Source organism: Elephas maximus, chromosome 24 (genome assembly GCF_024166365.1).
Source record: "Elephas maximus indicus isolate mEleMax1 chromosome 24, mEleMax1 primary haplotype, whole genome shotgun sequence".
NCBI classification, from domain to species: domain Eukaryota; kingdom Metazoa; phylum Chordata; class Mammalia; order Proboscidea; family Elephantidae; genus Elephas; species Elephas maximus.
The window spans coordinates 2,561,193-2,705,371 of record NC_064842.1 but is presented as its reverse complement, the minus strand read 5'-3'; positions in this window follow the sequence as shown (position 1 = coordinate 2,705,371).

The window sequence follows — 144,179 nt, the reverse complement described above, 5'->3', positions numbered from 1 at the left end:
GAGCAGAAGCAAAGCTCAGATTAATGGGGCTGCCGGTGTGTGGCTTTCCCGGTAGCAGACAAAGAAAGATGGGGACGCCCAGCTTCATCGGAACAAGGGTGCGCTTCACCCCCGGGGAGGGGTGGGTACCGGCAGACTGGTCTGCTTGGCCGGGGAGTGGATTGCTCGGTGTTGGCCACCACAGCAGTTGCTGGTCTCTTCTGTTATTGTGGAAAATCAGAAGCAGAGCCTGTCACTTGTCATCTGTTCTTTGAGTATAACCCACTTTTCTTCCAAGGGCCATTTGGTGTGACTGTGAGTGATGGCTCTGGCGAAATGACACCTCCCGATGGTGGGGGTAAACACAGTGATGCTGGAACAGGCGCCTGGGATCCAGCCTGTGCTTTCCGAGAGCTATAGACCAGGCCTGGGATGGAAGGAACTTGCAGCCTGTCTGGGGCTGAAGTCTAGCCTATGCCTCCTTCAGCCTCTGCTGACAAAGCAGGACATTAGCTGAAGGGTGGCTCTTTACACCCCTACTTGCATTAGATTCTGTATGGAAAATGCATGAAAACCCAGTATCATTCATCTCTGTTCCCTCATGTTGTAAGTCAGGAGCTGAAAGCCAGAGAGGGCAAGTGGCTTGTCTCAGGTCCTATGGCCGAGGACCTCCTGGTGGCTCACCTGTTGTAATCTATCTGCACGCAGGCCCCTATCTATTTCCTCTTTTCTCAGGTACTATTGTTTTAATAGCAGCTGCTTGCTTTCCGTGGAAAAAAACCCCTCCGCTACCATATTAAAAGTGCACACCAATTATAAAACTCAATTTTAGAAACATTAACACAGAAAAAGAAAAATGCCCTGAGAAGCAATATAGAGCAGTGGATAGGGAAACAGGTTCCAGATTCCAGAAAGATCGGCCTCCAACTCCAGCCCCGTCACTGAACTCCGACCTGGAGCAAGCTTCTCTCCACATCTGCTTCATCTTAGGTTGATGTGATGGGTAATTGCTGGGCATACAGCAGGCGCCCAGTGCATTTGGCCTCTCATGACTGTTTGTGGGTGCATTTGTGTACGTGTATCTACCCAAGGAAGGTAGCGGGGAGGACGTCAGAGGGGTAGCCACGCAGATGATGCTTCTGGGATGGCTGCCCCCTTCTCTGTTTCACCTTGTCTGTGAAGACCTCTCTTTGAGCAGGGCACGCGGCAATGCTCCCTGGTTTCCAGAAGCACCTAGGCAACTGACATAGGAAACCTCTGTCCATTTGTTAAGAAGACCTGCTGTTTTCATATATTTTTTGCCCTTTGTGGCTTCACCCGAGTTAAAGGAAATAATTCATGAATTCATGCAAAGTGCAACAAAATGCTTTGCACATATTTGGGAAATAGTAACTTCTCCATAAGGAGCCCTAGGGGCACAAAGGTTAAGTACTTGGCTGCTAACCGAAAGGTTGGTGGTTCGAACCCACCCATCACCTCGAAGGGAGAAAGACCTGACAATTTGCTTCCATAGAGATTACAGCATAGAAAACCCTATGGGATAGTTCTGCTCTGTCACCTGGGGCCTCTATGAGTCAAAATTGACTCGATGGCACCCAACAGTGACAGCAACAAACAACTGCGCAGTCAACACCGGTGGCTAATACGATTGTACAGAGCATGCTGCGGAGTTGTGAAAGAGGGACAGAATGAAGGAGGATCCGTTTCACAGAGAACCTTTGTTTTGCCTCTTAGGATGGCGTATTGATTTCCCAGGCATCCTCACAACCCAGCTGGTAGGAATAGGAGGTATTCTTTCCATTGTACAGATGGAGTCACCGAGAGACCAAAATGTGACATCATCAACAGGAGGTGACCTAAGGAGTCAGGGCCAGAACCAGGTCTGGAATACAGGCTTCCTGGCTCCTGACCCAGGTTCCCTTCTGCCATGCGGCCTTCACTGAGGGGCTGGGGGACCAGGGAAGTATCTGTTTCAGGGCTCTCAGTTGCCCTTGGAAGTTTATCATCCATTGACTGAATGTTGACCAAAAACACACTAATTCCTGAGGAGACCTTACAGGATGTCCTGCTGAGTCTTTTCCTCCCTTTTTTTTTTTTTTTTTGCCAGTGCTTTGCTGGCAGATTAAAATTCAGTGGGCCTCATTTGCAGGAAGTCTGATAAAATATTCTCATCTCAATTACAAACAATTTCTCCATCTGCCACTTGGCTGAGAGGTTGGGACTTGAACACCCTCACAACAGGGAAGAGTTACACCAAGTAGAGGAAGATACAGGAAACATTACGGCTTCATGGCCAACACTCTACCTGGTCTATTGTCTGACGGAGCTGATTAGTCAGCTCTGTTAAACAGCTGGTTTTTCTTCACCAAATGGACTCAGTGCACCTGAAATGACTGCTGCCCGTTGTTTGGTGTCTTGTAGACACAGCTCCACACATGCAGCGCACAAATCTGTAAGAGAGACAACACATTTGCGGGGTGGGGGGAAGGACTGTGGCTCACAGATGGACCATGGGAGGAAAAGATAAGAGAATATATGAAATGAGATCAGAAAAGCTGAACTGGGAAAGGTGATATAGCTTGCAAAAGACATTGAAGGACGTCAATGCAATTCACCTAAATAGACATTTATAATGCCTGCTATCTGCAAAGACCACTACTGTCTGTCAGTTACGTGCTGTGATGCTGGGACCTATGCCACTGGCATTTCAAATACCAGCAGGGTCACTCATGGTGGACAGGTTTCAGTGGAGCTTCTAGACTAAGACAGACTAGGAAGAAATGCCTGGTGATCTAATTCTAAAAATCAGCCAGTGAAAACCCTGTGCATCACAACAGAATACTGCCCAACATGGTCCTGGAAGATGAGCCCCCTAGGTTGGAAGGCACTGAACGATGGCTGCCCACAATCGACTTTAGCATACCAACGATCATGAAGATGGTGCAGGACTGGGCAACATTTTGTCATGTTGTACAATGAGTCACCATGAGTTGAAAATGATTGGACAAAACTAGCAATAACATTGGCAAAGAAATGTGTTGGGGTGAATAGAAAAATGAAAAAGATGTGATCCTAGATTCGAATTGGTGGCAAAAACATTCATTCATTTAACAAACCCTCAGTAAGTACCTCCTGTGTGACAGGCACTTTGCTGGATCCTGAAGATAGACTGGTGCACAGGAAAGATATCCCGCCCACCTTCTTGGAACTCACATCCTAATGGGAGAGAGAAACAAGAAAAAAGTAACTACAGTTTGGGATAAACCCTAAGAAGGGAATAAAGAGGGCATTGCAATGGAAAGTACCAGGTTAAATGAGGTGATGTGGGTGCTACTATTTTAGACAGAGAAGTCCTGTCTTCAGAGGGTGACTTTACACCACATATATGAAGAGATGGGGAAGAATGTTATAGGCAAAGGGAAATTCAAATACAAAGATCTGAGGAGGCAAATCTTGGCACATCCAGAAACTACCTGAAGAACTACATAGGTGAAGTGTGTGGCGGGGGGAGAAGGATGATAAAGGCAAAACAGGAATCTAGATGAGAGGTGACAGTGACTGGGCTCAGGTATGGCTGCAAGATGGAGGCAGATGGATATATTCAAGATGTTAGAGGGGGCGGAGGTAAAGAAAAAAGGGGCCTGGCTGGGGGATTGGATATGAGAGTCAGGTAGCACCCAGGGGTCTGGATAAAGAGCTTGGTATATGGTATAAGCGAAGACCAAGGAGATCCTTGTATGGGTGGAAAAAAGAATTCCATCTGGAGGTTGCATAGTTTGAGGGGAATGTCCAAATGGAGATACTAAGTATATGTGTGTCATGGATTGAACCGTGTTCCCCCCAAATATGTGTATCAACTTGGCTAGACCATGATTCCCAGTATTGCGTGATTGTCCACCATTTTGCCAACTGATGTGATTTTTCCTACGTGTTTTAAATCCCACCTCTATGATGTTAATGTGGCAGGAGTCAATCCACAAGACTGGATTGTGTCTTGAGCAAATCTCTTTTTACTTATAAAAGAGAGAGGCGAGCAGAGAGACGGCAGGACCTCACACCATCAAGAAAGCAGCACCAGGAGCATAACCTGTCCTTTGGACCTGGAATTCCTGTGTATAGAAGCTCCTAGACCAGGGAAAGACTGGGAATCTTTCATCGAGAGCCAACAGAAAGAGAAAGCCTTCCTCTGGAGCTGATGCCCTGAATTTGGACTTCTAGCCTACTGGATTGTGAGAAATAAATTTCTTTTTGTTAAAGCCATCCACTTGTGGTATTTCTGTTATAGCAGCACCAGATAACTAAGGCAGTGTGCTTGGATATGTTGGTCTGGCACTCCAGAAGAGGTCTGGGCTGAAGACATGTCAACTATTATTATAAAAAAAAAATAGAGAAGAAATAATAAAGGGACAAGTAAAGCGCTATGTGTTTTTAGAGAATGAAGCAATTAATTTTGACCAGGAGGTACAGATTGATGCCTTTAGAGGCATGTCCAGTTCAGCAAAGACCGTAAGCAAAGGAGCAGAGAGAGAGTGGACAGAGGAAGAACTAGAGAATGCCTCTGTATGATGAAAAGGGAAGGTTAATGATAAGCTATCTAAAAAACACTGTACTTCTAAATCCTTTCCCAGAGAGAATTAACTGGGAGAAGGGAACAGGGTCAGTTCTGCTCCATCGTTAACAAAATAAATAAGTCACAGACCGGGAAAAATACTCGCAATACCTGTATATGTGAAAATATATCCATAATATATGAAGAACACAAACAAATAGACAATAAAAAGGCAAACAACTTAATGGGCAAAGATCTTTAACAGACACGTCATGAAAGAAGGTATACAAACAGCAATAATCAGATGGAAAGGTACTCGATGTTAGTAGTCAACGGGGAAATGCAAATTAAAACCACAGTGTGATATCATTTTACACACGAGAATGGCTAAAATAAAACAGGACTGTCAATACTAAACGTGAGCATGTGGAACAACCAGAATTCACATTACGGTAGGAGTGTAAATGGGACAACTACTTTGGAGAATTATTTGGTAGTTTCCTAAAGAGTTTAACATATATCTAGTCTTTGATCTTGTTGTTGTTGTTAGGTGCTGTCGAGTCAGTTCTGACTCGTAGTGACTCTATGTACAACAAAACAAAACACTGCCCGGTCCTGCACCACCCTTACAATCTTTCTTGTGCCTGAGCTCATTGTCACAGCCACTGTGTCGATCCGCCTCCTTGAGGGTCTTCCTCTTTTCCGCTGACCCTGTACTCTGCCAAGCATGATGTCCTTCTCCAGGGACTGATCCCTCCTGACAACATGTCCAAAGTATGTAAGACGCAGTCTCGCCATCCTTGCTTCTAAGGAGCATTCTGGCTCTGCTTCTTCCAAGACAGATTTGTTCATTCTTTTGGCAGTCCATGGTATAATTCAATATTCTTTGCCAATGCCGCAATTCAAAGGCATCAATTCTTCTTCAGTTTTCCTTATTCATTGTCCAACTTTCACAGGCATATGATGCAATTGAAAATACCATGGCTTGGGTCAGGCACACCTTAGTCTTCAAGATGATATCTTTGCTTTCAACACTTTAAAGAGGTCCTTTGCAGCAGATTTGCCCAACGCAATGCGTCTTTTGATTTCTTGACTGCTGCTTCCATGGCTGTTGATTGTGGATCCAAGTAAAATGAAATCCTTGACAACTTCAATCTTTTCTCTATTTATCATGATGTCGCTTATTGGTCCAGTTGTGAGGATTTTTGTTTTCTTTATGTTGAGGTGCAGTCCATACTGAAGGCTGTGGTCTTTGATCTTCGTTAGTAAGTGCTTCAAGTCCTCTTCACTTTCAGCAAGCAAGATTGAGTCATCTGCATAACACAGGTTGTTAATGAGCCTTCCTCCAATCCCGATGCCCTGTTCTTCTTCATATAGTCCAGCTTCTTGTATTATTTGTTCAGCATACAGATTAAATAGGTATGGTGAAAGAATACAACCCTGACACACACCTTTCCTGACTTTAAACCAGTCAGTACCCCCTTGTTCTGTCTGAACAACTGCCTTTTGATCTATGTAAAGGTTCCTCATGAGCACAATTAAGTGTTCTGGAATTCCCATTCTTCACAATGTTATCTATAGTTTGTCATGATCCACAGAGTTGAATGCCTTTGCATAGTCAATAAAATACAGGTAAACATCTTTCTGGTATTCTCTGCTCTCAGCCAGGATCCATCTGACATCAGCAATGATATCCCTGGTTCCACGTCCTCTTCTGAAACTGGCCTGAATTTCTGGCAGTTCCCTGTTGATATACTGCTACAGCCATTTTTGAATGATCTTCAGCAAAATTTTGCTTGCTTGTGATATTAATGATATTGTTCTATAATTTCCACATTCGGTTGGATCACCTTTCTTTGGAATAGGCATAAATATGGATCTCTTCCAGTCAGTTGGCCAGGAAGCTGTCTTCCATATTTCTTGGCATAGACGAGTGAGCACCTCCAGCGCTGCATCTGTTTGTTGAAACATCTCAATTGATACTCCATCAATTCCTGGAGCCTTGTTTTTTGCCAATGCCTTCAGAGCAGCTTGGACTTCTTCCTTCAGTACCATCAGTTCCTGATCATATGCCCCCTCTTGAAATGGTTGAATATCGACTAACTCTTTTTGGTATAATGACTCTGGGTATTCCTTCCATCTTCTTTTGATGCTTCCTGCGTCGTTTAATATTTTCCCCGTGGAACCTTTCACTATTGCAACTCGAGGCTTCAATTTTTTCTTCAGTTCTTTCAGCTTGAGAAACACTGAGTGTGCTCTTCCCTTTTGGTTTTCCATCTCCAGCTCTTTGCACATGTCATTATAATACTTTACTTTTTCTTCTCGAGATGGCCTTTGAAATCTTCTGTTCAGTTCTTTTACTTCATCAATTCTTCCTTTTGCGTTAGCTGCTCGATGTCCAAGAGCAAGTTTCAGAGTCTCCTCTGACATCTATGTTGGTCTTTTCTTCGACCTAGCAATATCAAATTCCACATATTTACCCCCGAAATGAAAAAGTATATGCACAAAAAGACTTGTACAAAAATGATAGTAGCAGTAGTCATTGTTTGAATAGTGTCCCCCCCAAAATATTTGTCAACTTGGCTAGGCCATGATTCCCTGTATTGTGTGGTTGCCCTCCATTTTGTGCTTTGATATAATTTTCCTTTGTGTTGTAATTCTAATCTCTGTGATGTTAATGAACCAGGGTTAGAGGCAGTTCTGTTAAGGAGGCAAGATCAGGTTATGTTAAAGAGGATTAGGGTGGGATGCAACACCCTTACTCAGGTCACAGCACTGATCCAGTGTAAGGGGAGTTTCCTGGGGTGTGGTCTGCATTATCTTCTATCTTACAAGAGATAAATGGTGAGAGAAACGAGTAGAGAAGGACCTCATTACCACCAAGCAAGAAGAGCCAGGAGTGGAGTGCATCCTTTGGACCTGGGGTCCTTGCACGGAGAAGTTCCTAGATCGGAGGAAGATTGATGACAAGGACATTCCCCCAGAACTGAGAGAGAGGAGGGAGAGAAAGCTTTCTGTTGGAGCTGGTGCCCTGAATTCAGACTTCTAGCCTCCTAAACTGTGAAAAAATAAACTTGGTTAAAGCCATCCGCTTGTGGTATTTCTGCTATGGCAGCCTTAGATGACTAAGACTGAAGTCTAAGTCATAATAGTTAAAGACTGGAAACAGCTCAGGTAAATGGAGTACTATTCAACAGTACGAAGGAACCAATTACTGAGAGAAGCAACAACGTCTTGAAAACACCATTTGAGTGAATGAAGCTACATCGTTCCATTTACGTGAAGTTCAGGAACAGACACAATTAATCTGCGGTCATAGAAATCAGAGTGATTGCCTGACAAGTGACAAGGAACCTTTCTGAAGTTAGGGAGATATTTTATATTTTGTTTATGTGGTGGTTACATGGGTATACATAATAGTTAAAACTCATTGAACGTTTAAGACCTTAAGGGCTATTCATTTCTTGTATGTAATTTATGCCTCAATTAAAAAAACAACAGACAAACAAACAAACAAAAACAAAACCTGGTCAGTCTAGCTGCACAGCTTGTGTTCTTAAAGCACTTCTCATTTTTGGGGGGGCGGGGGGAGGAAGTACAGGAACTGGCTATGTAGTCAATGTTTATTTAAACAAAATAGATGGATTTCAGTTAGCAGGGTCTGATGGCTTGCTTCCTGAGTAACGCACATTGTTTCGGCCACAGCTTCTCAGGTTGACCTGTGCTCATGTGGACATGTTGATGAATTAGACACCTAACATTGTTTTGGAGGGTGCAGCTCAATTCAGCCTGTATCTGTGTACAAAAATACAAAATACTATTGCCGTCGAGTCGATTCAGACTCAGAGGCCCTATAGGACAGAGTAGAACTGCCCTATAAGGTTTCCAAGACTGTAATCCTTTACAGAAGCAGATTACCACATTTTTCTTCTGTGGAGCAGCTGGTGGGTTTGAACCGCTGACACTTGAGTTAGCAGCCAATCATTTAATCACTGCGCCACCAGGGCCCCAACCTGCTTTATGTCAGGTCCTGGGTGTGCTGTGTTTCCCAAAGCAGCCAGTGGCTCCCCAAGGGCCAGGCCCTTTGGCTTGTATTTCTCTATTTTCTGTCACCGTATGGCCTTAGTCGTCCCCTGACTCCTCATATGTTGATGCCTGGCACAGAGTGGGAGCTGAAAAAAATTTTTTTGAATGAATGAATGAGTAAATGAATTAATGAGTATCAAGAGTGTGACTTTAATCTGTGTGAGTATAAGAACTCTAATTTCACATATTTGACATAAAAAAGCAAACTAAAAACAAACAACAAGAACAAAAAGCCCTCACCAGTTTCTCTTCACTCCCTGTAAATAAATGAGCAGAACAAGTGGAGGGGACACAGAACACAACATTCATGGCCTTGTTTTATGTCTCTGTTACTTCTAATATTAAAGACCAAAACTGACAACGGCTGGCTTAGTTACTGGACTTCAATCACTAAAAAATATTTTTTAAGAAAATAAGCTTGGCTGCTTCCCTATAATAATAATAAGAAATAGATGTTGGAAATCCTAAAGTTGAAGTAACTGTATGTTTTAAAATGAAAGTTTTAAAAGTCGGAAGCAGCAATGAGCTAATCCACTTGTAAGAATGACAGCAGCAGTTGATATTTCTGGGAGAAAACACTAACCAAAACAAGAACCAAAAACCCTTTCCAATTTCCAGAGGTAACGGGTTATTAAGGAGATTACGTGGATGCCAAGTGACAGAGCCTTTGGAAGATGCGTTCAGTGGGGATCTTTTGTCAAAAGTTACTCACCACCAATGTTTTTTACATGACAGGCAAATTGGCAAAATAAAGCACTTAGTGATTTTGTATCTGGAATACATTTATAGAAATAAAATAGTTAACCTGGGTCAAATGCTTCATGCTACGGCTGCTTCTGAGGTAAGTTAGTGAGAAAAGAATATAACCTAAGTAAATCACTGTGTTGAAAACAGAATGGAATTGATAGCTTATGAGTCAACACTTTAACTTAAAAAGAAAAGCTATTGTATTTCTACATATTTGATTTTGTAGCATGTGAAAGCTTGTTATATATTACGGAATTTATAGGAAGTTAAATTTTGGTATATTTTTTAAGATACTATTTTTTTGTGTTTTCGGTGAGAATTTACATAGCAAATTAGATTCCAGTTGAACAATTTCTGTACAAGTTATTCAGTGACATTGATTACGTTTTTCACAATGTGTCAACATTCTTCTGAATTCCTTTCTGGTTGTCATGTGAGTTCTTTTTTTTCTTCCAAATTTTGTTTATTTTGTCGTTGTTGCTGAGAATACACACATCAAAACATACACCAATTCAGCAGTGTCTACATGTGCAATTTAGTGACCTTGGTTACATTGTAGAGCTGTACAACCATTGTCACCCTCCTTTTCTGAGTTGTTCCCCTGAAACTATTCCCCTGCCATGATCTTTAAATCTTAAATCAAAAACATCCCCAAAGTCATCTTAAAACCAAACAGTAGTTTAGCTTAATTAGTAAAAAAGGTCTGTCTTGAGCATTATGCTCTTTTTAAAGCTGTTTATACAGGATCAAATTGACAACAGCAACTCAAAAGATTAGGTAGGAACCTTACAGGGCAGTGAATCTATGCTAATGAGGGAGGAAATTTTGGTATGTTTTGATTGTAAAATTTACAATGACAGGTTATATATATCTGCGTAGATAGATACTTTTAAAAAAAATTTTTTATTGCGCTTTAAGCGAAAGTTTACAAATCAAGTCAGTCTCTCATATGAAAATTTATGCACACCTTGCTATATAATCCTAGTTGCTTTCCCCCTAATGAGACAGCACATTCTTTCTCTCCACTCTCTATTTTTGTGTCCATCTGACCTGCTTCTGTCCCCCTCTGCCTTCTCATCTCCAATCCAGACAGGAGCTATCTACACAGTCTCATGTGTCTACTTGAGCCAAGAAACTCACTCCTCACCAGTATCATTTTCTGTCCAGTCCAATTATTGTCTGAAGAGTTTGCTTTGGGAATGGTTTCCTGTCCTGGGCTAACAGAAGGTCTGGGGACCATGACCTCCAGAGTCCTTCTAGTCCTTCTAGCCTCAGTCAGACAATTAAGTCTGATCTTTTTATGAGAATTTGAGGTCTGCATCCCACTGCTCTCCTGCTCCCTCAGGGGTTCTCTGTAGTGTTCCCCGTCAGGGCAGTCATCTGTTATAGCCAGGCACCATCTAGCTCTTCTGGTCTCAGGCTGATGTAGTCTCTGGTTTATGTGGTCCCTTCTGTCTCTTGGGCTCATGATTACCTTGTGTCTTTGGTGTTCTTCATTCTTCTTTGCTCCAGGTGAGTTGAGACCAATTGATGCATCTTAGATGGCCGCTTGCTAGCATTTAAGACCCCAGATGCCACTCTCCAAAGTGGGTTTCAGAATTTTTTCTTAATAGATTTTATTATGCCAATTGACCTAGATGTCCCCTGAAACCATGGTCCCTAAACCCCTGCCCCTGCTACGCTGGCCTTCGAAGCGTTCAGTTTATTCAGGCAACTTCTTTGCTTTTGGTTTAGTCCAGTTGTGCTTACCTCCCCTGGTTGTGTGTTGTCTTTCCCTTCACCTAAAATAGTTCTTGTCTGCTATCTGATTAGTGAATACCCCTCTCCCGCCCTCCCTCCCTCCCCCTTCTCGTAACCATCAAAGAATGTTTTCTTCTCTCTTTAAACTATTTCTTGAGTTCTTATAATAGTGGTCTCACAAAGTATTTGTCCTTTTGCAGCTAATTTCACTCAGCATAATGCCTTCCAGATTCCTCCATGTTATGAAATGTTTCACAGATTCATTGTTCTTTATCGATACATAGTATCCCATTGTGTGAATATACCATAATTTATCCATTCATTCATTGATGGGCACCTTGGTTGTTTCCAACTTTTTGCTATTGTAAACAGTCTGCAATGGACATTCTCTAGGATATATTCCAAGGAGTGGGATTGCTGGATCACATGGTACTTCTATTTCTAGCTTTTTAAGGAAGCACCAAGTCGATTTCCAAAGTGGTTGTACCATTTACATTCCCACCAGCAGTGTAGAAGTTTTCCAATCTCTCCACAACCTCTCCAACATTTATCACTTTGTGTTTTGGGGATTAAATGCCAGCCTTGTTGGACTGAGATGGAATCTCATTGTAGTTTTGATCTGTGTTTCTCTAATGGCAAGTGATCATGACCATATCCTCACGTATCTGTTAGCTACCTGAATGTCTTCTTTAGTGAAGTGCCTGTTCATATTCTTTGCCCGTTTTTTAACTAGGTTATTTGTCTTTTGTAGTTGTGTTTTTGCAGTATTACGTAGATTTAGAGATCAGATGCTGATTGGAAATGTCATAGTTGAAAACTTTTTCCCAGTCTGTAGGTAATCTTTTTATTCTTTGGGTGAAGTCTTTGGATGAGCATAGGTGTTTGATTTTTAGGAGCATTGTTAGTAATGTTTTGAATACTGTTTATGCCATGTATTAGGGCTTTTAGCATTGTCCCTATTTTTTCTTCCAATATCTTTATTGTTTTAGATTTCATATTTAGGTAAAAACGCAAACGCATTTCCGTCAAGTCAATTCCGACTCATAGCGACCCTATAGGAGAGAGTAGAACTGCCCCATATGGTTTCCAAGGAGCGCATATTTAGGTAGGTAATATATATTTATTAAATATTTTAATAAAAATTTAAAATTAATCTGCCATAGTTTTAGTCAAGAAGATAGATGATGCATTTCATTTATTTGTCTTTCCATGTAACTTATGATTTCTTGCAAGGATACATGTGTATCTTAAACTAGTAAATGGATATCGTAATCTGGGGAATCTAACAAGACAAAGGGCTTGTATGTTTGTTATAGGAGTGAGGGTGTTTATAACAGAAGTTTCAAAGGAGACAGAACTTGCAGATACACTAGGCTTTCGTGTTTTACGCTGTTTAGCTAACACTGAACCGCTAATTTGGTTTTGAGTTTCCTGATGGCCAAATCAAAAAGGGAAACATAATTTATTGACATGATTTATAACAAAATTTACATTAACTGTATTGATTTTAGGCAAAGAATATCCCAAAAAACAAAACAAAACAAAACCAACTTTTATGGCTAAAAGATGTATGTGTGTGTGTGTGTGTGTGTGTGTTGACTTCAGGGGACTGAATAACAAAATGGACAATGTTCTCATCAATATCCCTTTAATAAATGCATTAGAGAATTTTCCTCTGACGTTTCTTCTCCAACGTCAACTTGGAGGAGGTAATACTATGTAGAAGGAGGCCAGGACACAATGATCCCCAGCATATAGCTACGATGTTTTTACTCAAGGATAAAACCTAGACTTCTAGAGGAAGTATAGATTACTTGGACTTCAAACCACTTGCCAAGTCTTCCCAAACATGCTTTTGACATAAGCTGAGCTGTAAAGAATTGAGGGTTATATCCACTGACAACAGTCTTCTGTGATGCTATTGTTTGGTATGGTGATGGATAGAGGTGTGCCCTTTAGCTTTAAACATCAACTTAGAGAACATCAAACTTTAGTGAAGGTTGTGGTAAATGGGGAAGGGTGGGAAATAGCCGACAATTGCAGTGATGATGGGTACTTGTGATCTAGTACCTGAGATTCAATGTGTGTAGGTGATGTGGTATCCTTGGGCTTGGGCGTCCAAAGACTTGGCTTCACCTTTTCAGGAACGGAGCATCCTGAGGGAAATCAGTGAACTTCTCTCTGTGTCGGTCCCCTCACCCCTACTATGGTATGGGATGCGGTGGCTTGTTCTCCACTCCTTATGTTTCCTCTCATGTAGAAGGTATGGATGGATTCTGGACTCTGTCCATATTTTTATTTACTTGCTCCAAGGGAGTTAAAGTAACTTATCTGATTGATGTATTCAGGAAAAATAATCTGGACATGTTGGACCCACTTCTCCCCTTTCCTTCTGGGGAACCAGTCTCCTGCAAGGAGCAGAGATCTCTTCCCCTCCACACTTGCTTTTTCCTGAGCCGGCCTCCCTACCCCTGTTCAATATGGTCTGTGCCTGGGAGAATGATTCTTCCTAATTCTGGGGCTTTCACACTGAGCCATGTCCTTACAGTTGGCCTTCATTGGTAATAAAGATTTTATTCTGGTTTCTGTCTGCAGCTCTCTTGCTTTATTTATCAATTTGTCCATGTCTCAGTTGAAGAGGGTTGTCATTTATTCACCCTCTCCAGAGACCCCAACACACACACATACCATGCACCTGTTGCCGTCAAGTCGATTCCAACTCCCAGCAATCCTATAAGACAGAGTAGGACTGCCCAACGGGGCTTCCAAGGCTGTAATCTTTACGGAAGCAGACTGCCACATCTTTCTCCTATGGAGCATCTGGTGAGTTCGAACTGGTGACCTTTTGGTTAGCAGTTGAATGTTTAACTACTGTACCACCAGGGGTCCTTAGAGACCCCAACAGGACTGACTGTAGCCGTACCCATCTCAGACCGTGTGTGCAGCTTAAAAAAGATGGCAGCATAGAGGTGGTCTGGACAGTGTGTGGAGCAGCTCCAGTGTTAGTTAGTACAAATGTCCCCAAATCCTTTTCGTTCTGAGCTATTGTTGAAGAATTACATCACAATAACCATAATAAGACAAGAATCTCTGACCACACAAGAGAACCAGTGGAGTCTCAGACATTTTCCCACCGAATCCTTACCTTCTGGTTCAAGGGGCCTGTAGGTACCTGTTTGCTCTTCTGGAAGAGCCGTCTCTTAGGGTTACTATGATGTGTCGCTCCTCTGGAGTTACCCTCTTCGTTCTGGCTGCAGATGTGGTTTCTGTCCTCACAGCTGTTCTCAGGACGGTATCCAACACCACCATCCTGCCAAAGAAGAAAGGACCATGTACCTTCACTCTTTGCTGGGCCACCACTGAGCTTCCTTGAGCTCTTCATTCACGCTGGCCTCAAGGTGACAAATACAGGGTCTCTAGAAGCAGGCGCCAAACTGAAAAACCAAGTGTTAAAGATGCTGGTGGGTGGGCGTGCAGGCTACAGAGGACAGCCTGGTGGCCTCCCCTGGGCGGGTCTTGTTGTTGAAGAACAGGGCAGACACAAATGCTGTTTCTGGAAACGTAGTTTCCCAGAACAGCTTCGTGTACCTCCTCCATCTGCTCCTGAAGCTTTATTCCAGGCACCTTGACAAGAGAAATCAAATGAAAAGGGGGAACAAAAAAGTACATTTTTTGTCATCTCTAAATACCTACAGCTCAGGGATATGAATGAAAAACACTCATCTTGTGACCTTTCAATCCTACTGCAGGAAGAGAGAAAAAAAGAAAACTCAACTATTAAAACAACAAAAAAGACACCTTCTTGTTTCTTTTCTGTCCTTGTTTGCTCTTTATATAAAAGGGAAGAAAAGAAAAATCTGGTATTTAAACCAACCTGTTGACAGACAGTTCGCTTTTATTTGATTTGCACTTCATTTACATGAATAAAAAGCTGAGTGGGAATGTTGTGACTTAACAGTAATATAAAAGCTTTAGTGGGCTGCCATCATGAGCTGCTTTGTCACAGGGTGATTGCATCTGGCTTTCAATCACCAAATGCCTTTAAAACAGTCCCCAAAACTGTGGGGACTGATAGAAGACACAGATTCCTTCACTTCAGGAGATGCTGAGCCTACCATAGACTGTATAATTGGCCAGATCACATGTCATAAAGCAAAGGCATTTCTGGGTAAGCAAACGAGTGTCTGCCCAGCCCAAGACGAAGGGAAAGGACTCCATTATCCACTAGAGTCCGAGACCTGGGATCATGGACTACGTTCCTTCTCCCAAGGAGACATTCAGCTCTCTGTCCCCTGCCTCTCCCCCATAGATGGGGCATCTCTGGTATTGCAGGTGAATGCTTCCCTGGAGGATAGTGGCTCTGCCCTGGAAGACGCCATTCTCCCCAATGTGATCACAAGGCGGTTAGGCCAGCCCCAAATGTAATTAGAATATTTAGGTCCCTGGGTGGGGCAAATGGTTTGTGCTCGACTACTAACCTAAAGGGGTGGTGCAGTGGTTAAGAGCTCAGCTGCTAACCAAAAGGCTGGCAGTTCGAATCTACCAGCTGCTCCTTGGAAGCCCTATGGGGCAGTTCTACTCTGTCCTATAAGGTCTCCACGAGTTGGAATCAACTTGATGGCAATGGGTTTGGTTTACTAACCTAAAGGCTGGAGGGTCAAACCCACCCAGCAGCAGTGTGAAAGAAAAGCCTGAAAATCTGCTTCTATAAAGATTATAGCACCCCCCCCCCACCAAAAAAACAAAAACAAAATCGAAAAACCCTGTGGAGCAGTTCTACTCTGTAACACATAGGGTCGCCATGAGCTGAAGTTGGCTTGATGGCAATGGGCTTGGTTTTTGTTTTCTATTAAGACTTAGGTGGTGGTGGTGTTAGTTGTTGTTAGCTTGGCTCTGACTCATGATGAACCTAGGTGCAATAGAATGAAATGTTGCCTAGTCCTGTACCATATTCATAATTGTTGGTATGCTTGAGTCCATTGTGTGGTCACTATGTATTTTGAGTGACTTCCAACACAGGGGGTTCATCTTCCAGCACTATATCAGACAATACCCTGCTGTGATCCATAGGACTTCCACTGGGTAATTTTGGGAAGTACATTGCCAGGTCTTTCTTCCCAGCCTGTCTTTGTCTGGAATCTCTGCTGAAACCTATCCACCATGGATGACCCTGCTGGCATTCGAAATACTGGTGGCATGGCCTCCAGCATCACAGCACCACTCAAGCCACCACAGGAGGAAAAACTGACAGGTGAGAGTGGAAGACTTAGGTAGGTATTCACATATGGAGGGGCTCACTGTGGCAGGACTTGGTCCGGATCTATCCTGGGCCAGGCTTTAGCAAGCTTATGAGTTTTAAATGGTGTCACGTTTTCATTCTAAATCCTCTTTTTCCTTATTAAAAAACACTCTCAAGACTGCCTTTCACAGGTACAAAAACGAATAATAACAAAGTGCTACCCCTCTTAAAAAAAGAGGGGACTGATATTTCAACAGGGATTAAAGCCTTGGTTTTTCTCTGAAGTTAAGATTTCACGAATCAGACAGTAGGTGAAAACGGTTTGGGGAAGGAGAGACAGGTCCAACTGAGAAACTGCTGAAGTCCTACCGCATGAAGTCATTGCCCAGGTTTCCAGGGGCAGGAATGTTTGCTGATGATGGAAAAGCAGCTGGATTTCAAGTTTTAGTAGTAATAGTGGTTAGATGAGTTTGGTTGCATGTATCAGAAATCCAAAATAACAGTGGCTTAAACAAGGTAGAAATTTCTTTCTCATGTAACAGCCTGGAGGGAGGTGGCCGCCCCAGTGATCATACAGAGGCTTTGCTCTATGAGCTCCCAGGGGCACGGGCACATTGTAAATTTTTGCTCTGCTCACATTGCCTGGTTCCTAGCTGGCTTACCACCATGTCCACACTGCAAGCAGCATGAAGAAGGGAAGTAAGGACACGATTCAAGGTTGCCCACATGACTTCTACTCGCATCTTATTGCCCAGACCTAACTCGTATGGCTGGAGTCCCTGGGTGGTACAAACCTGGCTACTAACTGAAAGTTTGGGGGTTCAAGTCCACCCAGAGGTGCCTCAGAAGAATGGCCTCATCATCTACTTCTGAAAAATCGGCCATTGAAAACCCCATGGAGCATAGGTCTACTCTGACACACATGGGGTCATCGTAAGTCAGAGTCAACTCCATGGAAATTTTTGTTTGTTTCTTTGTTTTTTTGTTTTGTTTTGTTTTTTTGTTTTATGCCTGTGTCACACCTAGCTGCAAAGGAGGTTGGAAAAGAACATCTTTATTTTGCGTATGGCCATGTGCCAGGGTTTTACTGCTATAAGAGAGAGGTGGAGACAATTATTGGGGGCCAACTAACAGTTTCTGCTCCAGTTGAGATAAGCAGGCCTGGGGAGAAACTGTTGGAAAGCAGAAGTTGCTTGCTTGGGAATGCGGATGGGGTGGTGGGGAGGTGAACCAGGTGAGAAGTCAAGATGCTGACTTTTCTGTAACTCCACTTTTAACAATTTGGTTTCTTATATTTTTATTGACTGCTTCCAATCCAATGCATTCAGCCCCAGTATCCCTTGTACTTCTCCTATCTGTTTTCAATTTTGGGTTAAGAAACTATAGTTACAGCCTTTAGTCAATGATTTACTTAACATCAAGTGAGCAAATACTACAGACTATACAACAGGTTCGATGGCACTAGTTTTTTTTTTTTTTTATACAACAGTTTAGGTATTTATACAGCGCTGAATAAGTTATATTGTCTACCTTTAAGTATCTTACAGTCTACAGCAAACGTTCTTAACCATGGAATTATCGATATTTTGCACTGGATAATTCTTTTTGGGGGGGTGGGATGGGGTGGGGTGCTGTCCTGTGCACTGTAAGATATTTAGCAGCATCTCTGCCTTTACCCACTAGATGCCAGCATTAATCCTCACTTTTCCTCACCTGGTTCACCTCCCCCATCAACTAACTGTGATAACAAAAAATGCTTCAAGGAGACGTTGCCAGATGTCCCTTGGAGGGCAAAATTACCCTAGTTTGAAAACCGCTGGTCAAGAGGATGAGTTAAATCAATGGGTCTCAGCATATGGCTCTTAGACTAGCAGCATCATTGCAGTGGTGTCTGGAACCACCTGGAAACTTGTTAGAAATGCAAATTCTCAGGCCTCATCCCAAACTACTGAATCAGAAACTCTACGAATGGGGCTTGGAAATCTGCTGTAACAAGCCTTCCTGGTGATTCTGATACTTAAGTTTGAGAGCCAATAAGCTAGATCATTAATCAACTTATTTCAACTCAATGTATTAAGTGCTATGAGGGAAGTGTTTACTGAATGCCATGGGAACCCAGAGAAGTGCAGCTAACCCAACTTGTGGAGATCAGGGAAAGCTTCCCACAGAAGGTGGAAGTGATATCTGAGCCTGGAAGGCTGTGTAGACATCAAACAGATGAAGGAGTGGAATAGGAAGGATAAATATCACTAAATAATTCTACTTGGAAGATTAAAGGAGCACGATGTGTTAGGCAAATAAGTGTGACTCAATACTGCTAGATGGGAAGCCCTAAGTCAGGAAGTCCTAGGCTTTGGGACTGACAAGACAGGCAGGAACCTGGTCATGGAGGGCCCAGCATGCTGTGCTGGACAGTTGTTCTAAAACTGCTTGTCATCTGAATCCCCTCCCAGTGTGTGGACAATTGGCTTGTGCATGAGTCTTGGTGGGAGGAGGAATTCTCTTTACTCTGTAAAGTTAAGATTATAGATACTAGCTCTCCTCCCCATGTCAACTAGAGCATGAGTATGTACCCTAGGCTTGCCAGTCAGATGTCTCCTCCCAGGCTTTGATTTTGTAATTTAGTTGAGAAGGCAGTGGAGTATTCAAGCTAGCTGTTTGGAGGCAGTGATAGCAGTACCGTGTGTGCCAGCTGTGGAGCTCTGTCCAGTGCTGGTAGCAGCTTTCTCACCTGATGGTTCCTCAGTCATGACCGTGTTGTGGTCCTGGTTTCCCAGACTCCCTTGGTTCCTGCCCATTTTCCTACCTGATTCTTCAGTGCTTTGGGCAATTCTGAGAATTACCTTTCAATAAATTGTTTCTCTGTTCATATATTTACAGATCATCATTAACCAGAGAAAGTTTCTGTTGCTTGCAACTAGGCGGCCTGGATGATATATGTGGGAAGTGAAGAGTCTCTGCAGAAGGAGTGTTTACCACTTGCCATGTGCAAAGGGAAACGAAATAATAACATTAATTATCCATTGTCAGCACTCACTATTTGTCATACTGTGGTGGCTAGTGTGTCGCTGTGATGCCAGAAGCTATGCCAACAGGGTGTTTCAATACCAGCTGGTATTTCAAATATCAACAGGGTCACTTATAGTGGACAGGTTTCAGCAGAGCTTCCAGACTAAGACAGGCCAGGAAGAAAGACCTGGTGATCTACTTCTGAAAAAATTGTCCCATGAAAACCTTATGTATAGCGGTGGAACATTGTCTGATATAGTGCCAGAAGATGAGTCCTTCAGGTTGGAAGGCACTCAAAATATGTCTGGGAGGAGCTGCTTCCTTGAGGTAGAGTCAACCTTGATTTACTTGGATGCAGTAAAGTTTTTGGTACCTTCATTCGCTGATGTGGCAAGACTTAAAATGTGAAGAAATAGCTGCAAACATCCATTAGTAATGAGAACATGGAATGTATGAAGTAAGAATCTAGGAAAATATCATTTCTGATGTCAAATGGATCTTGGCTGAAATCAGAGAATACCAGAAAGATGTTTACCTGTGTTTTATTGACTATGCAAAGGCACTTGACTGTGTGGATCATAACAAAGTTTGGAAAACATGGCAAAGAATGGGAATTTCAGAAGACTTACTTGTGCTCATAAGGAACCTGTATATAGACCTAGAGAGAGTCTTTGGAAAAGAACAAGGCCATACTGCCTGGTTTAAAAGTCAGGAAAGGTGTGCATCAGGGTTGTATCCTTTCACCATACTTATCCACTGACCAAATAATTCAGGAAACTGGGCTGTATGAAGAAGAGTTCAGCATCAGAGTTTGAGGAAGACTTCTTAACAATCTCTGATATGCAGATGACACAACCCTGCTTGTTGAAAGTAAAGAAGGCTTGAAGCACTTACTGATCAAGATCAACTACTGCCTTCAGTATAGATTACACTTCAACATAAAGAAAACAAAAATCCTCACAACTGGACCAGTAAGTAATATGATAAGCAGAAAAGACTGAAGTTGTCAGGGATTTCATTTTATTTGGATCCACAATCAATGCCCATTTAAGCAGCGGTCAAGAAATCAAACAACATATTGCACTGGGGAAATCTGCTTCAAAAGATCTCTTTAAAGTGTTAGAAAGCAAAGATGTCACCTTGAAGACTAAGGTGCCCCTGATACAAGCCATGGTGTTTTCATTCGCCTTATATGGATTCGAAAGCTGGACAATGAATAAGGAAGACCGAAGAAGAATTGATGCTTTGGAATCATGGTGCTGGTGAAGAATACTGAATACACCATGGACTGCCAGAAGAACAAACAAATCTGTCTTGGAAGAAGTACAGCCAAAATTCTCCTTAGAAGCAAGGATGGCAAGACATCGTCTCACGTACTTTGGACATGTTATCAAGAGGGACTAGGCCCTGGAGAAGGACATCATGTTTCATAAAGTAGAGAGTTAGCAAAAGAGAGGGAGACCCTCAACGAGATGGATTGTCACAGTGGCTCAAGCATAGCAATGGTTATGAGAATGGTGCAGGAACGGGCAGTGTTTCATTTCTCTTGTAAACAGGGTCACAATGAGCTGCAACCAACTTGAAAGCACGTGATAACAACAAACAAATTATCTGTTGAGCATGTTATATGTCAGGCACTTTACCTAGACTATCTCTTATTCCTCAGAACAACCCTGGAGTAGGTAGCGTTATTATCATTCTCATGTTATACATGGGGATGCTGTGTTTGAACCCAGGGAATCTGTCTCCTGAGGCACAATAAAAGCCCAATTAAAATCCTAAATTTCTTTCTTGACTTGTATCAGCCATAAAACCCTTCCCACAAAACCCTACCACATCTTTGATGATGCTTGGCTTCAACAGCTGGTGGTCTTACCTACGTGTGTGTTTGCTCTATGGCCCGCACTCCCTGGGCCTGGTTTTCATGTCACCCTAGAATTGTGTCATATCCCACTGACATCTTCCTCTTCTAACTGTTTTGTAACCTTGTTGAGGGTTCTAATTCTGGCTGTGCCGTTCACTCAGAGGTGATCACAGGCCAAACACTTTGAGAATGTAAATATGACCTTACAGTGTTGTTGTGGAGCAGGATGGTCTTCAAAATGCTGTATTTAACAACTGGTTCAGAAGGGCACTGGCCAGTCAGAATAGTCAGTGGCTGTAAATATCTGGAATGCCTAACCCATGCAAACAATTGAATATTAGTTCTGGTTGTAGAAAATTAATAGATGCGAACATTCTTTCTAAGGTGTACGCCATGATGAAAGTTCCAGACATCATTATTTTGTCTTCTATGTCTTCTTCAGCTGCCACAAAGCCTGGTATATTATTATGTACTCACTAGGTACTTAGTAAATCTCTGAAATGATGAATGAATGAATGGTTATTCAACATAGTCCAATCCTCCAACCTCCCACTGTTAAATGCTAAAACCAGTTATTCCCTGTTCTGGTTGAATAGTACTCTGGGGTCTTCTTTCTCATTACTTATGTGGAGAGGGCCATGGAGTTCTCAAACGATTCTCCCAACTTACTGAACTCTGATTCACATCCTTGAACACAGACAAATCTGTCGTAGTGCACCCTCAGAGAGGTGCAGCCTCACAAGTAAACTAAGGAGGCTGTAGAGGCAATTCTGGTCTCAGCTTTCCTGGGCCACCTGGGTCAAGTGGAGTGACATGTGTTGTCTTAGTTATCTAGTGCTGCTACAACAGAAATACCACAAATAGATGGCTTTAACAAAGAGAAATTTTTCCTCTCACAGAGTAGGAGGCTAGAAGTCCAAATTTATGGTACCAACTCTAGGGGAAGCCTTTCTGTCTCTGTTGGATCTGTGGGAAGGTCCTTTTCATCACTCTTTCCTGGTCCAGGAGCTTCTTAGCACAGGGACCCTGGGTCCAGAGAAAATGTTGTTCTCTTGGCTCTTGTTTCTTGGTGGTACGCGGTCCCTATGTCTCTCTGCTTATTTCTCTCTTTTATATCTCAAAAGAGATTGATTAAGACACAACCTAACCCTGTAGATGGAAACCCTGCTGGCGTAGTGGTTAAGAATATGGGTGCTAACCAAAAGGCCAGCAGTTCAAATCCACCAGACGCTTCTTGGAAACACTATGGGGCAGTCCTACTCTGCCCTATAGAGTTGCTATGAGCAGTTCTGCTCTGTCTTATAGGGTTGCTATGAGTTGGAATCGACCTAACGGCAACTGTTAATGGGTTTGGTTTTTTGGGCAGGAATCCTGTGGTTTAAGTCCTGACTCATTAACATAACTGCCTCTAATCCTGCCTCATTAACATCATAGAAGTAGGATTTACAACACATAGGAAAATCACATGAGATGATAAAATGGTGGACAATCACACAATACTGGGAATCATGGGCTAGCCAAGTTGACACACATTTTTGGGGGGCACAGTTCAATCCATAACAGGTGTCCTGCTACATGCAGCCCCTAGAATGGTTGGGTCACCCAAGTGTTCTGGTGGCAGTTCTTCTCCAAGGGAAGCAGCAGTCCTCAGAGTACTGGAAGGGTGGGCCTTGAATTGCCCCAGAGCCCACCTACCTTTCTGGCATTCAGCCTGTTGCTGAACGTTCTTTCCGCCCTTCTGTTCCATCTTCAGTGCTGTGGGGCCGACAGCTGCAGGAACACATGGAGGTTGCTTGGCAGCTGCTAGACACAGATGCTGGGCTCTCCAGTGCACTTTTTCCCTCCTCTGCTGCTGCTTCTGAGGGTTTCTCTGGCTGCCTGGATGTCTTCCTTACTGCCTGTGGAGGGGTGAGCTCTGAGGTGCTAGTGGGGTGTGAAACCTTGGAGGACTGGTGCTGCTGAGCAGGCAGGATGGCTAAGGCCTTAACATCATCTCTGCCTTTTCCATACTCAAGAGTCAGTTTTTAACAGTTCTGCATACCTCAGAAGGCTTTCAAGCTGATCTCAAGGAAAATAATGCCGGAGTGGCCTTTTCTCTCCATTGTGAAGCCCCTGCCTTCGTCCAGGTCCTCATGATTTCCCTTAGTTGTCTCCTAGTTTACCTGGCCTCTTTGCCTCTAATGTGCCCGTTTTCTCCCACCTTCCATGGTGCAACCAGAGTGATTCCCCTAAAACCAGGCAGAATGCTGTCTCTTCTTCACATCTGAGTGGCTTGCAAGATGAAATCTGAACTTCTTAATGTGAATACAATAGCAGCTCCGCTCACCATCCAGGCTCATCTCTGCTTCGGCCGCATCTGCTTTGACCGGAACAAACCCAGCGGTCTCACATTCCGGCTCGGCACCTGCTTTCAGTAAAGCCTAGGAGTCCTTTCTTCCTCTTCCTGTGTATTCACCAGGTTCACGCCTCCTTAGCCGGAGATTTCTACGGTATTCTCTGTTTGGTGTAGTCTATCCCTTGGCCTGGTCATCGATAGACCAAGCTGGAAAAGACCCCATGGGACCACCACTATATGGAGACAACTATTTGGGGAAGTTGCTCGTTAACCAGCCTACTCTGGGCCAGGTCCTGAGATGCAAACGTGAACAAGATACAGCCCCGGGCCTCAAGGAACTCATAGATTGTTGGACAGACAGATGTGAAAGCACACAAGTACAATAGGGAAGGAAATGAGCTCTGTGACCGAAGACAGCAGAGGGTGTTATAGAAGTTAAATGCCTTCCCTTTGCACTCTTGTAGCATCCCGCACTTATTTCTATTAGCTCATTAAGATTTTCCTTAGGTGTTCTCAGTTTTCCTACTTCTCCAATGGTCTCTGAGTTTCTGGAAGGCTGGGACTCTATATTGTTCAGGAGTCCCTGGGTACTGCAGTTGGTTAAGTGTCTGGCTGCTAACCAGAAGGTTGGTGGTTTTTGTCCACCCAGAGGTGCCTTGGAAGAAAGACCTGGTGATTTGCTTCTCAAAAATCAGCCATTGAAAACCCTAAGGAATACAGGGTTTTCAGCGACACACATGGAGTCACCATGAGTTGGAATCGACTTGGTGGCAACTGGCCTATCTTTTTCAAGTTTGTATCCCTCGTGTCCACCCAAAGCCAAGCATAGAGTAGTAAATCAAGAAACACATGTTGGAAAATGGTACCTGACTGAAGGTCTCCCTGTGGAGGTGGCGCAACAAGGTGGGCCACCATATATGTGCCTGTGCAGGTGAGCGGCCACCCCAAGGAAATGTCTTGGAATCCTCTTGGACTGAAGGGCACAGGAAAGAACACAGGAAACTAAGTGGCCTATGGGTTCTAGAAATTTTCTACCTTGTTTTAGAAAATGGAAATCTATTTCTGAGTAGGATATTCAGTCCTGGGGACTGGGAACCACAGTCCCTCTACTTGTTCTTCATCGTTTTCCTCTTCCTTTAGAAACCCTCTTCTCTGTTTTATTCTTTTTCTGCTCTTGGCCTGAGAAACTGGAAAACTTCAACAAGCAAGAAGGGAAAACAAAACTTGAGTAATACTACTACCCAGAGATGCCCAGATGGCTGCTGTTGGTATATTTCCTTCTAGACTCTTCTCTATACCATTGTATAGAAAAGTGTTTGGGTGAAGACTCTGGATTCTGAAGTGTGAATCCGGCTTCACCGCTGACTGGCTTGGTGGCCTGGGCCATGTTGCTTAGCCTCCCTGTACCTCAGCTTTCTCATCAGTCGAGTGGAGTTTAGGGTAAGATCCGAGGAGAGTGCTGTTGTGAGAAGGAAATATTATTTAAGGCGTGCCTGATGCACAGTGTGCAAGAATCCATTTAATTAACAAGTATTTATTGAGGGTTTTTTTTTTTTTATTTTATGGCAGCCACTTTTCTAGAGAGCATTAATGACCAAAAGATCCACTGATATCATGCAGCTCATATTCTGGCTTACTAACCAAAATACATGAACTGTTTTTGTTATTACAAAGAGTATACTGGGTACTGGCTGTTATATTACATATTGTCTGAAACTTGCTTTTTGTACTTGTAACATCCTGCTATGTATTATGAATATTTTTCCACCTCATGAAACCTGCATTGTTACCGAAAACCATGATATGGTATGTCATACAATGGATACCATATTTTAATAATACTTTGCTAGGCATTTAGGTAATTTCTAATTTTTTACTCTTTTAAAGAATGTTGTTGTTGTTGTTAGGTGCTGTCAAGTTGGTTCTGGCTCAAAAACCCTGTGCACAACAGAACGAAACACTACCCTGTCCTGCACCATCCTCACAACCGTTGCTACGTTTGAGCCCATTGTTGCAGCCACTGTGTCAATTCATCTTGCTGAAGGTCTTCCTCTTTTTTGCTGACCCTCTACTTTACCAAGCATGACATCCTTCTCCAAGGACTGGTCCCTCCTGATAACATGTCCAAAGTATGAAAATCCTTGTATATACATCTTTATGCACTTAACTGGATATTCCGTCAAGATATAGTCTTATAAGTGGAATTATAGACCAGAGGGTATGCACATGTTTAGAGCTTTTGGTAGATGTCACCTCATGTATCAAATTGCGATCTCCTTAGTGTTGTGAGTGATTCAAAGGTTAAGCGCTCAGCTGCTAACCAAAAGGTTGGCAGTTCAAACCCACCCAGCAGCTCTGTGGGATAAAGACCTGGAGATCTGCTTTCATAAAGATTATAGCTGAGAAAACCCTATGGAGTAGTTCTACTCTGTCACATGGGGTCACTATGAGTCGGAATCAACTGGGCAGCACCTAACAACAACAACGTAGTGCTCTGGGAGAGTGTCATTTCTCCACATCACCATCTGAAACAATATTGAACATTGTAATTCTTTTTAATTTTTTACAAATTATGGCAAAAATGGTATGGGTGGTTTTTATTTGCATATCTTTGACTTCCAGTGCAGCTCATTTTTTTTTAATTTCACTGGCTTGTACTTCTGATTTTTAGCGCTATCTGTGCCCCCTAAAGCCTCCATCCTGACTTGGATCAGATGGTCCTGGGTTTTGCTTTAGATTTAATAGCCTTCCTCCGTCAGAGGCCCAGACCTTGTTAAAGTTTGTGAGCTAGTTGTTTCAGGGGACATGTGCCCAAGCTTGTCAGCTACGTATTTGCATTTTCTACTAAAAATGTCTAACTCGTTATAAATTTGACTCCTGCAGCGACAGGGTTTTAATACTAATGAACACTTTTTGTGCCATATCTCCTCAGGGAGAGCAGCGGCTACTTTTGCAGAGACTGGGAAATGCTGAATGGTATCGGGCTGTGTGTGATGGATGTGACTCGGTGCGCGCCTGCATTTTCCTCTGTGATGGGTGTTGGCATTCACCGAGCGTACCCGTGTGTCTGCATGTGTACACATTTGGGTCTTGAGCTGAGGCCAGGGAATGAGAACTGCATTTCTGAGTCTCTGTGAGGTTATGCAAATACCTTGGTGTTCCTGTGTCCTCAATTTATCTCTCAAGGGGCAGTTAGTTCAGAATTTGCTTCTTTTAGGAAGACAAATCTGATCACCTACCCATCATCAGTTTACTTCCCTAACTGCATTTTCTGAGCACACGTATTTCACATCTGTTCATTGTAACTCACATGTCATTTTCCTCTCATGTGAACCCTCTTTGTTTGCCTATGACCATCTTGAAGCAGGATTCTGGCCTTCATCACGTCCCTCAAAGCTGACCCAATCCGCAAAGCATTAGGAAGTCATGTAGAATTAACTACAATTTATGTGTAGATGAAGCAGAAAGTTACATGGTATGCAACATGGGAATAAGTAGAAAGACCAAGATTTTTGCTTTCTTATCTCAAAGTTCCTCCTTGGCTTCTGCGGTCAGTGTCCCTCTCCTCTCTGAATCCACCCCTAAAGAGCCATGGAGATGCCCTCCTTTCCCTTACAGAGACATTCAGCTCTTCCTGGATTTCTCAAGAGCACCAACTGATCCTAATGCCCAGGAGAACAAGTTTTTTTTTTTTTTTTTTCCCAACAGAAGCAAATCTCTTTTTATGAGGGGCTATACTCCTAACAAAAACAAGTTCTTTTTTTTTTTCCGAGTTGTTCCACCAAGCTGCTCCATGAGAATTTTTGTCGTTGTTGTTATTGTTCCTTCAACCAATTTGATGACAAAGACCTTGTATTCCACTTGTTCTGTATCCTGTCTCAGCTTCCTTTTCTCCTCATGATTCCTCCAGGGCTTTGCACAAAGTAAATAAATGTAAATAGATTCTCCATAAATGCTTCTATGTATTCCAGTAAGGATTCCATATATCTGAATTATTTGACACAGCACTTGGCTCTGAGAAGACACAAGAATAGTTAGACAAGGAAAAGCTGGAGCCACAGTATATGGACTGCAGAAATGCTGCTATGCATTGAATAGTGTCTCCCTGAAGATATGTTGAAGTCTTAATCCTAGTACCTGTGAATGGAATGTATTTGGGCCTTTTCAGATGTAATTAGTTAACATGAGGTCATACTAGAGTAAGGCACGTCCTAGTTCAATATGACTGGTGTTCTTGTAAAAAGAGGAGAAGAAAGATGGACAGACCCAGAGAGAAGATGGCCATGTGAAGACAGAGACAGAAACTGGAGTTACGCTGTGTCACAGATTGCACTGCATCCCCCAAAAATACGTGTATCATTTTGGCTGGGCCATGATTCCCTGTATTGTGTGATTTTCCACCATTTTGTCATCTGATGTGATTTTCCTATGTGTTGTAAATGCTATCTCTATGATGTTGATGAGATGGGATTAGTGGCAGTTAAGTTAATGAGGCAGGACTATTACAAGATTGGGCTGTATTTTGAGCCAATCTATTTTGAGATATAAAAGAGAGCAAGGAAATGTGGCGACCTCATACCACCAAAAAAGAAGCACCAAGAGCATAGCACATCCTTTGGATCCGGGGTCCCTGTGCTGAGAGGCTCCTTGACCAGGGGGAAGTTTGATGGCAAGGACTTTCACCTGGAGCCAAGAGAAAGAGAAAGCCTTCCCCCTGGAGCTGGTGCCCTGAATTCAGTCTGCTAACCTCCTAGACTGTGAGAGAATACATTTCTTTTTGTTAAAGCCATCCACTTGTGGCATTTCTATTGTAGCAGCACTAGATAACTAAGACACACTGCCATAAGCCAAGGGACATCTGGAGCTACAAGAAGCTGGAAGAGACGAGGAAGAGCCTTCCCCTAGAGCCTTTGAAAAGAGCATGGCCCTGCCGACACTCTGAATTCAGACGTCTAGCCTCCAGAGTTATGACAGAATAAATTTCTGTAGTTTTACACCACATGGTTTGTGGTAGGTCGTTAGGACAATCCTAGGGTACGAATACAAGTGCAGTGAGCAGATGATGGGTCAGCAGCCCATTGCTCTCCAGGGGTTGGCACCGGCTTTGTAGGGCTCAGCCCTTTCACTTCCTTCTACTTCTAGCACATTTCTTTACTCCAGTTGCCTGGCAGGGACTTCTTCTCTAATTCTGTTTGTGTCTTCTTTCATGAAGGGTTGGACCAATCCAGAAAGGAATTTCCGACATCTGTTCCTCAGGATATGGCCTGCCATGGAACTCCACCTCCCACCTCAGTGGTTCCTCAGAGTCTCTGCTACATGGGACCTGAGTTGTCTGGGACCTGCTTCTGAGGCCACGGTCCTCTCTGTTGCTTCACTGGCCTCACTTGTCCACACAAAGACCAGGAGGAGGAAGACAAGAGGAGACAAAAGTAGAGATTTAATGAGAACATAAAAGGCAGACTAAGAGACCTTGGTGGCATCTAGAAGCCTTGGAGAATATTTTCCTACCTAACACCTTAGGAAGATAAGGGGTCCAGCCTAGAAGGTGTGGCTCTTCATGCAGATAAAGAGACTAAAATCTGTGCACATAAGAACTACTCACCTCCCTCTGCCTAATTTTTGATCCGGAGATACGGTGATTTTCTTTTTTTGCCTCCTCACCAATGGCCCATCTCACAGGATCAGGTGGGACGTGAATGAATGCTGAATGGAAGTTAAGGTTTTCTTTCACTACATGTATTAATGACCACAGATGTTTTTGTTTTCTTCCCCGAAGGTCTCTGATTGTGGGCACCTCCAGCAAGCCTGGCACCTCTGCCCTTTATCTGAGTCATCCTGCACCTCTTTGGCTCAAACCCCTGTGTAAGCCCCTGCCCACTGTCTTGCGTGAGAGTATATAAGAGTTCAGAGTTCCTTGTCGTGGGGTGGCAGCCCACCTCTGCTGTGGTCATGTTCCAGCCCCTTCCTGATAACTCGCTGACATCCTGGACCCTGGGGTCTTGCTAGCTAAATGGTGCTGGACTCATCTTTCCCTCTGACTCCCCCAGACCCTTCTTCCGGCCTGCCTGGCTCTGTGGGCCCCGCCTGCTCCTTGAAGCTTGCCTGCCTCTTCCCTGCCCAGCTCTCTTGCCTCTCCAGACACTGGACCCTCACCCCTGTGGCCCAGACCTGGCCTGCTGAGGCCCCTGACTGGCAGGACATGGTGCCTCTGATGACTAAAAATAGGAGTTGTATAAAAGAACTGTGGGACCCAAATAAAGTGTGAAGCAGGAAATATAATGATCCTCCAAAAATATGATTCTGGCGCTTTCACACGCGCCCTGTACCTGCTTCAAAGCATGTGAACTATCTTTATTTTGCATTCAGTCTATCTTTGGGGGCCAGGTTTCCTTCATAACACAGCTTATTGCAAAACGGATCTGAAACCCTAGGGAGTTTATCTGTAGCTAGTTTTTTTTCTTTCCAGTAACTGTGGGTCGGAGGTATTCCAGCCATTATTAACTAAAGGACTACTCTGTTTTATGACTTCTAATCAGTTGGATGTCCCACTGGGAGAACAGATTGTGTTCTTTTTCTCCTCTGCACCGAGGAGATAAAGAGATAAAACTCCTACGTTGTTTTATTTTATTAAAAAAAAAAAAAATCAACAGCATAGTGGTGGCCAGGTACCCCTGTGGGCACTTCACGTGAGCCTGTTATGCACAGGAGCCTGGGTTTAATGGGGAGACTGAGGGCTTGTGGGTAGGATGTTTGAATTCTGAATGGCTGGGCTTGGCCTGGCCCAGAAAAGTTCTTATTTGAGAGCATCTTGAATCATGGCGGTTCAGATAAAAATGGTAGAACCTGCGTGTATATAGATCTTGATTGCTCCAGATGTTGTCACTTGCCAGAGAGGCTAGGTCAACCCTCTGTGTGGGGTTGGAATGCTGGGAGAGTGTCCCAGTGCTACAAAGACTAGGCAAATAACCTATCAGAGCTCCCATTTCCTGATTCGTAAAGTGGACCAGGTAATACCTGCTGTCTTAGCTATCCAGTGCTGCTATGACAAAATACCACAACTGGGTGGCTTTAACAGAAATTTATTTTCTCATAGTTTAGGAGGCTGGAAGTCCAAATTCAGGGTGCCGGCTCTAGGGGAAGGCTTTCTTTCTCTGTCGGCTCTGGAGGGAGTTCCTTGTCTCTTCTGAGCTTCTGCTCCTTGGTTCCTTAGAGATCTTCACATGGTTTGGCATCTGTCTTCCCCTCTCTCTGCTTGTTTGCTTCACCTGCTCTTCTATATCTCAGAAGAGATTGATTTAAAACACCTGATGCTAATACTGTCTTATTAACTTAAAAAAGGAATAGGATTATAACCACAGGTACAGGGGTTAGGATTTGCAACACATGTTTAGGGGACACAATTTAAACCGTAACACCTATCTTGGCAGTTTTCCTGGGCTGTGATGATGTCCCAGGCAAGGATGAATGTGAAACATCCAGCTCTATTCAAAAGCAAGGTATTGTTGGTGCCTTGGCTAGCACACAGCTTGAGCACCCCAGAACATCCCCTCTGTGTGTTCCATTCGTGCTCACACCCCCACCATTAAGAAAGCCTTTTGTTTTGGGGGGATAAACGTTTGCCATTTCAACAAAACATGTGCCATTTCAACCTTCTTCGCCTGTACAATTAATTCAGTGACATTAGTTGTGATCACAATATTGTGTAGCCATCACCATTATCCCTTTGTAAATTTTGCCATCAACCTTAACAGAAGCTCAGCGTTCCCTAAGCAGTAAGTCCTTCTTTTCTCCTCCCTCCCGCCTGCCTCTGGTAACGACTAATAAACTTAGGTCTGTACTATTGTTGTTGGAGTTGGGTGCCACGGAGTTGGGTGTCATCGAGTCGGCACCTGACGTAGCAATCCTATGTTCAACAGAACAAAACACTACCTGGTCCTACGGCATCCTCACAAGTGTTGCTGTCTGAGCTCATAGTTGGAGCCACTGTGTCAATCCCTGTCCTTGAGGGTCTTCCACTTTTTTGCTGACCCTCTCCATTATCAAACATAATGTCCTTCTCCAGGGAATGGTCCTTCTTGATAACATGTCCAAAGTACATGAGATGAAGTCTCGCCATCCCACCCCCACCCCCTAAGAAACATTCTGCTTGTACTTCTTCCGAGACAGATTCGTTCGTTCTTCTGGCAGTCCACAGCACAGTCAATATTCTTGGCCAACACCATAGTTCAAAGGCATCAATTTTTCCTCAGTCTTCATTATTCGTTATCCAGCTTTCCCATGCATATGAAGCAACTGAAAATACCATGGCGTGGGTCAGGCGCACCTTAGCCCTCAAAGTGACATCTTTGCTTTTTAACATTTTAAAAAGGTCTTTTGCAGCAGATTTGTCCATTGCAATATATCATTTGATTTCTCGACTGCTGCTTCTGTGGGTGTTGATTGTGGATCCAAGTAAAAGGAAATCCTTGACAACTTCAATATTTTCTCCGCGTATTGTGATGTTGCTTATTGGTCCAGTTGTGAGGACTTTTGTTTTCTTTATGTTGAGGTATAATCCATACTGAAGGCTGTAGTCTTTGATATTCATCAGTAAGTGCTTCAAATTCTCTTCACTTTCAGCAAACAAGGTTGAGTCATCTGCATATCAGTAGGTTGATAATGAGTCTTTCTCCAATCCTGGTGCTGTGTTCTTCTTCATATAATCCAGCTCCTCAGATTATTTGCTCAGCATACAGATTGAATAAGTGTGGCGAAGGATACAACCCTGACACACACCTTTCCTGATTTTAGACCACACAGTATCCCCTTGTTCTGTTTGAATGATTGCCTCTTTGTCTATGTACAGGTTCTGCATGAGCACAATTAAGTGTTCTGGAATTCCCATTCTTTGCAATGTTATTCATAATTTGTTATGATCTACACAGTTGAATATCTTTACATAGTCAATAAAACACAGGTAAACATCTTTCTGGTGTTCTCTACTTTCAGCCAAGATCCATCTGACATCAGCGATGATATCCCTCATTCCAAGTCTTCTTCTGAATCTGTCTTAAACTTCTGTCAGTTCCCTGTTGATATACTGCTGCAACCATTTTTGAATTATCTTCAGCAAAATGTTACTTGTGTGTCATACTAACAATATCGTTCAATAATTTCCATATTCTGTTGGATCTCCTTTTTTTGGAATGGACACAAATATGAATCTTTTCCAGTCAGTTGGCCAGGTAGCTGTCTTCCAAATTTCTTGGTGTAGACAAGTGAGTCCCTCCAGTGCTGCATCCATTTGTTGAAACATTTCAATTGGTATTCCATCAAATCCGGGAGTTTGGTTTTTTTATGCCAATACCTTTAGTGCAGCTTGGATTTCTTCCTTTAGTACTATTCGTTCTTGATCATACGCTACCTACCAAAATGGCTGAACATCGACCAATTCTATGTTTTCCATCCATCTTCTTTTGATGCTTCCTGCATCCTTCAATAGTTTTCCCATAAAAACAAAACAAAACCCATTGCCATTGAGTTAATTTCGACTTATAGCGACCCTATGGGACAGAGTAGAACTTCTCCATAGTGTTTCCAAGGAGCAGCTGGTGGATTTGAACTGCTGACCTTTTGGTTAGCAGGAAAGCTTTTAACCACTGCACCACCAGGGCTCCATTTTGCCCTTAGAATCTTTGAATATTGCAACTCAAGGCTTGAATTTTTTCTTCAGTTCCTTCATCTTAAGAAATGTTGAGCATGTTCTTCCCTTTTGGTTTTCTGACTCCAGGTCTTGCCACATTTCATTATAATACTTTACTTTGTCTTCTCGAGCTGCCCTTTGAAATCTTCTGTTCAGGTCCTTTATTTCATCATTTCTTCCATTCGCTTTAGCTACTCTATGTTCAAAAGCAAGTGTCAGAGTCTCTTCTGACATCCATTTGGTCTTTTCTTTCTTTCCTGTCTTTTCAATGACCTCTTGCCTTTCTTCATGTAAGATGTCCTTGATGTCATCCCACAACTTGTCTGGTCTTAGGGTTAAATGTGTCAAACCTATTCTTGAGATGGTCTCTAAATTCAGATGGGATATACTCAAGGTTGTACTTTGGCTTTTGTGAACTCGTTTTAATTTTCATCAGCTTCAACTTGAACTAACTTGCATAGGAGCAATTAACGGTCTGTTCTGAAGTTAGCCCCTGGTCTTGTTCTGACTGATGATACTGAGCTTCTTCGTTGTTTGTTTCCACAGAGTTAGTTGATTTGATTCTTGTGTATTCTATTAGGTGAGGTCCATGTGTATGGTGGCCATTTATGTTGTTGAAAAAGATATGTGCAGTGAAGAAGTTGTTGGTCTTGCAAAATTCTATCATGTAATCTATGGCTCATTTTTATCACCAAGGCCATATTTTCCAACTGCTTGTCCTTCTTTGTTTCCCACTTTTACATTTCAACCACGAGTAATTATCAGTGCATCTTGATTGCATGTTTGATCAATTTGAGACTGCAGAAGTTGATAAAAATCCTTAATTTCTTCATCTTTGGCCTTAGTGGTTGGTGTGTAGATTTGAACAGTAGTTGTTGTCTTAGTCATCTAGTGTGGCTATAACAGAAATACCACAAGTGGATGACTTTAACAAAGAGAGATTTATTCTCTCACGGGCTAGGAGGCTAAAGGCCCAAATTCAGAGTGCCAGCTCCAGGAGAAGGCATTCTCTTTCTGTTGGCTGTGGGGTAAGGTCCTTGTTATCAGTCTTCCCTGGTCGAGGAGTTTCTCTGTGCAGGAACCCCAGGGCCAAAGAATGTGCTGTGCTTTCTTGGTGGTATGATGTTCCCATGTCCATCTGCTTGCTTCTCTCTTTTATATCTCAAAAGAGATTGGCTTAACACAATCTAACATTGTTGATTGAGTTCTATCTTGTTAACATAACTGCCATTAATCTCATTTCATCAACATCCTAGAGATAGGATTTACAACACATAGAAAAATCACATCAGATGACAAAAAGTTGAACAATTATACAATACTGGGAATCATGGTCTAGCCCAACTGACACACACTATTTTTTAGGATACAATTCAATCCATGACAATTGTATTAATTGGTATTCCTTGTAAAAAAAAAATATGTATATTATGCTATCACTGACAACGTTGTACTTCAGGGTGGATCTTGAAATGCTCTATTTGACCATGAATGTGATGCTATTCCTCTTCAATTTATCATTCCTAGCATAGTAAAGCACGTGATTGTCCAATTCAAAATGGCCAGTACCAGTCCATTTCAGCTCCCTAGTGCCTACAATATCAATCTTTGTGTGTTCCATTTCATTTTTGATGACTTCCTATTTTCCTAGATTCATACTTTCTGCATTCCCTGTTCTGATTGTTAATAGATGTTTGCAGCTGTTTCTTCACATTTCGAGTCATGCCACATCAGCAAATGAAGGTCCCAAAAGATTGACTCCATCCACATCATTAAGGTCAACTCTGCTTTGAGGAGGCAGCTCTTTCCCAGTCATTTTTTGAGTGCCTTCCAACCTGAGAGGCTTATGTTCTGGCCCTATATCAGACAGTGTTCCACTGTTCTTCATAAGGTTTACTCTGGCCAATTTTTTTTAGAAGTAGATCTCCAGGTCCTTCTTCCTAGCCCGTTCTAGTCTGGAAGATCTCCTGAAACCTGTGCACCAAGAGTGACCCTGCTGGTATTTAAAATACCAGTGATATAGCTTCCAGCATCACAGCAACACTCAAGCCACCACAGTGTGACAAACTGACAAACTAGTGGTGGCCAGAAATTTTTAATGAGTATTTTTTATGGGTGGATGTTGGGGTGGCTCTGTGCTTCACTGAGAGTAGTAGTATCAAGAAGGAGAAGGGTTTGAAAGGTAAGGAAATAATAAAAAATAGACCCAAGATTTGTATTCAGCCAGAATGTACCAGTGTGGCTGTGCTGGTCTTCCCCAGCCAACATCTGTTCTGATTCTTCAGTACCCATAGCATGTGGGTTGTTAAATATGTTGACTCTTAACTGTGGATAAAGCTTTCCTGCTCTTTGGCTTGTGGAAATCTTCCCGATTCTATGCTCCTTTGGGTGCAAATTCTTTTTCCACCTGCCTCCTGGGGACATCAGGATAGCAAAGCATGTAAGATGCAGTCTTAGGGCCTCCCCCTTGCAGCATGCTCGGAGGGGCTTACACACAGCAGCTGGAGTCCCATCCCCTGACTTCCAGGAGGACCAGAGTGGATGCTTCCACTCCACCAGCTAAAGAACGTGGGAAGAGGAGTCAGGTCCTCTTCAACCCTTCATCAACAACAACACTTTGCTGATGCTTAGGGAGTGCTTGGCAAGCATTTGACGAATGAATGAACCCATCAGAAAGCATCAGTTGGGTATCAGGTGAGGTGAGGTGCTGGGTTATTAATGGGAGAGAATGAATTAAAAGGACTAAGTCATAGCTCTCAGCGAATTTCCAGTTTATGGTGAAGGATCCCTATGTGACAAACATAAAGGACTCACAGAAAACCAGTAACCAGCTGCCGTGGAATAGACTCCGACTCACAGTGACCCCACGTGTATCAGAGTAGAACTGTGCTCTGTAGGGTTTTCAATGGCTGATATTTTGGAAGTAGGTCACAAGGTCTTTCTTCCAAGGTTCATCTGGGTGGACTCAAACCTCCAACCTTCTGGTTAGCAGCTGAGCACATTAACTGTTTATACCACCCAGGTTCCAACACACAGATATCAGCCTTTCATATGTGCAAACAATTAGATTGAATTTTAAAAAGTTTAAAGTCATCACTAAGTAAAATGAAAGAACCAAGAGAAATTGAAGATGGATAAAGATTTTTCTTGGGTTTAAAGACCCTGAGAGAAGCTAATTCCTGTGGCAACAGCCCAGTGTGTGGCATTTCTCCTCCCTTTCTTTTTCAAAGGGCGGTTTTGTTGGGTTTTAAGCTTGGAGCCTCAGGATGGAAGGAGAAGCTATCTTTTCAGCACAGAGTTCCGCCCCCCCTTTTCCAAAGGGAAGGCAGATTTGGGAAACTGGCACTGCCCCTGCCCAGATGGCAGCCAGCAGCTGGCTCTGGCAAGGGGAAGTTCTCACTCTCAGCTGCTGGCTGCCCGACCCCTCCTGCTTCCCCAGCAATGCTGCGGCCGGAGCCATTGGAAAGGAAAGAATGTGAGAGGCCTGCAATGCCAGCCACTCCTCGCTACCCTGACCTGCTTCTCTGGCTCTGGTGCCCAGGCCTGAGCTGGGGAGCAGACCCACAGCCAGCAGCCAGCAGCTCAGCTTCCTGCTTCCTGCCTCATCTGCTCCCTTGGCCCTGTGCTGAACCACACAATGGCTTCTGACATCTACAGGGCTACAACATGAGGGACAAAGGGTGGCAAGTGATTATAGAGACTGCGGCCTGGCCACACAGCCACAGGATGCTTTCAGAACAGGACCTTCAGAGGGCTGCTCATACCTTTCTGCCTACCCTAGCTATCCTCAGTGTCTCTACCCCAGGCACAGTTTCCTTCCTGCCTGCCTGCCTGCCTGCCTGCCTGCCTGCCTGCCTGCCTGCCTGCCTGCCTGCCTGCCTGCCTGCCTGCCTGCCTGCCTGCCTGCCTGCCTGCCTGCCTGCCTTCCTTCCTTCCTTCCTTCCTTCCTTCCTTCCTTCCTTCCTTCCTTCCTTCCTTCCTTCCTTCCTTCCTTCCTTCCTTCCTTCCTTCCTTCCTTCCTTCCTTCCTTCCTTCCTTCCTTCCTTCATTCCTCCCTCCCTTTCTTCCCCCTTCCCTCCCTCCCTCCCTCTGTCCTTCCTTCCATCTTCCCTCCCTCTCCCACCTTTCCTACTTTTCTTTTCTTCTTCCCTCTCCATTTTTCTTCTTTTCGTTTGCCTTCTTTCCTCCTTCTCTCCCTTCCATTCTTCCTTCCTTCTCATTCTCTCCTCACACCATGTCTCTCTCCTCTTACTTGCTGCCTCCTTCACCTCTCTTTCATTCCGCGAGCATTTATTGACTACCCATGATGTACAGTCCCTACCACGCTCTGAGGCTACAGAAGTAACCCTACTTGGCCCTGCCCTTGAGGAGCCTGGGAGGGTACCTCTCTGTGCATTCGGGTGAGTCTATGACAATTAGTGACAGTGGAGTGTGTTAAGAACTATTAAAGCACACAAATTACTAGGAAAGCAGAGGAAAGAGCCATTAATTTCTACCTGACCCATTGTGGTGAAAAGTTAGCCAAGGAGCTGCCATTTTTTTTTTTTTTTTTTTTTTCTGATTTAGTTGATCCCTGTACTTCTTAAGCTCCTGAGACAAAGGTTTTATGTTGCCGGGTCTGGTTTGAAAAATTAAAGCTTTTTTTTTTTTTTTTTTTTAGTTCCTACTTAAGACTCAAGGAGCCCTGGTGGCACAGTGGTTAAGAGCTCAACTGCTAACCAAAAGGTCAGCAGTTCAAATCCACCAGCTTATCCTTGGAAACCCTATGGGGCAGTTCTACTCTGTCCTGTAGGGTTCCTATGGGTCAGAATAGACTTGACTTGATTTTTGGTTTTTTAAGACTCGAGCCTTGGGTTTTGAGTAATTAATTGTGATATCTGGGGCTAGTGCTTTCTCTGAGTTTCTGGGTGGTTTTAAACCCAGATACTTCAATGGTTATTAGTAAAAAAAGAAAGAAAGAAAGAAAGAAAGAAAGAAAAGCCTCCATGTACAACATTTCACATGATGGTCTCTGGCTGGGGTGTTATTTAAACAAGCATTTGGGCTTTCAGTGAAATGTGCATGCTTTTCTCAATAATAGTTAATATTTGTTCCCAAATATGCTCTGTGTGTGTCTTTCCCTTTCCTCCACTGGAAAATATCAAGAAAAAAATATTTCAGCTTATAACCCCCCTAGAATTTTGGGGTGTATAATTTGAAGGGTCCTCTTTGAAACTGAAAGCCGCTGCAGCTGCCAATGGCAGTCTCTCCCCAAAGCTGCTGGTTGGTACCCAGAGGCCACAGAGCTGTAGGCCTGGCCTGGGGACTGCATCTTGCAAACACTTGTCCTGTCCCGGAACTTGGAGGAAGCGGTGCAGACCCGTTGCTGCCATCAGTATCACCCGTGGTAATATAATTAGTGCATACAGTTAAAGGTGAAGGGTAATCTTTAAAAACATCAAGTAATCCTTTTCACAGTTGGAGGCAGAGTCGTCTAGAAAAGACTGCCTGACAGCTCCCTGTGTTTGAGTTAATGAGGCCAAGGTCACGGGTCCGGGGTCAGCCGAGGCAGCCGGAGACACGCGGAGCAGGGCTGCAGAGTGCGCCCCAACTCCAGCCAGTTTTCTTGCAAAGGAAACGAAGTTTGTTAATATGAAATATAAATACAATGTAACTGCTGTGACTGTTCAAGAGGGGCCTCTTGCTTTTGTTATTCTTGTTTTTTATTCAAGTTTTTGGATTTTGTTGGTTTAAATGAAAAAAAATTTAATATACTAAAATTTACACTTTGAGGTCTGTAATTCTTAAGGTTTTTACAAATACATAGAGTACTTACCCTCCACTGCAATCATGATAGAAAACAGTTCCATCACCCCTGCCCCCCAAGTTTCCTGGGTCACCCTTTATGTTCAACCCCGTCCCTTACTCTCAGGGCCTGCAAAGCACTGACCTGTTCTTTGCCTGGCTGTTCTTAGTTTCTCCATTTTTTTTGTTGTTATATGACACAACATTTGCCATTTTAACCATTATTAATGTACGATCCAGTGGTATGACTTACATTCACAATCCCGTCAAGCCATCACCACTATCTATTTCCAAAATTAAACCCTGACCCTTTAGCAGTTACACCCATCCCTCCCTTCACCCTCCCTCTCTCAACACCTGGTAGCCCCTAATCTGCTTTCTATCTCTATGTATATTTATGTAAAGGCTTTTTTTTAAAACATAAGTCATCATTTCTTTTGCGTAAATACCTAGGAGTGGTTTAGTGGGTCAGATGGTATATGTGTTTAACTTTATAAGAAACTGCTAAAATGTACCATTCCTCATTCCCACCAACAGTTCCAGTTGCTACACATCCTTATATTTGGCAAAAATTAAAAAAGAAAAAAAAAATCTAACCTTTTAATGATAAAGATCATAGAAGAAAAAATAGGGACAATGTTAGGAGCCCTAATACAAGGCATAAACAGAATACAAAACATTACTAAAAATGACGAAGAGAAACCAGATAACTGGGAGCTCCTAAAAATCAAACTCCTATGCTCATCTAAAGACGTCACCAAAAGAGTAGAAAGACCACCTACAGACTGGGGAAAAATTTTCAGCTATGACATCTCTGACCAGTGCTTGATGTCTAAAATCTACATGATTCTGCTAAAACTCAACCACAAAAAACAAACAACCCAATTAAAAAATGGGCAAAGGATATGAACAGGCACTTCACTAAAGAAGACATTCAGGTAGCTAACAGATGCATGAGGAAATGCTCTCAATCATTAGCCATTACAGAAATGCAAGTTAAAACTACAATGAGATTCCATCTCACACCAACAAGGCTGGCATTAATCTAAAAAACACAAAATAATAAATGTTGGAGAGGCTGTGAAAGATTGGAACACTTCTACACTGCTTATGGGAATGTAAAATGCTACAGCCACTTTGAAGATCGATTTGGTGCTTCCTTAAAAAGCTAGAAATAGAACTACCATACCACCCAGCAATCCCACTCCTTGGAATACATCCTAGAGAAATAAGACCCTTTACACGAACAGATATATGTGCACCCATGTTTATTGCAACACTGTTTACAATAGCAAAAAGATGGAAGCACCCAAGGTGTCCATCAACGGTTGAATGGATGAATAAATTTTGGTATACTCACACAATGGAATACTACACATCGATAAAGAACAGTGATGAATCTGTGAAACATTTCACAACATGGAGGAACCTGGGAGGCGTTATGCTGAGTGAAATTTGTTACAAAAGGACAAATATTGTATAAAACCACTATTATAAGATCTTGAGAAATAGTTTAAACTGAGAAGAACACATTCTTTTGTGGTTAGGACGGGGGGAGGGAGGGAAGATGGGAGAGGGGTATTTACTAATTAGATAGCAGATAAGAACTACTTTAGGTGAAGGGAAGGACAACACTCAATACAGGGGAGGTCAGGACAACTGGACTAAGCCAAAAGCAAAGGAGTTTCTGGAATAAACTGAATGCTTTGAAGGTCAACAAAGCAGGGGCAAGGGTTTGGGGACCATGGTTTCAGGGGACATCTAAGTCAATTGGCATAATAAAATCTATTAAGAAAACATTCTGCATCCCGCTTTGAAGAGTGGCGTCTGGGGTCTTAAATCCTAGGAAGCGGCCATCTAAGATGCATCAATGAATCTCAACCCACCTGGATCAAAGGAAAATGAAGAACACCAAGGACACAAGGTAATTATGAGCCCAAGAGACAGAAAGGGCCACATGAACCAGAGACTGCATCATCCTGAGACCAGAAGAACTAGATGGTGCCTGGCCACAACTGATGACTGCCCTGACAGGAAACACAACAGAGAACCCTTGAGGGAGCAGGGGAACAGTGGGACACAGACCCCAAATTCTCCTAAAAAGACCAGACTTAATGTTCTGACTGAGACTAGAAGGACCCTGGCAGTCATGGTCCCCAAACCTTCTGTTGGCCCAGGACAGGAACCATCCCTGAAGCCAACTCATCAGACATGGATTGGACTGGACAATGCGTTGGAGGGAGATGCTGATGAGGAGTGAGCTACTTGCATCAGGTGGACACTTGAGACTATGTTGGCGCCTCCTGTCTGGAGGGGAGATGAGAGGGTAGAGGGGGTTAGAAGCTGGCAAAATGGTCATGAAAAGAGAGACTGAAAGGAGGGAGTAGGCTGTCTCATTGAGGGGAGAGTAATTGGGAGAATGAAAAAAATTTTTTTTTTTTTTTCAGGAAGGTGTATGTAAGTTTTTATGTGAGAGACTGGCTTGATTTGTAAACTTTCACTTAAAGCACAATAAAAATTATTTTAAAAAATTCTAACCTTTTCAATACATATATAGTATCTCTATGCATATGAATTATGGTGTTGGTGAAGAATATTGAATATACCATGGGCTGCCAGAAGAAAGAACAAATAAGTCTATCTTAGAAGTTCAGCCAGAATGTTCCTTGGAAGCAAGGATGGCAAGACTTTGTCTCAAGTGCTTTGGGCATGTTATTAGGAGAGACCAGCCACTGGAGGAGGATATCATGCTTGATAAAGTAGAGGATAATAAAAAACAGGAAGACCCTCCATGAGGTGGATTGACACAGCAGCTGCAACAATGGGGTCAAGCCTAGTAACAATTGTGACGATGGCATAGGACCAGGCAGTGTTTTGTTCTGTTGTATGCGGAGTCACTATGTGTCTGTGCCAACAACAACACAGTATCTCCAGGAGCCCTAGTAGTGCAGTGATTAAGCACTCAGCTGCTAATCAAAAGGTTGGTGGTTCAAACACACCAGCCATTCTGAGGGAGAAAGATGAGGCGGTCTGCTTTTATAAAGATTCACAGCCTAGGAAACCCTGTGGGGCAGTTCTACTATGTTCTATAGAGTTGCTATGAGTCGGAAGAGACTCAACAGCACTGGGTTTGATTTTTTTGTTTTTGTGTAGTATCTATAGGAATTTACGTGTTCTAGATATTTTATGTAAGTGAACTCATACAATATTATCCTTTTGTGTCTAAATGATTTCTTTAATATAATGTTTTCAAGGTTCATTCACACTGTAGCACGTATTAGAACTTCGTTCCTTTTTATGGCTGAATAAGGTTCCATTTTGTGTATCCACCACATTTTGTGTATCCACCCACTGCTGATGGACACTTAGGTTGTTTCCACCTTTTGGCTGTTGTGAATAGTGCAGCATTGAACGTTGGTGTACAAGTATTGGTTTGATTCCCTTCTTTCAATTCTTGTGGGTATATACCTTTGAGTGTAATTGCTGGGTCATGTGGTAATTGTATGTTTGACTTTTTGAGGAATAATCTCCATCCACGTGGTCTGTGCCTTTTCCAGAATGCTGTGTAGACGGAATCGTACAGTAGGGGACTCTTTGGTCAGGCTCCCTTCACTTAGAAAAATGCGTTTGAGATTCATCCATGTCGTTGCATGTATCAGTAGCTTGTTCTTTTTTGCTGCTGAGTAGCAAGTATGTCATTGTCTGAAGGGACTACAGCTGGTTTATCCATTCACTTGTTCTCCGTGCATTATGAGAGAGCAAAAAGTGGAGGGAATTGTAGAGACTGAAGGACAATTGATTGTCTTCAGTTTGGGGCTATTACGATAAAAGCTGCTATAAACATTTGTGTACAGGTTTTTTTGTAAACATGACTTTTCATTTGTCTTGGGTAAATGCCTAGGAGTCAAAGGGTATATGTGTGATTAACTTTATAAGAAACTGCTAAAATGTACCGTTTTTCATTCCCACCAACTGTTCCAGTTGGTCCACATCCTTGTGTTTGGTACAATTTTTAAGATATTCTAGCCATTTGAATCTGTATATCACAGTATTTCATTGTGTTTTAACTTGTATTGTACTAATGACTAAGGCCGTTGAGCATCCTTTTATGTGCTTGTCCTTCTTGAGTGAAGCAGCTGTTCAAATCTCTTGCCCGTCTTTTTTGTTTTAACTGGGTGCTTTGTTTTTTTTGCTGTTGCTCTTTCAGAGTTCTTCGCATATTAGAGATACAAGTGTTTTATCAGAAATGGGATTTGCAAATAATTTTTCCCAGCCTTCGGTTTGACTTTTCATTTTCTTGACAGTGTCTTCTGCAGACCCAAAGTTTAAAAAAATTTTTTTTTCAATTTTGAGAAAGTCCAATTTTCTTTTTTTCCCTTTTTCTTTTATGGATAGTGCCTCAGAACTCTTTGCGTGGCCTTTGTCCAGTGCTGCAGGTTTTCTCTTAGGTTTTCTTCTAGAAGTTTTATAGTTTACATTTAGGTCTATGATCCATTTTGAGTTAATTCTTGTATATATGTGTCCAATTTATTTATTTATTTGCCTATGGACTTCCGGTTGTTACAACACTAACTGGTGAAGAGACGATTCTTTCTCTGTTGGATTGCCTTTGTACCTTTGTCAGAAATATATTGGGTATGTTTGTGTGTGTCTATTACTGAGCTCATTGAGAGGTTTATTTCTTTGTCAAACATCTCTCTGCCTGTCTGTCTGCCATACACACACACACACACACACGCACACGCACCCCCTCATAAAATAAATGATTTCCAACTGTATAAATAGCACCCTATGTGTGAACGGCACTGGGTTGTTTTTGTTGTTATGTATGGACTGGAGTCCCTGCATGGCATAAATGGTTAAAATGCTCAGATGCTAACCAAAACGTTGGCGATTTGAATCTACCCAGAGGCACCTGAGAAGAAACTCCTGGGGACTTACTTCCTAAAAATCAGCCAATGAAAACCCTACGGAGCATAGTCCTACTCTGACATACATGGGGTCGCCATGGGTCAGAATCCGCTCGACGGCAACTGGTTTTACGTATGAACTGGAGTATCTGGCTATTGACTAGGTGATAGAAAAGAAGCTTTGGCAAACCTAGATTAGAGTTAACTTTGCCACTGATAGTGGTGCGTCTTTTGTCCCTCCAAGGACTCTATTCCCTATTGATGGCCAAGAATGCTTCATTCATACCAAACACTCCCGAAGTTTTGATAATAGTTTGTCTTTGACCATCTTTGCTTTCTTTTCCTTTATAATGCACTCAAACACCTCCAGTCCGAATACTAACACTGGGGAACAGTGTTGTGATTAAGCTCTCTCCACTCCAAGAAGTAGCCAGCATCAGTGATTCTTCCTCTCAAATAGCTTAACCAGCTTTTAATACACCAAAAAGACTTTCGTCCATAGCCTTCTGGTCATCTGTTTTCCTTAATAGCTTTTTATGAAGGACCTTATCAAATGCTTGCAAGGAAACCCCAGTAAATTATGTTCCTTGGTTCACCTTTACCTACTATTTCATTAACTTTTTCAAAAACAATATGACATAGTTTTCAACATAATTAAAAGGGTTGGGAAAAAAGGAACTTTAACTACAGCCTGACAGTTTCCGTGGTTGCTCAAGAGAGCCGGGTCACTGCTCGGATTCTGCCTCCGCTTAAGGACACTAATTCATTTCCCAGGCTGTCTGGGGAGGTCAGCCTCTGGTTCAAGGTGGAAATGACAAGTTTTCAGGCTTACAAGTGCGCAGTGCTCAGCTCTCCAGAGAGCGCAAAGGAAGGAAACCACAAGTTTATCCAAGTCTGGCCTAGAGAAGAGGAAACGCTAGGAAGAGCCCAGACGAAGGCAGAGGGTGGTGTCTCGTTGGAAGGGAGAGCTACCCCGAGAGAGTCTCGGATGCTCCCAAACAACTCTTTATTTCTTGTATGAGAAAAGAAAAGGCAGATGATGGAATTTGGGAAAACTGTCAGTGCGCCATGGGAGGGGTGCAAGGCCAGAATGTAAGTTTGGGCAGAGGCTGGTAGAATGAGAAGGAAAGGCCTAGAAACTTATTAAGCTCACACAACTAGTAGGATCAGTATTAAAAATGATCATAATAATGAGAATAATTTCAGCTGCACTTTTTAGTGCCTCTGATGTGTAAGCGTGAGCTTGACGTGTGAACATGTTTGTCTTATTTAAGCTGAGTGACCTGGGAAGGTAGGTAGTGTCTAGTCAGCCAGTGCGGCTGTAACACAAATACCACAAGTGGGTGGCTTTTAAAGAACAGGAATTTACTATCTCATGGTTTTGGAGACTATAAATGCAAATAAGCGCATGGCTTCGGCGGCGGGGGGGGGAGGGGGGTCATTCCTTGTCTGTAGCCCTTGGAGTTTCTCGGCATTTCCTGGTATTTCTTGGAGTTCCCTTGGTGTTTGTCAGTGTCTTCTCCCTCCTGGGTGGTGTCTCTGTGCTGTTCTTCCCTTTTTATAAGATACCACTCAGAAAGGATTAGGTTTAGGACCCATCCTACTCCAGTATAAACTTATTAACATAAAAAAGGGAACACCTATTTCCAAACAAGGTCATGTTTACAGGTACAAGGGTTAGAACTTCAACAAATATTTTCAGGGACACAATTTGATCCATGACAGATATTAATATCCTCATTTATAAATGAGAAAAAAAAAAAAAGGCAGTGTTTAAAGGACCTGCTGAAGGTCACACAATAAATTATCACATCTGGGAGGCAACTCCCTCACCCAAAATTTGAAATACACTGGTTTTCCAGATGGTAGCTATTCAATTCCCAGTTCATCCAAAAACAAAATTCTCCCGTAAGTAAATATCCTGGTTAACTGAGGGTTCCAAACGTTCTAAATACTAATGACCAGTTTTCATAAAATAAATGGAGTCCTTGGGTGGTGCAAACAGTTAATATGCCCAGCTGCTAATCTGAAGGATAGAGGTTCGAGTCCACCCAGAAGCATCTTAGAGGAAAGGCCTGGTAATCTACAGTATTTTTACGCAAACAACACGTACCTCCTACGTTTATTTACCAATCTCACACCCTCCCCGCGAGGTATTTTTTGTAATCGCACAATGCTATTTTTTAAAATTAATTACTTAACTTTTTTTTAGGTTTACAGAACAAACTAACTTCTCATTAAACAGCACGCATATCGTTTTATGATATAGGTTAACAGCCCCATGACATGTCAACACTCTCCCTTCTCAAACTTGGGTTCCCTGTTACCAGCTTTCCTGTACCCTCCTGCCTTCTAGTCCTTGCCCCTGAGCAGTTGTGCCCTTTTAGTCTTATTTTGTTTTATGGGCCTGTCCAATTTTGGGGTGAACCTCATAAGTGACTTCATTATTGAGCTAAAAGTGTATCCATGGGCCATACTCCTGGGGTTTTCCAGTCTCTGTCATGCCAGTAAGTCTGATCTTTTTGGTGAGTTACAGTTTTGTTCTACATTTATTTATTTTACAGCAACATGTAAAAAAAAAAAAAAAAAATTGGCATACACGCACTTACAAAAATACCTCAGGGGGACAAACAAACATACAAGGCGTGAGTCATTTGCATTAAAATATGGTACTTCTGAAAAAAAAATCAGCCATTGAAAACCCTATGTGACACCCATAGTGTTGGCATGTATCAAAAACTTGGCAGCAACTGAGTATAAGTATCACTACCCAATGATTAAAAAAAAAAAGATACCATTTAATTTGCATTAATGATTCACCAAGGCATTTCAGGGTTTCAGACCTCAAAGACATCTTTATGAATCTCTGTTTTCACTGATCTGAGAATTTGGAAGTGCTTTTTTAAAAGGACTCTGGCTGACAAAATGCTAGTAAAATTGGCTTTTAATGTAGAAGGGAGCTGGTAAAGAAAAGCCAAAAAGCTTCCATTTCTTTCTGGCTTACTTCTTGGTTTCCACCACTCAATCCTACTTTTTGTTATGTACTAAGAAATGGGCCATTGTTAGTCTTTTCCACAACTTTAGAAAGTCCGCCCTAATTGTTCCTACCACATGCTTTATGCTCCACAGCATGAGACGCCTGGACATTAGAAAGCATTTTTTTTTTTTTTTTTTTGTCTTCTGAAGATTGTCATCCCCTCCCAGGGCCCCTGCAAGCTGCCATATTCCAAGCAATTATGACAACTTATACTCTGGCTCCTGCCATGGCTACCTGAAGGTTTTTGTGAAATACCCAGCACCAAAGAGAACAGGTGGGTACCTGAAGTCATATCTTGCAGGCCAAGCAGCCCAACTACTAGGCTCCCAGCTCCTGATTTGTTAAGACAATGGTCCTTTGGACCAGGAGCCTGAGAAGCTGGGAAACCAGAAAGCAACTTGGGCTTTTCTTCAAAGAGTGAATGTGCTAACTGAAGAGCATGCAAATGTGACAGCCAGGGAGGAAAAATAAGTCCTTCGACATGGCATCAAAACTAGGATGCTGGGTGAGAAAGAACAAGTCTTCTGTCTTAGGAGGTAAGGTAGCCTGGCTGGTCGTCACAGCGGTCAAATAAAGTCAGAGGTTGGAAGCTCTGAGGAAACGTTTCAGTGTCCTGGCTGGGCGATGGATACTGACGGTTCTGTGTGGTCATGGGTCTGGGATGACCTTATGCAGGTCTCTATGCCATATGCTGGGTGAAGGGGTAGAGAGCCTAAGCAGGGCGGGGAAGCAGAAAGGTCCTACGGAGGTCATGCTGCTTTGAGTTTCAGTTCTAGCTTCGGCACATTCTGGCTTGGCGAGCTTGGGCTGGTCAACTTGCTAGTTAACGTTTCAGTTTCCTCATCTGCTGCTGTCGTTAGTGGTTGCTGAGTTGACACCGACTGAGGAAATAATACCTGATTTATCTTGTGGTTTGAGGAATACGTAAGCCATGTCTGCAGAGTGCCCGATAGGCAGTAAAGGATTTCTTTCCCACACAATTCCTGGTCTGTTGTCTTTCTAAATGTCAAATACAGGTTCATAGAACAACTATGTGTGAAACTTTACGCTTTCTGTATGCTCTTCCCTGATGGTAAAGAGATGACATTTCTTAGATGGAAATGGAGTGACTACTTTTTTTACATCCAAATTGGACCTATGATGTGAAAAAAAAATTGTGTAATTTAATAATAGATGAAAAGCCTTACTTGTTGCCATCAAGTTGATTCCGACTCAAGGCGATCCTATAGAACAGGGTAGAGCTGCCTCGTAGAGTTTCCAAGGAGCAGCTGGTGGATTCAAACTGCTAGCATTTTGGTTAGCAGCTGAGCCCTTAACCACTGTGCCACCAGGGCTCCTGAAAACGGCTTCACTGCTCTGAAGGAAAGTGTGCTCTCCAAAACCCACTTGAGCTATGGCCAAGAAGATTAACAAAGAAGGGTGGTCTTCCCAGAGCTGAATCCACACATGTCCACCATGCTCAGAGTGTGTGGGCTTCCCAAAGCTGGTCCAGAGGGATTTCACCATTGCTGTGGTCTATGCTGCTGTGTGTCATCTGTTATTCCCTTTTCAAATGGGATTGTTAATTGCAGTGATCTTGCCCTTTTCCCTGCATTATACATAGGCTATGGTGGTGGGCAAGTGGGGTATAGATATCTTGTCTTTTTAATATGCAGACCACTGAGCCTGAAGGTGTCACATCTGGACTGATGAGGACTGTACATCACCAGGTATTCTGGACATAGTTCTGAAGGTGGTTTTTGTATGAGACTTTGGGAAGGGGGCTTGTGCTCCATGAGTGAGAGGAGGGGTACAATGGATATTTGCTTGTCCAGAAGGGCAGACTATGGCTAGGAGCTTTTACTGTTGGCCAATGTCAAGTCTCTTCTTAGACGTGCGAGAAGATGACATCTCCCAGGCTACTCTGGACTTACATGGAGCCATGTGGTACTGAACTCTGGCTGTTGTTTCCAGGCCACATGTATTAAAAACAGGTGTGTCTTCTCTACATTTCTTCAGTCTGAATGTCTGGAACAAAGGACTCCAAGATGGAGAAGCCCCGTGACAATAGGAGCCCAGATCTCAGCCATCACTTGAAGGGGGGCTCCTGGAGCAGCCGTCCACCCCATACCAGACACCCAAGAGTAAGTAATAGCCTTGTATTGGGTTAAATACTAACATTTAGAAACAGTATTTTACAGTGGTTTGCACTAGTTACCTTGATTGATAGACTGTTTTAAACTGAAGACTAGTCTTGAAAGCTGGGAATGTTCTTCATTTCTCCTTAAGAGAGTAGAATCACCCCCAACCCAAGTTATCATCATCATCTTTATCACACTTGATTCAAAAAACACTTTTTGAATTATCTATAATATATCAGGCACTGCGGCAAGTATTGGGATTCAAAAAGGAACAAGACACTGTTCCTGCCCTTGTCCGTAATTTATTGGAAGAAACATACAGATAAGCAAGTAATGAAATAAAGAGTTACATCCTAATCATTATACTATTAACATATGGTAGTTACCTCTGTTTGGAGGTGGGGAGGGGTGGTGGTGGGTAAAGACCTCACAGAGGAGCTAACATATGTATTAGGTTTTACAGGATGAAGAGGGATTTTCTAGGCAAGCAGAGCAGGTAGAAGCCATTCTAAAGCAAGGAAACGTGTGATGCTCCAACACGAAAACCAGGAGAATGAAATTGATTTCTATGTTTGGTGATAAAGAGCTCTTTATCACTCTCATCACCATTATCATCAACCTCCTCAAAATTATTTATTAATTTCCATATAAAGTGACTACATGGATTTGATCCCTATTCTCCAGAAGATCTTGGTTCAAGGGAACATGGGTGGTAGACGAAGCTTACAGGCGACTCAGGCTCTATGACTCATTTGCTCTGCAATATTGACCAAGTTGTCTTTATCTCATTACTGTCATTGCACAAGACAGAACTCATTTTTATCCTTTTTACCTTACAGAATTTTTGTGTAAATTCAGTTAATGTGAAACCTGATTGGAAAATAATATGGATGCCGTAACATACACACACACACGTATATTACTGCTTCTTTTCTTTTTTATTGTAATATGTATATATATATATATATATATCACTCTCTCTCTATATATATACATATACGTGTTGAAATGGCAAATGTTTTGTGTGTGTTGCCATTTCAACATTTTTTACATGTACAACTCAGGGACAATTATATTCATCGTTTGTGCAACCATCCCCACTATCCATTACCATTATTTTCTATCACCCTTAACAGAATGTGTATGCTTTATTTTTAAAGAGATACTTAAGGAAGGAGGGCTGGGATAGCATGGACCAGAGTCATGCAGTTTGTATACCATCACGCTGAAGGACAACTATTACCTCCTTCTGGTGACTGTTGACTGGTATCCTCAAACGGATCCTATCTGTGGGCTGGGGTACACCTGGTAAGAGAGCCACTCGTGGGGCCAAGCTGAGATAGAAGGGTCCTATGGAGCAAACTGCGTCAGGTGGTGCGTTTACCCAGTGTGCATGAAGGCAGAACCAGAGCAGAAATCAGGATCAAAGTTTAAGAAGGAAACATACACTTCAGCCGGAGGGTGGCTGGTTTGTGGGGGAGGTGGGTGAGTAGGGCAGGAAAAGGGAAACAAATCACCAGATCTAAAGCCAAGAAGATGAGAAGCAAGCCAGGCTGTAGAACATGAGTACGTTAGGACAACTGGTCCCGCACTAAGGAGAATGAAGATTTCAAATACCAAAGGCCCTGTGATGGTTAAAGGTTGTGTGTCAACTTGGCTGGGCCATGATTCTTAGTGGTTTGGCAGCTGTGTAATGTTGTGGTCACTTTCCCGTTGAGATTCAATATGTGGTCATCCCCATGATGGGATCTGCTGTGAGTAGCTAATCAATTGAAAGGGGGTTTCCTTAGGTGAGTGGCCTGCATCAAATATAAATGGACATTCTGGCAAGGCTTGGGGCCTTTTTGCTTGTATTGGCTTCTGCAGCTGGCTTCTGATCATCTAACCTCCAGTTCTTGGGACTTGAGCTAGCAGCTTACTTGCAGTCTTGCCTGTCAATCTTGGAATTTATTGATCTTGGCAGCCTGTGAGCAAGAGCCCTGCTCTCTGACCTGCTGATCTTGGGTTCCCTAGCCCTGCAGCTATGTGAATCAGGGGAAGCCTCTGTCCTGACTCACAAATTTGGGACATTCCAGCTTCTACAACCACATGAGCCATCTCCTTGGTATAAATCTCTCTCTATATATATTTATACATATATATTTATACACTTCACTGGTTTTTGCTTCTCTAGATAACCCAGCCAAAGACAGGCATCAAAAGTTCACATTTCACCACGGTGCCTCTTGCATGGGCTGGGTGTAAGGCAGGATAAAATGTTTTCATATATGTCGGATCCAGGCTCTGACAGAGATATGGGTCTTCATCCTTACAGTGAGCATCATTGTCCAGGTCTTGGGACTTGAGCAAGCCAAGAGAAATACACACTTGGCCGGTTCTTTCCTGTCATCTGTGTTCTCATCTGCGTTCTTCCCATTTGTAGGTGTGGAATGTGCTTGAAAGCATTAGCACAGCAGTGGCTAAGATCTAATAATGGCACCTTAGGAGGCCATGTGGCAGGCCTGGGGATTCCATTGGTCTTGATGGCTGGAAATACACCCCCAAGATACCCCACTCTCTTGGTGATCTGTCATGGAGCTGCAATTCACGCCTCTTTCTGAAACCTGCTTAAACCTATTGGATTGTCATAATATGTAACCTTGCAAGAACACAAGTCTTGCACAGTTAACCACTACATAAAGTAGACCTTCCATGAGTTGAGATTCTAAATCTGCCCTGTTAAAGCATGAATTCTCATGAGATCTGGTAAGCAATCCAATTTTTATCTATTGAGATCTTAGAGAACGTGACTGGGGTAGAGAGCTTTATCTTCGTAATCTAAGCCTCCATGTCACTACCTAAACAAAAGTCACTAGTGAGGCAGTTGAGAAACTTGGGCCAAACAAAACCCAGCCTAGGGATTTGGATGACATTCCAGCCCATCCAACCCATTGATAAATCCTTGAGAGTTTAGCTCTGTCCTCCCCTTTAGCCCGCCCCAATTTACAACGCCATCTCCTTTAGAAGGATGGTGGAATTACATTGCATTGGAATTAATGGTATAAAGAGCTACCTTCTCATCTGAATAACACTAATTCATCTCCATCTCTGGTCATTTGCTGCCTGTTAGGAATATCCTGACAGCCTGCATCTCATTGCCACCGCAGCAGGTCTGGCTCCTGAGAATAACCTTCTAAGGGATGAGATGTGACCTGTGGCATCTGATGCCAGGCGTCCACGTTCGTATTTTTAGCAGCATATACCAGTGAGCCCAACCTTTAGTGTACTGTATGTACTTTTAATAATCTCCATAAAAGCCTGATTTCCAATCCCTAGGCTCAAGCTGACAGTGTAAATAAAATCACCCAAATCCACAGGGGAAGAGAAATGAAAATGACAAGGATTAAAATTTGGTCAAACCTCTTTCTTTTTAAAAATTCTGCTTCCCTTCCAATTGGATCATGACCCTGTGTGTGCTCAGCTTAAGACCAGACGGTACGCTTTCACTTTTATTCCTCTCTGCAGCAGGCTTACAGTATTTAGTGAGAGTCTGTAAAGAATGTGTGCTGGGTAGAGAGTTAATACCATAATCCCCCATCGTTGGGGTCAAATGCTGAATAGAGCAGAAGAATTAGAAAATATGTTACATACAATGGCAGGGAAAAAATGCTTCAGCGTGCTGTCCCTCAAACGTTTGGCTTCATCACCCACAAGTAACACCGCCAGGTGACAGAGCGTATGAGGAGGTGTTGTACGCTTGAGGGCTAGTGTGTACCCTCACATAGGACGGAAGACTGAGCACAAGTCTAAATACCCGGATACTCCGTGAGGTATTTTCTCCATGAGGTTTTTAATTGCTTGTTTCCAAGTACCTGCTTGGATTTAGTTCCTAAGTAGTGCATTTAGCCACTAAATTGTTTCGCAGAGTTGAACCATAAGCTGTCTCTTTTCACTCTTCGGCAATGGGCGTGAATATTGCTCTCAGAGTGCTGTGACCCATCTGTCTCTGGAGAATTCTCCTAACTAACAAGCAGAAATGTGCGGCACCCCAAGCAAAAACAGCTGAACAGCCACCTTCCACTGTGTCTCTGAAAGTCAGCCAAACTTCTCTGGAGCAGGATGACCAGCAAAGAAATAGCTTGTATGGGGGTTCTACAAATAGAAGTCAGTTTCATTGTGTGTGTGTGTGTGTGTGTGTGTGTGTGTGTAGACACAGGAAAGGGTTTGACTATGAGGTGATAAGATGAATTTATTGTACACACTATCCTTCAAAGTAGTAACTATTAGAGATACATTTTGAACTTTATTTTTAAATTTGCACGCAGTGACATGAGCTCTTTGCAGCGTATAGTTCTGCAGTTTGACATGTGCTTGGTGTCGCGTGAGCATTGCCAGGATCGAGATACGGAACGGTTCCATCACCCCAGTAATCCCCTGTGCCACCCTACACCTCCACCCCTGGAAAATCACTGATCCACCCTCCCTCCCCAGAAGTTTTGCCTTTTCCAAAAGATCATGTAAATGGAATCATCCGGTATTTGCCTTTTAGTTCTGGCTTCTTTCATTTAGCAAATGCATTTGAGATTGACCCCTGTTGTGGCATCATTAGGTTGCTCATTTTTACTGTAGAGTGCTACTTTATTTTCCTAATTTTTCAACGACATTTGAAGATCATTTTGTTTTCCAACTTCAGTTGAAATAAACGATTTGTGTACAATAAATTCATCTATTTTAAGTGCACAGTTTGATGAGCTTTGACAGATGTATAAAGCCATGTATTAGGGATTGAATTATGTCCCCCCAAAAATATGTTTTATAAATCCTAACCTCTATGCCTGTGGTCATAATCTCATTTTGGAATGGGTTGTTTTTGTTATGTTAATGAGGCAGGATTAGTGTAGGGTGTATCTTGAGTCAATCTCTTTTGAGATATAAAAGGGATTAAACAATCCAGTAGAGCAGAGATGGCAGAAGACAGTTGCCAAGACACATGGAGATCTCCAAGGAATCAGGAAGCAGAAGCTGAAGAGACACGGACATTCCTCCTGAGTCGACACAGAGAAAGACTTCCCCTAGAGCCGGTGCTCTAAATTCCGACTTCTAGTCTCCCCACCTGGGAGAAAATAAATTTCTGTTTGTTAAAGCCATCCACGTGCAGTATTTCTCTTATAGCAGCACTAGATAACTGAGACATCAATAATGGTGTGTTTTTTCTCCTGCCGTTGTAGATAACATGTTTTCATCACACTCCAAAAAATAAAAATATAGAACATTTCCATTACTCTCCAAAAAACTTCTTTGTGCTCCTTCCCAATCAATCCCCACCCTTGTCCCCAGCCCCCAGCACCCACTGATGGGCTTTGGTCACTGTAGATTAGACTTGCGTTTTCTAGAGTTTTGTATAAATGGAAATAAATGTACAGCATGTGCTCTTGTGTCTGGCTTCTTTCTCTCGGTCCTGTTTTTAGGATTCATTCATGTTGTTGTATGTATGAGCAGAGAATTCCTTTTAATTGCTGGATAGTGTTTCCTTGCGTGAATATACTACAATTTGTTCATCCGCAATAGTTTCTGATACTGCCTTCAGAGAAAGTTTCCGAGCTGCGCTGTCATTAAAGCAAACTATGAAATGGAACGTGATATAGGCCTGGGGTGGGTTTTTAGTATCCACGTATCCAGGGAATTTAGTGACATCATTGTAAGACCTCACATGTATGCTTGCACACATATCTTGCACAATGATCAGAATGATGAACCAGAATCATATGGTAGATAAACAGATCCGCACACATAAGCCAGGCTTATAAATAACATTTTAAAACAATCCATAACATGCAATGAAATGAAAAGGTGTTCCAGACGGACTCTGAATTAAACAACAACATCTGTGCATTTTACTTAAGAAGGACTTATATATGAGCGCTTTCATACACATAAATAATCACATATGTTAAACTAGAGAAAGCCATTTTTGTTTCATCAAAAAAGCCTACTTGTTGCTCAACAAGTTCAGTGATTACAGGGAGCATATCATAACATGCTATTTATCAACATGAAAAAAAGGTATTTATTAAACTTATGTAGAGTTGAATATTTGCTTTAAGGGACCGAGTAATGAAAATGAAAAAAGCTCATGCTAACTGCGATAACTGTCACTTGAGATGTGACAGCCCCCGTATTGTAGTTTACCAGACGGCTAACCGAGAAAGAGAAGAGAGGCACTAAGAGAGGGGAAAAGAGTGTGTGTGTGTACATGTGAGTTTATACCACAAATCAGCCTGCCTACTAATGATAGAAATGGACATGACCAACACCATATACGTATATGACTCAACGACTAAAAGCTAGTGGCCTTAAGGTTAAAACCATTAAAAAATAATTAATTAGGGTTTTAGAGTTGTGTCTGTGACAGATAATCATTTGTTTACTCAAAGAAGACACCAGGGTTCCATATGAAAATACTAGATCAGGCTGATTCTAACCCAGAGGTACGAGACGTGTGTACGGCAAGAGAGGATGCCGAGACTTCATCTCACGTACTTTGGGCACGTTACCAGGAGGGACCAGTTCCTTGGAGAAGGACATCATGCTTGGTAAGGTAAAGAGTCCGGAAAAAGAGGAATATCCTCGACGAGGTATAGTCACACAGTGGCTGCAACAATGGGCTCAAGCATAGCGATGATGGTGAGGACAGCGCAGGACTGGGCAGTGTTTTGTTCTGCTGCACATAGGGTCGCTACGAGTCGGAAGCAACTCGATGGCACCTCACAACCACAGCAATTCAGCACGTTATCTCTTTCTTGCAGGGCATATTGACTAAATTACTAAAGAGATCTTTGTTCAAGCAAATCAATCTTTATTGTTTAAAACAAAAATTCTGTGGCCTTAATTGTATACATCATGCAGCTACGTTTACGTTAGCCCAAAGTCAGCCTCTGAGTTTTCTTTACTGGCTACTTCTCTATCTGACCCGTAAGGGCTGACATTCTCTTTCTCACTCTTCCCCCATTTTCATGGTGAAATAATTTATACTGATAATTAGATATGGACTTTCCATCCACATCTCTAACCCAGATTTCCCTCCTGAGTTACAGACAAATATTTCCAGCATCCTACTTGGCATCTCTCCCTGGATATCCCCCAAACAACTCAAACTTAAGTTGTCCAAGATGGAGTTCAGTATCTATCCAACCAAATGGTTCCTCCTTCGTAGAATTTTCTATGTGCTTCTATTAGCTCTCCTCTCACTGCCTGTCCCCTTCACTGGGCTGCAGCAATGAACATGTGTCTCTTCCCCAGTGCCTGGCACAGTGCCTGGCATACAGTAGGCATTTATAAATATTTATGAAAGGAATGAGTGCACATGACACTCATACAAATATATTAGGATTTATTTCCATCCCAGACTCCAATGTTTATTAATGATTTTTAAGCAAATGAGTGGATATACAGAAAAGCATTTATTCTTATCCCAACCACCAGATACTGTATCTAAATGACGTCTAGAGATCAAACAATATCTGCTTTATAAAACAGGGAAAATAATCAGCACATTTCATTTTAGTATCCTTCCTATTTCTGTTTTACTCACCACTACAACACAAGTATTTTTCTATGTCTTAAAAGGTCCCAGGTATTGTTTTCACTGATGGAGTTATACTGCCTGAGGGAGGGCCTTCCTGCTTTACACCAGGGGTTCAGTTTGAAGTGTCGTGAGGGCCTCATTGCAGAACTATACCCACGTGGCAGCATCAGCACCATCTAGGGGCTCGTTAGAAATACAAATTCTTGGGCCCCACCCAGAACTACTGAACCAGAAACCCTGGGGTGGGGTCAGCAGTACGTGAGCAGGCTTCTCAGGGGACGCAGTGCTTGCAGAGTTGGAGAACAACTGTCCCACAGAGTTCAGAGAAAGGCCACCTTCTACAAGAAATCTTCCTGAACTAACCCTCCCTTCAGTCCACTCGAGTCATTCACCTAGGCCCCACCTCAGTTCCAAATCATATTCATATTGAGAAAAGTCTTCTGTATTTGGGAATGGGTCTGCAGAACAGCCCTGGCTTCTTGGTGTTCACAAAACAGAGAAAACACGATATAAGGCAGGAGTTCTTAAACGTAGTTTTAGTTCCAGAAATTTTCTTCAAATAAAATATTATGTAGAAGCTTATGTATAGAGAGACATATGTATGTGTATACGTTTATAATATATATGATATACCAAAAAAAAAAAAAAAAACTTGTTGCTGTCGAGTCGATTTCGATTCACAGGGTTCTATAGGACAAAGTAGAACCGCCAAGGAGTGGCTGGTGGATTCAATGCCGACCTTTTGGTTAGCAGCCGTAGTACCACCGATATATGCCATCTGAGATGTGGATATACGTGTGTGTGTGTGTATATGCCTATTACTATACATATCATATACATTATCATATACACATACACACATACACACACATATATACACACACGTGTACAGGTATACCCATACACACATCTATATCTCAGGTGAGAGGAAGTTAAGATGGTTAAATATGGCTGAAAGAGATGGGAAAGCAGAGTCTGCCCTCTTACCTGAGACTCCTCACACCCACCCCTTTCTCCCTGACACCTACAAGGAACAGAGTTTGGAAACTGCTGGGGCAGTGGAAGGGAAACAGACTGGGTTCGGAAGACCTGCTTCTAGTGTGTTTTGGGTGCAATTCATTTAGCATCTCTGGGTCATAGTTTCCTTATCTGGCAATGATAGGTAAGCTGTAAATTCTCTTCCAGATGGAAGTTTATTTTCTCTTTTATATTGTTTAGTTTCTGATAGAAACAGATAAGGACTGTCTTGAAAATTCTCTCTTCCTGGGAGACACAGGAAGTAGACGTTGGTTTTGCTGTTTGCTAGCCCTGTGCTTTCTCCTCTAGGACTGACTTAGAGGCATTAATGAATAAACAATGTCAGCCTGCCACCACCGCGAGGGCCAATAAAGAGAAAGAAACTTCCACCAAAGCCACGCAAACACTTGGCAGATTCTCGGCCCCAGCATGCCTGGGAACATGGACTGTTGATGTGGGGATATGTGAAGAATTTAGGGATCAACCACACATGGTTGCAGTGGTCTGCTCTGCCACCCTTCCTCCTCCTCCCTCTTCTTCCTTCTCTTCCTGGGGTCACTCTTACATCATTCGGTCCCGGTGTATCCTAGATACTCCCAAGGCCAAATCTACCCTGGATAGCAACATGTCCAGGTGGCACCAGGTATCACGAGCGTCAGTTTCACAGTGCCTGCCTCCCACAAGCGTCTTTATTTCCATCTCCTCTTTCTCCCTTACCCTTCTCTTGCTCCTTTCTGCTTCCTCCTCTTCCTCCTTCTGGTTTCCCTGACTCTGCCTGAGACCTCTTCTTAGGGGCAACTCAGCCCTGCTGGTGGCTGTCAGAGCTGAAGCAGGAAGTGTGCCCAGGTGGGAGCAGTGTTAGGCCATCCCTTATGTAACAGTAAGGTTTGAAGTGTGCATGTGTGTGCGTGTGTGTGTCTGTGTGTGTATGTGCTGAGGTAGTGGTAGAACAACAGGAAACCTGAGGGGCAACGTAGGCTGTGGTCTCAGAACCCTGTACCTTTGCGCCACAAGTGCCTCCTGTGAAGCCGTGTGAAAAGCAGTCCCTTCTGGCTCAGCAGATGGTAAGTGGTTGATTCTTTCAGATTCAGAGGTTGCTCCTTCATCCATTCTTTGGTTTGTCAGAGCTTTTGACAAAAATACCAGATACATTTTAATTAAATCTGTGTACCAAAAGAGGCTTGATAAGGAAAGCATGTTGATAAAGTTTATACTATATAGCGTACATTTTACGTTAGACGATCTACTTGTGCACATACAATTATCTTAAGCAGGGTTTTTGAAACGGGTTCTGTATGTCTATGTTTTATTTGCTGTTATCATACGGTAAACTAAAGGAGTAGACTGCTTGGCTTGAACAGTGGGCAACTTTATCATCTCTTTTCCCTCTCTTTCCTGTATTGTTAACTCCCCTCGAGCTTTAGTCTCCTTTTCTTCAGCTTAAAAATAGGTACAAATCCCACCCACCTTTAAAAGAGGGTCTCATTTTAGCTTTTGTCCTTCTTTACCCCGGGGGTCTACCTCTTTTTCTTTTCTCCCCAGTCAAGCCCATTGAAACAAGACTTCCCACTTCAGGTCTACAATCAGTGCCCCACTTTCTTCTCAAAATTACCCATGGATCCTCTGCTCCCATGCGGCTCCCCGGTCTATAACACCCAGTCCCCTGAAACTGCTCTTGCCAAGTCACACATTTCAAATCCCAAGGCGGCTTTTCAGTCATTATCTTATATGACCTTTCTAAGAAAAGCTGAGCACTTCCTCCTTGAGTGTCTTCCCTCCTTCAGCATCCAGGACCTCATTTTTTCCTAGATCTCCCCTTTCATTTCTTCTTCCTGGGTTTTGCTGGTCCTTCACATGCTGGTGCTCCCCAGGGCTCTTTTTCTGTCTTTGCCCTCTGCTTTCTAGGCGAGTTACTCCCCAGGTGAAGCTATCCATTCCCATCACCCAAAACCAGCTGCCTTCAAGTCACTTCGGCTCATGGAGACCTCATGTGTGTCAGTGTGTCAGTGGTTGAGTTTTTGGAAGTAGGTGATTAGACCTTTCTTCTGAGGCACTTCTGACTGGACTCAAAGCACCAATCTTTTCAATTAGCAGCCTAGCACATTAACTCGTCGCACCACTCAGGGATGCCTATGCTGATAGTTTTCAAACACTTTTCTTCATCTCCCTATTATGGGCTCCAGACACACGTATTTCGGAATGTCTCCATTTAATACATCCCTCAAAATCAAGTCTGTTAAATTAATTTTTTCACCTTATCCTTGAACCCTGCTCCTTTCTTGGTGGGCAGCACTATCATGCCCCCAGTGACCCAACTGAGAAGCTGAAATTCATCCTAGACTTGACTTCTCCTAAATTCAATCCATCGAATCCTCCTAATACTACAATTTACATTTCTCTCTAGTCTCTCCACCAACCACTATCACTACTACTTATGTTTTGGTTCATGTTGTAATACTTTCATCTGGGTGCTTGTCCCCTGGGCTTTCTGTCTTCAGTCTCCTGCTCCTCAAAATTGCTTTCAATTCCGCTCTCCACAACACTCTTTTTAGAACTGAGTTGTCCTCTGTAGTAGCCACTAGCCACATATGGCTGTTTAAATTTAATTAAATTCAGTTCCTGAGTCAGCCTAGCTGTGTTTCAAGCACTCAATAGCCCATGTGACTGGTGGTTGCCTGTTGAACAGAGCATCTAGAGAGCTTTCTATCCTCACAAAAAGTCCTATTTGGTAGCGTTGTTCTAGAACAGAATCCTTGTTGTACCCCTGCTTACTTCTCTAATGACTCCCTACACCTTGATTTTAACCCCATAAGACTTGTTTTGGATTCCTGGCCTCCAGAATTGTAAGAGAAGACATTTGTGTTGTTTTAAGCCACTACATTTGTGGTGATTTGTTACAGAGGCAATGGAAAACAAACACATGAGTCTTCCATCTATCCATCCACACGTGTGCCACATATCATTTGACGTAGATTTATTGAGTGCCTGCTTTGTCCCAGACCTTGTGCTGTGAGCTAGGAATGTGACAGTGCATAAGACCCAGTGTTGTTGGGGAGGTAGGATGGAAAAGAGGGAGAGGGCAGGGGTCCAGGTAACTTGGAATTGTAAAGGTGGTCGAGGGACAGGCCTCAAAGGCCCCCCCACTGTCTAAATCTGGGCTGTATTCTATAGATAATTGGGATGATCAGATCTGTATGTATGGAAATGGATTGTTGCCATGTTCTGGGTGAGAAATGATGAGGCCTAGAATCATAGAAGGGCAGTGAGAGAGCAAATCCCGTACTATTTGGGAGACATTTCAGAGACAGAATTGCTAGGACTTTGTGATCAGTTTGATGCTGTGCCTGAGAGGGCAGAATCCAAGATGACTCCGAGAACGGATGACTCTAAGCTCAGTGCCTGGCACACAGCGGATAAGAAACAATTGTCTTGAATTGAATTGTGTGGCAAGAACACAATGGAGTAGATCATCAGCGGGAGGGAAGGATGATGCCAATGAATATGAATAGTGGAGGAAAATGAATAGAAGAATCAGTGTGTGTGTGTGTGTGTGTGTGCGCGCGTGTGCACGCTGGGAAAAGAAGATGTGAGCATACACCCAGTTACCCGTTGTGATTTTTTACTGCTCAATTTAAGCTTTGACTTCTATAAACTAGAGCCACGGTCAGAGGGAGAGTTGAGAAACCTGTAGAGCCACCTTGAAGATCCAGAGTCCTTTCAACAGCAAGTTTAGCACCTGTTTTGATTTAAAACAGTTTTGCGCAGGGGGCGGAAAACCCATAATTTGGGTTGATTTGGGTGCATTCGCTGAGTCTACTGGAATGAGAACAGCGTCACTTGTTTCTTCCCCATGCTGCTCTCTGGTACTGTCGGTGGCCTAGTGTCTCAGCCCAGGAGTGGGGTGTGCCCTGGTACCACAGAGGGTCATGCAGGCCTCCCTGGCCCAAGACTAGACGCCCCTTTTCATCAACAGCCTCTGTGGCAACACATGGTGGAAAATATTTGCTAAATTGAAAAAGGCGCTTTTGGTCTTGGCTCCTGAAAAGTGGCATCCCGACTTCACCATGCTGATGACAGAATACACACAGTTATTTAGCAAAGACCATGAATGTGTTGTTTTCAGGGCTTTGAACTGGTTCATTCTGGTTCGAATCCCTGCTGAGAATTTTTATTTCCACCCCAGATATACTGAATCAGAATCTACATTTTAACAAATTTCCAGGTGATTCTTATATATAATGCATTTTGAGAACAACTGCTCTACTAGTGGTTCTCAGAATTGGTCCCTAACCAGCAGCATTAGCATTTGCCTGGGAACTTGTTAGAAATGCAAATTCTCAGCAGAGGTTCAACTGGAACAAATCAGTTGGAAGCCCTGGTTGTTTTCCACCAAACCTGCTCTACTGCATGGTGGCTCTGTTCCCAGTTCAGCAGAACACAGTCTTCGCACAGCAGGGCTGACCCATGGTGGGTGGACAAAACTTTCCTTAGGTTTGTATTTCCATAGATCAAAAGCTATTAACTGGGAATTACTTTGTGGATTAGGGAATTGGGGTTGGGGGGTCTTATGGTCTAATTAATTTGAAAAGTTCTAGGTTAAACAAACATAACTACACAGGACTTCTCAGAACTCTTATGCTAACATACCTGTGACTGTATGAGAGAAGGGCAAAGATTTTTCCTAAGCTTATTTGACTCCAAAGCTCTATAAACGCATATGGAATGGTGTTCCAGGCACCACAGTTTGGAAAGTCTTGTTCTCTGAGGTAGAGGATGTCCCGGGTGTACTTACATGCCCGGCACATTCAGCAGGAGGCCACAGCAAAGACTTTTTAGTCATTATCTATTTTCACAAAGCCTCCAATAAGCATGAATCACCAAAGATAGACTGAAATGGTAATTGGACCCATCTTTTTGTTCTGACACTTTTAGTTTGTATTTGAGCTCGCGCTGCTGATGGGCCGGGACATAGTCGTAAATCAGAGTACTTCTATCCTCAATCTGTATCCTCTCACACTTGAGCTTCATTTTCCCTCCCAAATGGCTTCTTATAATAAAAGAATTCATTTTGGTTTCCTCCTTAAAAATTGTTTTAGAAACACTTTGAAAACACTGGGTAATTTTATTGGATACTGGAGCATCATCTAATAGGATCTCATTTTTCTACATTCCGTTTCTATTAATCTTATTCGACTACCTTACAAATAAGCAGCATTTCGCAGTTTTCAGGGATCTTTATCACACATTGTCTCGTTTGATCCTTAAAACAATCACATAAGAAGGCGAGGATGACACCCCATTTTATAGAAAAATGAAGCAAATAACTATTTGGCTGGCTGCTTTGCGTCAGGCAGCCTGCCCCATATCTTATACACATCAGCTCATTTACAAGAATCAGCTCTAGAGAGCAGGACGAGCTACCCTCATGTCACGGATGAGGAAATTGAGGCTAAGAGAGTGAAATAACTTGCCTGAGGTCATGTCATGTAACATAAAGGGAAGGCCTGGTGTTTAAACCCATGTCGGTTCTACCCTAGAACCCACCCTCCTTCAATTCGATTCTTCCAGTTCTGATTCATGGCGACGCCATGTGTTTCAGTGTGGAACTGCACTCCACAGGGTTTCCAAGGCCTTGACCTTCTGGAAGCAGATTGCCAGGTCTTTCTTCTGAGATGCCTCTGGGTGAATTTGAACCTCTAACCTTTCAGCCATTTAGCAGCTGTATACTTCATCCTAATCACTCGGATCAATTACTGAAGCCTCCGTTCTGTAGCTGGCTTCTGCTTAATTCACCAGGGACGTTTACCATGTGGTCCCTATAACACAACCAACCAGTGGCTGATTTTTCAGAAGTAGATCACCAGGCCTTTCTCCCGAGGTGCCTCTGGGTGAACTTGAACCACCAACCTTTGGTTAGCAGCGAGTGTGTTAACTACGTCTACTGTCCACAGACTCTTACAACACATTAGGGGACATTTTCATTACCACTTTCACAAAATCTTGGCCTTTTAAAAGCTTTCCTTGAAACCAGGTTGGAATGAAAAGATGGTTAAGCCCTTCAGCCTGAGACCTTCTTGATCCAGAGGAGCCTGGAGAGCAAAGTGAGAGAGAGAAGCAGTTGGGCCTTTACCTGGCTGCCTTCCATCCCTCTTCTCGGGAGTGGCTGTGTGTCTCTGCTCCAGCTCTCTGCTCCCTACTTCTCTTTCAAGCAGCTGTAGACAGGCCTGGGGCAGTGGTGGGTCAATGGTAGGATTCTTACCTTCCGTGCTGGAGACCAGGGTTCCATGCCTGGCCAAGGCCCCTCATGTGCAGCTGGCACCTGTCTATCAGTGGAGGCTTGTGAGTTGCTGTGATTCTGAGCAGGTTTCAGTGGAGATTCCAGACTAAGACAGACTAGGAAGAAAGGCCTGGCAATTGACGTCCAACAATCAGCCAATGAAAACCCTGTGTCTCACAATCATCCTACCCCCAAATGATTATGGTGATGGCACAGGTTCAGGCAGCATTTGGTTCTGTTGTGCATGGGGTCACCATGTTCTGGGGGCTGACTTGAGGGCTGCTAACAACAACGACCAGCGGAGTCTGAGCTTGGAGCCCCGCACGGTTAGTGCCGAGAGGAAAGATGTGAGGAGCCACTCCGATCTTTTCTTGCCCATCATTCAGGCTTTGGGGGTGAAGCAGAAATAGACTAGCCCCAAGGGAGCCATGGCTGGGAGCCAGGAGAGCAGGGGCTGCTCTCAGCCTCTTCAGAATTATTTTATCACTCATGGATCAGTTTGCTTAGCTGCTGAGTGAGAATCTGCAAGTCAGGTCTTACTTCTGGGATTAACAAAAAGTTTGAGGATAATGAGGGAGACATGGAAACTGGTTTGGGCTTCTCAAAGAAGAAAAGGTACTTTATAAATCCAAGGCAGTTACAGCCTCTTGGGCTAAAAATTCCAATGGACTCTTTCCCATTCGCCACACTTCCCTGAGCCAGTGCCCAGTAATTTCCCCCTTGCACACTCAGGCTTCCAGATCATTCGGCTGGGAGGAGCAAGTCCTTCCCTTGAGGAAACAGAGAGGCACTATCTCCCCAAGTCCCCCTGAGACTCGGAATCTCTGAGAATCTCCAAGCTGGAAAGGACTTTGAAAGTCATTTACCCCAGCTGCCGGTATAGTCCCTGGCTCCGCAGACCAGTGGGAATATAAAGCGAAAGTGCAGTTAATTCTCAGTTACGTGGATGTAGGGTGTCCACAGACAGAGCGAAAGATTCGCCTATTTTGAGAGAGTGATTGGGCTTCTTCTTATCTTCCGTTTCTCCAAGCTAAACAATCACAAATCACTCCAGGCTTCCTTAGGGGCCTGCTTTCAAACTTTTGAAACCACAGGAATTGAAGCCACCTTCATCTAAGTGTGTGGACGCAGCCTTCATCTTCATCCCAGAAACTGCTGGCTCTCCCCCACGCAGGAGGGATGGACTGCATTTGAAATAGGATGGCAGAAGAATTATTCTCAGTGACATCCCCCCTCGGTTACATCCCAGTGCTGAGAGACTCTGCTAACTGCTCTCGCCATAACGACTAGCAATCACTGCAATGAATTAAATTATTAATTTCAATAGCACCCCATGGTGCATTTATAAATTCCACCATCTGGGGAACATAAATATGGAGGCCCACATTCTAAACTTGGAGGCATGGTGCTCCGTGCCAAGGGCTGTATCTTTGAGGGCAGTAAAGATTTTTCAAGATACTGTATGTGGAGCAGCAAGCTGTGCGTTGGAGAGAAGACTCTGTCCCTGGGTCTCTATTAGCTTTACCGTGCATTTAAGGCTCTTGTCGCCCTTATTTTTTAATCAGTCCTTATCAACAGACTCAAAGTGTAAAAATCTTGGTTTTAAGCAGGAGGGAAATAAGGTAATACTCTGACCTAAACTACTTAGCTACGCACCTTTTTCTCGACAATGAATTGGCTTTCATCCTTCTGCAAAGGCTCTTCTGTTACTGCCTAGCTTCAAATGTGTAAATGTTGATGTTAATAAGTTCTTCATACTCAGACAGCTGTTCTTGGGTTTTGAATGTTTTCAAAATCTGCCTAAAACTTCAAGGTAATTGTTCCTGAGGCAGAGGGAACGTAGAGTCCTGGGATGGTGAGTAACCTGCTCTAATAAGAAATTTGACTTTCCTTCCTTACGGGGAACCATTTGACCAGATGTTGGGGTTCAGCAAGCCTTCCCTCTTTGCCATCTGTGACATCCCCAAGGGCCAGGGGAAGAAGGCCCTTTTAAAGAGCATATGTAAATGAGTTCTGGAGCCCTGCAGGGGCACCGTAGGCCAGCCTCTTCCTCCTGTGGCTCACCAGCTGAAAGCCAGTAAGAGCCTCAGTTGCTAGACCACCGTTTCATAATCTCCACGGGAACTAGGTTTCTGACGCATCGCTTCACTTAACGTACAGAAGAGAAACTCGTGGCTTTCTGCAGGACAAACAATTCCTCAGCATCGGCGTTGTTGCGCAGCTCTTGACCTTCTTGTTCTCTATGTGTGGTGTGATTTTTGTGGCTTAGCTAGCTGGTGACGATGATTACTGAACAGCAAAACTGCTCCTTTCGGTGTCTACGCATGTGTGCGTCTAACCAGATGCATTGTAGCCAGGCCTGTGAATTAATGTAAGCCCGCAGGCCAGTGTGGGTTCTAGCTGAGACGGGGGCACACTATTAGGGTTTCTCCCTGCCCCCCCACACCACCAGCTGCTGATGTTTACCAGCTGTTCAATGAGACATGGCTCCAGCGGGCGAGGGTGAGTGGAAATAGTTTGGGCTGGAATCTGTTTAACCCCTGCCTTTTAGGTTGATTTCCTTCAATTCCCTGCAGAGCCAAACATCAGGGCAGCTTGAGGTATGGTGATCTGGAGCTTTGGGGATTGGTGGTTTGTGGCCGATTAGAATTTCATTTCTTCGTGGCTTAGATGTCCTTCTCATAACTTAGCCAAGCTAGCTCATTATTAACCTTTTTAGAATGAGAGAGTGAATAGGACCTGTGGTTACAATGGATTTAAATGAAATTTCTGATCTTCACGGCAATGTCTTCACCAGCAGCTTCCCTTTCTCTCCCTGGGTTGTGGAATACAAATGTACATCAAATTTGAGAACCTGGATCTCTAGGGACTCCAGCATCCCTGATTTATTAATGACAATGAAGGAGCCCAAAATCTATGATTTATGCAATTTAGCCACAGGGCTCCCCAGCCTCTGTGGGAGCTAGTAGACTGGAATAATTACAGACTAAATAGTGATGATAAGGAGGAAATATACTGTAGTTGGAGTTAGTGGGCTGAGAAGACAAATGTTTCCAGTCTCAGGAGGATCAGTGTGCTGCTCCACAGGAGGAGAAGAGGAGAAGCAAAGAGACCTTGCCCTGGTTTGCACGCGTTCGGTCGCTAGGAAAGGCCATGTAGAGTTACTATAAACGAGAGGCGATAGACACAAAGAGCCTTCAGCATCATCCTCCCTGCTTAGCCCACCACCAAGCAATGGGAAGACCAACCACGGGCAGTGTTTTTGAGGTGCAAATCTTGAACTGTCACTGCTTTGCTCTCAGAGCCGCTCTCAGAGGCTCTCAGAGGGCCGCTGAGCCTGGAGGAACCAGCGTAACTTTGCTTTGGAGCCTGAATTTGCTTCTGACACAAACATGGGCGAAGACTTTTCTGACACAAAAGAATTGAGAAACGTCCTGTCCTGAGGTGAGCTGGGGAGGTCAGTGGAAGCCCGTCACAATGGCAGCGCTTGGAAACTGCAGGGCTTCTTTTCTCTTTTGGGTGACAAAGTTGCTGACCCTAAACAACCAGCAGCCCCACTTTGAAGAGCTGAATCCCTTGGAGGTCTAGATCAAGTGGCCTGCCCAAGGCCATGATGAAAGGTCCAGGTAGAGGGCCTGGCCTGCTGCTGGAGAAAATGGCTGTCCGCTACGGTCTCCTTGAATCTCCCACATGGATAGAGACACACTGTCTGACTCTGCCCTGCAGTGAATAAAGGGAAACAATAAAACACATTTCTCTCTGAGATGAAAACATATGGTGCGTTTATGGGGGTCAGGGAAGGATGTCTGGGAAGATGCAGAAGCATGTTGGCTATGCCTTCAAGGACAAGTAGTCTGAGGGACAAAAGGATGTTTTCACACTTCTAGAGCAGCTTCTAAACAATACTTCTCTGCAGAAGGGGGAATGTCCACCTGAGGACCAATTCTGAATTGACTCAGCACTTCCCCTTCAAGGGTAATTGCTTACCCAGATGATACCCTTGCAGGTGAGTTTTTCTTTATAATAAGATTTGATGGGCCAATTTGACTGGCCCCTGGGGCCACAGGATAGAGAAACAATAAAGCTTTATGGAGAATTATTTAGAGACATCTACAGAAAATCCAGAGACTGTGCACATTGGTCACCTCTAACGTGGCCACTAGAAGGTATGTGGAAGTTGGTGGATCTTTGTAGGACGCAGCTGACCTCCCATGCCCTTCCACTGGGGTGCTCCCCAGATTTGCCAGGAGGGAAGCAGCGTAAGATCTGAAATATTTATGGAGGCTTGCTGGGGAGGAGGAGTTGCTGGGTAGTGCAGAGTTCTGGGCTTGCTGCTAACTGAAAGGTTGGCGGATCAAGTCCACCTGGAGGTGCCTCAGAAAAAAGCTTGATGACCAACTTCTGAAAATCAGCTATTAAAAACCCTAAGAAGCACAGTTCTACTCTGACACACATGAGGGCACTACCAGGCCGAGTGAACTTCGCACACGCACCCACACACACACACACACACAAATGGCAACTGGTTTTTGTTTTTCTGAGGAGGTTGGGGAGAGATTGATCTCTACTGGGGGGCTCTCTGGCCTGAGGGCCCCTGCTACTCAGACCCCGCCCAGCTGCCCTGCAAGCCAAGCGGGGAGGTATCTTCCAGCACACATGTAAACCATCATGGGCATCTGAGTGAGCTGTATGTGACTCACTGGTGGAGAAGCTCTACCTTTCTCTCTCCAGGTGTGTTTTTGGGAGGCTCTCCTAAAGGATGAAGACCCGAAACCAAACCCGCTGCCATTGAGTCAATTCCGACTTATAGTGACCCTATAGGACAGAGGGAAACCCTGGTGGTGTAGTGGTTAAGAACTATGGCTGCTAACCAAAAAGGCTGGCAGTTCAAATCTACCAGGCGCTCCTTAAAAACTTTATGGGGCAGTTCTACTCTGTCCTATACTGTTGCTTTGAGTTGGAATCGACTCCACGGCAACGGATTATAGGACAGAGTAGAACTTCCCCACAGGGTTCCAAGCCTGTGATCTTTACAGAAGCAGACTGCCACATCTTTCTCCCATGGAGCAGCTGGTGGGTTCAAACCTGTGATCTTTTGGTTAGCAGCTGAGCGCTTAACACTGCACCACCAGGGCTCCTCCTAAATGACAGGGACCCTGTGTTCCCAATACCCCTAAATGCCTGACATCGAGCTGTCCCTCATGCTGTGATGTGACCTTCAGGAAGCCTCTGCGATTACAGAGAAATTACTCATAGGACTCTTCTACTTTGGGTGAAATTCAAAAACTTTGGCTCAGAGAGTTACTTGTGGATTCCTCGGGCCTTGCTTATCTGATTGGATCATCTTTGGATACTTTTGGGTATTATTGGGTATCTAATTTTTTTTTATTATTAGATATGGAAACCCTGGTGGCATAGTGGTTAAGAGTTACATCTGCTAACCAAAAGGCTGGCAGTTCGAATCCACCAGGTGCTCCTTGGAAACTCTATGGGGCAGTTCTACTCTGTGCTATAGGATGGCTATGAGTCAGGATTTACTCGACGGCAACAGGTTTGGTTTTTGGTTTATTATTAGATATTACTGCGAGCCATTGAATACTCTGTGTAATTATCATGTGGGTAGGGCAGGACTACACACACCTCAAGGCCATCTCTGGTCCTGAACAGGGAGAGGGGTTGATCTGCTTTAAAAGGTGGGTGGCACAGTGTTTAGCACCATTCCTGCTGCCTGGAAGTAGGCCTAGATCCAGACTTCTGATTGTCCAGGTGCCAGGATTGAATTATGTCCCCCCTAAAAATGTGTGTATCAACTTGGTTAGGCCATGATTCCCAGTATTCTGTCATTGTCATCCATTTTATGATTGTAATTTTATGTTAAAGGGGATTAGGGTAGGATTGTAACACCCAACCAGGTCATATCCCTGACTCCAAGTAAAGGGAGTTTCCATGGGGTGTGGCCTGCACCACCTTTTATCTTACAGCAGATAAAAGGAAAGGGAAGCCAGCAGAGAGTTGGGAACAAGATACCACCAAGAAAACAACGCTGAGAGCAGAGTGCATCCTTTGGACCTGAGGTTCCTGCGCTGAGATGCTCCCAGACCAAGAGAAGACTGATGCATCGCAAGGACATTCCTCCAGAGTCAACAGAGAGAGAAAGCCTTTCCCTGGAGCTGGCGCCCTGAATTTGGACTTGTAGCCTACTCAACTGTGAGAGAATAAACTTCTCTTTGTTAAAGCCATCTGCTTGTGGTATTTCTGTTACAGCAGCAGTGGTTAACTAAGACACCAGGTAATTGACTTTTGCCCAAATTCCTGATCCTTGTCCCTCACTTTTAGATGAGGTTCTCTGGCAAGCAGACTCTGAAGTAGAGATTTATATACAGATTGTTTATGGGAGACTGCTCTCAGAAACAACATTCCATAAGGGACCATGGGAAGCAGGATGAGGAAGAGGGAGAAATTGAACCGTGATGCAGTTTTATCCTAAAGGCTCAATCTCATGGTCAGCTCCAGAGTTAGGACAGCCCTTGGAGTTGTCCTTAATTGAGGTAGAGGTGGCAAGCATTTTGTATCTCCTGTTCCTGTGTGTGCTTCTCATCCTCCTTTCCGATAGGGATGGAGGAGTGAGTCCAGTAGGTCAGCTCCCTCATTACTCTGTACTTGATTTAATCTGCTCAAGAAACCACATCTAGCACAATAGTGGTATTTGTGCATTTGGGGCCCCAGAATATAACATAATGCAAAGCAACATAAAGGACATTATATATGAAGAGCGCAAGTAGTCATTAAAAAGATAGGAAAGAAAGAAAAGACCAAAATAGTTATCAGAAGAGACTCTGAAACTTGCTCTTGAATGTCGAGTAGCTAAAGAGAGGGGAAAAAATGAAGTAAAAGATTTCAACAGAAGATTTTCAAAGGGTGGATTGAAAAGACAAAGTAAAGTATTACAATGATTGCAAAAGAGCTGGAGATAGAAAACCAAAAGGGAAGAACATGTTCTGCGTTTTGCAAGCTGAAAGACCTGAAGAAAAAATTCAAGCCTCAAGTTCCCATACTGAAGGATTCTATGGGGAAAATATTAAAGGACTCAGGAAGCATCAAAAGAAGATATAAGGAATACACTGAATCATTGTACCAAAAAGAGTTGGTCGACATTGAACCATTTCAGGAGGTACCGTATGAGCAGGAACCAATGGTAGTGAAGGAAGAGGTCCGAGCTGCTTTTTGTTCTGAAGGCACTGGCAAAAAACAAGGCTCCAGGAATTGATGGAATACCAACTGAGATGTTTCAACAAATGGATGCAGCACTGGAAGTACTCACTCATCTATGCCAAGAAATTTGGAAGACAGCTACTTGGCCAACCAACTGGAAGAGATCTATCTTTATGCCTATTCCCAAGAAAGGTGATCCCACCAAATACAAAAATTATCAAAAAATATCATTAATATCACTCACAAGATTTTGCTGATGATCATTCAAAAGCGGCTGCCACAGTATATCGACAGGGAACTGCCAGAAATTCAAGTCAGATTCAGAAGAGGGCGTGGAACCAGGGATATCACTGCTGATGTCAGATGGATCCTGACTGAAAGCAGAGAATACCAGAAAGATGTTTACCTGTGTTTTATTGACTATGCAAAGGCATTTCACTGTGTGGGTCTTAACAAATTATGGATAACATTGTGAAGAATGGGAATGCCAGAACACTTAATTGTATTCATGAGTAACCTTTACATAGATCAAGAGGCAGTCCTTCGAACAGAGTGAGGGGATGCTGCGTGGTTTAATGTCAGGAAAGGCGTGCATCAGGGTTGTATTCTTTCACTATACTTATTCAATCTGTATGCTGAGAAAATAATCCAAGAAATTGGACTATATGAAGAAGAACGGGGCATCAGGATTGGAGGAAGACTCATTAACAACCTGTGTTATGCAGATGACACAACCTTGCTTGCTGAAAGTGAAGAGGACTTGAAACACTGATGAAGATCAAAGACCACAGCCTTCAGTATGGATTACATCTCAATATAAAGAAAATAAAAATCCTCACAACTGGACCAACTGGCAACATCACAATAAACAGAAAAGATTGAAGTTGTTAAGGATTTTACTTGGATCCACAATCTGTACCCATGAAAGCAGCAATCAAGGAATCAAAAGATATATTGCATTGAGCAAATCTACTGCAAGAGACCTCTTAGAAGTGTTCAAAAACAAAAATGTCACCTTGAAGACCAAGGTGCGCCTGACCCAAACCACGGTGTTTTCAATCACCTCCTATGCATGTGAAAGCTGGACAATGAATAAAGAAGACGGAAGAAGAACTGACGCCTTTGAATTGTGGCGTTGGAAAAGAATAGTGAATATACCATGGACTGCCAAAAGAATGAACAAATCTGTCTTGGAATAAGTACAACCAGAATGCTCCTTAGAAGCAAGGATGGCGAGACTACATCTCACATACTTTGCACATATTGTCAGGAGGGACCAGTCCCAGGAGAAGCGCATCATGCTTGGTAAAGTACTTGGTCAATGAAAAAGAGGAAGACCCTCAATGAGAGGGATTGACACAGTGGCTGCAACAATGGTTAAGTATAACAGAGATTGGGGGGATGGTTCAGGACCAGGCAGTGTTCCGTTCTGTGTTACATAGGGTTGCTATGAGTTGGAACTGACTAGATGACACCAAACAACGACAACAACATTGTCTATTTAGTGTTTTTCCATCTCCACTGCCCCTCACTCGTAACCATCAAAGATTGTTTCTTTTTGTGTGTGAACTGTTTCATGAGTTTTAATAATAGTGGTCTCATACAATATAGACTTATTTTACTCAGCATAATGCCTTCCAGATTCATCCATGTTGTGAAATGATTTGCAGATTCATCATTGTTCTTTATGGTTGCATAGTAAGGAGTGGGTCACTTCTGCAGGCCCAGAGGGTTCAGGTGATCTAGGTTTTAGCGGTCATCAACCTAGACACCTCCATTCCAAGTCTCAGGACCCCAGTGTTTCCACGCCAGGACCTGACCTTGTAGAAGGCTTGCTGGGTTGAAAATCCGATCTCCTCTGGAGTTCTATTACCTTTATAATTACATCCTAGGCCCAATTCTCAGCTTTTTCTGCCCTCTTTTTTTTTTTTTTTTATGTGCCTCTAAGTGGGCCATCAAGCTTTATCACTTCTGCTTAAACCAGGGCTTCAAATCAGTTCCTTTGGATTCAAACCCCTACTAAGAATTTACATTTCCATCCCAGATAGACTGAATTAGAATTTACTGTTTAACAAGATTCCCCAGGTGATTCTTATGGATCTTGTTAAAATGTAGATTCTGATTCAGTATATCTGGGGCGGAACAGCAAATTCTCTTGCAGGGATTTGAACCGGAATGAACTAGTTTGAAGCCCTGCCTTAAACTGATGAGTAACCAGTCTTGGCCTTGACTTTTCATTGTCTTTATTCAATGCATCAATATCACTCAGTAGTGCTAATGACTTCATAGTCCTTATAGTTTTTTTTTTTTTTTTTGTAATTATTACCTCCTCAATCTCTCAAACACCTGAGCTATTATTGCATGCCTGGTTCATTCCATTCCACTGGCATCTCTTCCCAGTTCACCACCAGTGGAAATGTTAACAATTGCACCCAGAGCATGTGAGTGGCTATGAGAGCTAGACCTGCCCCCTCGTTGGGTTCCTTATTTCCAGCTGGCCAGCAGATGACACAACTCCAAAATTCCACCTGGAGTATTATTTCTCAGACCCCTCCTGACGCTAATTCTCTTTGGGGAAGAGTTTTTGAGATGGAGATTTACATGCAGGCTGTTGTTAGGTACTGTTGAGTCAATTTTTTAGACTCATAGAAACCCCATGTGACAAAGTAGAACAGTCCCGTGAGGTTTTCTTGCTGTAATATTCATGGAGGCAGATTGCCAGGTCTTTTCTCCTGAAGAGCCACTGGGTGGGTTCGAATACCAAACCCTTGGTTAACAGCTGAGCGCTTAACCATTGGGCCACCAGAGCTCGTTGGAAAGTGCTTTTAGGAACTGCAGTTGTGTGCAAGTAAAGGAGGTGGTATTGAGGAGTAGGAGAAGCCAGTCTCACAGGGAGACCTGCAGCTGAGACGGCCCTTCACAGTTATCCCAAATTGAAAAAGGGTGTTGGGTTTTCTACTTCCACACCAACTAGTCACTGGATGTGTGCTGCCCGTGGGGAGGGGGCGTAACCTTGAGCTGAGGATAACTCACAGAGAGGGAGATGTTAGCAGTCAGTACTCCGGGCAGCTGGGGTAACTAGTGGGTGGGTCCTCAGGGGGACCTGGGCAGTCCACCACTGCATGCACTACGCTGTCCAGCCCTATAGCCTAGGTTCTAATCTCTGCTTTAGCTTAGGGCAGAAAATCCTGAGAATTGGGCCTAGGATGTAATTATAAAGGTAGTAGAACTCCAGAGGAGTTCTTCTTGGCTTAGCCGACCTTTACCTTGTCCAGCTTTAAACATCCGCCAGCCCTTTACCTAATCAGCTCAAGTCCGATTTTATATATATATGTATATATATAAATTTTATATAGTATATGCAATTTTAATAGATACTATATATTTTTTTATATAATATACAATATAATATAATACTACAGTAAAACCTGCAAAAGCTGGAACCTGTATAAGGTGGAAACCTGTCAGAGAAGCAAAACTCAAATATTTTCCACTAAATAGAGAGCAATAGAAAAGTGGTGACTGCATCTTGACAAAGGCAGAGAACTTGTGAGATCTGGAAAAACAAGACGGTCCCGTTGAGTTCCAGCTCTCACAGGTTTCACTGTATATGTGTAATGTTGTTAGGTGCCCTCGAGTTGGTTCCAACTCATAGCGACCCTATGTACCGCAGAATGAAACACTGCCTGGTCCTGTGCCATGCTCATGATCACTGTGTAAATCCATCTCTTTAAGGGTCTTCCTCTTGTTCGCCCTCTACTTTACCAAGCATGATGTCCTTCTCCAGGGACTGATTCTTCCTGACATGTCCAAAGTATGTAAGACACAGTCTCACCTTCCTTGCTTCTAAGGAGCATTCTGGTTGTACTTCGTCTAAGGCACACTTGTTCATCCTTTTGGTAGTCCATGGTTTATTCAACATTCTTCTCCAACACAATTCAAAGGTGTCAATTCTTCGATCTTCTTTATTCATTATCCAGCTTTCACGTGCATAGGAGGCAATTGAAAACTCCATGGCTTGGGTCAGGTACACCTTAATCTTCAAGGTGACATCTTTGTTTTTCAACACTTTAAAGAGATCTTTTGCAGCAGATTTGCCCAATGCAATGTGTCTTTTGATTTCTTGACTGCTGCTTCCACGGGTGTTGATTGTGGATCCAAGTAAAATAAAATCCTTGACAACTTCAATCTTTTCTCCATTTATCATGATGTCGCTTACTGGTCCAGTTGTGAGGAATTTTGTTTTCTTTATGTTGAGATGTAATCCATACTGAAGGCTGTGGTCTTTGATCTTCATCAGTAAGTACTTCAAGTCCTCTTCACGTTCAGCAAGAAAAGTTGTGTCGTTTGCATAACACAGGTTGTTAATGAGTCTTCCTCCAATCCTGATGCCTTGTTTTTTTTCCATATAGTCCAGCTTCTCAGATTATTTGTTCACCATACAGATTGAATAAGTATGGTGAAAGGATACAACCCTGACGCACACCTTTCCTGACTTTAAACCACGCAGTATCCCCTTGTTCTGTTCAAAGGACTGCCTCTTTATCTACGTACAGGTTCCTCATGAGCACAATTAAGTGTTCTGGAATTCTCGTTCTTTGCAATGTTACCCATATTTTGTTATGATCCACACAGTTGAGTGCCTTTACATGGTCGATAAAATACGAGTAAACATCTTCCTGGTATGCTCTGCTTTCAGCCGGAATTCATCTGACATGAGCAGCGATATCCCTGGTTCCTCACCCTCTTCTGAATCCAACTTGAATTTCTGGCAGTTCCTTGTTGATATACTGTTAACAGCTGCTTTTGAGTGATCTTCAGCAAAATTTTACTTTTGAGTAATATTAATGATATTGTTCAATAATTTCAGCATTTGGTGGGATCACCTTTCTTGGAAATAGTCATAAAGATAGACCTTTTCCAGTAGGTTGGCCAGGTAGCTGTCTTCCAAATTCCATGGCATAGACGAGTGAGTACTTCCAGTGCTGCATCTGTTATAGAGGTCAGATTTTGGCAAGAACTCTAGGGTAGCAAAGCCTCAACTGCAAAGAGAGCAAAGACCAAGTTGGCCGCTTAAGACCCATTGTGCTCCATTCTGAAGAGTGGCTATGCAGTCTTGACCCTGACCTCTAGCCCCTTCATCAGCTGCTGTGACTGGGAGAGGCTGAGAGAGAGGGAAGAGCAGGGAGTCCCGGGGGGGGGATGAGAGAGGGTAGAGCAGGGAGCCCCGGGGCGGGGGGGTGGGGAGATGAGAGAGGGGAGAGCAGGGAGCCCCAGGGCGGAGGGGGGGGATGAGAGAGGGAAGAGCAGGGAGCCCCGGGGTGGGGGGGGATGAGAGAGGGGAGAGCAGGGAGCCCCGGGGCGGGGGGGGATGAGAGAGGGGAGAGCAGGGAGCCCCGGGGCGGGGGGGGATGAGAGAGGGGAGAGCAGGGAGCCCCGGGGCGGGGGGGGGGATGAGAGAGGGAAGAGCAGGGAGCCCCGGGGCGGGGGGGGAGATGAGAGAGGGGAGAGCAGGGAGCCCCGGGGCGGGGGGGGGAGATGAGAGAGGGGAGAGCAGGGAGCCCCGGGGCGGGGGGGGATGAGAGAGGGGAGAGCAGGGAGCCCCGGGGTGGGGGGGTGGATGAGAGGGGGAGAGCAGGGAGCCCCGGGGCGGGGGGGGGGATGAGAGAGGGGAGAGCAGGGAGCCCCGGGGGGGGGGATGAGAGAGGGAAGAGCAGGGAGCCCCGGGGCGGGGGGGGGGATGAGAGAGGGAAGAGCAGGGAGCCCCGGGGCGGGGGGGGATGAGAGAGGGGAGAGCAGGGAGCCCCGGGGCGGGGGGGGATGAGAGAGGGGAGAGCAGGGAGCCCCGGGGCGGGGGGGGATGAGAGAGGGGAGAGCAGGGAGCCCCGGGGTGGGGGGGTGGATGAGAGGGGGAGAGCAGGGAGCCCCGGGGCGGGGGGGGATGAGAGAGGGGAGAGCAGGGAGCCCCGGGGGGGGAGATGAGAGAGGGAAGAGCAGGGAGCCCCGGGGTGGGGGGGGGATGAGAGAGGGGAGAGCAGGGAGCCCCGGGGCGGGGGGGGGGGATGAGAGAGGGGAGAGCAGGGAGCCCCGGGGCGGGGGGGGGGGAGATGAGAGAGGGGAGAGCAGGGAGCCCCGGGGTGGGGGGGGATGAGAGAGGGGAGAGCAGGGAGCCCCGGGGCGGGGGGGGGGGCGATGAGAGAGGGGAGAGCAGGGAGCCCCGGGGCGGGGGGGGGGAGTGGATGAGAGGAGGCCCAGAGCTTATTGTTCTCAGATGTGGAATAAAGAGTCAAGGAGAGACCTGAGGAACACCCCACTGTCTCCATGGTGAGGACAGGGGAAGGCAGAGCCTGCAAGCAGTCCTCCTCAAAGCGTTTTCCATGAAATATTTATTTCAAAATTACCAGAGGAGCTTGTTAAATACACACACATATTCCAGGCCCCACTTTGGACATTCCGACTCACACTACCGGGGCCTGGCCTCGTGGTGCATGCTTGCCCAGTTGGTCTACTGTGCTCTACAGCTGAGCCCTTTCCTCTGATCAGGAATGTCTGGGTTATTCCTCTGGGTCTGACCACAGGAAGAGCCAGGGCCTCCCTTCTGAGGAGCACACAGAGCAGTAGGAGCAGTCCACAGCTGGAGGGCGAGGGCATGTGGCATAGTGGAAATCAAGGGAGGGAATGGTTTCTCTTTTAGTAACTTCAGTGGAGTTTGGTTAACACCACCCCAGAGGAAAGGGGCACCGTTTGCACGTTTGCTCACTTTCCCAGAAGTGGTGATTGGCTCCGTGTAAACTGGGAAGAGGGCGTGGTGCACGTGGTAGACTTCCCACCCCCACTGTAAACACACAGGAATGGCCTTAGTTGAGCCTTTGGGCTGCTAGACTTGCCCTCTGTGGAAGCCGGACTCTGCTCGGCCGGACCTCTGATCCCTAGAGGGGACTAGTTGAGGGGACAAGAGCCAGCAGACAACATTCATCCCACGTGATGCCTCTCAATATTGTCAAAAAGCTACCACTGTGCCCCTCCCCCCCAACTGGATTAAAAACATTTTTCCAAAATGTTCAGGTATTGTAAATTACCCATTTAAAATGAAAACAACTGTTGCCTTTGAGTCAATTCCAACTCATAGCAACCCTAGAGGACAGAGTAGAACTGCCCCATAGGGTTTCCAAGGAGCAGCTGGTGAATTTGAACTGCTGACTTTTGGTTAACAGCCGTATCATTTAACCACTGCACCACCAGCGCTCCATTTGTAAATTAGTAAAGCCTAAACAGCAAATGCCCAATCAAATTTCCATTTTAATTTTTAAACTCAATGACAAGATGTCTATCCTATAAAGAGTTGTCGAATTCTAGGACTTAGACTTCTATGTCTAAGACATCATAGACTCTTAAATCAAGAAAAAAAAAGAACAACAAATTGAGGAAGACGCCCTTTCAGGAAGCCTCCAGGCCCTCTTTAACTCTGCCCTACAGACAAGTCTTTGATCCTTTTTCCCTCCCTCTCAAATAGGAAGCAAAAGGAGAACCTGGCCTGCTCTGGGGCTCCAAATAAGGAGGAGAAGATGACTTTTGTAGGTGTCCAAGAACAGGGGTCCATGGTTAATATATGGAAATGTCTGTCCAACCTGTCACAGCCCCAGTATGAAGGGCACTGTCACCCAGCTCAGACCGTGGAATGTCTGTGCTCTGCTAAGGCCCTGATTCTTTCTAAAACTGAAGGATCAGGGGTTCAAATGCTGAAAATCAAGCTCTGTTCTTATCCCCATGCAGAGCAGCCTCCAAGTCGGTCAGCATTTTTGTTAGCTGGTGTCTGTTTAAGTTGGAGACTAGACATTCAGCAGAGGTTTAGTTCTTAGCACTACTTGCATTATTCACAGACAGAGCCACACAAAACATTAGGAGCTGGAATACCCTTTATTGAGCCACTGGAGCAGTGCGGTGACTTGCCCAGTATTTCCTAGGACTGGTTCTTATCTACTTCCTTTTCCGTCTTACCTCTCTGTCTTTTGCACATATTCTTCCCCCTCTGTGGCTTTCTCATTTCTACCACAGCAGTCTAAATGACTCTGCTTGCCTAGTTTTGCCACATTTTGACAGCCCATCTCCCCCAGCTCATGTTTACCGCTCAGCACCCCGGTTCTCTCACAGGCTGGTCTCTTGCATGTCTAACAGCCCTCTCCTCTCATGCCCAGACCTTTCCTCACCCTGTTTCTCTTATCAAATGTACACTTTCTGCAGCTCTGTCCACTCTCTACCCTTCCCTTAAGTCCCAGATTAAATCCCATCTTCTCTGCGAAGACTTTGACTCTTTGCAGCGATTCATCTCTCTCTGCTCTGCAATTCTGTGTATCTGGAGTTGAGTCACTCACATCAATGTATCTGACACTGAAGTACCTGTTGTTGAATAATGTTGGCTCGGTGCTTCATGTGCATTAACTGTTTGCCCTAAAAATAAGGGTTTCATAAGGAAAGGGTCCAAATCGTTTTATACTGTAGTGGCCGCACAGCTAGTTCTTGGTGAACACTGGTTGATGGAGTATCTGGGACTGGTATTCTCCCCTTATCCCTTAAGCCAAATCCCCCACACATATGGGGGTTGAGGATATGTGACAATCTATACTGATCACACGTTCTAACCAATTCAGAAAGGCTCCATGCATTGAAAACCTAGGTCAACATTCTTGCAAGACCATGAATTTTTAGTTGTCTCATCAGATTGTTTCTATTTGGAGATTTGGAGATTTGGACTCCCTGCTTTTTCCAGTTGGCGGACATACTTGTTGATGTGCTTCATTTCTGATGACGGCATGGCCCTGCTTGGTTTCCAGCCTCTTTGTCTCATGTCAAGTGACTTTAACCTCCACCTATAAGTACATACCTCTTCCAAACTCTAGGACAGACCTCAAGTTTACTCATGAAAAATTTAAGGAACCACAACATAGTCCTTTGTGATTTAAATTCCCCAAACCTTGGGCTAGAAATATGAAGAGTTTACCTTGGCTTATTTTACTTGGTTCTAAAAGTAAGATCCTGTCTTGTTCCCTGCCTCAGAAATACAACCAGTAAGTACTCCAACACCTGTCTGTTTGTACTCCTCGCACATTGCCCTGATGCTGGCTACCTCTCTGGGCTCCCAGGGCTGATCTCAACTGGATTTCCTAGTAAAGCTTTCCTTTTTACTGCATATTAGGTTTGCTGGCACCAGTTTTTCATAAATTCCAGCCTCAGTCCACACTCAACCTGTTGTGTTAGTCTTCTTTCAGGCCTGCTGTAGAACCTGGTCCCTGTCTACTCTAGTGTAGAGGTGGGATTGGCTCTGGAACTCCATTCTTCTTGATTTTCCCTGGGATCTTCTAGCTGGACCATGTCCTGGAATGTGACGAGAGCAAGTGACATCAAAACTCAGGCGAGTTCTGCATGAGGTGTGTCTGAAATTTGACCACCGGAACCTGAAGTGGGAGGAGAAACATAGAAAGGAAAAGCCTACAGCAGAATGGTCCAATGAAAATGGCTAAGAGAAAGTGACAAGCCAGGAGGGGTTCAGATGGAGTCTAAATCCAAGCAGTGTATGTATGATGTCAGAGTATAGATGGCAGGAGCTACCCAAAGCTGTATAGGTAGATATATGATGGAGGGTTGGAGATGGCTAGGCAAGAATAGTGACAAGTCCCCACTCACAAGGGCTGAGGTTGTAGGAAAACTGAGCCATGAATGCAGCTGTAAGTCAGGCCAGTATTGCAGGGACTGCCTCAATGAGCACTTAGGGTCCCAGGACTTCAGATGCCTGATCCCCACTGTCAGAAAGGCTGAGATGCAGAAATACTTTTTTTTTTTTTTCTGATGAGATAGTCAAGACAGGTTGTGAAACAAACCACCCGAAACTCTCAGTGGCTCACAACAACAAAGGTTGCTTTCTTCCTTCCCCCGATGTGAAGAGGTGGTGGTAAAGGTGGGGCAGGTCTACACAACACAGAAAGCACTCCAGGTCCTAGGCTGACCAGACTCCCTGCTGACATCTCATCAGGAGGCTTCAGGTTCAACGTTGGGCTTGCTGCTGCAGGGAACTAAGTCTCAGGAAGTGAACATAAGCACTTAAATATTTTGGACATTTCTACTCAGAGTTCATTGGTCCAGGCTACTCACATGGGCACACCTAGCTTTAAAGAGTAGAATGTGTAGTCTTCCTTGTTCCCAGAAATAGAGACACATGGGGTATTGGTGGACACTAGTGAAATCTATCAAGTTGAGTCAGGGTTGACTTATGAACTCGGATTTGCTATGGCTGTAAATTGTGTGAGGATGCTTGGTGGGAGGGGAGAGGAAGCTATATTATTGGCTTATCGAGGGAGAAGCAGAGGGGAAGGAAGGGCTAGCAGCTAAATACCTAGAATTAACAGATCTGCTGTAGAGCAAGATATATTCTGAAATACAGGCACACAGTGAAGACTAGAGCTGTGGCACATCTTTGGATGGGACAAATCTGTCTTCTGGGCATGTGTCTTTTTATTCATTAATGAATAGTGAATTGTCCGTAGTACACGAGGGCAATATTAAGCTAAACCACTGCCATCAGAATTACCCATTTTTTTTTCCCCAGTAGAAAGGATGCTTCTGCAATGATCTGCCCATGTTCTCTCTTCTCTACTTGCCTTTATTATGTAAATCACACCCATGTGTGAGCTGGTTGGCCTTGGCTGGGGTTGTAGTCCATGGCTATAGAAAAGTCATGCAATTGGTCTGGGAATTGAGCCATCATCTTTGGTTTTATTAGCATCATGCCTTGACTGACTGGTTCAGTTATTATACCCGTAGGAGCTTATCGAAATAACTTCCATTTTCAAAAAAGGGGAATACAACTAATTAGATATAATTCAACTTCTATCAAAAAATTCCTAAACAATTATATACACACATATACTCAGATATGCACACACAGACCAAATCATACAAATTTGGTACCTTTCAGAACCAATAAACAACATCATGATAAAAGGAGAAAATATTGAAGTGTCAAGGATTTCATTTTATTTGTATCCACAATCAATGCCCACAGAAGCAGCAGTCAAGAAACCAAATGACGTATTGCATTGGGCAAACCTGCTACAAATGACCTCTTTAAAGTGTTGAAATTCAAAGATGTCATTTGGAGGACTAAGGTGGGCCTGACCCAAGGCATGATATTTTCAATCACCTCATATGCATGTGAAAGCTGGACAATGAATAAGGAAGGCTGAAAAAGAATTGATGTGTTTGAATTACAGTGTTGGCAAAGAATATTGAATAAACTATGGACTGCCAGAAGAATGAACAAGTCTGTCTTGGAAGAAGTACAACCAGAATGCTCCTTGGAAACAAGCATGTTGAGATTTCATATCATGTACATTGGGCATGTTATCAGAAGGGACTAGTCCCTGGAGAAGGACATCATGGTTGGCAAGGTAGAGGGTTAGCCAAAGAGAGGAAGACCCTAAACAAGATGGAGTGACACAGCGGCTGCAACAATGGGCTCAAACATAGCAATGATTGTGAGAATGGCACAGGACCAGGCAGTGTTTCGTTCCATTGTTCATAGAATCACTATGAGTAGGAAGCAACTCTACAGCACCTAACAACAGCAACAACAACTTGCAGAACAAGGAAGCTGTACTTAACAGCTTAAAAACCACTTTGAAGAACGTGTATACTGCCATAGAGTAACAAGAGCCATTTCAATTGTAAAACCCATGTGGAAATGTCTCTGCCATAGATCCCTCAGCGGACACTCCAAAGAGGTGTCCTGTTCATAAGCAGAGCTTCAAACTAACTATGGGGAAAGGTTTCAAAGAGGTGGCCAGGGTGGGGATCACTGCTACAGAGCTTGAAGTTGGCTCAGACATGAGAGCCCTGGTGAGAAATTACACTCCAGTACATCAGTCCCAGGGTGATGCTTCCCAAGTCTTCTTTACCTTCAGGACTGGAAACAACAATGGCAATTCTTGTTAGACTGGGCCATGCAAGGAAGGAAGATTCTTAGAAATCACTGTGGCTGTTCATAATGTGGTTGTTTGACTGGTGACATATTCTCTTCTTAACAAACCAGTAGTCGTTGGCTTTGCTTGGTTCCAGGTGAAGAGGTGATTTCCCTCTTTGATTCAGTGTTCATAATTGGGCCATCTGATAGGCAAGGTGGTGAGAAAACAATGCTAATGAGGTCAGGGGTTCAATATCCACGTGGGTCAGTTAGCGTTCCTTTGTTCTTTGGCCAAAAGTCTGTATCCTCTGTGTCCAGGCAGTGTGGTGAAAACAGAGATTGGGAGAGAGTGAGAGAATGCAAGTGGCTCTCTGTAACCCCATTCTTCCTACCGTGGAAAACAACTCCAAGTTCCTGTCTTTTTGTGAGCAAAGGAAGCTGAAGGAATGAAGGAAGCCACCCATTAAGAAACATTAAGGAAAACGAAATGTATAGCTCCACAATGGTGTTAAGAAGGTTGAAGCTATAGGATTGTTGATTACAGCTTAAGCATCAGCTTGGCCATTTAAGCTATTAATAAGAGAGCAGGAACAAAGATAATTATTATTCATGGCCAGTTTTCAATTTCTTAATAGCCAAAGTTTCATGTTTTCTAGACATTTGTGATAAGAGCAAAGTGTGTTGGTTTGAGTTATATCCCTTCTTTTAAAAAATTTTTTCTCAGCCACTATCTACTGGAAAGTCTAATGAGCAATAAAATGCCTGTCCATAATAACCAGAAAGATAAGGTTTGGGTATTTCAACAAGTAGGGTCTCAGCCCTGGAGTGACTGAGATCTAGCTTTCACGTAATCACAATTACGGAATTACTGTATCTTCTGCAATGTTATGAGGCATCATGAATCATAGTATTCACTAATCTAGGAGAATGGGAAAACTATGGACTTCCATGTCAGTTCCTTAGCTCTGTGTGTGTGTGAGTGCATGTGTGTGAGCACATGTACTTGCGTGTTTTGGGGGAAGCTTTGAGCCTCAATTTCCTGGCTTGTCAGATGCGATATTAATGTCTACCTCATATAGCTGTTGGAAGAATGATATGATAGAATATGAAGTCTAGAAGGTCTAGTGTGGGACCTGGCGCATAATAAATGATTTCCCAGGTGACTAGAGTTATTACTAACATTGCATACATTTCTTTTGTTAGGTAAATATTCCCACTATTTACTGCAAAAATCAAATGTGCAGAGCATCTATCACTAATATCTTATTAGCAGATGCTGTTAGTGGCCTGTCTCATAAATAATCCTCAGCCCACCTGAATTCACCATCAGCTGCAACACGTGGTTTGGAATGCATTGGCATTTTCTCACGTCAGGGACCTTGCTCTCCTCTTCTTTGCCTGAATGCCGTTGAAGGTTTTTGCAGACTAGAGATGCACACGGGAGTTTCTGATGTTTGGGGCAGCCCTCAACCAAATGGAAGATGGGAGTTGGTGGATATATGCCTCAATTTCCCTCCTTCGGGGAGAGTGATTCTGAGGCATTCCATGCTGTTTCTTAGAGGATCCTCCGTGGGATCTAACTCCCCAAATTCCCACCTGTTGACCCTTTGAAATCAAACCATCCCCCAACCTCTATCCCTTTAAGATTTGCCTTTTTTGCACTGTGTTCCCTGGCTTCTGTGAGACTGGCTTCTTTTACTCAGAATAATGCCTTTGAGATTCATCCAAGTTGTTGCATGTATCAATAATTCATCCCTTTTCATGGCTGAACAGTGTTCCACTGTGTGGATATAAGACAGTTTGTCAATTCACATATGGAGGAACATTTGGATTATTTCCAGTTTGTAAAGATTATGAATAATGCTGTTCTATACATTTACTTACAGGTTTTTGTGTGAACGTAAGTTTTCATTTCTCTAGGGTAAATATCTAGGAATGGGATTGCAAACCATATGATAAATACATATTTACTTTTATAAGAAATGGCCAAACTGTTTTCCAGAGGGACTGTATGATTTGTGCTCCCACCAACAATGTATGAGAGTTCTAGCTGCCCCATATCCCTGCTAGCACTTGGTATTATTTTGTTATAATAATAACAATAGCAATTAATGTTAAAGATGATGAAATTGAAGAATTTTATCAACTTCTGCAGTCTGAAATTGATCAAACATGCAATCAAGATGCTTTGATAATTACTGGTGAATGGAATGCAAAAGTTGGAAACAAGGAAGGATTGGTAGTTGGAAAATATGAACTTGGTGATAGAAATGATCCTGGAGATTGCATAATAGAATTTTGCAAGACCAAGGACCTATTCACTGCAAATACCTTTTTTCACCAACATAAATGGCCATCACACACATGGACTTCATCAGATGGAAAACAGAGGAATCAAATCGACTACATCTGTCCAAACAGATGATGGAAAAGCTCAATATCATCTGTCAGAACAAGGCCAGGGGCTGACTGCAGAACAGACCATCAATTGCTCTTATGCAAGTTCAAGGTAAAGCTGAAGAAAATTAAAACAGGCCCACAAGAGCCAAAATATGACCTTAAGTATATCCCACCTGATTTTGGAGGCAATCTCAAGAATACATTTGATGTGTTTAAGACTAATGACCGAAGAACAGATGAGTTGTGGGATGACGTCAAAGACATCATACATGAAGAAAACAAAAGGTCATTAAAAAGACAGGAAAGAAAGAAAAGACTAAAATAGATGTCAGAAGAGACTCTGAAGCTTGCTCTTGAAAGTAGAATAGCTAAAGCGAATGGAAGGAATGATGAAGTAAAAGAGTTGAACAGAAGATTTCAAAGGGCAGATTGAGAAGACAAAGTAAAATATTAAAATGAAACGTGCAATGACCTGGAGTTAGAAAACCAAAAGGGAAGAACATGCTTGGCATTTTTCAAGCTGAAAGAACTGAAGAAAAAATTCAAGCCTTGAGTTGCAAATTTGAAGGATTCCGTGGGCAACATACTGAATGACACAGGAAGCATCAAAAGCAGATGGAAGAAATACAGAAAGAATTGGTCGAAGTTTAACCATTTCAGGAGATGGCATATGAACAAGAACCAGTGGTACTGAAGGAAGGAGTTCAAGCTACACTGAAGGCATTGGCGAAAAACAAGGCTCTGGGAATTGACAGAATACCAATTGAGATGTTTCAATAAACAGATGCAGTGCTGGAGGTGCTCACTCATCTGTGCCAAGAAATTTGGAAGACAGCTACCTGGCCAACCGACTGGAAAAGATCCATATTTTGCCCGTTCCAAAGAAAGGAGATCCAACAGAATGCAAAAATTATCAAATAATATCATTAATATCACACACAACTAAAACTTTGCTAAAAATCATTCAATAGTGGTTGCAGCAGTACATCGACAGGGAACTGCTAGAAATTCAAGCCAGAGTCAGAAGAAGAGGTGGAACAAGGGATATCATTGCTGATGTCAGATGGATCTTGGCTGAGGTCAGTGAATACCAGAAAGATGTTTACCTGTGTTTTATTAGCTATGCAAAGGTATTCGACTATGTGGATCATAACAAATTATGGATAACATTGGGAAAAATGGGAATGCCAGAACACATAATTGTGCTCATGCAGAACCTGTACATGGACCAAGAGACAGTTGCTTGAACAGAGCAAGGGAATACTGCATGGTTTTAAATCAAGTAGGCCTGTGTCAGGGTTGTATCCTTTCACTATACTTATTCAATCTGTATGCTGAGCAAATAATCTGAGAAGCTGGACTATATAAGGAAGAATGTGCCATTAGGATTGGTGGAAGAGTCGTTAACAACTTACAAAATGCAGATGACCAAACTTGCTTTCTGAAAGCGAAGGGGACTTGAAGTACTTATTGATGAAAATCAAAGACTACAGCCTTCAATGTGAATTATACCTAAATGTAAAGAAAACAAAAATCCTCACAAGTGGACCAGTAAGCAACATCATGAAGTTGTTAAGAATTTCATTTTATTTGGACCTACAATCAACACCCACGGAAGCAGCAGTCAAGAAATCAAAGGACTTATTGTATTGGGGAAATCTGCAAAAGATCTCTTTAAAGTGTTAAAAAGCAAAGGTGTCACTTTGAGGGCTATGGTTCACCTGACCCAAGCCATTATATTTTCAATCACCATATATGCATGTGAAAGCTGGATGATGAATAAGGAAGACAGAAGAACAATTGACGTGTTTGAATTATGGCGATGGCAGAGAATATTGTATATACCATGGACTGCCAGAAGGATGAACAAGCTGTCTTGGAAGAAATACAGCCAGAGTGCTTCTTGAAAGGAAGGATGGCAAGACATCGTCTTACATACTTTGGACATGTTTTGAGGAGGGACCAGTCCTTGGAGAAGGACATCATGCCTGATAAAGTCAGCAAAAAAGAAGACCCTTGATGAGATGAATTGGCTCAGTGGCTGCAACAATGGGCTTAAATATAACAACGATTGTGAGGATGGTTCAGGACCGGGCAGTATTTCATTCTGCTGTACATGGGATCGCTATGAGTCGGTACCGAATTGATGGCACCTAATAACAGCAATAACAACATTATTACCATTATTCTATCCATTCTAATAGGGGGGTAGTGGTGTCTCTTTGTGGTTTTAATTTGCATTCTCTAATGAAAAAATAAAAAAATAAAAATAATTTTTTTTTTTAATGATTCATGATGTTGAGCTTTTTTTTTTTCCATGTATTTGATTGCCATCATGTATTTTCTTTGGTTTACGTATCTGTTCAAATATGTTACTCATTTACTTAACTGGGTGATTTATTTTCTTATTGTTGAGCTTTCTGAGCTCTTTACATAGCCTTGATACAAGCCATTTGTCAGATATCCAATTTGTGTTTTCTCCCAGTCCGCAGCTTATCTTTCCATTCTCTTAGTCATGGACATGTATATAAGACTAAAGAGTTTACATGGTAAGTTCTCTGAAAACTAAATTCACATGCTATATACAGGTGAATTGGGGAAGGGAGAATGGAGAAAGGATTGTCTCGGCACACGGAAAAACTTGGATTTGAATCATGATTCCATTACCCGCTAACTGTTTTGCCATGGATGACCGTCAGTGAGCTTCCTCATCTATGAAGTATAGGTAATAGCCATACTTACCTTATAGGGTTGCCATGAGGCTTAAATAAAATAATATATGTCATTGGCTAAACCCAGTGCCAGAGCACTGTAACTGTTCAATCAATGTTAAGATTATTTTCATATTGTAATAAGCTACTCTCTCTGCTTGGATTGTTCTGCTCCCCTCCCTTCCCCCATGCTCACTCCCCTACTGTATCTTTTCTTACCTACCTAGATGATTCCAGTTCTGGAGACTTTGCTTGACGTCTCCACTCAGGTGCCCCTTCTGGCTGCTCCCTTCTTTCACACGTTCACTCTGTATTGTAAGCTCAGTAAGCCGTGAGCAACTCAGGGCGGGGGTGATGTCTTCATCTTCTAAAACAATGCCAGGCCGAGGCTGACGGGTGATTGAATGGATGGATGAATGAATTCACGTCATACTTTGTCTGGGGGTCCCACATAGACATTTCTGCTGAGTATTGCCAAATCCAGACCCTTTAAGGCAGCCTTACAAACCCCAACTGGATGTCTGTGACTTACACCAGGACCCTGCTTGCAGTCCTCCAGGCAGACTCAGCGTCTTTGATGAGTTGGATGCCGAATGGAGAAGCTTGAATGCTTTGTATCTATTTACTTTTACCACATGCCATAAAAATTAAAAATACATTGTACCACAAGTGCAGTATTTAGTGTCTCACTTTAATTACATTCGAGTATGTCGCTAAATAGTCTTGAGAAAACCTTAATGACCAGCTGTTCTACCCTTTTCCCATATGTCAGAAATGGTTTCTGACACCACATTCTGGGACAGCAAGGTTGTGTAATTAGACAGTGTAGTAAACACTTCTACATTTTCCCCTTAAACTGTGGACCCTTTTCACGAACATATTGTGCGGTTCTGCCAGTTTGGCGCAATACAATTAAATGAAGTGCCAAACAGCAACTGAGATATGCAAACTCCATCAGACGTGTCATGATTGCATCATTATCTCCTCATATCTTTTTCATCGTTAGGACTGTGTGTGCGTGTGTGTGTTTGTGTGTGTGTGTGTGTTCGAGTGTGTGCGCGCGCTATGCAATATTCAGCATGTACGGCTGACAAATAAACGGTGAAGAGGGCTGTAAATTTTTAATATTCCCTTCATAATGCCACTTATCTCATTAGACTTAGATGTGAGAGTGGCTTTTGCATCCTTTAGAACAAAGAGCTGTCACTCAAATACTCGGCAACCATTTAAGGAAACAAAACTAAAACCCCCCATGGTTGTAACAGAAGCCGATATTTTACATGGCTTGTGGTAGCAGAAATGGGGGTTTCATCTCCCCTTAAACTGGCTCTGGGAGATAAAAGAAGTTGACTTAACACAACTGGTTGTTGGGAAAATGTCATTACTTGTTTGTTCTTGCTTGACTCTGAGTTGTTTGAAAACAGTCACGGTTTGCTTCACAACATTCGGCTAATTCTTTGATTTGTGAGTGTAGACAAAGGCTGAAATAGAATTACAAAATAAGGAAATGGGAAAATTCTGTCAATTAAGTAATATTCGTTGTCTAGTCCTCTCTCTCTTCCCAAAAGAATTTCCTTGACATTGTCTCAAATCACAAGTCAAAGGGTAGTTCTGATTTCTCATCGAGAATTGCCCGTATGACTATATTAAGACCATGTCACAGCTGAAGCTTTCTTGATTCCTAAAGCATCAAATTCATTTCTGAAAAAGGCTAAGAGAACTTCATTGTTCTGATAAGACAGGTTGACCACATTTTAAGCTTGAGTTTCCAATGACTTATTTAGATGTGAGCACTGACAGCTGTAATCATGTTTTAAATCTTGCTTTGTCTCCTTCTTTATAATGTTGTTCAATTAATATAAGGAATAATGGAAGTGATGTGCCGTTTTGCAAAAAGACTTGAATACAGTCCAATGCTTTGGGAAACTGACTCTCAAGAGGATAAATCAGCATTTAAAACTTGCGTTAATAAAAATGTGATCTTCTGCCGTGCGGCACACATAGTACTTTTTCGTTTTTAAACATTTTAGTTTAATAACATAGCATCCTTTATCCTGGCTTTTAAAGGAATATTAAAATGGAGCTTCTTCAGATAAATTCTGCCCTGACCCTTGCACATAATTGGACACTTGAAATTTAAAAATATAAGAATGCTCTTTTGCAAGGGACGCTAAACTGAATTTCTATTATTAAAGATAAGGGCAAAGGAGACTGCTGCTTGGGACTTAACATTTCAGCTTTTTCCTCCAGTTTATATCCAAAGAGTTTTCCACCTTTCTTCAATCTTTGCAAAGCTAAATTATCCTAATCCAATCCTAGAGAGAAAAAGCGCTAAAACCTATGTTTAAATAATGAAAAAGTCATCAATAGCAATAGACTTTTTGGCCATGAGTGGTACATAGCAATCAATTTTAATTAGTGGTCCCTTTTTGTTTTTTAATACGTTGAGTTATTTACACGTAAACAAGGATTTTGGTTCTGAATTTAAACTAAGATGACCTAATGGAAAACAAGCTGGGAAACAATGGATTAAGTGCTCCTTTAGGTTTACAGCTAAATGGGAAAGAAATTCCTGAAATGGAAGACAGATGAGTGTGTAAACAGCATAGAAAAGCAGCTGCTTGAAAAGTAGCCGACTCATAGTGACCCTATGTACAACAGCACGAAACACTGTCCGGTCCTGCACCATCCTTGCAATTGTTGTTATGCTTGAGTTCATTGTTGGCAGCCAATGGGTCAATCCACCTTTCTGAAGGCCTTCCTTTTTTCCACCGGCCCTGTACTTTGCCAAGCATGACGTCCTTCTCCAGAGACTGATCCCTCCTGACAACATGTTCAACGTATGTAAGATGCAGTCTTGCCATCCTTGCTTATAAGGAGCATTCTGGTTGCACTTCTTCCAAGACAGATTCGTTCTTTCTTTTGGCAGTCCATGGTATATTCAATATTCTTCCCCAACTCCACAATTCAAAGACGTCAACTCTTCTTTGGTCTTCCTTATTCGTTGTCCAGCTTTCATATGCATATGATGTGAATGAAAACACCATGGCGTGGGTCAGGAGCACCTTAGTCTTCAAGGTGACATCTTTGCTTTTCAACACTTTAAAGATGTCCTTTGCAGCAGATTTGCCCAAAGCAATGCGTCATTTGATTTCTTGACTGCTGTTTCTGTGGGTGTTGATTGTGGATCCAAGAAAAATGAAATCCTTGATAACTTCAGTCTTTTCTCTATTTATCATGATGTTGCTTATTGGTTGGTCGTGAGGATTTTTGTTTTCTTTATGTTGAGGTGCAACCCATACTGAAGGCTGTGGTCTCTGATCTTCATTAGTAAATGCTTTAATTAGAGAGTAGTAATTCATTTCTTTATGAAAAGCAGTGGGCACTGAGAGTGGGGTTCTGTTTCTTTTCCCTCTGTAGTCAGCATGGTTTGCTCTCTGAAAAGGGTCAGCTGCCTTTCCTTTGCTGGGACTCAGTCCGCCATTCTGACCATCAGGAGAGAGAAAAGTCTCCCTCATTGTGCTGACGGTGGGCTGCAAGGATTTTGTTCTTTCCCTCACATGATTTTCAGAAACCCTGGTGGCGCAGTGGTTAAGAGCTCAGCATCTAACCAAAAGGTTGGCAGTTCAAATTCACCAGGGGCTCCTTAGAAACCCTATGGGGCAGTTCTACTCTGTCTTGTAGGGTTGCTATGAGTTGGAATTGACTCGATGACAATGGGTTTGCATGATTTTAGAAATTAGTTTCCAAAAGAGGAGTCACACAAGCATTCTCTTAGTTCCCAGGATAAACCAATAGTCCCTATGGAGTGAACTGTTGTCATAGCTGGGCCTTGCGAGAATTCTGTAGCTTGTGCAGCAGATGGTTAATAAACACTTTGGGGGGGGGACCAAAAACCAAACAAACGCCAAACCCATCACTGTTGAGTGGATTTCAACTGTGGCCACCCCACGTGTTACAGAGTAGAACTCAACTCCATAGGGTTTTCTTGGTTGGAATTTTTACACCAAAAGCTAATTGCCAGACCTTTCTTCCATGGTGCCACTGGGTGGGTTCCAATAGCCAACCTTTAGGTTTATAGTTAAGCACACATTTTGTGCCAGCCCAGGGGCTTTGTTTGATGAAAGAATCCTGTTTAAAAGCCACTCTGAGTGTCTGCCTGTCTGTTCCGGTTGTACTGTTTGCTGTGCAGAAGAGGCATGGATGCTTGCCTGGCCCTTCTTTCTACAGAAGGGTCCCCGCTTTTCCTTGAGGAGCACGCAGTGTTTCCCGACTCTCTGCAGTCCTATGACTGCCCTGAGATGGAGTGTGAGCTAAGGCCCACGGAAAACAGGGCAGCTGCCCTGCAGAAGAACCCAAAAGGTAAGGCTGGTGGATGGGATCAGACAGGATGGATGCTCAGCAGAACAAAGGCATCTGTTGAAGCCATGGCTGGGCAGTGGAGTGTTTATTTACATCACACATAAGCTTGGGCATTTTATATCAACGAGGGTGTTAAAAACATAAAGCTTGAGAAGCAGATAGCCCCAGTCAAGGTGCTATCTACCTGCCAGAAACATTGGTGGCACAGGGCTTTTTATTTATATCTGGAGCCCATTTGTGGAGGGGGTTGGGAGTGGGCTTGGGCAGAGAGAGTGTGCGAGCCACCACTTGTCTCTTTCCAGCAGGAAGGAGTCATGTGTTCAGAGTCTTTTCGCAGACTGTTGAAGCGGGTTTTGTTGGTTGGCTTGTCTTCCTTGCTTTACAGAATGTTTTTCTCCACACGTGCCCACACATGGCTGTGGGTGAGACAGGTGAGCTGGGTCCTCGGCACAGCAGGCCTTCTGTCTCCTCCTAGAGGGTGTGGAGCTATGAAGGAGCTGGCACTGGGTGCTTCCCCAGAATCTTGGCATTTAGGGAACGAGTCATCTTCCTGGGGGGAGGTTGTACCACCCCTGTTTTGAGGGCAAATTATGGAGGCTTTGATAGGCTTAAGGACCACTCTGCTTCTTAGCCCAGTATAATCTTTCTAAAACTCAGATCAGATCAAGCCAGTTCGGGGTGGATTATCCCGTAGGCGAGGTAAGCACGGTGCTTACTTTGCCTTCCAGGTCATCTGCGGTGAACAATTTCACGTGGGTTTCACCACATCTTTGATGTGGAAACCCATGTGAAACTGTTCACTACAGATTAGTCAGTAAGCACAAGTAAACCCATGCTTACCCTGTTTATTGGGTCATCTGTCCCTGTCAGGGACTGCAAATTTGAAAAGAGGGTTTGATTCTGTAGGAAGGTGCCGTGGGGTTGGGAGAGAGACAGATGCCAGCCAGACCTAGAAAAGGAATCTTTGATGTGGTGAAAAAATTGTGGAATTGTTCACTGCAGATGAGCTGGTAAGCAAGGCAGCACCATGCTTACCTTGCCTATTGGATTATCCCCTGGGCCAGTTCTTTGCTTTAAAACTTACATGGTTTCTACTAGCCTATAAAAAGAAATCCCAAAGCTTTAGCACTGCTAACAGTGCCTTCACTATCTGACCCCATACCACCTCTCTGACTGCATTTTCTGCTTTTCTTCTGCTCCCCCAAGCAGCTGCTCGGAACTCGTATTAGCCAGGATGTCACTCCTCACACGTGAAGTGCTTTTCCTGACTCTGTGCCCTTGTTGAACCCCCTCCCCACCCTAACCCCTTGTCTCCATGGAGAACTTCTATTCATCCTTCAGTGCCCAGCTGGAATGCCCCTGCTCTCTATGTCTTCCTGAAGTCCCGTGGTGCTCTCTCCTCCTTCTATCCCGACACTCTATCCCCACCCAAGGTGAATTATTTGTTTTTATAGCTATGTTCCTTTACTACAGCAGTTTTCACTTATGCTAAAGTTTTTTTTTTTTTTTTTTTGGTCCCATGAAATTGTGTGTTATTCAAGAGTTGGAATACTGTGTCCAAAGTTATTTAATGAATATTTGTTGAAGTAAATTAGTCCTTCAATAAGAAATGTAATTCAGAATCTTAAGAAGTGAAAAGAATATCAAATGGTGTATAGTCAAGAGTTGGTTTGTTTTCCTTAAATCTATCAAATAATATATAAATTAAGAGTTTAGGCTTACTCTTGAAATTTAAAAACTTTCTTTAAAGAGAAATATTTTTCTTTATTTTTTCTACACCAGAGAATAAGAAGTAGAGATACATCTAATAACCACAGAAACACTCATTTTTAGGATCTCAGATAAACTTAGAACATAATTGGATTGGTTCCTTGGTTTAGGTTGTGTATCTTGTAGAACCCCCTACTGCCAAACAATGACACGTAAATTAAGGACCCCTGAGAAGTGTTCCATCTGATTCAATGAAAGTATACATACGGTGCTTTGAGGTATGATAAAAAATGTAGTTTTCCGTACTCTGATGTGGATGGAAAGAAGCAGTATTACTCTATTGATCGAAGAAAATTTCAAAAGTTTAAAGCAAGCCTTTCTTCCCCCTCATATCTATAGTGGTGTATATCACACCACCCAAAGTGAAGATATTTTACAGACAAGTAGCTCTCAAGCCTAGTTGCCCTATAAGAATCATCTAGAACAGGAGGCAGAGAACTATAGCCCACAGCCAAATCCAGTCCTCTGCCTGTTCTTGTGTAAGTCAAGTTTTCTTGGAACGCAGCCGCGCCCTTTTGTTCCCCTATTGCCGATGCCACTTCTGTGCTGCGTCTGCGGAGTTGACGTTTGGTGCAGAAACTGTACGGTCTACAAAACTGAGGATATTTACTACCTGGCTCCCTACAGAACACATTTGCTGACCCTTGACCTAGAAGCCTCATTTCTTTTTGTTTTTTAAAATAATACAGATGCCAGACCCCCACCTTTGATCTCTGAATAACTGCAGGAACACATCCTCATCGTCTGGGTGTTTAGGAAGCTCCACAGGTGATTCTGCTTACAGGCCCTTAGGTTTCATCTTTCAAGAAGCAGATTCCCGCAGCACAGGGAGTGACCCTCTAAGGCAAGTGCCACCTTTTACTTACCTTTGTATCAGTAACACCTAGCCTAGCTCCCAAAATAATTAGTTGTTAATAATGTTTCTGCGAAGTCAATATGAATGAATAAGCAAGACAAAGGGGCGCAGATTGCAGAGGCAGCTGGTGTAGTTAGCTGCCTTTTGAGTTCGTCCTGGACTCATGGCGACCCCATGCACCTCAGACAAAGCATTGCCTAGCCCTGCACCATCCCCACGTTAGGTAGGTTGTGGATCAGGCCATTGTGATCCGCGGAGTTTTCATTGGCTGATTTTCAGGAGCAGATCATCAGACCTTTCTCCCTAATTTGTTTTAGTCTGGAAGTTCCATTGAAACCTGTTGAGCATCACGGCAACGGGCAAACCACCTCTGATGGGGTTGGGTGGAGGCTGCTGTTTGAGGTGCCCTGGCCAGGAATCGAACCTGGGTCTACAGCACGGAGGGCATGAATCCTACCATGAACCACCACCGCCCTCCAGAGCCCAATAAAGACCATGATAAACTGCAAATGCCCTCTCAGGCCTTGGACACGTGCCCTATCACTTTCTAGTGAAATTTCTCTCGTTCTTCTAACTTAACCTTACCTCGAAAAACACAAAATGTCACCGATTGTCTTTGGGTCTGAAATTAAAAAAAAAAAAAAACTCCTCGGAGTGTCAAATGATGCATGCCTTGGCCTGCATAAACACAGTCATCTTCTCATTGCTTGGGACCCACAGGAAAAAAAAGTCAGCTCATCATGAGAAATGGTGCAGATGGTATACTTGGCATGGCCAGCCTGCATAGATCAGAGATGCATTTATTTACACAACTTTGTTTGCATTGTGACCATTTATCAGGACCTTGCCCAGCCTTAACCTTTTGAAGGGTCAGGAGGGAGTAAGCTGTTTTGCCTTTGGGATTGGACAGAGCAAGCCCCCTGTAGGGGAGCTGTTTGCGTTTCCTTCTACCTGCAAAATACTCATTTCTTACAGCATTGGAAAACATTTGGTTACGTTATCTCGTGGGTCCAGGAGGATCGTGGAGTGTGCCAGGTTTCAGAGCCACTGCCAAGTGCCATGGTCTGCATTCTGTAGACAGAACACACAGCGGGACTGGTACTAGCTAGCTGTAGATTCAAGCTCTCACCTCAGAAGGAAAGGATCCCTGCTTGTCATTTCCAAATAGGACCACGCCCTTCGCCTTTGGTTATGAGATACTTTGCATCAGTGCCGTTGAATCACTGACTGACCTCTTCAGAGCTGGGACAGTGGGCCCTGAAAGCTCATCAAGATGGTCTCTGACCCCCCTGCTGACTTGAAGAAGCTGAGAAACAGCATGGTGCTTTAGAAAGAGCATTGGAGACCTTGGTTCTAGAGCTGGGGATACCACTTGCTGGGCGAGTCACTAGCTCTCATCCTGGGTGCAACCTGAAAAACCACTTAACTAGATAACCACTGTGCCACCAAGGCTAAAATAATATACAGGTTTAAAAGTAAAGCATTGAATTTAGGGAACTGTCCACTCATGGTGTTTCTTTAACTGATTTATTTTTAATTCTTGGCTCAACACTTAGATTTTGTTTGGGTAAAACTTGAGCAAAAATCATACAAAACAAACACTTTATAGCCTGTAGAGCAAGCAGTTGATAATGGGTCTGAGGCCATGAAAGAAATAACTGAAGAAAGGAGACTAGAGTGATTCAGTGGTATAGATAGAAGCTGTGTGTCTGTGTGTGTTTGCTATAGAGGCGGTAAGGAGAAGGCCCATATAAGGTCTCACATTTTCTTTATTCTTCCTCCTCCTTTCTAGAGTGCCCTTCTCAGAGAAATGTTTAACAGCAACTCCCCGCATCGTAAATTGCAGTTGAAAAAACAACTGATGACAGTGAATACCCTGAGAGTGACTCATTCCAGGCACTGAAGGGAACCCCTTCAGCCTGGGGGAGGGAGTGAATGACAGCAGACATTCATTACGCAATCCATCTCTGTGTTTCGGGTCAGGCTGGAGGCCCTGGCAGACAGCAGACACGGGGAAGACAAGGAGTTTCAGTCTAGCGGCACTGCTGGTCTGCACACCAGCCACTGCCACTTCGGGGGTAGCGATGGTTGTGGAAAATTACTCCAAGACGGAGAAAACCTCCCACACTGAGCCTATCCCAGCTCTGCCTGCAGGGTCGACCACACAGAGGGACGGAAGGCTGCACCTGCTAGGAGAAGCTGGTTGTGGGTGTGCTACCCAGAGCTGAAAGGCAGAGCAGCTGGGGTTTGCAGGGGGCCAGGGAGCAGCTGTTGGATAGCACTGTGCAGAGGGAGAAGATGGCCTCCAGCATCTAGAAGGGCTACAAGAGAGATGAAAGGGGAGGTTCCAGCCAGAGAGAAGGAGCATGACACACAAAGACCCCTGGAGAAGAGAGAGAAAATGGACGGCATTCAAGGACGGATCCCCTACTTGTCTGTCAGTTTGTCATACTCTGGGGGCTTGCGTGTTGCTGTGAAGCTGGAAGCTATGCCACTGGTATTCAGATACCAGCAGGGGCACCCATGGAGAACAGGTTTCAGCTGAGCTTCCAGACTAAGATAGATGAGGAAGAAGGACCCGGCAGTCTACTTCTGAAAAGCATTAGCCAGTGAAAACCTTATGAATAGCAGCAGAACATTGTCTGATATAGTGCTGGAAGATGATCCTCCCAGGTTGGAAGGCACTCAGAAGATGACTGGGGAAGAGCTGCCTCCTCAAAGTAGAGTCAACCTTAATGACATGGATGGAGTAAAGCTTTCCGGACCTTCATTTGCTGATGTGGCATGACTCAAAATGAGAAGAAACAGCTGCAAACATCCATTAATAATCGGAACTTGGAATGTATGAAGTATGAATCTAGGGAAATTGAAAATCATCAAAAATGAAAAGGAACGCATATCCTAGGCATTAGTGAGCTGAAATGGACTGGTATTGGCGGTTTTGAATTGGACAATCATATAGTCTACTATGCTGGGAATGACAACTTAAAGAGGAATGGTGTTGCTTTCATGGTCAAAAAAAATGTTTCAAGATCTATCCTGAAGTACAACGCTGTCAGTGATAGGATAATATCCATACAGCTACAAGGAAGACCAGTTAATACGACTATTATTCAAATATACACACCAACCACTAGGGCCAAAGATGAAGAAACAGCAGATTTTTATCAGTTTCTGCAGTCTGAAATTGATCAAACATGCAATCAAGATGCATTGATAATTACTGGTGATTGGAATGTGAAAGTTGGAAACAAAGAAGAAGGATCAGTAGTTGGAAAACCTGGTCTTGGTGACAGAAACAATGATGGAGATTGAATGATAGAATTTTGCAAGACCAATGACTTCTTCATTGCACATACCTCTTTCACCAACATAAACGGCGACTATATATATACGTTGACCTCACTGGATGGAACACACAGAAATCAAATTGACTACATCTGTGGAAAGAGATGAAGGAAAAGCTCAATATCATCAGTCAGAACAAGGCCAGGGGCCGACTGTGGAACAGACCGTCAATTGCTCATATGTAAGTTCAAGCTGAAAATGAAGAAAATCAGAACAAGTCCACCAGAGCCAAAATATGACCTTAAGTATATCCCACCTGGATTTAAAGACCATCTGAAGAATAGATTTGATGCACTGAACACTAGTCACCAAAGACCAGACGAGTTGTGGAATGACATCAAGGACATCATACATGAAGAGAGCAAGAGGTCATTGAAAAGACAGGAAAGAAAGAAAAGACCAAGTTAGATGTCAGAGGAGACTCTGAAACTTGCTCTCGGACGTCGAGCAGCTAAAGCAAAAGGAAGAATTCATGAAGTAAAGGAACTGAACAGATGATTTCAAAGGGCAGCTCAAGAAGAAAAAGTATTATAATGACACGTGCAAAGAGCTGGAGATGGAAAACCAAAAGGGAAGAACACGTTCGGCGTTTCTCAAGCTGCAAGGACTGAAGAAAAAATTCAAGCCTTGAGTTGCAATAGTGAAAGATTCCATGGGGAAAATATTAAACGGCCAGGAAGCATCAAAAGAAGATGGAAGGAATACACAGAGTCACTATACCAAAGAGAATTAGTCGATATTCAACCATTTCAAGAGGTGGCATATGATCAGGAACCAATGATACTGAAGGAAGAAGTCCAAGCTGCGCTGAAGGCATTGGCAAAAAACAAGGCTCCAGGAATTGATGGAATATCAATTGAGATGTTTCAACAAACAGATGCAGCTCTGGAGGTGCTCACTCATCTATGCCAAGAAATATGGAAGACAGCTTCCTGGCCAACTGACTGGAAGAGATCCATATTTATGCCTATTCCAAAGAAAGGTGATCCAACCAAATGTGGAAATTATAGAACAATATCATTAATATCATAAGCAAGCAAAATTTTGCTGAAGATCATTCAAAAATGGCTGTAGCAGTATATCAACAGGGAACTGCCAGAAATTCAGGCTGGTTTCAGAAGAGGACGTGGAACCAGGGATATCATTGCTGATGTCAGATGGATCCTGGCTGAAAGCAGAGAATACCAGAAGGATGTTTACCTGTGTTTTATTGACTATGCAAAGGCATTCAACTCTGTGGATCATAACAAACTATAGATAACATTGTGAAGAATGGGAATTTCAGAACACTTAATTGTGCTCGTGAGGAACCTTTACATAGATCAAGAGGCAGTTGTTCAGACAGAACAATGGGATACTGATTGGTTCAAACTTAGGAAAGGTGTGCATCAGGGTTGTATTCTTTCACCATACCTATTTAATCTGTATGCTGAGGAAATAATACAAGAAGCTAGACTATATGAAGAAGAATGTGGCATCAGGACTGGAGGAAGACTCATTAACAACCTGCGTTAGTTATGCAGATGACACTACCTTGCTTGCTGAAAATGAAGAGGAATTGAAGCACTTACTAATGAAGATCAAAGACCACAGCCTTCAGTATGGATTGCACCTCAACATAAAGAAAACAAAAATCCTCACAACTGGACCAATGAGCAACATCATGATAAAAGGAGAAAAGATTGAAGTTGTCAAGGATTTCATTTTACTTGGATCCACAGTCAACAGCCATGGAAGCAGCAGTCAAGAAATCAAAAGACGCATCGCATTGGGTAAACCTGCTGCAAAGGACCTCTTCAAGGTTTTGAAGAGCGAAGATGTCACGCTGAAGACTAAGGTGCTCCTGACCCAAGCCATGGTATTTTCAACTGCATCATATGCATGTGAAAGCTGGACAATGAATAAGGAAGACTGAGGAAGAGTTGACGCCTTCGAATTGTGGTGTTGGCGAAGAATATTGAATATACCATGGACTGCCAAAACAACAAACAAATGTGTCTTGGAAGTGCGGACAGAATGCTCCTTAGAGGCAAGGATGGCGAAACTGCGTCTTACATACTTTGGATATGTTGTCAGGAGGGATCAGTCCCTGGAGAAGGATATCATGCTTGGCAGAGTACAGGGTCAGCGGAAAAGAGGAAGACCCTCAATGAGGTGGATTGACACAGTGGCTGCAACAATGAGCTCAAGCATAACGATTGTAAGGATGGCGCAGGACCGGGCAGTGTTTTGTTCTTTTGTGCATAGGGTAGTTATGAGTCAGAACCAACTCGACGGCACCTGACGACAACAAACAACAAGGACAGACGCTAGTCTCTCTCACGAAGAGGTTTTTAGCAGCTCCAGTGGAGAGAGCTGTGCATTGTGGGCAGAAGGGGCACTTGTAATGTATTAGAAAGGTTCCAGGCAATATCAGGTGCCAAGGTCGTAGAGTCAGAGTCAACCCAGCAAAAGAACTCTCCTGAAGTGTTTCAGAACACAGGACCAAGTATTACAAACTCCCTCCAAGTGGCAGGAGGAGGAGTGGTGGACGATACCACTCACTAAGTCGTTTTCATAATCCATGTCCACCACTGGGTAACTGACTTAAACACTTCTGCTGTGTGCTGGTGTGTTCTGGTACGTTTTGTCTTCTCAGTGCACTTTTTTTGGGGGGAGGGGGAGGGATGAAGTGCTTTAAATATCTGCAAGCCCGATTCCAGTCTCCTGTAGAGCCAGAGGCTGCTGTAGAGCCTTGGCTTTCGGTACGGTGCTGGGTGCTCATCCTCAGACGGTCCCTCCGAGGCCCAGGGTTTGCATTTGGAGAATTGACGTTTGTTTGGAAAAGCCTGTAAACATTTTTTGAAGATGCAAAGTGCTGTGTGGAAAGTAGCGCTGTTAAAGCAAAGGATAAGTGAAGGGTGAGAGAAAGAACTCAAGAAAGAAATGAAAAAGGCTCATTTTGTCCTACAGAGAGTGGATGCTTAGACCAGCTTCAATACGGGATATTTCCTCTGGAAAACTTTTGTGTCTCCCAAAACTAACTCCCAGTGGAGTCATAGAAATGCAAGTACTGGAGGCAGGGGGATTGTCCAGTGAGGGAGAACATTTTTGTGATATTAGCATAATTTAGTTTTCTCATAAGAAAATTAATTCAACAAGTTGTTAGGAATAGTCACAAACACAGGACAGTTGTTAGCGTCTCAGAGATAACTGGGTGGTCCAGCTCCTGCTGGAGGCAGCAACCTTGAGGTTTACAAGGGGGGATGAATTATAACATTTTATTTGTGTTTGCGGTGTGGAGGTACATTGGGAAACTCTGTTGATTCTGCTTCCTTGTCTTGGAAAGGGTGGTTGTTAGCTGCAGTCAAGTCAACCCCATCTCATGGTGACCCCATGCACAATGGATGGTTGTGATCTAATGGGTTGTCATTGGCTGAGTTTCAGAAGTAGATTGCTGGGTCTTTCTTACTAGTCTGTCTTAATCTGGAAGCTCCACTGAAACCTACTTAGTATCATAAAACCAAAAAACAAAACTTTTTGCTGTCAAGAAGATTCCAGCTGATAGCAACCCTATAGGACAGAGCTGAACTGCCCTATAGGCTTTCCAAGGAGTGGCTGGTGGATTTGAACTGCTGACCTTTTGGTTAGCAGCCGTAGCTTTTAACCACTGCACCACTAGGGCTTCCAGCTCAGTATCATATCAACACGCAAATCACCAGTGGTGGCTGTTGGTGAGGTGCATTGCCTGAGAATTGAACCTGGGTCTCTCTCATGGAAAGCGAGAACTCTACCATGAACGACCACCACCCTCGCGTCTCAGGAAGACAATCCATTAGATCACGACCATCCATTGTGCATGGGGTCACCATGAGGACAATATGTTGGTGAAAGAAGGTATTTGCAATGAAGAAGTCATTGGTCTTGCAAAATTCTATCATTTGATCTCTAGCATTGTTTCTGTCACTAAGGCCATATTTTCCAACTACTGATCCTTCTTCTTTGTTTCCAACTTTCACGTACCAATCACCAGTAATTATCAATGCATCTTGATTGCATGTTCGAATCAGTTTCAGACTGCAGAAGCTGATAAAAATCCGCTATTTCTTCGTCTTTGGCCCTAGTGGTTAGTGAGAAGATTTGAATAATAGTCGTATTAACTGGTCTTCCTTGTAGGCGTATGGATATTATCCTATCACTGACAGCGTTGTACTTCAGGATAGATCTTGAAACATTTTTTTTGACCATGAAAGCAACACCATTCCTCTTTAAGTTGTCATTCCCAGCATAGTACACTATATGATTGTCCAATTCAAAATGTCCAGTACCAGTCCATTTCAGCTCACCAATGGCTAGGATATTGATGTCTATGTGTTCCATTTCATGTTTGATGATTTCCAATTTTCCTAGATTCATACTTTGTACATTCCAAGTTCCGATTATTAATGGATGTTTGCAGCTGTTTCTTCTCATTTTGAGTTGTGCCACAACAGCAAATGAAGGTCCTGAAAGCTTTACTCCCTCCACGTCATTATCGTCAACTCTACTTTGAGGAGGCAACTCTTCTCCAGTCATCCTCTGAGTGCCTTCCAATCTGGGGCGCTCATCTTCCAGTACCACATCAGACAGTGTTCCGCTGCTGTTCATAAGGTTTTCACCAGCCAATGCTTTTCAGAAGTAGACTGCCAGGTCCTTCTTCTTAGTCTGTCTTAGTCTGGAAGCTCAGCTGAAACCTGTCCTCCACGGGTGACCCCGCTGGTATCCAAATACTGGTGGCATAGCTTCCAGCTTCACAGCAACATGCAAGCCCCCACAATATCACAAATATTATATATATATATATTATATATATATAATATTTTATTGTGTTTTTGGTGAAGGTTTAAACAGCAGTTTAGGTTTCCATTCAATAATTTCTACACAAATTTTTCAGTGACATTGGCTACATTCTTCACATTGAGTGAACATCCTAACTATTTCCTTTCTGGTTTTCTGTTTCCGTTAATCTAATTTCCCTGCCTGCTTGTGTTCTTATCTTTGCTTTAAAGTAATTGTTGACTGTTTTGTCTCATATAGACGATTTTTTTTTGAAAGAGCACAGTACTTATGGATAATATTTATTATTTTGTGAGCCAATCTGTTATTTAGCTACAAGGTGACCTCTGGTGTTAGTTTTGGTTCAAGTTTTGAAAAGTTTTCTCAGGGCAGTAGTGTCAGGAAGTTCTCCAGTATCACTCAGTCCAGTAAGTCTGGTTTTGTCTTTTTTTTTTTTTTTTTTTAGGAAGTTGAGGCTCCGTTCCACATTTTTCTCCCATTCTATCGGAGTCTGTCTAATGTGGCCCTAACTACAATAGCCAGTAATTGTACCTGGGCACCATCTAGTTCTTCTGGTCTTTGGGTAGATGAGGCCATGGTTCATGTAGACTATCCTGTAGACTAGTTTCTTCTTTGAGTCTTTGGTGCCTTTCTTTCTCTTTTGCTCTGGATGAGTAGAGACCAATAGTTATATCTTAGGTGGCCACTTGCAAGCCTTTAAGACCCCAGATACTACTCACCACACTAGGATGTAGAACATAAATTTATGAACTGTACTATGCTAATTGAGATGTTCCATGAGACTATTGTCCTAATACTTCAAAGCCAGAAAACTAATTCCGAGAGGTATTTGGTTATGTCTAAGTAGTATCTGTAACTGTATCCCCTAAGTGCTTTATTATATATAAATACATGTGTGGACAGTCACATAGGTGCATATACCTATGCGTACACCTATATACGTACCTATACACGTACATGCCTACATACATACCTATATACCAGCCTGTGTATTTTGTGGTTGTAGTTTCTGTTTCAGAATTGTATATACCATAGCAATTACCAACAGGTCCTTTTTGCTTGTGTACATGTTAGTGCCATCGTTTACTTTTGTCAAGGTGTGTGCACTTCACCCTTCTTCTGGGTTATGAAAATCCGTGAAGTTTTTTATTGAGACAAAAGATAAAACCAGGCAAAGTGATGGGAGATTTTGGCGCTGGAACCATTAGTGTCAAAAGAGCAAAGATGACAGACACAATTAGGAAGGACCATGAATAGAAATCAAGGTTATTGTAACCCCCTAACAAACAAACAAATAAAAAGTAGACTACACTGCTATGCTGGTAGCAAGATAGGTTTGGAGACCATAAATTTGATGTGACACAGATTTAAACAGTTGTGTCATTTCCACTTACCGTGCTTAGCAGCTCAGCCCTAAGAGCAGCGTCAGATGGGAGATAGCTAGACTGACCCAAGGCAGAGGGTGCCTATGTCCTGTGAGCAGAAGGACAGAGGGCGGGGTCCTTCCCTGAGAAGCAGCTGGGTCCTAAGGGGAAGCCAGTGCCCAATTAAGAAGAGCCTGAAGATCAAAAGCCTGAGCATCTTTTTCACAGTAGAATAAAAAATGTTCCAGCAGTTCTGATTACGACAAAAAGAGATAAACTAAGCATCAATCATTAATTTTAAAAACTCTTGAAAAAAAAATCTAGTAATAGAAAAGTACTACCTCAATATTTAATTTTTTTTTCTCTGAAAATAACGGTCAATGTCATACTGTCTTGGTTATCTAGTGCTGCTATAACAGAAATACCAGAAGTGGATGGCTTCAACAAATAGAAATTTATTCTCTCAGAGTCTAGTAGGCTAGAAGTCCAAATTCAGGGTGTCAGCTCCAGGGGAAGGTTTTCTCTCTCCACTGGCTCTGAAGGAAGGTTCTCGTCATCAATCTTCCCTTGGTCGAGGAACTTCTCAGTGCAGGGACCCCAGGTCCAAAGGATGTGCTCTGCTCCTGGTGTTGTTTTCTTGGTGATATGAGGTCCCCATGTCTCTCTGCTTGCTTTTCTCTCTTATATCTACAAAGAGATTGGCTTAAAACACAATCCAATCATGTAGATGAGCCCCGCCTCATTAATATAACTGCCCCTAATCCTACCTTATTAACATCATATAGGATTTATAACTCATAGGAAAATCACATCAGATGACAAAATGGTGGACAATCACACAATACTGAGAATCATGGACTAGTCAAGTTTACACACATTTTTTGGGGGAACACAATTCAATCCATAACAATACTTAAATAGTAGAAACAGTTTTATCGAAGTCAGGAACAAGATAAAGACAACTTTTATCACAATTATTCAATGCTATTCTGAAGTTATAGCAGTGAAAATGGCAGAAAAGAGAGACAACAAACGTAACTACTGAAGACGAAAGAAAATTATCATTATTTTCAGACGTCATGATTATCTACCTTGAAAACCCTGGGAATTAAATTGCAAAATTATTTGAACTAGAGAGTTCAGAAAGATGGCCAAGTCTAAAAGTGACAGATGAAAATTTATTGTGTGCTAGGAATGGTCAATTAAAAAGCATAATATAAAATGTTTCTGACCCTCCGAGGAACATAATCTAAAATATCTAGAAATAATTGTAATAAAACTTATGTAGGCGATACGCAAGGACAATAAGAAAATTTTGCTGAGAGACATAAAAAAAAACTTGAATAAATTGAGGCCCCTACTGTATTCATGAATGGTAAGACATAGTATTATGAAGATATTTGATAGCTCTCAGATAGGTGTATTCATTTAATGGTGAGTTCTATGCAGATCCCCAATTACTTTACGAGACTAGTTAACATTATTATGGCTTTACCTACATGAATGTGTTTATGAGATAAGCCAAGAAAAAACCCTAATAACATGAATGGGAAGGAATTTGTGCATTTGTACATTTATACACAGGCAAAGATAGAACCAGAAATAAGCCCTAGTATAATTAAAAACTTGGAATATGATGAAATTGGATTTTCAAATTGATGATAAAAAGGGCGGATTATTCATTTATACAAAGCTTGGAAAAAACTTTAACTCTTAAGGCACATCCTCTGCTGGGCCCAGTTTAAGTGCCTCCCTCGATTTACTAGGAGACCTGATGGAGTGGCGGTTAAGTGCTCGGTTCCTGACCGAAAGGTTGGTGGTTTGAGCCCACCCAAGCAGCTCTGCGGGAGAAAGACCTGAAGATCTGCTCCTGGAAAGATTATAGCCTAGGAAGCCTTACTGGGCAATTCTTCTCTGTAACGTGGGGTCACTGTGGGTTGGAATCGATTCAACAACAGATTTTTCTAGGCTCCAACTGCCCCCTGGGCACCAGCTGTGTGGCTCGTCTCCTCACACACCCTGCTCTTCAGCCTCCCTGCGCACAACCACCATGGTTCCTGTCACAGTGGCAGCAGCGGTCCCGGTAACCAGGACTGGCTCAGCTGAATCCATAGAGCCTAGACTTTCCTAGCAGCAGCCTGGAGTGTTTGGGTAACACAACTCAAGTGTGAACTTTAACCATGAAAAGACAGGAGATGGGAGAGAGCCCACGGATCCATCCCTCCTGCTCGTCCCCTGCTGGGTTGTACATGATCACGCTGGCTCCATTAGGCCTCTCTTTGGATGTCCCACATGACACCAATGGCCGTGTTTTCCCGCGAAGCTGCTGCCAGCCTGGCAGTGCACCACCTTTGGTTTTCCTTCCTTCTTTCCTTCCCTATTTTCTCTTTTTTTCCACTCTTGATGCCCTGGCATGCCACTCCCCCAAAACCCTTAACATATAAGCTATGCTGCAGGCTCTGGTTTCTAAGGAATCAAGGCTAAGACACATACCTATATAGAATCACATACCAAATAAATAACAGATGAATTAAAGCATTACAATGTAAATAAATAAATAAAAGATCTAAAAGAAAGTATTAAATTATCTATCTGTAAACGTATATGTTATGGAGGTGTGGGAAATCTTTCTAACACAGAAGTTTGATAGATTTGACTTTATAAAAATCTAAAACCTCTGCAGGGTAGAAATACTATTGCCAAAATAACAAACAAGGAAATATTTCCAATGCTTTTGGCAGAGATAGGTTAATAAGTTAATACAGGTTAGTATATAAAAACTCTTGAAAGTCAATAAAAAGATTAATATATCATTAGAAAAAAATAGACTAAGGACTTGGACAAGTAATCCCCAAAGAATAGACATAAATGATAAAAAAAAAAAAGAAAAAAATTTCAAGCTCACTAATAGTCAAGGAAATAAAAATTAAAACAACAGTGAGTTATTATTTTCGACTATATTTAATAAGATTAAAACAAAAGGCAATAATCAAGTTCGAGGGGGAGAGCGCAGCAGTACACTTATAGACTACTGAAAGGTCTGTCAACTGGCATATTCTATCTGGCAATACGTATCAAAAGCATTAAGAGGGTTTTTATCCTTTAACTTCATAAATCCACACATAAAAATTTATCCTAAGCAAATAAATGTCCTTGTGTCCAAGAATATCCAGAGCCACTTTATTGATAATAGCAAACAACTGGAAATAAGGTAAATATGCAAGAAATAGACTGCCTAAATACAGTTTTTCATGTTAATAAGATGGAATTCTCTATGCCTATTTCCAATTACGGTTTTGAAAACATGAAATGTTACAGGAAAATGTTCTTAACATACTGGAATATAAAAAACTGCTATAAAAATTACATAAAATAAAATTTCAAGTTAAAAAACAAAGGGCTTATACAATATATGCAACTCTCTTCCCTCCTGTCACATGTTCTCCAAAACAAATGTAAACTAAACTAAACAAGAACTGGAAGCACAAACATGAAAACATCAATGGTGAGTTTTTCAGTGTTACTTTCTAGAATAATTCTTGCTAATTTTATCATCATAAAATGTTTTTAAATGATTTTGGATCATAGACCTAAGGGTACAAGCTAAAACTATAAAACTCCTAGAAGAAAACATAAGAGACAATCATTGCAAAATTGGGTTAGGCAAAGAGTTCTTAGCTAAAACGGCAAAAGCACCATTCATAAAAGAAAAAAAAAAAAATGTTTGAACTTTATCAAAATTTCAAGCTTCTGCTCTCCGAAAGAAACCATTTAAGAAAACGAAAAAGCTAGCCACAGAATGAAAGAAAACTATTTTCGACACATGTATTTAACAAAGAAATTGCATCCAGAATATATAAAGAACTCTTACAACTCAATAATAAGGCAAAAACCCAACCTTAAAAGTGGAGAAAAGGTTTGAATATATACTTCACAAAAGCAGATCTACAAATGGCCAATAACCACATAAAGAGATACTCAGCATCATTATTATCAGGGAAATGCAAATTAAAACCACAATGAGATACCACTTCATACCAACTAGAATGGCTGAAATTAAAAGGACTGATAATAATAAATGTTGACAAGGGTGTGGAGCAACTAGAACTGTCATGTACTACTGGTCGAATTGTGAAATGGTACCACTGAAGGCATTGACAAAATACAAGGCTTCGGGAATTGAAGGAAAACCAACTGAGATATTTCAACAAATAGATGCAATGCTGGAAGCACTCACTCTTTTATGCCAATAAATTTGAAAGACAGCCACCTGGCCAACCAACTTGAAGAGATCCATATTTGTACCCATTCCAAAGAAAGGTGATCCCACAGAAAGGGGAAATTACTGAAAAATACCATTAATATCACACGCATGTAAAATTTTTCTGAAGACCACTCAAAAGCGGTTGCAGCAATACTTCAACAAGGAACTGCCAGAAATTCAAGCTGGATTCAGAAGTGGACGTGAACTGAGGGATATCATTGCTGATGTCAGATGGAACCTGGCTGACAGCAGAGAATACCAGAAAGATGTTTACCTGTGTCTTACTGACTGTGCAAAGACATTCAACTGTGTGGATCATAACAAATTATGGATGATGTTGCAAAAAATGGTAATTCTAGAACACTCAGTTGTGCTCATGAGGAACCCGTAGGTCTTTTCAAACAACCTAGAAGCAGTCGTTTGAAAAGAACAAGGGGATACTGCACGGTTTAAAATCAGGAAAGGTGTGCATCAGGGTTGTATTCTTTCACCATTCTTATTCAAATCTGTTTGCTGAGCAAATAATCCAAGAAGCTGGGCTATATGAAGAAGAACTGGACATAAGGATTGGAGGAAAACTCATTAACAACTTTTGATACACAGATGACACAACCTTGCTTACTAAAAGCAAAGAGGACTTGAAGCGCTTACTGATGAAGATCCAAGATTATAGCCTTCAGTATGGATTACACATCAACTTTAAAAAAAAACAAAAGTCCTCACAACTGGACCAATAAGTAACATCAAGATAAAAGGAGAAAATATTAAAGTTGTCAAGGATGTCCTTTTACTTGGATCCACAATCACTGCCCATGGAAGCAGCAGTCAAGAAATCAAATGACATATTGCATTGAGCAAATCTTCTGCAAAGAACCTCTTTAAAGTGTTAAAAAGCAAAGATACCACTTAGAGAGAAATAACTAAGAAAGAAGAGATTGAAGACTCCAGGATGCTAGGGAATTTTATGTGGATATAAAGGTTCCAGGAGTACCTGGCAGCATAGAATCCGGAATACAGACAGAGGTATGGGGCTTGGAGAGGACTATGGACAGGAGTCCCTCAGAGCTGGACCTGAAGCATGAGCGTGAAGGCCAGGTGACTGGGAAATTTGAGGTGGACGTATGAGAGGCTGAGGTATCCATGTCTGATGACCTCAAATGTTCCACAAGCATAAAATGACATCTTCTGAGAGAGCTTCTGGGTGGGGCTGGTAGTTGAGGAGAGTGGGGCGTACCATAAAAGTCAACAAGAGATGAATAACGGATTCTAGACATGCAGGAGCCCATCGGGGTGGGCAGAAGGTTCCAGACCAAGAGGAAACCTGTCCCTGCTCTTAGTGGGTTTTGGGGCCTCACCCCTCCCTAAGATGTGCCTGAAGGACACAGCACTGGTGCTGAGCATTGATTCTCACCCCACCTCAGTTCCTCAGCCAAGCTATCCAGGTGTTTGGGAACTGTCTAGACTTTCCATATGGAGAAATTAACAAACAGGGGTGGTTATGCCCCACTGGAGTCTCTGGGTGGTGCAAACGGTTAACATGCTCAGCTGCTAACAGAAAGGTTCACACCTCTAGACTACCCAGAGGCACCCTGAACGAAAGGTCTGGCGACCTAATTGTGAAAAGTTAGCCATTGAAAAGCATGTGGAGCACAGTTCTACTCTGACATGTGGGGTCTCCATAAGTCAGAATCAACTCGACAGCAGCTGGTTAAATAATAATGCCCCAGTTTATGTATAGGTTTTGTCTGGGTTTGTTAAGCGGCATAGAATCTCGTCCTCTACAGCTGATTGGCAGGGTTTGGGGTGGGAGGGGGGCGTGGTACTCCTGATGTTGATGCATCTTTACCTAGCAACTCCCAGGTCTTCCCTTGCTAAAAGGCTTGTACGGTTTTGCATATAGTATGTCCATTAAGGCCCCTTTACTTTCTGCTGACTTGAAAATATAGTCCTGCAAAGAATTCCATGTGCCTAGTAAGTGGGCATGAGGTTGGAACTGTAGCGGAGAAGATCTATGCCAAATAAATTTTATTACAATGACTGTGGCCGGCACCATCAGTCTTAGATAATGGTACTGCGGCCAACAGGGCTTTCTTCCTGAGGCAGACTGCTAGAATGCATGACATGATAACGCCATGATTAATCTGACCCAGCACTCACTGGAGGCCCAGGAGGTACCAATTCACAGGCTTCAGATACTACTTCACAATGGTAAATCAACACGGCATCTGGGTGTGAGGCATCAATTCTAAAATATATTGCTAAAAATAACACCCAAAGAAAACAAATGCTTGGATTCCAGGGCCTCTATAGAAGGGCCATGGATAGATTATAGCTAAGGTACATTTCTACTATTTTAATCTGGGGTTTCAGAATTTAAACTTTGGTTACAGATCGTACAAGCCTTTTAGCAAGGGAAGACCTGGGGGTTACTGGACAAGGACGTATCCCCATGGTGAGTACTGTTCCTCCATCACTGCATCATACTGAGGCTCCACTGGGAAGTTCTCCTCATTGTCTTATCTTATTCCTACTTTTTAAAGCTAGGCAGAAAGTCTGCACGTATGATACTTCGCAATGACGCTTTCCAAATGTAGTCACTGATCTCCGTATAATCTGTCATGCACGTAAGCGACTTTAATTGCCAAGAGAGCAAAAACTGAGCCCGCTTACTATGGTTTTGATGTTTTGATACCACCAAAACCAAAACCCACTGCCGTCAAGTCGATTTTAACTCATAAGGACCCTAGAGGACAGAGTAGAACTGCCCCGGTTGTAGTAGAGCTGAAAAAATAATTGGTTTCAGGAGAGAGTAATTCAAAACTTAGTTAAAGCTCTGCTTATATTTTATTTTCAATACATTTCTTGATTTTAACTAAAATGTGCTATTTTCATTCAAGATTTTAGGGTCCACAAAAGAGTAGTAAGGAAATCAGCTGGAGGTGCAACATGTTAAGGAGACCGTGGAGTGGCGGAGCTGGCTTTAATCATGTGTAAGTGCCTTTTTTTTTTTTTTTTTAAACAAAGAATGTGATTGAAAATTCCAAAATGTTACATATAACTAGGTGGAAAGAAATATCCTAGGGGCCCCTAAGGCTCTGTTCAAAGGGTTTTATACCTAACCTTCACAACAACTCTATGAGGTAGGTATGATTATTACCGTTGTCCTTATTTTTCAGATAAGAAAACTGAGGCACAGAGACATTAGGTAAATCGCTAGATCCAGTAAGTGGAAAAACAGGGATTTTCATCCAGGCAACCTAGGCCCAGACTCTTGGGGATATAGTACAAAGATTAGGTAATATTTTGTATCAAAGTAGCTAGCCTGGTACCCTTCATATCATAGGTGCTTAATAAAAAAAACCCAAAACCAAGCCTGTTGCTGTCGAGTTGATTCTGACTCATAATGATCCTATAGGACAGGGTAGAACACCCATAGGGTTTCTAAAGAATGGCTGGTGGATTTGAACTGTCAACCTTGTTGGTTGGCAGCCAAACTCTTAAATATTATGCCACCAGCGCTCCTAAGGTGCTCAAAAAATGCTAACCAACCGAAAAACCAAACCCACTGCTGTCGAGTCGATTCTGACTCATAGCAACCCTATAGAACAGAGTAGAACTGCCCCATAGAGTTTCCAAGGAGCACCTAGTGGGTTCGAACTGCTGACCTCTTGGTTAGCAGCCATAGCACTTAACCACTATGCCACCAGGGTTTCCTAGTATTAATTTATTTGAACTTCATAGCAGAAGCTAAGTCAGCTGGTGTCTATAGAGTTTAAGGTCTGAAACCAATAACAAATGATAATCCTTAAGCACGGTATAAACGCAGATGTTGTTGAGTTGACCTCGGCTCATGGCGACCCCAAGTGTATTACAGTAGAAACACTAAGGTTTTCAATGGTTGGTTTTTTAGAAAGTAGATCTCTAGGCCTTTCTTCCAAGGTGCCTCTGGGTGGACTTGAACCTTCAACCTTTTGGTTAGCAGCCAAGCTCATTAACCATTTGCATGACCCAGGGGCTCCAGACACAGTATAAAGAGGGTATGAACCAGCAAATATGCTCTTTTCTCTTCCCTGCTCTGGTCAGTATGACTGATACAGGACTCCTACTCTGCAAACCAGAGTTACACAGGTTTGTGTGGTGTTGAAAACAACAGGGTGAGATGGGAGGAAGAAGACACTGTTCCCAGCAATCACACAGAGATGGTACCTCAGCTTTTGCTTTGCCCTCACGATTATAAGACAGCCAGTTAAATCTATACTTTTAGGTGGAAATCAGGGGATTCAAACTTGTTAGGGAACACATAGGGAAAAACAACCAATCTGTTAACTGATGGTATTCAATCAATGACTGAAGTTTAAGGAAGAAATTCCAACTGGTTATTTGGTTTTTCGCAAGCCCTAAATTGCCAGCTGTTTTGTTAAATGAGTTTAAAGTAAGGACGAAGTCGAAGGCGTGATCCGTTCATTTTCCAATTTTTTTTAGCGGGATGGAATGGAGAAGGGGGAGTGGAGCAGAAAAGCTCTCTCCAGAGGGTTGGTGAGTGTCCCCTGGTGGAATGCCCTACAGTTGGCTGAATTTCCCAAATAATGTTGGGGTGGTCCTCAGGGTCTTTAGCACACAATGCACCTCATGAAGGTAGGGTGGAGCGCAGGTAAGGTGCACACCTCACTTCACACTTTGTACTTTTTTCAGGGTGTATCTTGCTGGAGTAATGTCTTTAAAGAACCACACTTGGTGTTGTATTTGCTTAAGGAACTCTAGCAAATTTATCGTTTTTGTTAGGTGCCATCTAGTCTCACAGAGACCCTATGTACAACAGAACGAAACACTGCCCGGTCCTGCACCATGTTCACAATCATTGCTATGCTTGAGCCCACTGTTGCAGCCACTGTGTCAGTCCATCTCCTCTAGGGTCTTCCTCTTTTTCCTTGACCCTCTACTTTACCAAGCATGATGTCTTTCTCCAGGGACTGGTCCCTCCTGATAACATGTCCAAACTATCTGAGATGTAGTCTCCCCATCCTTGGTTCTCTCCCTCTATTCCCCTAAATTGGAGGGATTTTTTACCCATTCTCTTATTTGAATTTGATACCTCATATGTTGTTGCTGTTGTTAGGTACCGTCAAGTCGGTTCCGACTCATAGCGACCCTATACACAACAGAACGAAACACTGCCCGGTCCTGCACCATCCTTACAATCGTTGTTATGCTTGAGCTCATTGTTGCAGCCACTGTGTCAATCCACCTCTTTGAGGATCTTCCTCTTTTCTGCTGACCCTGTATTCTGCCAAGCATGATGTCCTTCTCCAGGGATTGATCCCTCCTGACAACATATCCAAAGTATGTAAGATGCAGTCTCGCCATCCTTGCCTCTAAGGAGCATTCTGGCTGTACTTCTTCCAAGACAGATTTGTTCGACCTTTCGGCAATCCATGGTATATTCAATATTCTTCGCCAACACCACAATTCAAAAGCATCAACTCTTCTTCGGTCTTCCTTATTTACTGTCCAGCTTTCACATGCATATGATGCAATTGAAAATACCATGGCTTGGGTCAGGCGCACCTTAGTCTTCAGCTTGACATCTTCACTCTTGAACACTTTGAAGAGGTCCTTTGCAGCAGATTTACCCAATGCGATGCATCTTTTGATTTCTTGACTGCTGCTTCCACGGCTGTTGATTGTGGATGCAAGTAAAATGAAATCCTTGACAACGTCAACCTTTCCTCCGTTTAGCATGATGTTGCTCATTGGTCCAGTTGTGAGGATTTTTGTTTTCCTTATGTTGAGGACTAATCCATACTGAAGGCTGTGGTCTTTGATCTTCTTCAGTGTTTCAAGTCCTCTTCACTTTCAGCAAGCAAGGTTGTGTCATCTGCATAATGCAGGTTGTTAATGAGTCTTCCTCCAATCTTGATGCCCCGTTCTTCTTCATATAGTCCAGCTTCTCGTATTATTTGTTCAGCATACTGATTAAATAGGTATGATGAAAGGATACAACCCTGACCCACACCTTTCCTGAGTTTAAATCAATCAGTATCCCCTTGTTCTGTCCACGTGTCTGTCAGTTTGTCATACTGTGGGGACTTGTGTGTTGCTGTGATGCTGGAAGGTATGCCACCAGTATTCAGATACCAGCAGGGTCACCCATGGAGGACAGGTTTCAGCTGAGCTTCCAGACTAAGACAGTCTAGGAAGAAGGACCCGGCAGTCTACTTCTGAAAAGCATTAGCCAGTGAAAACCTTATGAACAGCCGCGGAATTGATACCCCATATACCGCAACGGGTTTGGTTTTTTTTTTTTTTTTAATACCGTCATTATATACAGAAGGTATGTGACTTTTAAGCAGATTTTCTCTTTGCCTTTTTTATTTTTTACTTTATTTTGTTTTTTAACCTTTTTGCTCCTGCATGTAACTTTGGGAAGAGCATATCAGGGCTTACATAGTTAATAAAAGCAAACCAAAGCAAATAATCACCTTCTAGTACTTCTTTCAGCACATTCTAATTTTTTAATGGAGAAAATGCATTCTTAAATTAAATATGCATAATAAGGAATATTAATAATAAGAATAAAGTGGAATATGTGAGAATGAATCTAGTGTTGTAAGCAAAATGCATTTGATTTGCTAAGGATAAAAGCTGGCTTGAATCAGTAAGAATCAGTGAAAAAAAGGAAAGCCTCATAATGTTCATAAATTGTCCATAATTGTATGGATTTTAAATATAAAAGTTGGCAGTGGCCAAAGCTAAAAGCCATTAGGAGAGGTACTATTGTGCAGTGCACTGGGAGCAGCAAGTCGCAATCTTAGTAAAAGAAAAAAAAAAACCCTAGCTAGAGTTTTCTAAAATTTTGATAACCATACTTGAGACTTGTCTTCACGTTTACTACAATGTGTCATTGTTCAGCAAGGCATGGCCTAATGCATACATGAATCATATTTGAAAAGAGCTACTAATTAACATGAATAGTCTTCTTCCATGAAGGTCATTTATTGCAAAGTTCCTTTTTTTTCCCCAGCTGAATATTGCCGAAGGAGCCCTCAACAACAGCCATTAGTTTACGGGAAGAGTCTGCTTTCTCCCTGACATTGGCTCATAGCTTTGAAGAGTCTTTTTCTCATGCCAAGAAGCCAGAAGAAATACTTCTTAAAGCAGGGCTTCGAACCGGTTCCTTCTGGTTTGAACCCTCTTGAGGATTTACATTTCTAACAAGTTCTCTGCTGAGAATTTGCTTGTCCACTTGTCTTAGGTTGGGTTCTCTACAGAAGCAAAACCAGTGAAGCGTGTATATATACATATAGAAAGGAATTTATCTCAAGGAAATGACTCACAAAGTTGTGGAGGCTGGCAGGTCCCAAGTCTGTGGGTCAGGTGTCACGCTGGAGGCTTCTCCTGACTCACGTACCTGCAGGGGCTAACAAACCCAGGATCCACAGGTGAGACAGCAGGCTGCTGCCTCGCAGACTGTGGAGGCTAATGAATCCCAAGACTGGCAGATGAGACGGCAGGCTGTGGGCTTACAGGCTGCGGAGGTGGACAAATCCCAAGATCATCAGGCGATGCTGGCCCAAGTCACAAGAACTGGAGGTCAGATGATGAAAAGTTGGATGCAGGATCCAGTGCAAGTCAGCAAACTTTGCCAGAATGTACATATATATGCTGGATGCAGACTACACCCCTGAGGAAACTCCCCTTATAACTGATTGGCTGATCACGTCAGACCACTTAATGGAGGATAACTACATCATTACACAATTGCCAAACCACTAAGAATCATGGCCCAACCAAGCTGACACACAATCTTAACCATCACACCACCCTAGATATATGGAATCAGAATCTGTATTTTAACAAGATCCCCAGGTGATTCTTACGTATAACTTCCTGGGAACTTGTGGAAATGCAAATTGTCAGCAGGGGTTTGAACTGGAAGGAACCAATTGGAAGCCCTGGTTTAAAGGCAAAAGAGAGGAGAGAAATGAAGGTAAGAGGAGGAGAAGTGGGCAAAATAATCTTTTTCTTATTTTTCTTACCCCCAAATCCATTAGTTTGGCTTTATTCTGCTATCAGCTTTATTCTGGCATCAGCTTCATGTTACAGAATTTAAGAATTATTTTCCTGAAATTGTTACACTTTATTTCAGATGAAATTGATTAGAAATTTTTCTTTGAAAGCTGTGTTGGTGGACAGTTTTCTAGGATTCATTGGGATGGTCCCTGAAATGTCTTCCAGATAAGTAAAAGCTCACTGGGACTTTTTTCTACACTGTCCTGAAGGAACTTTCAGAGCCTCTCACTGTTTCTATCTGGACGATTTTGGGGCTTGGATGTTTCAGTAAACTTAGCCCAAATCAAGAGATTCTGAAGGATTGTTGGAAATCAACAATACTCAGCTAAAAAATGCCTGTTACCTAAATACTGGTCAGTCAGACCTTTGTCTCCATGTAAGTAAAACTAGTAAGTTTAACTAAAACTAATAAGTTTCTGGTAGAAAACATGTTCTCTTAACCACTTCCTCTCTAAAACAGAACTGGATTTGGGCACATTCAGCCCAAAGATCAGGAGAGGATTCCTGAAGAAGGAGCATCTTGATTTTGGCGTTGAGCTAGGATCCTGGTCAGCGATGGTGGGGACAGAGGATTTCCAGTGCCAAGGTTGGCATAAGCAAAGCCTCAGGGCACAACATGAGGACCAAGCGGTCAAGGAGCAGGGGGCTGCTGTAGGATGTCTTGAGCTTACCCTTGTGGTAAGAAGGGTCGAATGAGACCACAGCACAGATGGACTTAATTCCCTTTTGATTTGGAAGTTACTGAAAATATTTGCCGAGGAGTGCTCTGGTTATTTTATAAATACCCCACAACACTACTGAATGCACTGCTTCAAACATCTTTACTAGAAAAGTCTGATTTTATCATTAGGAAACTGATTCCTTAAAATTTGGACCATCCCGTTTCCAGATGGAATCCTGCCCTAGTGCAGAAACAGGCCTGAGAGGGACAAACCTGAGGGAGGTCGGGGAGGAAGTGGGGGAGGAAGCCAAGAGCCTCTGAATGGAGGCATTTCACCAAATGGATAGCAGCAAGCATGTTGCCGAGAGATCTCTGTTTGGGAGGTTTAATTCTTCACGGTTTGCTTGGCTGTCAGAATGCTTCATGTTTTTATTTGTGAACATACATGGTGATCATCCTTAAGACAAAAAAACTGATGGCAAGTCCCTTGACACCCTTGTTCAGAGCAGATGTTGCAGTAAGAGCTGGGCTTTCAATTTTTGCCTCTGAGATGTTGTAAATTGCATTAAAAAGCGTGTCTCACACACTCAGGTTTCACCTACAACTTGTTAAGGTAATGTTGGAGGAAAGAAGTTGAAGTGGACAGATTCAACAGATTTATAGATTACCAGGACAGAGCCTTCATCTGTGTTGATGCAATCCCTCATGGCTCAGGTGAAAATTGAAGAGGATAAATTCAACTCAGTGGGGGAATAAAAAGTAGATAGGCACTCAGATCATCCATATTTGTTGAACAGCTATGTGGAGCGGTCTTTGGAGGTCTCTGGATGGCACAGATGGTTTCACTTGACTACTAAATGAAAGGTTGGTGGTTCAACCCACCGAATAGTGCAGCAGAAGAAAGGCCTGGTGATATGCTACCATAAAGGTAACAGCCAAGAAAACCCTAGGAGTTCAGTTCTACTCTGAAACGCTTGGGGCCACCAGGAATCAAAATTGAATTGAGGGCAATGGCTTTGGTTTTTTTTTTTTTTTTTTATGGAGCTATCAGGTTCAGAGAAATGTAAGGATTCCTTTTTGTGTTGGGGGACCACACAGGGGTGCTAGAAGCAGAGAAGGGCAGCCAAAGACTGTGCCTTCACTTAGAAAACAGTAGGGCTCATAGGGTTATGCTCAAGGAGCTGAGAAAGTCTCTTAGTGGGAAACAAAGTTCTCCCCTCCAGCATCCCTGACGTGGGGCCATCTCACCTCCCCATGAACCCTTCCATAGACTGGAGTTTGTACATTCCAACTAGTTGTTTGGGCTTTGCTGGACCTAACCTAAGTCTGGATGGCAGGGTGAAAATTGGATAAACAGCTGTACTGACTCCAGGGAGATCTTTTTATGCAAACATCTGTTTCTTGAATTTGGCCTTGGTAAGGCCGAGGAGAAGGGGGAATACCAAATGATAAAATAAGATCAAGAAGATGTTACCTCATTCTGTTTTTCTGTTTCAGGAAGCATAAAACCCGTTTCCCCCCTAGCATTATGGGTTTGATGCTGGGCTTATGCCCACTTCCAGTTGGGGAGGTCAGGTGGATGCTTCTTCTGGTTCTATGCTGTGTTATGGATGCAACCTGCTTTGAAAGAAGCCCCACACATGCATACGAATCTCTCAACTTAGAGGACACATGAGTAGAGCAATCAGCACATATTGATCAAGCACTTATCAAGTGCTCAAACAAAAACCAAACCAACTCTGTTGCTGTCGAAATGATTCTGACTTCTACCAGCCCGATTGAACAGAGTAGAACTGCCTCAGAGGGTTTCAAAGGAGGGGCTGGTGAATTTGAACTGCCGACCTTTTGGTTAGCAGCTGAGCTCTTAACCACGGTGCCACCAGGGCTCCAATCACGTGCCCAGCACTGTGCAATGCACTACAGCCTACTTAGCATAGAGGAATGAGTCCTTGCACTTGTGAGGCTTAAAGTTCTGATAGGAAGATTATCGATAAAGAATGAGACAATCTGTAATTTAGTACTAAACCATGAGTTATCTATACTAATAATTGTAGTTGTTTTTAGCAGGAGCAGATGGAAGACTATGGCTGCTAGAGAAGGCTTCAAAGAGGAAGCTTGAATTACCTGGGCTCAAAGGGGCTGCGAGGGCCTGAGCAGGCAGAGCACTTCCAGTGGGGAATGTCACACACACTAGCAAGAAGAGCTACCACGTCAACCTGCTGTCCACTTGCTGAGGGCTAATGGCATGGGGGGCATTGTTAGTCCTATTTACCAATAAGGAAATGAAACTTGGTAATACATAAGTAACAATAGCAACCACGATTATTAACACTCGTTACAGGGTTGCTACTTGATAAAGTAGAGGGTCAGTGAAAAAGAGGAAGACCCTCAACGAGATGGATTGACAAAGTGGCTGCAACAATGGGGTCAAGCATAACAAAGATGGTGAGGATGGTGCAGGACCTGACAGGGTTTTGTTGCACATAGGGTCGCTATGAGTTGGAACCAACATAGTGTTACTATGAGTTGGAATAGACTCGATGGCAACGAGTTTGGCTGTTTATGTTCCAAGAGGCATCTCTGAGTGGTGCAAACTGTTAAGTGCTAGGTTACTAACTGAAAGGCTGGCATGTCCGAATCCACCCAGAGGCACCTGGGAATAAAGGCCTGGTGATCTCCTTCTGAAAGGTCACAGCCAGTGAAAACCCTATGGAACACAGTTCTCCTCTGAAATTCATGGGGTTGCCATGAGTCAGAATCCACTAGATTCTGTTTGTTTGTTTGCTTTTTCAACCTTCCAGGAGGAGTTCCTGGGTGGTGCCTAGGGTTAATGTGTGCTCAGCTGCTAACCTGAAAGAAGGTTGACTGTTGGAGTCCACCCAGAGGCACCTCAGAAGAAAGGCCCAGCAAAAAATTATCCATTGAAAACCTTACGGTGCACAGTTTCTACTCTGACACATGTGGGGTCGCCATGAGTCAGTCAACTTGAAGGTAAACGCTTTTCTTTTTTTTTTTTAAGTATTCTAGGAACTGTTCTAAGCTCTATATATTTTAACTTATTGAAGCCTCGTAACAAGCCTACCCGGTAAGTACTGTTTGTATACCACTTTACCCACGAAGAAGCTGAAGCACAGAGAAATTAAGTCACTGGCCCAAGGTCACACAGGCAGTAAGTGGTAACCTGAGATTGAAACCCAGCTCTCTCCAGTTCTAAAGCTTTTACTCTGTGATACCAAGTCCCAGGAGAGTGTACTAAATGTAAAGTATGAGGAAAGGCAAACAGCACTGTCCTGGCAGGAGGGATGGGGTTACAAGGTGGGGGCAGGGTGCATGGGAGAGGTGAGGAGGGGCAGGCAGTCTTCATTATCATTCTCCAGCAATTCCCTTTTAAATGTGTGAGCTCGTAATGAATTTAAAATGCAAGTCTGAACACTGTAAGTGAACCATATCAGGACCCCATTATTACATGAAGTAGGCCCCAAGCACCTTCAGTATAGATTGAAACTCATCAGTTGTTGGTTTCCAAACCTTCCAACAATCCTGGCCTCCCTCCAGAGCAAGAGTCATTGGAGGAGAGAGATGTCGAAGCAGATAGACGCCTCATCACCTTTACGTATCTTCTTTTGTGAAGTGAGTATGATTTATTTTGGAGTCCCCGGGTGGTGCGAATGGTTAACGTGCTCTGCTATTAACAGATACGTTGGAGGTTCAAGTTCACTGAGAGGTGCCTTGGAGGAAAGGCCTGGCCATCTACTTCTGAAAAATTAGCATTGAAAACTCTATAGAGCACAGTTCTACTCTGACACACGTGGAGTCCCACGAATCAGAATCAACTTGATGGCAGCAGGTTTTTGGTTTATTATTAAGTTAAAACATTCCTTACACCACTGAATTCATCCCCTATGCTGGCTTTTATCCCTGGAATTTAGCAAAGTTATGGGATTATGTGGACGCCGTTTGGTTCCCTTGGTAGAACAACTAACCCATCTAATTGGAGAATTACATGATGTCAGGTCATTACTCAGAACAGGCGTATGGGGAAATAGAGAAAATGATGTGATCAGAAAGGATCTAGGTGAGGTATTTCCTTAGCTAAATACCTTCCTCTAATAAACACAATTATGGTGTTGGCGAAGAATATTGCACATACCGTGGACTGCCAAAAGAACAAACAAATCCGTCTTGGAAGAGGTATAGCCAGAGTGCTGCTTAGAAGTGGGGATGGCAAGGCTTTGTCTCGTGTACTTTGGACATGTTATCAGGAGGGGCCAGTCCCCGGAGAAGGAAATCATGCCTGGTTAAGTAGAGGGTCAGTGAAAAAGGGGAAGACCCTCAATGAGGTGGATTGACACAGCAGCTGCAATAATGGGCTTAAGCATAGCAGTGATGGTGAGGATGGCGCAGGACGGGGCAGTAATTCGTTCTGTTGCACCTAGGGTTGCTATAAGTCGGAACCAACTTAACAGCACCTAACAACAACAATAAACACCAGGCAGCTAAAATTCAGGAGCTCTGGTGGCTCAATGGTTATTTTGGAGTCCCTGGGTGACAAATGGCTAATGGGCTAACCAAAAGTCAGCAGTTCGAACCCAGCAGCCGCTCTGCAGGAGAAAACGGTGGCAGTCTCCTTCTGTAAAGATTACAGACTGGAAAATCCTATGGGGGCAGTTTTACTCTGTCCTACAGGGTTGCTATGAGTCAGAATTGACAGCAATGGGTTAGCTAAAATTTCATCGTTAATGATTCATATCTTTGGGTTTCTTTCTGTGATAGTCAATACATCTTCTGGTGAAAAGAACAACCAATCCATTTGTTTTAAAACATAGAGTCTTAATCAGAAGAATTTATTTTCCTCAAACAAATTCTTACTGAGAATCTCAATATGTAAGGTGAACTAGTCTGGGAAAACGTGGTGCCAGAAGGGGAGAGCATTTCCTGCCAACCTAGCCTTTGCCTTGTTCGCCACACTAGCTCCTGAGGTGTCCCCACAGAACCTTTAGCCCCTCATACGAAATCTTCCATGAATCTATTACCTGACAAATCAATGACTCAAACAAGTAGGGTTTCACTTTTCTCATAAAAATAGAAGTTTGAAGGTAGTGGACTGCCAGTGTTGGTTCAGTGGCATGGTGATCTCAAAGTCAGTGTTCCATGATTTTCTTGCCCTTTTGCCTCATCATCTAAAGAAGGCTGCTTCAGCTCCACATGTCACATTCTGCTCAAGGCCTTGCCAGTCACATTCATCCCCTATAATCTGGAGAACAAAGTCTTTCCTGAAAACCTTCAGCTTAGGCCTTATTGGCATGAACTATATCGCATGGCCATCCCAAGCTGCAAAGAACTCTGGGAAAACAAGTATTTGTTAGCCATATTGCCATTTCGAAAATCACTAGAGTCGTGTTCATTCTGTTGTGCATGGGCTCGCTGTGAGTCAGGGGCTAGCTGGGGGCGTTAACGATGATGACAACACTCTCAAGGAAGACCTTGAGTATAGCTGTTGAAAAGGTAATTAACATTGTGTGTTATAATCTGCTTATTCAGGAAGGAACACACTACATTTTAAATTTTTCCATAATACAAATTGCACATAAAAGTCATTCATACTCAGGAACTAGTGACTTCCCTTTTGATGGGTGCAAGAAGGTTCCTGGGGGGTACAGGGAAAGAAAGGGTGCTGAAGGGGGCGAAGATGTAAAGAAAATGGTAGGAAAGATTAAAGTCACTGGCGATTCCTAGTGTAGCCCATGCAATTTTGACTAAGTGTACATAGTTCATCTGGTGGGATATTAAATATTCTGGAACGATGAGCCTAGTATGATGCAGCTTCTTAAAAAATAGTGTTTTCTCTCAAGTAGCTTATTCGAATGAATACATTTGCCTGATTACCCAGGCTGATCTGTTGGAGCAAAGCTGAATTTCTTAGATACAGTAGAGTAGTTGTCAAAGTTAACTCGGCAAAATATGTTTCAAAACACACACACAGCTGTAAACATTTTTTAAAAATGGTACAGGGTACCTGTTTTATCAACGCATTTCTGCTGAAAAGTTTGTTCTGCTCCTGGGACTCTCCATCCCTTTCCATGGTGCCTGTCTCAGGTTATTCCTTGGATATAGTTATGAACTTATTCAGAGGACAGCACCAGTGAATAGGGGCTGTCCCGACAGACAGAACAAAAAGGCTTCATCAGTCACATCTCCCTTTGCGCATTGACTGTTCTGCTTCTGGGTGGCGTCAGTCCACTAGGAGGTGCGTAATTTAGGAGACAGTCCAGGTGGGTAATGGATGTCATTTTAAACTTTTATGGAGAGAGAACAGAGTTGCAGCTTGGATTTTTTAAGGAAGTCCTTTAGTTCCGTGCAGGTGAAAACAAGTATTCTGCACTAGAGTGTTACTGTCTTGCATGCAATGACGTGGACTATGGTCTTTAACCCCCCTTCTACTTTAAAAGAACTGGCCTGAAGGAAGAGAGAGTTGAATGGGCCTGCTAGACGGAAGAAAAAGCTAACAAGCAGAGCTGGGGGTGGGGGCCCCTGAGAGGGATGCTTGAGAGTTTATTAATCGTAGTCATCATTACGGAACACACATGCTTGAACACACATACTCACACACATACTTGAACACACACCCTTGAACATACACTCACACACACACACTTGAACATTCACACTCACACACATACTTGAACACAGACATACACACATGAACACACACTCATACATGCAAAAACACACACACTTGAACACACTTGAGCACACACGCGTGCACGCACGCGCACACACACTCTCTCTCTCTCAAATTCCTCTTCCCTGTCCTTGTTTCCCAACCAGTTGAGATTTAGTTGTTCTCTGCCGTCTCAGGCTAGAAGGAAATCTAAAGGAAGAGCTTTCTCTGAATCTCATATTTAAGCAAAGTGACAAAATCTTCAGCTGAAGAGATGGCTGCTTGGCCAGTGCTACGGATTGAATTGCGTCCCCCCAAAATATGTGTAGTCAATCCTAACCTTATACCTGTGAGTGTAATCCCATTTGGCAACAGGGTTTTCTGTGTTATGTTAACGAGGTCATATCAGTGTAGAGTGTGTTTTCAACCAATCACTTTTGAGATAAGAAAATTGCAGCTTAGGTGCAGAAGGCAGCAAGCGGGAATGGGAGGAGACAGACAGCACAGCACAGGAAGATCACCCAGGAACCAAGGAGCAGAAGCTGAGAAGAGACGAGGACCTTCCCCCAGAGCCAACAGAGAGAGGAAGCCTTCCCCTAGAACAGGTGCCCTGAATATGGACTTGCAGCCTCCTGACAGTGAGAAAATAAATGTCTGTTCGTTAAAGCTGGCCACTTGTGGTATTTCTGTCATAGCAGCACTAGGGCACTGAGACAGCGGGTAAGACGGGGTTGGTGACTGAGATCATCTTGGAGGGGGGGAAGGAGGGCAGAGGCCCCCAGAAGGGGGTGCTTTTAAAACTGTGGGTCCCCCTGACACAGTAGTGAGCTATGAGCTCAATTAAGTGTATTCAGTCGGCAAAAGTCAGCATGAACTCGGTGACAGCTGATGCCCCAGTATTATTTCTTGACTAGAGTTGCATAAAACAGAAGAAAACAGAATAAAAAGTATAAGTGGGTGTCACATGCAATAAGGGTACGTATTATTCATGTGACTTTTGTGTCAATAATATATGTGTGTCATTTTGTGAATCATATTTCTTCACATGGGTCACAGTCAAAAACGTAAGGAAAATACCGCTGCAGGGCTACATGTAAGAAGGCAGTTACTGACACCTCAGCTGGGAAGTGACATGAGGGAAGTGCAAGTCACAGGGGGTCAGAGAGAGACAGGGAGACAGAGAGACCATGGGCGACCCCTGGCCCTATTAGTACATGCCATGGGTCCTAACAGAGTTCACCGTGGGCATGTATACCTCCCAGGCGTTTTCTTTCTTTTCCATAACACCTTCATTATTTTCACATAGATATCCTTCCACATAGAGTTTAGAAATATGTTGCTATATTGCTCACACAAAAACGCCATTTGGAATTCGATTGGGGTTACATTTTAAAAATAATTTGGGGAGAACTGCCACCTTGACTTATTGAATCCGCCAGTTCAGGAGCATGGGTGTGTCTGCGTTCACTCTGGTTTTTTTTTTACGTCCCTCCTCCCAACAACTCTGTTTATACTTTTAAAAAAGAAACTTTTCATTTTTCTCCTTTCTTGTCACGATGATGTCTACGTGACTGGCATGCTGAGGTACTACGTGTGTGTCCCTCTTCTTTTCCTGTGTGGCCACCTCTCTTCCAGGTGTCTGAACTTGTAGCTCGCTGGACTTGCGACCCTTTCCCATGCCTCTGCCTCTGCTCACGCTGCTCTTCTTGCAGGAAGCCTTTCCCCACACTTTTGTTGAGTAATATGTGCATAGGTGTTACTCCTGGGAGGTGTAAATAGTTAATGTGCTTGCTGCTAACTGAAAGGTTGGAAGTGTGAGTCCACCAGAGGCACCTTGGAAGAAAGGCCTGGTGATCTATTTCTAAAAAATCAGCCACTGAAAACCCTATGGAGCACAGTTCTACTCTGACACATGAGTCACCATGAGCCGGAGTCAACTCCACGACAAGGCATTTACTGGGTTAGCCCTTCTCAGCCCCCTCCCAGGTTAAGCTGTCTCTTCGGGAAACTCTACAGGAGCTTCTTTACTGGTGACCAGGTTCTCCTCGTGCCTGCCTGCCTTTCTCTGCACAGCCACCAGAGTGATCTTTAAACATGGAAATCGGATCATGTCACCTCCTCCCTAAGACAGCTAATGACTTCCGTTTCCTTTGCAAAAACTCGAACTTGTCTCAAGACCCACGAGGCTCCCCATGATCTGGCTCCCACCCACCTCTCTGGCGTCATGTCCTGAACTCTTTCTTCTCATTCGTGACACTTCAACCGCAATGGACTTCTTTGGGTCCTCCACGCTCCAGGCACTTGGTTGTTGGCTGTGGCCTTTTCATAGGATATTCCTAATTAAAGTGGCCTTTTCTGAACCTGATATAAAATGGCACGCTCCGCACTCCCACTCACTATCCATCACCTTCTTTTCTTAATAGCCCTTCTATTCACCGATATTTCCTTATTCACCTCTTTATTGTCTGCCTCCCACTGCTCCACCCTCACCAGGCTGGAATGTAAGCCCTATGAGGTGTACAGACCTGGTGTCGTGACTGCTGTCTCCCCAGCCCTGTCAGTGTAGAGACCTGGTGTCGTGACTGATGTCTCCCCAGCACTCCATAAACTCTAAATAAATATTTGTTGAATTGATGGATTGTCGTTGTTGTTGATAGCTGCTGTCAAGTCAGTTCTGACTCATAGTGACCCTACAGACAGCAGAACGAAACACTGCCCGGTCCTGCATCATCCTCACAATTGTTATATTTGAGCCCATTGTTGTAGCCAATGTGTCAGTCCATCTCGTTAAGGGTCTTCCTCTTTTTCACTGACCCTCTACTTTACCAAGCGTGCTATACCTCCTGACAACATGTCCAAATTATGCGAGATGAAGTCTTGCCATCCTTGCTTCTAAGGAGCATTCTATCTTCTATCTTCTTCCAAGATAGAACTTAGTGCCATACTAAATACAGAATAGAGAAAACAGTCCTTATCTTCAGAAAGCTTCCACTCTGAATGCAGGGATGCTGTGAAAATTGTCTGCCCAGTTTTAGAGAGCCATTTTATAGTATGTGTGTGTGTGTGTGTGTGTGTGTTTGTGTGTGTGTGTGAGCAGGGCTATGTGGAAGGGAGCTGTTTAGAAATTAACTATTAACAACGTAGTTTAATTGTTAAGGATACATGCTTAACTATTAAGAATATGTTAACTGTGAAGGATATATTTTAATTTGATTTTATGTTTTTGGGGGAAGACTTTGATATAGGAACACTGGGCACTGTGGAGAGATACTCAGAGGAATAAATCAATCCCTGCCCTTGAGGGAGAATGTGTTGAGCGAGATGAAGATGCTTGTAAAAACACAATAAGGCTTGAGCAGTGATGCTGAGGACACTCTTGTGAGGGCTTGTTATGGGACGTTGATGACCTGGTTCGAGCTACTTTCAGCATTGTGGTGAACATTCGTTGCTCTTTCATAATAAACCTTTACTGGCCAATCACTCTTTAATTTACTTAAATTCATTTTGAATGAATTTAGATTTTTCCACCAGAAAGAAGTATTGGTAATTTGATCCAAAATTCAGAAACAAACCTAGAGAACGAATGAATCTGTCTAGAGAAGGCTTCAGGGTATGTTCTAAAAGTAGGTATATCGTATTTTTACACAAATAACGTGTGCCTTCTATATTTGTTTGCCAACTGCCCCCACCCCCGGGTATTTTCAGGTATTTAAGAAAAAAATCAGCATAGCGGCACTTACAAAAAACCTGGTGGGAAGTAGTTGGCAAACAAATGTAGAAGGTGAGTGTTATTTGCGTAAAAATATGGTAATGTGAATGAGATTAAAATGGTGGGCTGCCCGAGTTGTCGCACTTCCAGAGGCTGAGGAAGAAGTAGGCACTGTGGCTCAGGTGGGTGCCTGCGTGCTGCCTCCCACCACCTGAGTCCACCTGTGTGAAGACTCCTTTAGCTTTAGGACTGGATGACTTTTCTGTGCATATAGTGTGTCTTCCCCTTGGCCCCTAAGTAGTTCACCAGGCTTCCACGTGCATTAATCTCGTGTTTATGAAGGCCATGGATCTCCTTGAAGTAGAGAGATCCTATTTTGAATGAGTGTTGAAATCTCAGAATCAAGACGTGGAAGATGGGGAATAGAACAGGCTTAACAGGAAACTTCCAGATGGACAGTGTGCTACCTCAAGGCCTCATCCGGCTTGAGGCCTATTAAACCAGTTGCCAATGAGTAGACTTCAACTCATGGTGACCCCGCGTGTGTCAGAGTAGAACTGTGCTCCATAGGGTTTCAATGCTGATACTTATAGATGGTCAGGCCCTTCTCCCGAGGTGCCTCTGTGTGGACTTGAACCTACAACCTTTTGGTTCACAGCATGTTAACTGTTTACACCACCCAGGGCTCCTGAGGCCTATTTAGAAGCTTAGTAAGCATTAGTCTAATGAATGAAGAAATGATACAGACTTTGAGAATCTGAAATGGTTTTCATCCCAGGAGGGAGAAAGGAGGTATGACATCTGGATTACTGGAAACCTCGTAGCAACCTAGACTTCTGATTCTTGGCAGCCTGCAGTTCCTGACCTTGACCCATAGCATCATTTCTCAAAGTTTGTTTCAGGACCTTCACCACCATGGTGTGCTCATGTCACTCAAGCCTCAAGTGCCAATTGTTTGCCGAGTATTTAGTATTTTTTTTTTTTTTATCCACTTTATTTTATTTTGTCTTGTGCTCACAGCATCTCTCTCTCTCTCTTTCCTCTCCCTGGGTCACAGAGATAAGCTAAAATCTTTGAGGAAAATAATTTATAAAAGCACTTCCCAGTCTCACGCAGTCTATCCCCGCTGCTCAGCTAGCACACCTCCACCTCAGAGGGAATGAGGCATCCGTGTGCCATGTCGTGTCGAAGAATGACTTGGCCTTTCTGGCCTCAGTTTCCCACTCTGAGGCTCCGAGAGTCTGACTTTTGGCCCCCAGTTGCATCAGTTCAGTCCATGCTCCTCCGTGAAGGCCCGTCTAGCTTGTCTGGAGAAGGTAGAGAGCCACTTCGCCACACGGGTCTGGCCATCTCATCCCCTGGACTCTGACACTGCTCACTGCAGTTCTGCCAGGTGTGGCCGAGTTAGGGCTTCACAGGAGGGCAGTCTGTGAAAAGGCCTGAGTCTGTAGTACCTGTATCTGATCACCACAGGCTGGTCTCTGGGCATAATTTCCACATCAGACTGTGTCTGCCCCTTCATTACCCTAACTCAAAAAACATCCGTAGAAAAATTACTCTGCTCCACATAAGGACAGCCCAGGGCTCTTAATTCGTACCCCCTCTCTGGGGTGCAAATGGGTAATGTGTTTGACTGCTACCTGAAAGATTGGAGATTTGTGCCTACTCAGAGGCACCTTGAAAGAAAGGCCTGGCAATCTACTTCCCGATAATTAGCCACTGACCATGGGACAACCCAGCCAACTGACACCAAAAAGTCCACGTTCTGCATCCTAGTGAGGTGAGTAGCATCTGTGGTCTTAAAACTGGTGAGTAGCCATCTAAGGTACAACTATTGGTCTCTATTTGTTAGCAGCAAAAGAGAAAAAAGGAAACCAAAGCCTCAGAGAAGAAACTAGTCTACAGGGCTAAGAACCTACACAAGCCACAGCCTCATCAACCCTGAGACCAGAAAAACTAGATGGTGCCCAACTGCCACTCCCAACCTTTCTGATCAGGGTCAAAATAGATGGACTGGGATGATGGGAAAAAAATGTGAATCAGAATTCAAATTCTTAAAAAGTCCAGACTTACTGGACCAGTAGAGACTAGAGAACTCCCTGAGATTATTGCCCTGAGATAGTCTTTAAACCTTGAACCAAAACTATCCCCTAAGATCACCTTTTAGCAAAATAACAGATTGGTACACAAAATAAAAAAAAAAATTACCCTTGAGTAATATTAAAAAAAAAACAAAACTGCATGAGACCAAAAGATCAACAATTACTCTAAAGCAAATATGATAAGACAACAGGGGCAAAGAAACTAGAGTACTGAAAATGGAACAATCAGAACGCAATTACAGAGAATGTTGACACATTGGTACGTTTTTCACATAACTAATGTCAATGAACAATTTGTATAGAAATTTTCAAATCAGAACCTAATTTGCTGTGTAAACTTTCACTGAAAACACAATAAAATATTAAAAACTGGAGTCAGCCATTGAAAACTGTGGAGCACAGTTCTACTCTGACACACATGGGGTCGCCGTGAGTTAGAATCCACTGGAAGGCAACTGGTGCTGTGTCTGGGATGAGTTTTCAAGCTTTCCTTTTGTGTGGTGGTGCCAGTGTCTCCAGAAATTCTGTGATAGGTTTTCCCCATTGAGCCTTCAGTGTACATATCAGCCACACTATGTCAAGATGTCTTAGAAGGTTCGTTTCTCTCAAAAGTACTGCTTTTATAAAGCAGGAAACCCACTCACATCAAAGAGGAGAACTTTATCAAAATTGTCATGTAGGAAAATCTTCGTTGAACATCCACTATTTTGGGATCTCCCATTTTGTCTCCCTTGCCCCAATGACCATGGTGACATACTAGCTAAATTAGCCCCATGATGGAGACCTTTTCACTCACTGTCTACTTAAATCTGACTGTACAGTGCCCTATCACACCAGATAATCAAAGGCAGGTATATGGTAACAATGCACTATGAGGTGTAAGTGGGCAACTATAAACTTATGTGATACCTCCCCATGTGTTGTTGTTGATAGGTGCCCGTCAAATCGATTCTGACTCATAGTCATCCTACATGAGTTTCCAAGGTTGTAATCTTTACGGGAGCAGATTGCCACGTCTTTCTCCCCCAGAGTGGCTGGGAGGTTTGATACGGATGCTGTAATTTTTATTAGTAAACCATCTAAACCCTTAAAAATGATGTTTAAAATTGAACTGTCTGGGATTTTCATGAACTGTCTTGGGTAAAGTTTCTAAGTGATGACAGTTGTTGTTGTTGTTAGGTGCCATTGAGTTGGTTCCGACTCATAGCAATCATATAGTACAACAGAATGAAACACTGCCCAGTCCTGTGCCATCCTCACAATCGTTATGCTTAAGCCCACTGTTGCAGCCACTGTGTCAATCCATCTCATTGAGGGTCTTCCTGTTTTTCACTGACGACCCTGTACTTTACCAAACACGATGTCCTTCTCCAGGGACTGATGCCTCCTAACAACATCCCCAAAGTATGTGAAATGTAGTCTCATCATCTTGGCTTCTAAGAGCATTCTAGTTGTACTTCTCACAAGACAGATTTGTTTGCTCCGTTGGCCGTCCATGGCATATTCAACGTTCTCCTCCAACACCACAATTCAAAGGCATCAGCTCTTCTTCAGTCTTCTTTACTCATTGTCCAGCTTTCACATGCGTAGGAGGCAGATGAAAACTCTGTGGCTTGGGCCAGGTGCACTTTAGTCTTCAAGGTGACATCTTTGCTTTTCAACACTTTTAAGAGGTCTGCTGCAGTAGATTTTCCCAATGCAATGTGTCTTTTGATTTCTTGACTGCTGCTTCCATGGGCGTTGATAGCAGATCCAAGTCAAATGAAATCTTTAACAACCTCAATTTTTTCGCCATGTATCATGATGCTGCTTATTGGTCCAGTTGTGAGGATTTTTGTTTTTTTTTTTTACGTTGAGGTGCAATCCATACTGAAGGCTGTGGTCTTTGATCTTCAAAAGTAAGCGCTTCCATTCTTCTTCACTTTCAGCAAGCAAGGTTGTGTCATCTGCATAGCTCAGGTTGTTAATGAGTCTTCCTGCAATCCTGATGTCCTGTTCTTCATATTGTCTGGCTTGTTGGATTATTTGCTCAGCATGCAAATTGAATAAGTACAGTGAAAGGATACAATCCTGATGCATACCTTTTCTGACTTAAAACCATGGAGTATCCCCTTGTTCTGTTTAAAGGACTGCCTCTTGATCTATGCACAGGTTACTCATGAGTACAACTAAGTGTTCTGGCATTCCCATTCTTCACAATGTTATCCATAATTTCTTATGATCCCCACAGTCAAATGCCTTTGCATAGTCAATAAAACACGGGTAAACATCTTTCTGGTATTCTCTGCTTTCAGCCAGGATCCATCTGACATCAGCAATGATATCCCTGGTTCCACATCCTCTTCTGAAACCAGCCTGAATTTCTGGCAGTTCCCTGATGATATACTGCTGCAACCGCTTTCGAATGATCTTCAGCAAAATTTTGCTTGCATGTGATATTAATGATGTTGTTCAATAATTTCCACATTTGGAAATTATCACCTTTCTTGGAAATAGCATAAATATAGATCTCTTCAAGCCGGTTGGTCAGGTAGCTGTCTTCCAAATTTCTTGGCATAGATGAGTGAGTACTTTCAGTGCTGCATCCATTGTTGAAACATCTAATACCCTGCTGGTATTTGAATACCAGTAGCATAGCTTCCAGCATCACAGCAACATGCAAGCCCCCACAGTATAACAAACTGACAGACATGGGGGGAAGTGATGATAAGAGAAATTTTCTTTTGCAAAGTCCATGAGGATACCTATAAAGGGGAATTTGCGAATGAGGTACCTTCCATATGTAGCTGTGTAGATTGTGTCTGAGCGCTGATGGTGCAGTGGCTAAGAGTTCAGCTGCTAACCAAGAGGTCAGTGGTTTGAATCTACCAGCCACTCCTTGGAAGTGCTATGGGGCAGTTCTACTCTGTCCTATAGGTTCACTATGAGTTGGACTCGAAGGCACTGGGTTTGGGTTTCACACTTGTGTCAGTCACCTCAGCACACCTGGGCTACAGTCACATTTCACCAGGTAGGAACGAGATCATGACTCTCACCGGCTTTCAACAGCTAAGGGCAGTCAGCTCTGCAACAGGGATTTTATACCAATGAGCGACAGATCCAGATAAAGGGCCTCTCTGTCTGCAAATGTTATACTAATTACGTAACTTTGGTGAATTGTAGTTTTATTTTCCCTCTAGGAATTTTGAATTTGACCTGCCATAGCCGTCTAAGGAAAGAAAGGAAGTGCACGAGGGTTAGAGTGCTAACCGACAGTGCCCTATTCTACTCCTTAGCAAACAACATTATACTAGATTGAACCATATGAAACTGCTGGTTTTGTAGGTCAAAACAAGCTGAATATCAGCAAATTCACATGGTTAACCTAATGTTGGTTCAATTTCCGCTCTTGGATCCCCTGAGAATAATGTAAAGCATCCCACCGGGGATGACTCCTGCTGATGGAGGGGAAGATTCAGCTACAGGTCATACCACACTTCCCACATAAAAATAGATTAATTAAATACAAAAGAAAAAACCAAATCCGTTGCTATCAAATTGGTTCCAATTTATAGCAACCCTATAGGACAGAGTAGAACTGTCCCATAGAGTTTCCAAGGAGTAGCTGGTGTATTCAAATTGCCAAAATTTTTGTTAGCAGCCAAGCTGCTAACCACTGTCCCACCAAAACCAAAGCTGAAACCATTGCTGTGGAGTTGACTTTGATACAGTAGAACTGCCCCATAGGGTTTCCAAGGAGCAACTCTTGGATTGGAACTGCCAACCTTTTAGTTAGCAGCCGAGCTCTTAACCACTGTGCCACCAGGACTCCAAAAATAGAATAGTGTTGAAGAAATGAATATTAGGCTTCTTCTAAGGGTTGCTTAATTAAAGATCACTCTAATGAAATGGGTTTCTAAGTCATTGATGGAGCCACGGCCTAAGTCTTTATTGAGCCTTTCCCTTTAATTGTTATAACTTGGAGCCAGCTATTCCAAAGTGCTCCTGGCAACCTAGAACAAGAAGGGAGGAGCATCCAGGATAGGGATGGGATAGTCTGGAGGGAAATGTAACTGTAACCTAGCTAGGTCTGGAGAGGACAGTTCAATGGTCCAGAAACATGATGGGGTACATGAACCTCAGTCATCATTCTCAATATATTGGGCCCAAGATGCCTGAGAATTGCTTGCAGTATGACAGCAGGCATTGAAGTGTGAGTCAAATCCGACTAATGAAGTTGGCTTTTGAGCTTCATCTAGGAACCTGTCAAAAGATGGCCAATGTATGTGTTTAGGCCTGGAGTAGATGGTCAGGATACAGCCCGGGAAAGAGACTGACAAAGCTAGGTGGGGTCCTATGGTCCTAGTCTGTGTCTGGTGGAGGATGTGGCTTCTGGCTCTACAGCTGGAGTCCTCAGGAGGGCAAACAGAGAGAATGAAGATTTCTTCCTCCTGAGGCTCAAGCTCTTAGGCAGACACCCAAGCCCAAGATGAAGCCAGCACAGTAGAGAGGAGTAGCTCTGATTATGGAGCTACTCAAGCACCAGAGTCTTCCTCAAGGGACTCGGGTCCAGATATTTTTTGGCTGGGAAGGGGAGCTGGGGGTGAGACCAGGGACTAAACAGGACTGAGAACCTAAGAGTATAGAGATTTAGTTAAATCCATTCTACAGAGACCACAGCTTTCTGCCATTGGGGAGTGGGGCGCCTGGAGCCTGGGGCATGTGGAGACCATCTATGGATCCAGTTGCAAGGAGGTGGGATGAGAACTGCAGAGAAAGAGCTGACGCTCCCTTGGTTCATATTCTTATTACGACTCAGTTTTGAGCTGTGCTTTGCCAGCTTTTTATTGAGTTTCTGCTATGTTTCACGTATCAGATTTGATTCTTTAATCCACTTAATTCCCATGACAAATTTATGGGTATAGTTCATGGTTTCTACCTTAGGAATGGGAAGACAGAGAGTATAATAAATTTCCCAAGATCATACAGCTGGAAAATTTCAGGGTTGGAATACAAACCCCAGTCTTCATATTTCCATAGGAGAAGGTAGATTAGCATTCTAAGCTGCTGAAACAAATAATCCCAAACTTACTGGCTTAAAACAACACCAATTCATTCATTTATGGTTCTGGAGGGCAGAAGTCTGAAATCCAGGTGTCAGCAGGGCTGGTTCTTTGTGGACGTGTCCGGAGAATTTGTTCCCTGCCCACTTCAGCTTCCCGAAGCTGCCTGCGTTGCTCGGCTCAGGGCCCCTCCTTACCTCACTCCAGCCTCTTGCTTCCATGGTCACGTCTCCTACTGTTCTCCCTGATCCCCAAGTTCCTCTTGTGAGACCCTTGTGATTAGATGGGGCCTGCCTGGGTAATCGCCCCATCTCAAGGTCCTTAATCACATCTGACAAGTCCCTTAACCATGTGTCTTAGTTATCTAGTGCTGCTGTAACAGAAGTACCACAAGTGGGTGGCTTTAACAAACAAAGCTATTTTCTCACAGTTTAGGGGCAAGAAGTCCGAGTTGAAGGTGCCGGCTGTAGGGGAAGGATTTGTCTGTCAGCTGTACAGGAAGGTCCTTGTCTTTTCAGCTTCCTGGTGATCTTCATGTGGCATGGCATCTTTCTTCCCCATCTCTGCATCCTAACCTGCTTACTTACTCTCTTTTACATCACAAAAGGATTGATTTAAACATACCCTAGACTAATACTGACTAATTAACATAACAAAGAAAACCCATTCCCAAATGGGATTCTAGCTTCAGGTATAAGGATTAGGATTCATGACATATATTTTGGGGGGACACAACTCAATCCCTAACACTATGTAAGGTAACATATTCACAGGCTTAGGGATTGGAACGTGGTCTTCTTCATTAAGTACACACCGCAGGAGTGAATGGAGGGAAGGGCTTTGAGCTGGGGAGGTGAGGGTAGCCAGACTTAAGGGAGAATTTTAATTTTCTCTGAGGCTGGTGTGTACAAAGATGGGAGTCCCTCTGCATGTGGGGACCTCAGGGGAGGCTGGGTGCAGGACATCAGCTCTCAGGGGGAAGGGCCAGCAGCACAAGGATCTCTGAGCTGCCCAGAGCAGCAGAGACAATGGACAGATGGCAGGACCAGCTCTAAGCAGCAGCACCTTGTATCCAAAGAAACAACCATAAAAGTGATGACCATCATGCAGAAATTCCTGGCTACATCCCTGACTTTTTCGAAACCTAGAAGCCAAGACTCTTGTGTGACCCCATGGAGTAGGGAAGAGGTACCCAAAAGACTGAGTGTGACTATCTGGTCAGGATGGCGGGTGGGGGCTGAAACAAGATTAAATATCACTTCAAGAGTTTTTAACAGAATGTCACATTTCTTGTACCTTAGATGGTTTAAAAGCCATGCCTCTTGCAGTTACAAACTTTCAGGGTGAGCCATAGAAGGTGGAGGCGCAGGTAAGGTCAGGGAACAAAGAGTTTTCGTATGACATGCTCAGAGCAGCCTCTATGTCAGGACTAGCAGTGAAATGCTCCTTCCTCTGGGTCTAAACCCAAACCAAACGTCTGCTCATCAGGCTCCTTGGATGGGCAAGATTCTCTGAATAACACTAACCATATTAATAAGTATATCCAGCAGGCGGGATAAAAAGGTGGTAGGGTATTCCCAAGAGGGAAATTAATTTCTTTTTCTAATCTGCCATAGTTTATTTCACATATTCATGACCCACCCAGGATGTTTTTTCTTTATGATGAGCCATAAAAATGACAAAATACATTAGCCAAGTTCTTCGTTTCTGCTAAAATGACCATATTCAAAAATAATAACAGAGACTTGTATCAGCGATGCAAAAGATGCATGAAGTAATTGCGGCTTAATTTGTACACAAACTGTCAAGGCAGTTTTCCTCACGGCCCGCATCTTCTGAATTCATTAGTCTCTAATTACGGCCAGTGGGGACCAGCAGTTAGAAGGTTAAAGAGGCTCTGACAGACCTAATCATTGCTCAGGAAGCTGAAAATGTATGCAAAGTCTCGGCAGATGGGGCGAGAGCAGCTTCTGCCAAGTGATAACTGTTAGTCCTTTGCACCTCCAAAGCTGTCATCCTAATAGGCACGTTTTAAATTTATTAATGCTCTAGTTACAATGCGTACGCGGTCTCTAATGGTGTGTCGTTCTGAGTATATAAACTGAGCAATTAACACATATTACCTGGTAATGGTAAAATTGTTTGTTGCCTTTTTGATTTTTTTTTTTGGTTTTCTCCTCTTTCAGTGAGAACCGTCCCAGGAAAAGCTCCCCTTTGTTAAGGCAGAATCAGAGCTGCCTTGGAGAAAGGTTTCCCTTTCTCCTCAGGTGACGTAACAGATCAGCCTGTATACCTTCTCCCATTCATTCTACCTGCCTTGTCCAGCACCGGTTTCCAGCTTATTGCGTTGGAACCTGGTATTCAGAGGCAGTGCTGGTGAGATGTTTGGTCAGACCTTCGGGAACGGGCAGGAATTCCAAGCTTTTGGTGATGTGAGGGTTTAGAGTGAGAAGAAACCCAGGCTCCTATTTCCGGTTTGTGACTTTTTCCTGGTTGGTAAAGTGGAGGTACACGTGTACTGTCAAATGTCCCATTCAAAAGTCATCACTAGCGCATCCCACTTCGGTGGTCTCCGTGACTAACTCTGACGGCTTTCAGACTAACAAATCACCAGCAAGAGGTGCTTTTTATTTATTTATTATTTTCTGAACAAATGTGGTCTCTTGCCTTCCTGTAGCCATGACATGGGAAGGCCCCTTAATTAAAGGCAACACTGAGCGCAACAATTGTTTGTGTGTAAGAGGCTACAAAAGTGGAGACCGCTGGAATGGATAGTCCCGGAATTGCAGGCTTCGTCAGGACTACAAGATTGCTAAGTGGTCCTCATAGCATGATAAGGTGTTAATCTTGGCACCAGAGCAATTATCTGTCCAGTGACTGACCGCCACTCTCTGTACCCACTTGCCTGTGGTGGCTAATTGATTTACACGGGATAGAAGCAATGTAACAAAAAAAAAGTCACAGACATTACGTTAATTAAAAACTGTGATTACATTTCCCTACTAGGTGATCTATTTAAGATTTTTATACCACACAAGAATAATATTAAGCTATTAGATAACAAGTTTTCTTTGTCTGGGACCAAATAACCTATCCATTGTGGTTCCTTCAATGACTGGAAGAATAACCTCTGTTGATTAACAGATGTGAGCTGTGTGACCTTGGGCAGGTGTCCTCATCTCTCTGAGCCTCAGTTTCATCATCTCCTAGGTGAGTAGTCGATCTGCTCTTGTTAGATGCCATCAAGTCATTTCCGACTCAGGGCAACCCCACAGGACTAAGTAGAACTGGCCCATAGGGTTTTCTTGGTTGTAATCTTCATGTAAGCAGATTGCCAGGCCTTTCTCTCGAGGAGCTGCTGGGTGAGTTTGAACTGCCAACCTTTTGATTAGCAGCTGAACACTTAACCTCTGCACCACTAGGGCTCCTTAGGAGTCAACCTAGATGACCTCTGACCTCTAAGATCTCTTTCAGTGTGAAATTCTACAATTCTATGAATTCAAGCGCCATGTTGCAAAAAGAGGGTTACACAACTGAGCTGGAGCAATAGTTAGGAAGAGATCAGGCCTTTGTCTACCACTTCCTGTTTTTCAGCTGGAGATGTAATCTGCTGTCTGACTGTTCTGTTTATAGCTTTTTTTTTTTTTTAATGTGCGCAGTGGATTTTCCGGTCCCCTTGCGATATTTTTGTTGTTTGATATATCAACTCATTTCCAAAGTTTTTTAAAAAACCTACCTGCTTTCAGCATCTCTTTAATGGGAAATCCAGTGAAGACAGTCTAGACATGCCCTGTGGTGTCAGCTTGCTTGGTGTGATGTGGCACTGTAGGTGGAAGTGACATTCTTTGGGACTCTATAACTTGTGAATGTGTGGGGTCTGCTCGCGTGCATTGACCTGTGTCCATAAGTGTAGACCCCATTCTCAGTTGCTGATCAGCCATCGGCCTCCCCAGGTCCTCGTTTTCTTGTTTTCTTGTCTGTAAAGTGGAAGTGCTGGGCTGAATGCTCACTAGAGTCTGTCCCAGCAACAATATTTGATGGCTCTCATCAATTCTGAGAAAAAAGAATTTCCTCGAAACTGGAACCTTCAAAGTCCCATGGCATTTAGAGGAACCAGCAGGTAGAGAGAGACCCTGAAGGCCATTTACAGGAGGGAAGTTCTTCCAGAAAGCCTCATCATTTTGTGAATTACAAGTCATGGCATGGACAAAATTTATTCCCTGATAAAAAAAAAAAAAAGGAAAACATTGTTTAAGATATTAGCAAGAGTAAAAAAATCAGCCTTGGAATCTGCCATACAGTTGGGGACCTTGGGGACACATTCCCTACTTTGCAAAGATCAACTGGAACACTTAAGATTTCCTAGAGCGCGCTGCAGCTCACCTGCTCCAAAGATGAAGGAACAGTGGTCAGGAGTGCTTGCATGGTCCTCCTCTGTGGGAATTCCTATCTCGTAGAGGCTATGCATCTTGTAGGCTCAAAGAATGGACCATCTATGTCAGAGTTCCTGGAGGGCTTGTTACAAAGGCAGATACCTGCGCTCCACCCCAGACCAACCTACTCAGAACTCCAGGGAAATGGCCATGGGAACTGCATGTTGTACCCAGGCTCCCCAGGTGATTCTTATGTACAGCCCCAGTTGGAGAACACAGTTCTAGAAGGTGGAAGGCTAGGCTGCCTAGTGCTCTTCTCTCCAGGATGCCCGGGGCCAAGGTTCCTCCTATGGGCCTTTTCTAGGAGCAAGGTCACAGCCCTGAGTTAGAGGTGAAGGCTGTTGCAGGCAAGCACGGTTCTGCCAGAGACCCCATCCTTTCAGCTAAAGCTGTTTTCTGTAATTGGAGGTTGGTGGGCTTTCTTGGTCTGATCAAATTTTACTCAGAGCCTTAGCTTGGACTATGGAGTTTCAGTAGCATGTACGGGTCCAAGGAAGAGGCTTCCTAGCTGTCTATACTCACATTTGTATTGCTTTGCTCACATGGACCCAATGACACACATGCAGAAGGCCCTGGCCCCTGCAGTTTCCTGGAACTGTGACAACCTCAGAGTTATGTTAATCTTGTTGTTGTTGTTAGGTGCCGTTGCATCAGCTCTGACTCTTGGAGGCTTTATGCATAACAGAACAAAACATTGCCCAGTCCTGCACTATCCTCACAATCTTCAGTATGTTTGAGCCCATTGTTGCAGCCGTGTCAATCCATCTCACTGAAGGTTTCTCTAGTTTTCACTGACCCTCCACTTTACCAAACATGATGTCTTCTTTTTAGTGATTGGCTTTTCCTGATGACGTGCCCAGCATAAGCGAGAGGAAGTCTTGCCATTTTTGCTTCTAAGGAGCATTCTGGCTGTGCTTCCTTCCAAGATAGATTTGTTTGTTCTTCTGAAAATCCACAGTACATTCAACATTCTTTGTCAACACCACAGTTCAAATGTGTTAATTCTTCTTCCACCCTTTTTTTTTCATTGTCCAACTTTTCACGTGCATATGAGGTAGTTGAAAAGAACTTGGCTTGGGTTTGGCACACTTTAGTTGTCAAAGTGACGTCTTTGCTTTTTGAACACTTTAAAGAGGTCTTTTGCAGCATATTTTCCCAATACAATATGCTGCTTGATTTCTTGACTGTTGCTTTTACGGGCGTTGATTACGTGTCAAGTGAAACGAAACCCCTGACAACTTCAATTCCTTTGGTATAGAATTAAATGTCTTCACAGAATGGAAACCTGTTAGCATCATTTCTGGATCACTTCTGAAGAATGATCACAGGATGTAGTGTAATGTAGGGACTGATGTTGTAAAATCTGGACCCAGTCTGCCTGGGTTCAAATCTTGGCTCTGCCAGTGTCCACGGGGGAGGTACTCAAATTTCTTGTGCCTCAGTTTCCTTATTGTAGGTAGAAGTAACAATACCTCCCTTCTTGGGTTGCTCTGAAGGTTAAATGAGTTAATAGATGTCAAGTGCTTACAACAATGCTCAGCACACAGCAAACACTCATCAAATGCTAGCCACCGTTAACCCGGGATCATCTACAGGCAGGCTTGGTGGGCGTACAATCTGTTCAGGGCCCTGCACTCAGAAGGGCCCTGTGCTTCTTTAATGCTCTGCTGTTGCTGTACTGAAATTCTTGGTTTTGGAACAAGGAACCCTCACATTTTCATTTTGCGCTGGGCCCTACAACTTATGTAGTTGATCCTGTCTATAAAACTGTTCTGGCTAAAACCCAAAGTCCAGTATTGAACTTAGAATGAACAAACTTAGCATTACCTTTTTGTTGTTGTTATTCGGTGCCGTCGAGTCGATTCCAACTCATAGCGACACTATGTATGACAGAACAAAGCACTACCCTGTCCCGCGTCAAACCAAACCCATTGCTGTCAAGTAGATTCTGTCTCATAGTGATCCTATCGGTTAGAGTAGAAGTGTCCCCATAGGGTTTCCAAGGAGCACCTGATGGATTGGAACTGCTGACCTTTTGGTTAGCAACTGAACTCTTAACCACTACCACCAGAGTTTCCCCTTACCTTATTGAGAGAGGTCAGATTTTCTTTAAGAAGCTTTGTTTGATAATTAGGCTAAGGTCAGTATTCTATGATTATTTACATGGAGTCAACAATGACTTACCTTTAATGGTTCAATTTGCAGATAACTATATTGTACTTTTCTATTCGTGCTTCAAAGGTTTAGCATTACCTGGACTTCTATAGTTGGACAATATTAAACTGGACAGTAGTCAAATATTAAACTTTAGCAATTATAGTATGATTCTAGATTTTTTTTTGTATCATTTTCTAGCTGGTTTTTACAGATTCATCTTTTTTGAGGGGGGGTTCCCCCTGAAGGTAGAGATAATATGTTATCAGTGTTCTATATTCTCCAAAGTCTCCAACATAGTCGTGGGCAGCTAGTCCTTCCTTAATAAATAGTTTTAAAGATAACCAGACAGCACTGGGTTTTTTTCTTAGTAAGACGATTGTATGCCATTCACCTTAAGAGTGATGGCAAACATATCTGGGTAACAATGAAATTACTATACCATCAGCCTCTTCCCCAATTACATATTTTGATTGCTTTCAGTTCGTGGGCTTTAATTAATAATTAAAAACCTGGGTATCTGGAAGACCCCACTGCTTATTTTTGTGGAAATTACTAGCAACTATTTCAAGAAGAACAAAGGGTTTTTTCCTAATAATAACTATAGGACCATGAGTCGGAATTAACCCAAGGGCAACAAACAAGAACAGGCCCATATTAAATTCCAGAATATTAGAGCACCATGGGGCCCAGACATCACTTCTTCAGCTTCTCATTTAGCAGATGAGGAGACCAGCACCCACAGAGGTTGTGATTCTGAAAGTCACACGGTCTGTTGGTGTCAGCAAGGCGCTTCACAGTGCCCTAGGTGGTTGGACAGAGGATGATCCGCATTGGGGCACTGGGAGCAGAGCAGAGCTCTGGGGTACAGACAAGTCACTCCAACTGGGACAATTTATTGATAATGAGCTGGGGACTGTTGACTGGCATGACTACATCATAGGGCAGCAACAAGGACCTCTCAGTCCAACTCAACTTCCATCTAGCACCGGAGAACTCAACAGAGCAGAGGCTTGAAGTCTCTTAAGCTAGTGTTTCCTCTCTCCCAGCTCGTGTGTTCCTTTCATCCACTCTTACTCTGGGGAAGTGCACTGCAAGCATGCATTCAAACCTTTCTGGATCCACATTCCGACTAGCAGCTTTTGCGAGTACTAATCTGAGCACTGGCAGTCCTTGTTTCTGGTGCTGGAGAAAGTGGATCCTGTCCAGCTGTGAGGCAGGGACCGTGCAGGTACACTGAAAGCATTTGGTTAGCCCAAGGGGGGGGGGTGGGCAGCATATTAACTGATGCTTCAGAGCTGTGACTATAGCCCAGGAGCCCTGCTTCCCCCGCTGCCCTGTAGCTCCTCTTGGAATTGGTTCTACCTATGTTCTCACTCGCTCTTGTTGGACAGATGCACCCTCCCTCTCCCCTACTTCTTCCTCTCTGGTCTGGCCTTGAGGGCGGGAAAGGGGGAGGCCTGCTGGAGCACTGACCCTGTCTCTTGTCAGTCATCCCTGAGATAGAAGCAGCAGGCCTCCAACAGCCTGTTGATGCCCACAGCCAGGACCACAGAAGGTGAGCGTCAACGCGGGCCTAGGGGTTCCCATTTTTTGGCAGCGCCGACACTGTGATTTTTTTCAAAAGGCATTTTTTTTTTAGGTGCTACCTGTCAGGTGAGGGGGTTGAGAACCTGGGGCATCAGGACTCCCGTTTGCCAGATGGAGTGGAGCTAACAAGTGAGATTAGGGGTGGATTAATTGCTACGTAGAAGCTGATTGCTCACTTGAAGCTCTGAGGCAAACACATGTCCTTCAACTGGGCTGAGAAAGACAGCCAGCTCTGAGGGGTGGAGAGGGTGCTTAGGCGATGACTGGTTTTCAGAGAGGTACTTGGTATGCCTCCAACTTGGTAACACTTGGAGGGATCACATCACCTTAGGAGGTGTGAAGATCTGGGGTCTTTCTCACTGTGACATGCTGTTGTTGATGTGAGCTGCCATTGTGTCGGTTTCGACTTACAGCGACCCTGTTTACAACAGAACGAAACACTTCCTGATCCTGCACTATCCGCACGATTGTTGCCGTGCTTGAGCCCATGTTTCAGCCACTATGTCAATCCATCTCCTTGAGGGTCTTCCTTTTTTTTGCTGACTCTCCACTTTACCAAGCGTGATGCCCTTCTCCAGAGACTGATCTCTCCTGACAACATGTCCAAAGTATGTGAGAGGCAGTCTCACTATCCTTGCTTCCAAGGTGCATTCTGGTTGTACTTCTCCCAAGACAGATTTTTTCCCTCTATTGACAGTCCATGGTATATTCAGTATTCTTCTCCAACACCACAATTCAAAGCCTTCAATTCTTCTGTCTTCCT